Source organism: Centroberyx affinis, unplaced genomic scaffold (assembly GCF_046629955.1).
Source record: "Centroberyx affinis isolate AG114_WGS23_722 - 3 ecotype Tasmania unplaced genomic scaffold, CSIRO-AGI_Caff_v1 ptg000221l_1, whole genome shotgun sequence".
Classification (NCBI taxonomy): Eukaryota; Metazoa; Chordata; class Actinopteri; order Beryciformes; family Berycidae; genus Centroberyx; species Centroberyx affinis.
The window spans coordinates 5,605-149,783 of NW_027278910.1; the positions used below are offsets into that span (position 1 = coordinate 5,605).

Consider the following 144,179-nt stretch of genomic DNA (forward strand, 5'->3'; position numbering starts at 1 on the left):
CTTGTTCTTGTATTTCTTTCTATAACAGGCCAATACTACAGTAGATGGCATGAATGACTGTAAATTGAGTAGTGCTTGGATCAGTCTGATCTACTTAATAAAGTACTTGGTACTTTGTATCAGTTCTGAAAAACTGGTATTGGTGCACCTCTACTCCCTGTCTCTGTCTCTCTGTGCCTCAGTTTTATTTCCCTGTATGGCACTCTCTCTTTCTCCGTCTCTGTCCTCCTCTCATGCACACACACACATTCATATAATTTTCTCACCTACAGCACTTCGACAAGTCCATATCTTATGTGTTTAAGTGCACCGCATTCTGCGGCTATTCAGCATTACACAATGCAGTCGGCTGAAAATCGATAGAAGTGACGGTTTGTCTAGCAAAGCGATAGTGGTGTTTTGGCTCCTGAATGGGCTCGGGGGATCGGGGTGCGTTTTTGTTTGATTTTGCTCAATGCTTCACATGCGGAGTAAAAAGCTGCTCTCCCAGCCACTCCCGAGACTCTCCCTGCCCTCAAGTCTTTCACCGGCCTGCACTCCTCGCCTTGAATTTCCCCGGGACCTCTCTTCACTTCTTTTGTTTAAGAGTCTTACTCTTCAAATCCTCACCCACTACCTGACCTTGGATTGTACTCTGTCCAAATATTGATTCACTCAAACACTCAAAACTCCTCTCAGACAGACAAACAACCTCTGCCCTTCTGTACCTCAAATGTCTTCTTCAATCAATGCCATTAGGGAGGCACAGGAGAAGCCAGAAAAGTAGTTTGGTGTCAGATGGATTATATTTGACAGAATATATTTTTTGCACCATCTAGTGCAGCCCATTGCGGTTCTGCTGAGTACCTGTTGTGTCCTGTTAACAGTAATGCCTACCATTGAGAAGCTGCTGAATGCCGACTGGAGGGAGAAACTTCTGGATAAAAGCGCGGTGGGGGCAGGACAACTGAAAGGTCAGCTTTCAGACGCTACCTTCCCTTTCCAACACCTTCATGCTCCTTATACGTCTGTTTCCATCCTATTTCCATCACATTTCCATCATGTTTCGCAGCTATTTGCCTTTGTTTTCTCATATGTCATGATCAGCGTTGGGTCGGTTTGCTCAGTGTGAGAGGACGATGACTTATCTTGAGTAAAACGAAACATGTGATAGTGGTGGGATGTAGTGTAGGGAGTGATAATGAATGTAATGACTTTTGTTATCGAAATAGTAATTCGTTACACCACTGACGACTAGGAAAAGTGATATTAAATTAACCCATTACCACCCAACACTGATTATGATCCAGTCTGAAGTGAAATGTAACTGCTCAATCAATCTGACCTCTCTCTCTCCTTGAATTTTTGCAACCGATTTTGTGACTATCCCACTCTTTGTGGGGCGTTCTTCGAATCATCTACCCATTGTGTTTGTGTCTGCCCCCCTCCTCCTCCTCCTCCTCCTCCCTCCCACCAGGTACCCCAGAGTCTCTGGCGGAGAAGGAGCTCCAGTTGTTGCTGATGATCAACCAGCTGAGCGGTCTGAGGGAGCAGCTACTGGGAGCCCATTCTGAGCAGAGGAACATGGCCGCCCTGCTGCTGGAGAAGCAGCAGCAGCAGATGGAGTTGGCGCGACAGCAGCAGGAACAGGTAACACTCAGGGCAAAGTCTCTGCATCTAATATTACTTGCCACCAAAACCTCTAAACCTGAATAGAGTACATTTCTGGGGAGAAAATGGAGCAATGACTGATGACTGTCAAGATATTATTATTTAGTCAGTGTGATAAACATTGGTCCTGATGTGACTTTTTTTTAGATATGGCTTCCAAATAGATTTCTTAGGGTTTGTGCTTGATCTTTGCTCTCCAATATGATGATAAAAATGATAAGATCCTAGTTGGACTTTCCATATACAACTAATGCCAACAGCACAGGATGAACCACGGCTACAGCTTGACGTATATGCTCAACAGATCTTGACTGGAAATTGAAATTCTTTAAAACACGTTGCAGATTTGCATTGGAAACAAATGAAACTCTCACCCCAGTGGCAGACTTTCAGAAGAATACGACTTGAAGAACACTAGATTAAATGAACATGTTTTGCAGTGTTGTTGTGGACATTCAGGATGGGTCTGGCACGTAGATGTGTGTTGTGAGAATGACCATGTTCTGTGTCTCAGATCGCCAAGCAGCAGCAGCAGCTGATCCAGCAGCAGCACAAGATCAACGTGCTTCAGCAGCAGATCCAGGTCAGTCGAGCTCTGGCTGCTCCAGATGTCTCAGCATGGTAGAGCCAAAGATAATACTTGTGAAGCGTCAGGCAATCTTGTGGTAATTCTTATGACATCCTGTTTGTGCATCAGTATAGTAATAATATCTGAGAGGGCGTCCTTTACTGTAATTATTGGTGCGACAGTGATGCAGTAGGTATGAGTGCACATTATCTAAGTTTATTATAGCTTCATACAACGGTTCCTAATGCATGTCTGAAAAGTTTCCTTCCAAGTAGTGTACATACATAAGAATAAAATGAGGAGAAAGCTAAGTAACAACCAAAAAAGCACAGCTAGTTTGACCAATCAAATTGCTTTGTTGACACTGCCTGTTGTGTGATGTACAGTAGAACATTGCTATTTTGTCTTTGGAAATGAAAAATGATTTTATAGTGAATACTAGATACCATGTTGGAAAACTTATAGTAAAGTATTTTTTTCTGTTTATCTCTGCCCAAACTATTCAAAATTATTTTTATTTGAGACCAGCCATTTACGAGGAAATTCCCACAGTTATACACAATTACTGGACATTATTTTCACTTCGCCACAAATTCGGTCCTATTGTTATAGAAGTTCTCATTTCAGGTCAGATATCTGTGTTTCAGACAAAAGGTTGGGACTGCGTTCCCCTGTGCCTGTTCAGCGTTGCTCTTGTAAAGACGGTATGTAAGTTGGGTTTGTCTTGCCTTGTCCCAGCAGGTTAACATGCCCTATGTGATGATACCGGCTTTCCACCCCAACACTCAGCCCCTCTCGGTCACCTCTGACCCCCAGATGACCCTGCCGCTGCAGCCAATCCCCTGCAAGCCAGGTCAGTCTCCACCCAGCCCGGCAAATGAGATACCAGCTTTGGAAAGAGGCTCGGGACGCGTTGGTTTCCATTAAACCTTAAATTCACTGTTTGAGTGCCAGAGTGTGGAGGAAATTACATGCACTGGTCATACAAAGTGGATGAAAAATGTCTTTTCTGTTGATGCAGTTAGAGTTTCTGTAGATGGCGCTCTTTTCTTTGTTCCGCCATGGTGGCTATCACTGCTCATGCTAACTGCCCAGTTCTTCTTCTGTTTATTCCAAACAAAACGGAAATGTGAAACGCATCACTTCCTTTTCCCCGGGAAAGAACTACCAGACACCGGCTGTTTAGAACAGCGAATGGAAAAGCTTTCATGAACTGGATATAAGCTGAATCACTATTGTGTTAGAGCAATCAGAGATAGAGAGTAGCAAAACAGACATTTATTTATATGGAATGTCTGTATTACTTTAAATCAGGAATTTTTATTTTAATTTGGATATAGTACCAAGCAAAATCAAGGTTAAAAACAAAAGCACTACTACTACTACTACTGCTCATGTACTGATGAAATGGAAAACCTGCACACCTTGGCTGTGTCAGTCCTTATAACCGGGTGTTTTATTTATTTTAAGATTTAAATAATCACATTCCAAATCATGCACAGAGCTAAGTTACCTTCACCTGAACTCAATTTAAGTACAGTACTACAGTTTGGTTTTTCGTTTCCAGGTGTTTTTGGTCCGTCGTCAGTCATCACGTTATTCTCTGTTAACGTTCACAGGTTACTCTGCACCGGGAACATTAGGCCTTTGTCAGTTCTTTCATGGCTTATCCTTAGCTTATTGTCGAGGCCTCAGGATGACACCTGAGCTCAGGAAAAGTTACCATTCCCACCCGTCTGCCAGAAAGTTCACTGGAAAAGGGATGAACGGGGAGCTTTTGAGCTTTTCGGCGGTTTTGATCGGATGTTGCCACTGATCATCCTCTTTACTTTACCTATTGTTTAGCTCACAGAAAGACAGCGGCTTCGTACATTGACTCATCACAAAACCTCTTGGTTCTGTGCCAGAAACTTCATGTCCAAATGCCGCCTCCCTCCACACAGTTCTACGAGTTCGTTGTTTTCCGAGAGCTTCTTCTCAGTGGAATGTGTCTTTTTAGAGAAGCTTTAGCAGATTCGTGCACTTCAACTCAAGGTCTATTTTATGGAAAATGGAAAGGCGGCATCAATGAGACAGGAATGTAGGCTTCAGCTGTGCTCAGGGGCGACCTTGTGTTCTCTATCTTTTCAAACCTAAAAGACACCAAGGCCAATCTTTAAAACACTGTAGGCAGAATTTAAGGATGGCCATTCATTTGCTTTCTTCATAGATTCAAGAAAATGAATCTATGTGTGTGTGTGGGTGTGTGTGTTTTAAAATGTTTTCAGGGATGAATGCAAAAAAAAAAAAAATTTTGAAAGAAACAGAACGAACTAGAAAGGGTTGGGTGGAAGAGGTCAGCTGGAGCCAGAGATTTGGCGATGTCTCCTCTTTGAAGAGCAGGGAAATAATTTTTTTTTTTTCTCAACCTGTGCCGACTTTACAGTGAAAAACAATGTGGATAAAGTGATGTTTCACTTTGGTAGATCGTTCTCATTTTCTTAGCATGCGCCATATGACTTCCCCATCGTAGACACCATGAAACATCATGTTCACTTGCAGCAGTTCATGTGTCAGCATTGTGATTGGGTTTTTTTTTGGCTTTGGAAATTAAACTAAGGAAGTGGCGTCAATCTAAATACCCAGGTTAGCTGGCTGTGATCACATTTTTCAGTTATTTTCAACGGTTTGGTTGGTTGTTTTGGACAGTGTGCATTTTGGGGTGTTCTCCATGCACTCCATGTTAAATATGTCTCAACTAGCTGCATTACATCAGTGCTAAAGTGGCCCTTGAAACAGACACTATCGATCTAGGCAGAGCTCTTGCACAAGATGATAAAACCCAATTGCTCCATTTCTGAAAGAGCTCCTCGTCCTCTTCTTCAAGAGCAGGCAAAGCGACCGCTAACTGTGTTTTATCCATTTTTATTTTCCAAAATGTTACTTCAGGTTAGCTAGCTACGCTAACTAGATAGCTTACAAGTTTTTGCCAAACTTGTCTTGCGCTGAAAAATGCGTCCCATCTGACCATGGCCTAATATTGGCGGTTGAGTGCTCATATAATGTATTCAAATGTAGGGCTGGGTGGTAATTCAATATTATCGTTTCAGTGGAATCATATGGTGATGATATGGTGATTTTGGAATATCATGACACACAATTCTGCTGTCTAAACTGATGGTAACAAGCAAATTTTTATAAAAAAAAAACTCTGACAAAACAAGGTATGGTAGGAATATTATTTGAAAATTTCAGTTTGGTTTGACATCACACCCTAACATTACCATACGGGTCAATGGGATGAACATCACATCATCAACATCATTATTTAACATGATATATATCGGTATCGGAAAAAAATCCTCATGATTATCGTAATATTAATTTCAGCCGTATCACCCAGCCCTATTCAAATGCATGCATGCATGTCAGAGAGTGAATGTGAATTACCATTTCACACCTTTATTTTCTCCTCCACTGTCACACAGCTGTGGACTATCCCATGCAGCTGCTGCCGAACCCTCACTCCACCCCCAAGAGGAGCAGCTCCTTCCGACAGGTAGCATCTGGGCATTAACATGGGACACATCCTCTATGTGCAATGCTGCAGCCTCTCTCCAGCTTTGTACATGTTTTACAATGCTTGTGCATGCATCTTTTATACATTGCATAGGTTTTGGCATTGTCTGTTAGCCATCTAAGTGTTTAGCTGAAACAAACTCCTCTCCCAACTTCTTTAAATACACACATTTCTACTGCATAAATCTACATTACAGAGATTATATACCCAAACTGCAAGCATTGCTTTCAGCTGCTAATGGTCTTAGAGGACAGTGAATGATAGCAGCGAGTGTGTGTGTGTGTGTGTGTGTGTGCGTGTGTGTCTGTGCGGCTGGGCAGACGTTAAAGAAAGTGAAGCCCTCTGGATCAAACAGACAATGAACTTTTCTGGTATCTGGGACACTGAAAGACTTTTCTGATACACCACACCCTCTGTACAAAGGTTTTATGAGTGTGGCATATGTGTGTTTGTGTGTGTGTGTGCGCGTTCGCTCGCCCGTGTGTGTAGGTAGCGTGCGCTCTCAGTCATACTCTATTTGCACTGCCAGTTCTCAAGCAGAGATAGACTAACACAGCTTAAATAAACAAAAGGAGAGAGAGGATAAGATGAATACGAAGACAAAAGAGTAGAAACACTACAAAGGTGTGACAGATGCGCTCTGACATGCCAAATCTGCCTGTGCATAACCGGAATATGTACACACCCTCACCCTTTGTGTGTGTGTTTATACACGTGAGTGTGTGTCACTAGCCCCACCCCTGCTCATCTGCTCTTGCTGTGTGTTTAGGAAGCCAGTCAACCCTTGAACCTGACCTCCAAGCCCAAGGGGCTGGAGCTGGGGAAAACGCCCAGCCCGCAGAGCCTGGAGCTGGGATCGCTGGGGCTGCAGACGGCCTACAGACCCAGAGACCTCCAGAGAGAGCTGTCCCACAGCCCGCCACGGTCCGCCCTCAGTGAGTTACACCGCTGCTCCCACCTTTTGTCCAAAAAAAAAAAAAATCGATCGCAACCAAACAGCGCCTCCAGTGTGAGCGAATCAAACTGAACTGAAACGCAAGGCTTTAGTGTTTTGGCTGCAGTAGTCTTCGTCAGGGTTACAGGGTTTAAATCGCCTCCTCTTGGGCCAAGAGAGACCCCCTAAGTAATAATCTGCAACATTTCCATATAAATAAATGTCTGTTTTGCTACTCTCTATCTCTGATTGATATAACACAATAGTGATTCAATCTATATCCAGTTCCAGGAAGTAGATTGGATTTCTAAAACGGTTTGATTCTGTTGACAACCAGAGGGAGAGTTTCCCAAAGATTTTCAGTTAAATTTCTACAACACTGAAAGTTAATATATTTTGGACAACTTCACACTAACATGCCCTTTGATAAACAATACCATGTGATTGGGAGATGTGATTCTCACTGCACTGGACCTTTAAAATACCAGCATAGAATTGGACTACATTAGACCACTGACACCAGACTTTGTGTAAGGATAATGAACTGAGACTAGTCCCATGTGAATAATATAGACACCAACTTGTCATTTTAATATCGTACTTATTTTGGTGTCTTTATTATTCTCTATGAATGTTCACAGAAATAAGGGAAAGACATAAGGAAAGCACAAAAGCCAATTTGGATAATCAGGAAATGTAACAAACCACTGTTGAAAATGCATTTTGTCTATGCGAGAAAAATGTGAATTTCAGAAAAATGAAATAAAATAATAAAAAATATTTATGGTCGACTACGCATGCAATCCTGTAATCCTGATGAAGGCTGCAGCAGCCGAAATGCGTCGGCTTTTTAGCATTATAGCTTTGTCTGTTTGTCTTATTGTCCAAGAGAAGATGAATTATTTCATTCTTTCACTTTCTGTCATTTCCACATGGAGAATTTTTCCACACAGGCAGGATATGAAACTAATTATGTATGTGAGGGAGAGTGACGAGGAGTCAGATGACAGCTGACTCAACACTAACTTCCTCTGTCCCTCCTCTTATTTTCCTTCTTCATCACATCCTCTTCTTCTGTGATTTCAACATTATCATCTTCTTCCATATTGTTCTTTATCATCATCATCTTCTTCTTCCTGTTCTTTCTCATCATCGTCTTCATCATCATCATCTTTTTCTCCTTCATTTTCATTGTCATCATCGTCTTGTTGTTCATCACCACCTTTCATTTTCTTCTCGTTCTTCTTCGTCATCTTCTTCTTCTTCTTCCTCCTCTCCTTCTCCATCCTCTTCACCCTCATCCTCTTCTTTTTCTTCTTCTTCTTCTTCTCCTCCTGCTCCTGTGTGTCCGTCTCCAGGTTTCCTAGGAGACGGTGACGTGGTCACCCAGGCCATCCACGATGCCCAGCAGCTCCTGAGGAGCCACGGCGCCGGCGGGCGAGAGAGGGAGAGAGAGAGTCACGTCGCCGCAAAGATGGTGAGCCGATGTCCAAACTGTGGACACCTCTAGATGTGGATCAAATATGAGAATATTTTTATTGTCAGATTTGATTTTGTCCAGAATTCCATGACTATCTGTATTGTAGGTAGAGAGATAACAGAGAAACTATGACCAAAACAGTCATTCTTCTACATTCTCTAATTGTCTTAACTTCTTGTAAATGAAATAATGCTGAAGTTTCACAATTCAGCAATTTGCTGGGGACCCCCTGGAACCCCCTCAAGGACCCCTAGTGGTCCCCGGACCCCACGTTGAGAACCGCCGGTCAGAGAGGGCAGAGAGGATGAGGATAAAGCCGTCTTTACACAGAGCATCATACCGGGCTCCGGATGGATCTGACCCGGGGAGGCGGGAGAAAAGCCCGACCCGACCCGACCCCGAATAACGTGTAAAGTAAAAGCCGGAGGAAAAATGCCCGCGCAAAAAAACGCCACCGTAACCACGGCGACCGTCCCCGCGCCGCAACAAGCCGAGCGCGACTCTCCGGAACGGGCTAAGGACCTCTCCGGGGACGACGCTGCTGCCAGACTCTCCGGTCTGTCGTAGATAATGATCCTTTTCTTGATGAAATCGGCGTCGTCTTTTCCTGAATTCGTCTTGATCTCGCAACTTGATCTCACACACACAACTCGAGAGCTTTCGGTTTCGATTCAAGCCGTCGAACTGGCAAAAACCGCAAGTATTAACAGACACATCTCGACTCTACCGGAGACGAGTGAACGGCCTCGTTTTGAAATGATGAAAAAGAAAAAGAAGCTTGTGGAAATTGGTTATGATTAATTCTACTGGGGGTCTGCTACGGCGTTTGCTGTGTAGAGACGGCTTAAGACAACACACACACACACACACACACACACACTTACACACACACACACTCAGACTGATGTGCAGCGGTCTCGTCGGGGGTTAGAGTCAGGTTTAGGGTTACAGGAAGCCGTGCTTTTACTGAGACCGTAACCCACTAAAGAATGTCTCAGCTGTAGAGCACACACACACACACACACACACACACACACACACACACACACACATACAAACACACAGGCAGCACGTAGAAAAAAACGTAAAAGCAAATCGTAAAAGTTAGGTGTCACCTTCGATTTAGTGATATGCTTAAGTAATTATGAAGGGATAACTTATTTTTTCTATCATTAACCAATGAAAAGGAGCTTATTATTCAGCATTTCATGTATCGTATGACAAAGATGTTGGCATACAATTTAATATGGGAACAGAAAAAAATGGTATTAACTGGTATTGTTCTAGTTTTGACCAATAAAGTGATATTCTAAGTTGAAAAAGTGCTAAATGTTTCCCAGTTGGGTAATTTTTTGCACTTTTTTAAACTTTATTAGCCCAATGTAGAATGAAATGGAAACTTTCAGCCCGCTACAATAGCTGCAGGTTCAGTTTGTGCAGATTTTTTGCTTAACTGCTATTAAAACATTTCCAAGTGCCATTTTACGCTCCCGAACTCTATAAAAAGCGCTTCTCGTTTTTTTTTTCTGTTTGTTTGTTTTCATTCCTGTAGAAATCGTCTTCTTTTTTTTTTTTTTTCTTTTTTTTTTTCTTCGGTCTTGGGCTTTTCATTCTTCCAGGGCGGCTGCAGCTTTGGTCTCGGCCACGTCCTCTAGAGCAACAGCTGTCGCAGCCTCACAATACCACAAAGGTCTCAGTGTGGCATTGACTGAGCCACCTGCCCTCTCTCTTTGTCCACAGTAATACTGTACACCGCCGCTCTCCTCCTCCTCTCCTCCATTATCCCGCTCCATCTAGCCTCGGCTCCAATTATCAGCTTTTACCCCCGCGCCGCACATGTTCAATTACACCGATACTGTCGACCGACCTATTTCGCTGTCGGGGCCTGTGTGAGGATAATGCCGCTTTATGGCTCGGGAATGGACGATAGTATGTCGTGTGATAGTTTTGCAAATTCCGTTCCCGTCGCTGCCTGTTCTCTGTCACCTCTCCTCCCCCTCCCTCAGACAATAAACACCATGCTTCCTCCTCTTCCAATTTCCTTTCTTTGCATTTACAGCTCTGCATTTAAACGCCAGCTGATACGGCAGGCATGTGGTTTCTTTACCTTAAATAGCTCTGGTGGAACACACGCCCCCTCGCACCTCGGAGCAGCATTTTTTTTTATTTTTTTTTTTACTGCGGCCCCAATTCAAATCATCTCTTTGTGTTTGGACTCTGTTGCGCACGTCTCACTCCCTTGCCGTCTTTGCCTTTCTCTTTCAATGTCCGCAGGAGTATAAAGACGCCCCTCGCTGCGAGAGGATGTCCCACTCGGAGCGGGGCGAGGACAGACAGACCCTGCGCTCCACGGAGGACCATCTCAGCAGTGACTCGGAGGGTAGGCGTCCCCCCCCCCCGCCCCCTGCCCGTTCAAAACGAAGCAAATTAAACCAAAAGGAGTGATAGCCCTGTTTTCAGTGTTGGGCGGTTAACGCTCAGTAATGTCTTACTTTCCCCAGTAATGAGCAGTGTAACAAACTATTTCAATATCAGTGATTTATATTATAGTTAGTTGTCTTTCTCTGGGTGGAAGTATTCCCTCCGCTTTGATTTTATCCAGTAAAAAGACGGCAAGAACATTAGACATCAATGCTTTTTGGTTTCCTGATCATTCACACAGTCTAAGGCAGTGACTCTCAACCTTTTTCACATCAAGGACCCTAAATTAGTCCACATTAGAGCCACGGACCCCATTTGATGAGATTTTGTCTCTCGGACCCAAATCTGAGAATATTTTTACTGTTAGATATGATTTTGTCCAGAATTCCATGACTATCTATATTGTAGGTAGAGAGATAACAGTGAAACTATGACCAAAACAGTCATTCTTCTACATTCTCTAATTGTGTTAACTTGTAAATGAAATAATGGCGAAGTTTAACAATTCATCAATTTGCTGGCGACCCCCCTGGAATCCCCTCAAGGACCACTGGTGGTCCCCGGACCCCACGTTGAGAACCACTGGTCTAAGGATCCTTAGACTGGCTGGGAAATTGTTGGTTGGGAAAGTGAGTGAGTAACTCTCTCCCCTCCCTCATCAGCTACTGTTGAGTTGCCCTTGAGCAAGGCACTGAACCCCCAGCTGCTCCTGTAGAGCTGCTCAGTGGCCACCAGTAGTAGACTGTGGTTGTCCTCTGCAGCTCCCAGTGTGACTGTGTGTGACTTATGGGATGCTGCTGAAAAAGCACGCAGCTCTGTAAACTTTCCCTAAATAAATAAAGGTTAACTATCCAGGAGAGGTAATTGTGTGTAATTCTAGGGGCAGAACAGAAAAGTATTATAAAGAGTAGTGTAATGAATCACTGCTCCCACGAGGGAATAAGCAAGTTGTAGCATTACTTTTGAAATGAGTAAGGAGGAATGACTAATATATTCCATTTTAATGAGTAATGAGCCCAACACTGGTTTGGCTGTGTGGTCCTCTGACTCTACCCCTCTCTCTCTCTCCCTCTCTCTCTCTCCTTTAGGCGCCCTGTCAGCCTCCGGCCCGGGTGGCTACGCCGAGGCCCGGCCCCCTCCCTCCTCCGGCCACATCAAGCGACCCATGAATGCCTTCATGGTCTGGGCCAAGGACGAGCGCAGGAGGATCCTGCAGGCCTTCCCCGACATGCACAACTCCTCCATCAGCAAGATCCTGGGTGAGCCCGGCGCGGGGATCGGGGTGTGTGTTGCTCCGCGTCTCTATTCTGAGACGCTGCCTGGCACGGCGGGGCATGTGAGGGCACGATCAGCCACCTGCTTCGCCCAGTAGACACACACACACACACACACACACACACAGGCCCGAATCCCTTTCCTCTGACCAAACACTTACATTCCATTCCATTATGGAGAGCTGGAGGCACTCCAACCACCCATCTCTCTCTCTCTCACACACACACGCACCACCAATCTACTTAAATACACACTTCATCTCCCCCTCCAATTTAGAAAACAGTGTTTTCCCTAACACTTGGTACAGCAGCGGGCTCCAACCGTGCCATCAAGAGCCATGCAGGTTTTCATTCCAACCAAACACTACAGCAGCTGATTTGACTTGTTAACACGCCTTTAACCAGAGAGGAGGAACTAACCGGTGAAATGAGCTGCTGTTGTTTTTGGTCGGAATGAAAACCTGCAGACTCTCCCGCTGCTCTGCGCAAACCAAGACTCAAAGCTGCAAAAACCTGACGCTCAGACTGACATCTGACAGATTTTGACAAACCGCTGGAGAGCCGGTCTTCATCCTCGTGTCTCCGTCCCACAGGCTCCAGGTGGAAGGGCATGTCCAACCAGGAGAAGCAGCCGTACTACGAAGAGCAGGCGAGGCTGAGCCGGCAGCACCTGGAGCGCTACCCGGACTACAAGTACAAGCCCCGGCCCAAGCGGACCTGCATCGTGGAGGGGCGGAGGCTGAGGGTGGGCGAGTACAAGGCCATGATGAAAAGCCGCCGGCAAGAGCAGAGAGCGACCTACGCTCACAGGTAAACACATGGCAGGAGAGCCGACACACGCACGGAGAGAGAGAGAGAGAGAGAGAGAGAGAGAGAGAGAGTTTTGTCCCTGGCACACAACACTGACAATTCATTCCATTAACAGTAGTGCGCTCAGCACCTCCACACATTGTAAACAATGCCCGCAGCTCCCCAAAGCTCTTTTTTTTTTTCTCTTTCCTGGAGACACAAACAAAAGTGGAGTAGTAATACAGCAGCTGGGCTGTTTTTCAGTCTCGCCTTGACAATGAATAGCATCCCTCGCCATTGTTCCCTCCGACGAGTTAAGTTTGCAGCGGTTGGTTTTCAGTATTTCTTCCCTTTTACTTTTGCATTTGTTTGTCTCAGTGGTGCATAACCACGGCTATTCCATCTGAGCCTCTTATGTGATCTAAAATGTCAATACCAGACGGTCACAGTAATCTTAGACTCTTTTCCGAGCGCGATGGTTTGATGGTCGCAGGGATATTAAATACGGCTCTGCACTCCTTATGGAGGGCTACTTGAACTCTATTTTGTGCCGCTATTCAATTTCTTTAAATTTGACCATGTTAATGCCAAAAAAATCCAAAACATGACATGTTTTGACATGTATTCAGAGTTTCTCCCATAATGTTATTGTTGGCAAGGTGGAAAAATCAGAAAAATCTCTAAAACCACACTACCTTACCACTGCCTTACGAGCCAGGTTGTGACAGCTCTCCGTTGAAATCCAGGATAATAATCCTACTATAAAATGAGGAAAACTCTGTCCTTCTGTGTGTCTGTCTGCATCCATTTTGCTCCTCAATGGGTTGGCCAATCAATCTGAAACTGCACATGGGCATTGAGCATTGGCATAGGCAGGGACTGACGAAGCTGATTTTTCCAGTTTCCCAAATTTACGCTGTTTATGCGCATTTTTGTCAAGTCTGCACGTAGTTGTGGCACGCGCATCCCCGGGTATTGACTAGTTATAATAAAGCATATTCATGCATAATCTAATCAAAATGTCACATTAGAATCAACAGGTTAAAAGCTTCCCATACACAACCAGTGTAGTATTGATCAATTCTACAATAAATATGTAATCAAACTGCATCCATCATATCTGCATCCATCATATCAGAGGCGGATCAAACTGACTAGACCATGAAAAGCCCAATATTGGCCCAACAGATCAGCAAACCGATCTATCAGTTTAAAGCCTGCGTTACTTGTAATGTTGGTGATATAGAAAGTGAAGCTTACTCATGTGTTGCCTTCATTGTAAGTCACACTGGATAAGAGCGTGGGCTAAACGGCAAAAAAGTGTAAACTACATTTGTATTTTAGATATTATCAGTAGGTGTCACTTTGGAAACTACATCAGGGGGTTGATTCACGCTCTTATTTTGGTCTTTCCAGCCAGTCGGAGCCCCAGCAGATCCACTACGCCCCCGCCGACGGCCAGTACCCGGGCGGCGCCGGCTCGGTCTCCGTGGCGACCATGCCGTTTCACCCCGCGCTACTGGAGCATTACCTGCCCCAGGTCCCGCCTCCCCCGCGTCGACCGGAGGGCCGGGCCACGCCCACCTCGCTGCCCAGGGAGAGGGAGAGGGAGCGAGAGAGGGAGCGGCCCCCGTACAGCGAGGGAGAGGAAAGCGACGGAGGAGAGAGGAGCGAGGGGGAACTGGTGCTCCTGACGGACTGAAGGGGGGGGGGGGGGAGGGGTGGGAGGGGAAAAAAAAGAAAAAAAAGAAAGGGGTATGAATGAGGAAAATGGAGGTAATGGAGGGGAGAGAAAGAGAGGGCGGTGGCAGCGGAGAGGGGGGCGCTCTTCGTTGACTGGCCGTCGGAGAGAAAGAAGGGAAGAAGAAGAACGGAGGAGACGGAGGGAGAGAGTGAGCGGACGGCGAATGGGGAAGTCTGTCCTTCTGCTAGATCTGGTGATGGAAGAGTCATACTCACTCCCTTGTAAATTAGTACAATCCCCAATCTTACCCCGCCCACACACACACACACACACACACACGCACACATGCACACGCACACAGGCCAGCTCTTGTGTTACTCATTTCCCTTCACACACATATCATCAGCTGTTTTGTGTTAGAGATAATGCTGTAGGGTTATTCTTTAATAAGTTCCCCCCCCCCCAACATTTACTTTTATCATGCATCGCCTCACGTTGTCGAAGAACTGCACCTTTGTCCATAAAATGTTCTAATGTCATAGCAGACCTTACCCCATGGTTTACATAGAGAAAGTATAGGACTAGTAGAACTTCCCTCTGCTCAGAGCAACAGGAGCGCAATGGAGATCTGGGTGTAATCAGTGTGCCGGTGCTGCCCCCTGCTGTTGGGACTGGCTACTACTCCATAAAGAAACCCAATCTGATGGAAGAGGTTGGGCTTGTTTTTTTTGTTTTTTTTGTTACTGCCCATCCCAGCTTACTCATCCTTACCGGACTGTCTGATGTGGGCGCCGATTGGGGTTTGGCAAGGTATGGCACTTGCTATGCCTTAGCCTAAATGAGTGCAAATTTGATCTTGTCGTTTTTTTTCTATCATAATGGAGGGCAAAGGTCAAGCGAAAACCTCCAGAAACTGATTTGGAAGGTAGGGTTAGGGTTAGAAAATAAATCCCACCAGGGAGCATTCAGGACCAGTGTTCCCTCTAAATTGATAGTTTGGCAACCTACAATCAATAATTTATCACACTGACACAAGATTCAAAACTGGTCAGTCATCAGTACTCTAGTTGTCCCTAGAGATTTCAGCCAGTTTGGAAGTTTTGGTGGCAAGTGATCTTAGATGCAGTGACTTTGCCATAGCCAAGGGTTGAGGGTATTGTTTGTGTCAGTGCAAATGGAGATCGGAGAGAAAGAGTAAAGGTTGTTTTAGAGTAGAGACCCCTCGCTGCACCTAATGTTTCTCAATCAGGCTGCCCATGGAATTGTTTTTTGCACTCGATTTAAAAAAGCGCTCCGAAAAACACCCGTGGCGACCCAAGTGTGAATCAACAGTGGAACCCTCCTCCTCCTCCCTCATCGCCCCCCCCCCTTTACTCATGCTCTGTATATGCTGTACGTGTGTGTCTCTTTCAATTCCCTCTCCATCGCATGGTGGGTTGACCTCAGCCTTGCCTAGTTTTTTTTATACCTCTGTGTTTGCTTCTTTGAGTGTTTATTGATTAAGGTCGTGTTGAGAACCTTCTATCTGTGTATCCAAATGTCTGCTGTTATTTCTCCTGAGATGCAGCCTGCCACACCACTGCAGAAAATATCCATCTTTAGTCTAGTATGGAGTCTTCAAATGTTTTTTTGTTTTTTTATTAAAATGCGAAAAATCTTGGCAGGGTGAGATAATTTAACTGGTTTCCCAATGTAAATCAACTTGTTTCAAGACTTTTCTTGCATTGATCCGCATTGATATTGAAACGAAAAGTATTGCAACTGCAGTGGAAACAAGTGGAATTGTCTCACCTCAATTTAAGACTGAATATGGAGCCAAGTGACTTATTGAAATGGAGGTTTTTTGCAGTGAACCGTGTGACAGATCAATCAGCCTCATATTAGGGGTCAGGTGAGGCTCCATCTGAATAGGCTAAAGTGTTCTCCTCTCCTCGTCATCTTTCGCTGTCCTGTTCCACAATCGTCTAACAGAGAGGAAAATCATCCCCGGTTCTTAGAATATTTCAGTCACGCTGGAGAGGAAGCTCCTATGGTGGATACAGAGATGGAGAAAGTGTCAGGTGATGGTTACGGGCTGTTATTGTGATATTACTACCCAATGTGAGGTGAATGCACCAAGTTTTGGGGAGATTGTCCCGCTGGTCAACTTACCTGATAAGTGAGGAGAGAATAGACACCAAATTCATCCATGGGTCCCTGGTAGATCATTGGCACAAGATCAACTTGTGCTCCATGCTAACACTATGCATACACTATGTTGAGTGATACTAGGCTCCATGCTAAAACATTAGCATACACTATAGGGCTTTTCACACATCACTTACTTCCTAAGTAATCACAGCCCCGGGCAAACCAAGATTTCACACAAATTGCAAAGTGGGATAAGCCTGATTTAAGCCTAGGGCTAGCTGACCCTGCCCTAGAGCAGGGTTATCCCCAGAAAATCATTTAAAATCAGTCTGTTGGCTGTGTGGAAAGGGTTAGAAAACTGGGCTAAGAAGAGAGTTAGCCATGGGTTAAATGCCAAGGTATGTGTGTGAAAAGCCCTTAGGTGATAGTAGGCTCCATACTAACATTTTAGCATAGGCTACACTTTGCTGAGTGATAGTTGGACACTAGCATTATCTCAAACTGTACTGTATATGAGCAACCACAGCTGCTCTCAGCTTGCGTAGTGCAGTGACAAGCGGTACACCGATTATTAGATGAAACTATGTAAACCGAGTTATTAAAGAAATGGCGTTACTTTGAACCATGTAAATGTTGTAATCTAAATATTGCCTTAAGCTGATTACCTCCAGTAATCGCGGTATTGGTGTGCATGTCAAAGTACTCGGTGTAACTGCGTTGACTCCGAAAGCATTTGTTTGCGTAGCCACTCCCTCTGCTAAGAGCCGGGGGCTGCAGCAAATATGTCCATATGCAAATTAGTACATTATGTCATCTGGTGACTTCTAGCAAGGTATAGAGCAGCCAATAGCTACTTTCCTTGGAGGAGAGTTCCAGGGACACATGGATGATTTTGGTATCTATGTTCTAATCACTTCACGACCAATGTTGACCAATGGGACAATAGCTAAAACCTGGTGTGTTCCTTTGATAGCACTGGGGTCAATCCACCTTTTACTGACTGCAACTTTAACAATTCAAAAGGGGAAAATTCAAATTTCAGACCTCGGGGCGGTGCACATCCTACCCCTTACCTGACTAGGGCTGCGTAGAGTACAGATGCTGGGTTTGTGTATAGAGATGAATATCAGAGGAAAATGTTTATCTTATTTTAGTGGAGACATGCTGAGGAGTCACCTGTCGTCACCCCTGCTGATGTAAATATAGATAGAGACTTTATTTTGTTTATAAGAGCCTGTGTAATTTAAAGGTGTACATTTTCTGTATGTTTTCAAAGTTTTGTGTTTTTTTTTTTTCTTGAAAGACAATAAATTGGTTGTGTTAATTGCATTTGGGTGTGATTTATTTAGAATTGTGTGTGTGTGTGTGTGTGTGTGTGTGTCTAAATCAGGGTTCTGTGAATCTCTCCCCATGGGCCTTGGGTGAGTTCAGTAATTAGTTTGTTCCATAATTCGAGTCTCCCAGAGGAAGTTCCCAGGGTAACTCACTGCCTCAGCTCTTTCCAGTCTGCTCATGCTCTTCTACATTATATCAGCATAACAGCATATCTTCTATGTGGTATTTCATCTTTACATATCTTCTTGGCTGATGGAAAACATCAGAGTCCAAATGCAAAAGTCTCCCAGGTAGTTCATTAAATGCGGAACAAGTTCTGGCCCTGTGGCGACTTGGTGAATTTTGGTTTCATTTCACATTTCAAGGTATTGTGATTGAACTCCAGGCTAGTTTTCCCAACCATAATCAAAATGTCAAAGTGGCCCTTATTCCTAAGAGATCATCCTCCACCAACTGTTTTATTCTAAATGATTTAATTTCCTCTGCTAACTCTTTTTTTTACTCTTTTAAGGAATTAAGGGGTAACAATTTTGTAATTATGAGAGATTTATAAGGTAGTTGGTGTAACTATTTTCATAATTACCGTATACTTAAAAAATAATTACAGGGTACAATAATGTAATTGGGTGGGACTGAACAAACACTATCGGTGCTTAAAGGTTCATGCACTGGAAAAAGGCCATTGTAAAGTGCTACCCATGTTTCTATTAACTACATGCACAGGTTGTTCTGGAGAGAAGAAATTCTGCACCTGAAAAGCTGAACTGAAAATAACATTTATTTTTATTTTCCTAAAGTATCCCCTCAGATATGATAGTAGGTAGTAGTATTAGGTAATAGCAGCAGCGATTGACCTGAACACAGACTCTGACTCAGTTTCATCTCTGATCGCTGTTCACCTGCACATTGAGAAAGAAAACAATATCTGCCTTTTAGAAAGGAACACATGGAGAGTGATTTCCATCTTGGTAAGCCACATGTATTTATAATTTTATTATTAACAGGAAAAGGTTAGTACAGAGGATTTTGCTGAACAGACAAACAGGAGACAGACAGTCAGGACAGACTAATTGTGTTGAATGATTTGCATTTGTGTTCAGTTCTTCCTTAGTTTGATTTACATTGTATATTCACAGTTAGATTTGTTGTTGAAACAAAACTATGATGAAAGGCAGAAGATGAAGCTATGATGAAGCATGTTGACCTTGAGTGAAGCTACATCAGGTGGACTTGCCATTCCATTTCTTTCAGCATCCATGCAAATGATCACTCGACTCAATGCCCTTAATGACGATCGCCATGAAAACATCAACTGCATGTTTGTGAAAGTCCTGAACAAGGAGCAGTACCTTTATGCTGAAGCCTCTAGTTTCTCTGGAGTGACTGCTGAGCTCGACTGTGACCTTTCACCTCAGTCTGCTGTTGGTCTCGGCTCTAAACCTGCTTGTGGATTTGAGAGCCTCAATATATGGGAACCAATAGCCAGCACAGCTTCATCAACATACAAACTTCTCTTGGATATGGACAAAGGAGACCTTCCTCCCACAGAGAAAGAGTCTCCTCTCATGACCAAAGACACAGAGTTGGGTAATGCTGGAGCATCCATCCACCCAGCTCAGCATGTTGAGGCTCAATTCAACCTGCTCCGCCTTGTTGAGGCTCCATCCCATGAGGCTCAAATGACTGATGGCTTCAAAATCATTGAGCGATTGAGGCAGCTTCAGCACTCCCCCTTTGGTTTTGATGATGACTACCACCTGGAGTCCGTTGGAAAGAGATACCTCTATGCTCCCTCATGCAACACATCTGGATTTGTGGCTGACTGCTACTCACCCTGTGGATCCACTCTGGGCTGCCTGGATGAGTGGGAGCCACTGGTCAAATCCCACTTTGACTTGGAGAAGGAGGGATTTGGTGAGGAGCTCCTCTACACTCACCTGATGCAGTTCCTCTCAGTCCTTCTGGAGGAGGAGGAACTTGGTGAAAAGCACATGAATGCTTCCTCAACAGTGAGTTCTACATTTATGGCTGCCTGAGCTCCACACCATGGCCCTACTCAAGATCATCTGGATGAATGGGAGGCAATCGTCAGAGCTGATTCTAAACTGATGCTGTTCCTCCAGGACTTGGAGGAGGAAGAACAATGTCCTTTTATCATCAAGAGGGAAACGGTCAACTCCTGTTCACAGACTGAGGCCCCTGCTGAAAGCTCTGTGACCGTCCTGCATCAACCTGAATGTTGTGAGGGAACAAAAGTCACTGTCCTCTCTGTTGGACCTGACAGTAACTCCACCTCAGAGGAAGCTCTCCCCATCTCTCTTGCTGAATACACCCTGATTCACTTGCTGAAGGAAGGATCGACCAACCTGCTTCAGGAGTCCCAGGCTCCAGCCATCCAGGTTGAGGTCAAAGCTCCACCAAGCCTTGTGGCTGAAACTGTAAACGACACCAACGATCTGTCCTGTCTGACCCTGGAAAAGACACTTTCACCCGTCCAGCTGGTCTAACCTACAGGACCTCAGAGTTCCAGTGCCAAAGACAGCCTGTCGACAAAACCAAGTGTGGCTTATTTTCTTGGGTATATTCCGGAGGAAGAACAAGAAATCTGCTGACAACATGGCTGCAACAGCAGAGACGCCGCTCCAACAGACCTGCCAGACAAAAGCAGATGAGCCAAAGCCCTGCTTGAACACCCTCTCACCTGCAGTCCACTTCTGAACTCCTGGCATCTTCCTATACACTTTACACAAATGAACAAATGAATCATTTTATTTGAATACATTTATTTGCACACTACTGTTACAGTGTCTTCATTTCTTCAAAACACACCTTTATTCCAGCAGTTATGGGTAACCTATAGCCTGAAGCAGTGAAAGTGTAATGGAATTAGTAAATATATGTTGGCAATTAACATTTTCTATACCTCTATTACTAACAATATAATCAATATTTATTCTAAATGTGGCTGTTTTTTCCACTGAGAGTCTTTTAATATACCACTTGTTTTCTGTAAAAAAAAAAAAACACATCAAATTATTATTTACATTTTTAAATGTAGCCCTAATGCTGTTAATGAATTTTCCAACTTGGTGGTGCTTCTGTGTGTTATGTAACCCCACAACCCTCATTCAAACCAAATGCTAATTTCCTGTCAGAATTAGAGTATCTATGCACTATTGTGCTGAATGGCGACTTCTTTCAGTGCCTACATCGCAGGTGATTTGACATTCATATAGGCTCAATAACTCCTCAAGGGGTTTTCTAATTCAGTGTAACGTGCCACCGCTGTATTATCTTTGATACTATACAAGGCGGCTGCTAAACTTAATGAGCTGTCGGCTCCAGCTTGTTCTTCAGTGTTTAAAAGTTAACTGTGACCTCTAAAATACAAAATCTGAACTATTCGACATCTGTTTTTTATACATTATTGTATTGACACTTCCCAAGATCACTAATAATCTGCTGATGAATGCAGACTGATTGAGCACCTAAGTGTGGCCTTCAACACAACTGATTATTCTAACCGAATGATCAATAAATTGTCACAGAAAACCTCCACCTCCATTAGTGATTGTTTCTTCTGCTTCACTGACTGCATGGTGTGCCTCAAGGCTCAATTCTTGGGCTAATACTGTACATTTTTTTGTTTTTCATATCCTGTTTGTTTTATCCTCCTCTAACTCCATCTTTAATTCATGTTGGCATTTCTACTGCATATCTCATCGGCTTTTATTTTATTCTTTTTACGACAACTAACGGCATTTTGAGTAGCGCTATTTTAAGGTTTATTATACTGACTTTTGAGCCAGTATATTAAATGTGTGGTGTGTGAGTGTGGGTAGAAAAGACCAGATGAGGGCAGAGACTGAAAACCTTAAGGCCCAGGATGTTGGAGTCACCTCAGTCCTCACTAACAAGGATGTTGCAGTGGTCTGTCGGCCTGTGTGTGTGTGTGTGTGTCAGGATATCCCCCAGCGGTGGATTTGCCCTTCCTTCCTCCTCTCAAGGCAAAAGACCAGGCTTATCTGGCAGAGGGGATCCTAGGAGGAAACTGTGTTGATAGCAGCTAATCTGACACAAACTAAACCTCATCTCAAAAAAAATAACATACAAGTAACTCCATGAATTACCAGCACTTTTGATCTCCTGAGAACTTAACCTCACTTTTGTTATAACCAAGACACTCACTCTGGACAAATTAAAAGCACAGTTTTTTATTGTTTTAATTTAGAGATTTTAATGGAAATATTTACTGACAAATGTTAAATAACGCTCCTTGCCACTCCTACAGAGGTGTGAAGGATCACTGTACAGTCAGATTTTCACAGTATTTCTTACAGTATTTACACCTTCCTTCTGCGCTGGCCTCTCTCGCTGACACAGCATCCCCTTCACCAGTGGATGAGTACATATACAAAGTCACATCTGCACGCCAAATGCTGGGTCCCCTTAAACAGCTCTCTAAGATTCAAGTCAAAGCATGTACAAAAAGTAAATAGAGGCATAGAAAGGAAAAACAAATATAATCAAAGTTATCTGTACAGTGTGTTTTTAAAATTGAGTCAAGTTAATACATTCACACAAAAAATAGTTAATCTGAAATGAACTGCAATGCAAACTTTAAGAAGCTAACCATTTTGGTATGCTGAAAGATTAGAAAACAACAAAATAAAAAAAGGTGAGAGAAATACAATGCCAGATTCACTCAATAAATACCCCTGCTCCAAACTGCTTTAAAATACTCAAAAAAATGCTAACATAAAAAGATTTAAATCTTTCACGGCCAGCATGGAATAGGATATTCAGAGGGCCTGTCTGGAATAATAATGATACTGATATATTTTTTTGCACATTATTTTTTTTGTACATTAGTGTACACTGGAGTTCTTCCACATATTGGTCTTTACAAAGCTTTTCAACAACTTCATTTAACATCGTAAAAGACGACTCCAATGTTTTGGTAGTTTGGCCCATTGGTCTCCTAACCCAGTATGTGACGAGAGGATTGGCACCAAAATCACCTCTGTGTCTCCAGTAGATAGCTCTCTCCGGTGCGCATGCTAACACTTTAGCATACAGTAATCGTGGGCCAAAGCATGAAGATAAATCTTTTAGTAAATGGCAGGTTTAGACGCAAATTAACTGTCAGGCCTTAAGAGCTGCCACCAGTTCTCATTTCCTTACTTCTAGGATAATGCTAATCACCTACTTACTTAACATAAGCTAAAGTGTTAAAGTTATGCGCACCAGACAGAGCGATCTACCAGAGACACAGAGGTGATTTTAGAACCAATCTTCTCTCACATATTGAGTTAAGTGACCAATGGGCCAAACTCCCATGAAGTCGGAGTAGTGCTTTAAGAGTGCAAACCTCAATACTAGGGGGACTGTCTGTTTTCTGTTCACCTACCCCAAATTTTGCCTCTGATGCGGCAACTTCTGTGCCATTTTACCCCCCCCCCCCCCCCCCCAAAAAAAAAATACTACATTGTGCCAAAAGATGAGGCCCAGTCAGGGTCAATCTCTGTATTTACTGTATGGAGTAATTCAGTCTACTCCTGGAGTGCAAACCCTGTTTTTCCAGGTTCTATTCCAACCAAGGTTCATTTTAGGATTGTGCGTTCAAGCAGCAAGCTCACTAATTTTGCCTTTGCCTTCAAATCTACCATCGCTGGTATATCAAGCAGAATTTCTACCACCAGTTTCCAAAAAGTACAACAATTGCTTATTCTTAAATTAACATTGCACGAGTGCTGTGGGTGAAAGTTCACTGGTGGATATTTGCTCCCAATCTGTGCTTTGGTGTATAGAGTGCAGACAGTTTTAAAGCCGCTAATTCTCGATTCCCACTGATCTGATCATACAGAATACGATTAAATGTATTTCACCTATTCAGTTTCTCAGCAGTGAAGGTTAACAACATTAGATGAGAAAGCCATATTAGATTGTTGGGACATTTCCCTTGTGTAGGAGGAAGCCTTCTGCAAAAGGGCACTGTTAATGTGCGTTCAAAACAGTCAGTCACATACCGTATGTACATCTTGCAATAAATAGCTGTACAATGAAACCATTTAGCCTCGCACAGACATCAAATGGGTTACGATTCACACGGTTCACATTCAGTAGGCTCTGATCATCGCTTGAAATAATAAGAACCACTGACAAATTTCAAATGCCAGTCTGAATCTGGACCTTGGGTAAGCACTTGTGTCACCTCTCAGGTTAACTGTCCTGGCTGGCTAGAACGCCAGTTAGCCTCCGCCTGTCCTGCCGTTCTGGATGACTGATACTCTCTCCTGGTAAATTATTAAGCCCGTCAGAAACATGAAACCGACTGCAGAGGACAAAGGTGAGAGCTCAGTGTCTCCCCCTGTTGGGTCTCCCCGAGGTTAAATACGCTCATACCCCGGCGTACGTACACAGCTTCTAAAGATGTAAACAGTGGTCCGCAGGTCAAATTCATTCATGAATTTGCTGCTTTCATCAGTTCAGGCTAATCAGATCGGTTATGTGAAAGGTGGGAAGGGTGAGTCCACTACGGCCTGCTTTTGGTGTTGAGAAGAGATTTATACGAGAGGCTCGAGACGCACCACCGATGTCAGGGTATCTGCAGGTTTCAGAAAGCCAAATTTAAAACTTTTGAAGACCTTTTTAATGCTAAAACCAAAAAATAAAAATAAAGAAACGAAGCTGCGGCAAAACCGGCTAACCCTAAGCTTTCCTATTGAACATAGCTTGTGAAACGATAAAAGAAAAAGGACAACACAGTCATGGTTAAGGACCCTGAAGTCCAACTGTGTTTAGTAAAGCAGATAGGATGCGTACTGTACTACTAACCCTGTTCTGGATTAATCTAAAAGTCAACATGCAGCACCTGGTGGAAAAAGACATCTAATAGCTGTATTTAAGACACTTTAATGCTTTTTTAAGGCCTGTAGCCAATTTATGTTCAGACTTTTTCAGATTTTTTAAGGATCCGCAGATACCCTAAGTGTGCTAAAGAGGTTTTATCCTCCTAAAAAAACATATGTTTCTGGAGTGTCTGTCGCTGTCCAAGTAATAAGTGATCTTAAACTAGAACAACACAGCCCCAGATAACCCATTCCTGCCTCTTTGAAGCCCAAACTCGTTTTGACCCCAGATACAAGTTACGTAATGTCTGATTATGTAACAAAATTTGGCTCCAATTTGGATGTTGTGAATGGATTACAGTGTGGGGTGGAGGAGCGGACTCTGATGTTAAGTGGCGGGTGCCTCGTGGGATAGGTGTTACCGGCACAAATCTCAACAAATGGAGGGATATGTGCAGGACACGGGGTGGGAGGAGAGCGAAGTGGGGAGGGGAGAGCAGACAGAGAAGGGCAAGGAGGGAGGGAGTAGGGGTTGGCAGAGGGCGACCGAGGTTGGGATTTTCCGAGTGGTCTGCAGGGAATGGAAAGATTAACAGAGCGATTTGCTGCGACCATAAAAGCCAAGAAGGTGGAAAATGGCTTAAGGGACGAGGGTAGAAAACGCACACCAAGTTTGGAGTGACATTTAGGTCCCTTGTTTTAACCGCTGTTATAACAGGCCGACATCACGCAATCTATCTCCCTCCCTCCTTCAGTATCACTTCCCAATTTAGCACAAAGCAACACTTACTAAAAACAACCCAAACTAAAGAGGTTTTTCACCTGAGATGTTAGAGTAATAATCCACAACATTTTCACATAAATAAATGTTTTGCCTTTATCACTGATTGCTATAACACAATAGTGATTCAACCTATATCCAGTTCATGGAAGCTTTTACATTTGCTGTTCTAAACACCCAGTGTCTGGTAGCTCTTTCCTGGGAAAAAATCCTCTGGCGCACAGGAAGTGACGGGTTTTACGGCTCCCGTTTGTTTGGAATATACAGAAGAAGAACTGTGTAGTTGGCATGAGCAGCGATAGCCACCATGGCTGAACAGACAAAGAAAAGAGTGCCACTTACAGAAACTCAAACTTCATCAACAGAAAGTCATCACAGTACTGGACACACTGTTTGATTGACAGGTGATCTCTGAGAAGTGCAGTGCAGAAACACCACAGCGATGAGTGCTTAGCACCAAAGATGGAGACTAAATAAAAAGAACAAGGATTGCGCAGATTAGAACTTTAAGTGTTAAAATGTATGCTGGACACAAGTGGGAATGGTTTTCCTGCACACACTTTAAAATTTGAGGAATCTCAGGTGAAATGCCTCTGTTGTCATTATACCTATAAACACAAGACTCTGAGCAGCCACGGCTTGAGCCATAGATACAGTACACACAGGTCCAGACAAACTATCCTTCAATGTCATACTCTCCTTGACAGTCTGGTCCCTATTTTGACCTTCATTACTAGTGTTTTGGAACATTTCGTTGACCGACATTGAAGCAGGTCGAATGTGTTGAGCCCAGTCATGATCAGCTCAGTGAGCTCTACTCTAAAGTCAGACTGCTGCGCTCACTACTCCTTCATATACTAGTTCAGCTGCCCAGAGAGGGAATGCACGACATTGGGTCAATCAGTTCTTCACAAGATAAATTAAGATCAACATACACACACGCATACACAAGCACACGCACACGCACACAGAACCCGTGGAGGTTTTGGAAATCTTGAGCTAGAGTTGTGAGACAGACGTGGACTAAGTTGAGGAAAGAAATAATAATTGCGCTTGTTGTAAAAGGGATGCCGAACGGACCAAGCAATGGTCCGTCCGTACCCGGCTCCCTAAGAAGAATTCCCACCCCACAGGAAGCCCCGGCATGGAGCCCGGTCCTTTTTTACCTTTCCCAGTACCCAAACCCTGCCCCCAACCCCCCCACAGCTCCTCAGCTCAAAGTGCATCTACTCCTGTGCTCAGTTGCCAGTAATGGAGCCCCCCACCCCTGCTCTCCTCATTTTATCCTCCTTTCTCTCCATTCATTCCGGGATCTGCAAGGCCATCACCGCAGGCTTGGTCTTGAAGTACTGGTTGAAACGCAGCACGGCATACCTGTAAGACAGGAGAGCGAGGAAGTGGTGATGAAAGAGAGGGAGTTGCGCATCCATTCAGCCCAAGTAGATGGCCTTTCTATCCAGTAGCAGGCAAAACGAGACCAGACAGGCACCACTGCAACACTGCAAGAGCCTCCGGTCAGTCAAACTTGCACAGTAGCAGGAATACTGGCTCTATCTCTGTCAACGAGGTGGGAGTGATTGGGTTGCCATGTATAAACCTCCCTGGGTCTGCTTCCTCTCTGTGAACCCCTAGGGGAGGCCAGGTGTGTATGTGTGTGTGTGTGTGTGTGTGTGTGTGTGTGGCAGGAGGTGTTAAGTGGTATGGAAACTCATAGAGAAATGAGAGAGAGACATGTTGGCCTTTGGGTTTTGAGTTTCAGTCTTTCATTATACCCCATTTAACCCACACTGACAGATGCTTTTCAGGCCTACAGTCCAACCTATCACTTATGTAATACGCTATACAGGGGGCCACCACACAGTCCTCAGTCTCTCTCTTTCTCACATACACACGCCAACTTACCCTAGGAAGTCAAAGTCGATGGAAGAGTACTTGGCCTGGATGAGTGCCCAGAAGCCCCAGAAGAAGTGAGAGGCCTTGAGAGAATTCATAGATCAGATAAGGTTAAGCGATATGAGACACTGTGTGTGTGTGTGTGTGTCAGAGTGTGTGTATGTGTTTGCTGGCACATTCCTCCTCACCAGAGCGAACTTGTTGACTTGTACATAGAGCGTCTCCAGCTCTCGAGGGCTGACCTCCTCGGTTTTCTTGGTGAAGAGTTTGTAGGCCTGTAGGTAAACTTGGAGCCACTCCATCTGCATCTCGCGGCTAGGGTACAGTCCGTAGTCCAGCTCACTCATACCTAAACACACACACACACACACACACACACACACACACACACACACACTTAAAGCAGGCAATGGTATACTACTCCACATGTGCATAACGTCAACCCTGGCAGTACAAGCCCCAGTGTGGTTTCACAAACCTGCAAACTCATTGAAGTGGTTGCCGATGTCAAAGGCCTGGTAGTTGTAGCTGGAGTATTCATAGTCTATGAAGCGAACGTGGCCTGGAGAGACGACAAGAGGACACATCACACATATAGAGTGTTTAATGGTTTACCTGCTCAGAAAAGAGAAGTACTTATACTAAGCAACATTCCCATATGCTCACTTAATATGTATCCTTTGACCCATATTTACATTGACCAAGTGGCCTTGGCAAAATAGTAATTTGTTGTCTTCTAGAAGAAGACTGCAAGTGTAGAACTATAATTAAGATTGATTGTTCAGTCTTGCTCATATGACCTTATACCTTTTGATGAATTGCTTTATTATATTCTATCTGTATTAACATAATCATGAATATGCAACACTATAAAACATCCAGATTTTGAGTTCCTTGGCTCCCAACCTGCAGACTGAATAAACCTGTCAAACTGCCACTCTCTCCTCTTGGGTTTTCTTCCACACCAACCAAGAGAGACCAGTGGCTTTCAGGTGAGGGAAAAGTGATGCCCTGGATCTCTACATGCCTACATTCTTCAGTATTTCTTTTCCTTGGGGAAAATTACAAAACAAAATTCCTTGGCTGGGACTTTGCCGCTGGCACTGGTGTGGACAAACAAAATTCAGAAGCCAGGAAATGTACCTTTGTTGTTGTTTGCTTTTGAAAAGGAGAGTGGGCATCTGACCCCCATGCATATTTCAGCTTTCCTACAATCTCAGTAAAGATAAAAGGGACAGGAAAGAACGCTCTGGTGGCATTTGATCCTAGGCTACCGGGGTGCATGCGTTTCCACAGACAGGCATCTTAACCACTGCACCATTATCTCTGGGCACCATGAAGATGCTAAAGATTTCCCTCCGACTGATCATTCTGGCTGTTGCGGCTGATGTTCCACGTCGGGGATGATGGGGGTACCTACCCTCCTTGCTGTTGTGGATGATGTTCTTGCAGAGTAGGTCGTTGTGGCAGAGCACCACGGGGGAGCCCAGTGTAGAGAGATGCTCCTTCATCCACACCATCTCCTGCTCCAGCACCGCTTTGCTGGGCACCTCCTGCTGGATCCTGGATGGGGAGGACAGAGGTGGGCAGAGGGGCAGCCGACGACCCAAAGACAGAGAAAGAGATGGAAAAAGGACAGTTCTTTCAGATGCACACCTGAGATTCAGTTCCCTTTCTAGGATTGTTGTGACAACTACGTCGAGTGTCTGTAAAAACAACAGTGGCCCTATGTACAGTAGAGTGACTGGAATAACTATGATAGCTTTACTAGTTGTTATTGGCTAAAGCTAACAGCGTTTCCTTTGTTTTGATATCATCAGAAAACGGAATGGGAACATATGAGACGTGAAAACAACTGAGGCCAACATGCACAGACAGCACACAGTCTCAGTGGGGCGCTGGCCTGCTGGCCCACTGGGGAACAGAGGTACAGAGACAGAAGTCCTCTGGAGACATTCAGATAGTCATGGTGCCGCATTGTGTTCCTGAGTCTCTTTGGCTACAGTTACACTTCTCATTTTGACGTGATTTTTGAGATCCGATTTTAAAGATGTGATTTTATTATTTATGCCATCGCTGTATGTCCACACTTGGCCTGAAAATGGCCATTCCGCATCTCCTCTGGCTGTATTTGCTTAAATCTGTGTCCCTCTCAGTTTCTTTACATTGCTTGTATGCACACTGAGGCTGGATTGCATCCAGACTACAGAATTCCGATCATAAAGTCTGACCACTGACTTATACATCTGGTTTAGTGTGCCCTGGCATGATTGGATGATACCTAATAACCGCCCAAGTCTCTGTGAGTGGACAGTGGGGAAAGGGTTAAGTCACTGAGGTAGTGTCTCGACCAATCAGACTGGCTGCGCTGAGCAGAGACCCCTCTGCTGAAGGTAATGGGCTTATGGGGCTAATCCACAGTCAGCCTGATAGCAGGAGATGAGAGAAAGAGAGGAGGGAGGAGGAGTAAGATACTCCAGGGGAATTCACACACCCTCTCCCTGGAGACTCACCTATTTCTACCTAGCTAGCTAGCTAGCTAGCTGTCCTTCACCTGCTCTCTTTCAGGTCTCTTTCAGCTCCCAGCTTGACTCATTTGTTCAATACAGCCCAACTAACACACTGTGGATTTGTGGTAGATGGTTTTGAATGACCAGCCAGTAATTCTTTTGTCTTCTATACTGAAATACTCACAGCAGACTGGAATAGTTAAAAAGGGCTGATTGTCATACTAGACAGAGAGACTGATCTTTGCCAGTTCTTTAAAGATGCATGTAAACTTCTGGGCTTCCCTCCTCTTGTCTGCCTCAGACCGCTGTGCTGTGTAACAAGTGTCTGCTGTCCAGGACACAAGCTGTCTGTGTTACCGAGGAAGAGAGCAAAGTGACCTGATAAACAGAGCTATGCAAACATCTGCTGGCCCACTGCATACCTCAGCCTCCCTAATCCAGCCTGCTATTATGGTTACAGTTATATAAGCCACACGCTGGACTTAACCTAATAGCCATCAGAACAAAGATATCAGCTGTAGCCGGGCAGCCGGCCAGGTTATGAAAAGGCCCATCTTTGATAGCTCTACAGGTCCAGTGCCAAGTCAGAAACTAGACCGTCTTAGGCCTGAACTCCCTTGGTCCACTGGTCTATTCTTTGGTCAACCTAAATTGCTTTGGTTGGACAGTTTTCTCCCTCACTGTTTCCTCATATTTGCTTGCATTTGTGTAAAATGCACTTCTAGTATATCATCTCACTTCAGATAAGACTGCAATCAGGATGCCAACTTTATATTTGTTGTGACTATCCATCAATTGGTTAGAAAAAAACCAATCATTATTGGTTAACCTTTGAAATTCTTTGTCATGGGGATCCCCACTGTCTGTGAATGTGTCCAAATACCAGGTCTACTGGCTCAGTCAAAATCTAACAACATTTGAGAAAGGTAACTTGTTTCATCACAGTGGACATACTGTAGCTGTGCAGATGATTGATGATCATATCAGGGTTAGGGATGGCTGCCTCTATGCTCATGACAATTGCCACAGGCAAATTAGGTTGTGCTTGTTGCACTATTTGCATCTTTATCACTTTGCGTACAGAGCCAATCGAGAACCTAGATCTTACCTGATGTTGGAGGCCTGCTCGGTGAACTCAGTGGCCACCAGAGAGAAGTATTTACGCATCTTGATCCAAAGGTTTGGTTTGGGGATGCAGCCGTTGTGTGCATGGATGGCATGGATACGAGCCATCTCCCTGGCTATCAGCCTGAGAAGAGACACAAGAGAGTTCTTTCTCAACAACAAAGACAACATACTAAGTTCACTGACACCTGACAAAAAGTTAAATACGGTTATCATTTAACATGACACTGGTACATTTCTGACCATATTCCTTCCTGTCTGTAAACCCAACAGTCAGCTCTGCTACAAGATTAAGACACTTTATCTCAGAGGTTAGATGAGGAAAATAATCTCTCTCAGAGTTCCTGGAAAGAGCCTGATGATAACAAGTGAATATGTCACACATATCACACACTTAGTTGACACAGATAGTGGAGTATTTCTACAGTAAGCACCAAGGACAGTGTGTGTGTTATGTATACATCAAAGCAAAACTTCACTCATGGCTAGGGATAAACCCCACCGTACCAAGACTTCTGGGAAATGTAAATCTCAGACACTGAAGAACATTTTCACATTACATCATACCTGATTAAGCATTAAAACAGATTTTTGGGCACACTACAATAATTAGGCGGTGTGTAACATTTGTCCTTTTAAACATCACAACCAACTAGAACTCATAAGCACATAAGCAAAGTGTCTTTTTGGAATTTGCTTATGTTCACGTCTTTTTGGAGGACGGATCCCCCGTCAGCCACAGCTATCATTTGCATGCGACGATGACATGTGATCCCCTTATTTGCTTCCTTCCCCATGGGACGTTGAGGAATAGCCGTTGCATTGTAAAGTAGTTTGTATCAAAGCATTCACTTAGGTCTGCATAATAATCATATATCACAATTTTGTCTCCACAATTAGTAATCGTGTAACAATATTAGAGTGTTTTTTATATTTTCAATTCCCTGGAAGTCTGTGTGTTCTTTATCAAGCACTTCCATTATGCCTGACCAATCACAGCCTCTGAATGTGCAGCGTGCACCATGTGACCAAAACAAAAGTTCAGATGGAGAAGCAGGCAGCTCCAATGGGAAAGGAAGAGAAAACTTTCATGGGACATCCTTGGAAAAATGCAGCGACAAGCAAGCGACAAGTGGAAAAGAATAGATCAGCCCAACTTTAGAGAGGAAAACCCTCGTCCTGAGCCTGAATGTGAAAATGTTGTTTTAGTTCCTACAAATGGATCAAACTCTGTCATTTGTCACTTTGGTGTTAAACCAGATGACCACAAACATGTACAGATTCAGTGCAAGTTTGCTTTAGGGTTGTAGCTGCACTCCAAAGTAATAAAGTAGAAATGATTTCTTATTTGAGTTTTGTAAATAAGGACCACAATAAAAGTAAGACAGTAAGAGTGAAAACAAGACTTTCTGGCTGCTGCTACTTTATATTTTTTGCCATAATCATGCAGCCCTACTTTGACTTCACTGACAGTCTTACGCTCTAATGTGAAAACGTAGGAAGACTTTGAACACAGTAATGCACTGCTCCTCAACACCTTCTTTTTAGCTGTACCGTCTCTAAGCCAACACTGTAAAACTACGTCCTCACCTGAGCAGGGTGGGGTCCCTGACGTCCTGCGTCCCAAGGGCGTCCCCCTGCATGAACTCATAGCAGATGCCATTCTGAAAGGTGCAGTAGAGGCGGGGGGCGCAGCCATTGGCGTGCAGCACCTACATCACGCACAAACGCATAGAAAGAATTAGTTATGAGAAACAATTCTGAAACCCCTACTGATTTTTCCCATCGAGGCCCATCCACAAGAGAGTGAAGTCCCATATGATTCCCTTTGTTTTTACGCTACCTGGAAACTCTTGAGCTCATTGTCTCGGTCCACAATAAGCTCTGTCTTGTTCCCGTACACTCGGACCAGGACCACATCTTCTGGACTGTCCTCCACATAGCAGCCCACCAGCTTGTTGGTGGTCCCATCAGTGAAGAGCTGGGAGGGGGAAAGAAGAAGTCATGCCGTTTGATACAGAGAGCCCTTGACCTCTGTACAGCATGGTAACAATTCAGAGACAAAAGCTCCAGCAGGAGGATTGTTTCATCAGGCCTATCTCTGTTGAGTCTGGTTTATTGTATTCTCTGGTCATTTTATGTACCTATCACTATCAGTTCTCCTAGGGTCAGGAGTATCATATCAGTGCAGATGGCCAGAATGTTCTGGAAGTCTGCCATAAATGACACCACCTCTGACCTACACTAGATGACCTACACTAGATGAATGTATCATAAAGCAACACCCTTATTGACTCAGTATCAAATGTACTCTAACCCCACAGATACGCGTGTCAGTGACTAGCAGTTTGTTAATCGTCTATAGAAAAGGGCTATAACATTAGGCTATATTCACACTGCAGCTGAAAGTGTCCCGATTTTTTCCCACCTGTGTCACACAGGCGCATGTTTTTAGTGCAGTGTGAACACACAAAAAACAAAAAAATCACATGGAATCTGATCCTTTAATTTTGTCATAATGTGTCCATTTGACCGGAAAAACAGAGGATAACGATTAAAGTAGCCACTGCAGAGACAGCGAGGTTGCAAATTGAATTAGTATTTGGGGAAATGGCTCCATTCAAACAAAACTAGAGCGGGCAGATCGTAATCGACCAGTGTTTGAAACGATTAGTATCAGGACTGCAATTTCAGTGGCTTGTCCAGATGTGATGTCTTGTTGTTGTTGACGTGATGTCCTGACGTCTTTTGTTGTCTTTTTGTTGTTGTCTATTTGCACAATTGGAGGCAAACTGATGTCCGTTCATACTGATATCGGATATGGGTCACTTTGAAAAAAGAATGAACAGTCAGACAAGGTGGTGGTGAGGTGGTGAGCAAAAAATCTGAATTGAGCACTGAGGCCTGCAGTGTGAACGTAGCCAATGGGTATAGTTCAATGACTGTTCTTAAATGAGGATTAAGCAAATGACACTGACTAAAATGACTTGGCATCAATGGCCATCACTCCATGAGTCTTCTACACGGAGGTGTTGCAGCATCAAGTCATTGGGTGCAGTCCCATGGCTCTTCTAAAATGAATCGTAAGCAGACAGCACCGTCTGTGTCTGAAGCTAGGCCTGAAATAACTGAGTGACAGCGTCACTCTAGTGGATACCAGTGGCCAGTGGGCCTGTAGATCCCACTGCAGTCAACACAATAACAACATACACACTGCCTGCGTCTCCCCCAGCTCAGTCGCCCACCCACACATAACTGGCATTCCACACGTGGCTCGCCACAAAGATGGGCACACAGGCATCCCTGTTATGACCGTACATACACAAGCATACACCCCTTTACTAGCACATGACTGATCCCGTCTACCCGCCACACAATACGCCGCTAAGACCAGCGATCAATACGTCGACAGACAGCGATAAGCTCGGACCCAGACAGAGGTAAACATTCAGCCATATACTGCCTGCAGGAAACAATGACAGTGGCATCATGTTTGTCAATGAATGTGAGTCTAGGTTCTGTGGTGTTAAGAGTTTCGCTCTGCCTGCATGGCCTTTGAGGCAGGCTTTCTTCGGCAGAGCTCAATCGTTCTGTCTCAATCATGAGAAAGTTGTAAGAGGAGACTGTTGCTCTGTTGCCGTTGGCTCGCTCTGGTGTTTTTAGAAACCGTATGTGTTTGTTTAGGATGTTTGGGAACTGGACAGTGTGTATTTACAGTAGAAGCCTTCCTGTCCAGGTGGCTAGGCTAGTCAGGTGTTTCTGTCAACAGTGCTGCCCTACTGCTCTTTACCTCACTCTGCCCTTCCCGCTCCCATCAAAACATTGGCCCCGCTGCTCAGGAACGCTGTTTCCATCTCAGCCAAATGACCTGCTGCTACTCTCCTCTCACACACTATCCTCACTCCATCCTCCACTGTGGCCTGGTTCATGAATACATTGCCAGGGGTGCAGCTGTGCCGGTCTATACGAGGTCTGTCTGACAAAGGCATCCTGCAGGACAAAGCCTGTTTGGGTGGCAGTCATTGAGAAAAGCCCTGTTGGTCTGGTCTGTAGAGAAAGAGATAAACACTGTCACGTTCTCAGTCACAGGGGGTCTGGGTGGGTGGGGCATGGGATCTCTAGAGATTAGCTAGTGGGATGTAAACACACAGTTGCGGTAGGTGTGTTCAAAACCCCTCAACCCACCGTGTTACCAAAGAGTAATAGTAAATGGTGTCATCATGTCCATAGACGCAGCCATTCTAAAGAGTTTGACCTGGCCGTGAAACATGAGTCACCTGATCCTATTAGTGGGAATCAATTATGCATTTCCCTTTCCCTGACGGGCTGAATCCCTAAAATGGATTGTTCACCAACACACTGACATACGTGTGCAAGTTTGGGGTGGGGGTTATTTTGCACATTGACTCACTGGTCTGTGTGTTTCATGGTGGCTGTGACTGTGTGGGAAGTGTATGCATAAAACCCTGCAATTGCCATATCTGAGCACAAACATAAACACAACCCCATAGGTTTGTATGCATGCCTATTCACACAAAGTAACATAAAGTCACTTGCATACAGATGCATCAAGTCGGTTACTCTTCTAACAAATAATGTTTATATCCTCCTCCCCTGTGCACCATCCACAGTCCCCATCACCTGAACAAAATACTTTTTGCAAATGTTAGGAGTGCATCTATTTACATCATGCCACAGCTTAGGACAACAACTCAGACAAATAAGCAGCACATCATGCTTATTGTTTCTACATAACACTATTGCTACAACTTTTCCTGCTACACAGCTGAGGGGCACTGGGGAAAACAATTGGTGGTTTAATTTCTCTTCAACATTAAACAGGCAGACTTAAGTGAACAAAACTGAGTAGACTAATGATGACAGATTGCCTACTGAAGGTTAACACTGCTTTTCAACAGAATTAGCAATTGAGTCAGAAAAGAAGAGGACCTATCAGGGAAAATGTTTGAAACCAGGGATTCTCAAACTTTTGTTTTATATCAAAGATCTCCAAATAGATATGGATTAGACCACAAACCCCATTTGATAAGATTTTGTCCTGGAGAATGCCATCTGACAAGATTTTGTTAGTAGATATGCTTTAGTACATACTTTAGTATAACATGAGAATAGCAGTAGGGAAAGTGAAACCTATGATGAAAAGAGTCATCCTTGTGCATTCTCTCGTTGTGCTAACAACTAGGGAGTCAAATAACAGTTAAACTAGGCTATTCCTCGTTTTGCTGGGGAGAGTAAAAAGACATGGTAGGAGACACGGTAATGAATGTCAAGGGAAAGCAACCTATGTCGTTAGCTGTTGCTCAGCCAGCTAGAGAAATAGTCATTATAAGGTGGCTTGGCTTCCTCGAGCTGGCAGGTAACATTCATAATGTTTCTCAATGAAACTCTGACCATCACGTCACCACCAGCTGGCCACTGACGCTAAGTTGGCAGTGTGTGACTGAATAGCTGCTTGGTTTTTATGCTGTACTTGCTGTAGCTGGCTACATGCAGTGTATTACGGACACACAAAGCTGTCTATGTGTGGAATAATTAAATATGTTCAGTACATTCTCATTTTTGAAATCCCTTGGGTCTTGGGTGAACGACAGCTAGCTTATTGGCTAACGTTAGTTGACTTCAGACTCTAAGTTTATAAGCGTCTAGCTAGCTTAACGTTAGCTACCACAGCGTTACCAATTTCAGGTGGACTTCAATGCGGTTAGTTGGTATTGACACCCGAACAGAATACCAAACAATGGCCGTGGGAGAGTGGGAGAGAGTATAGCGTTCGTGGTATATTGTTGACTAGGAGAAATAACGAGCTAGTGAGTAACGTTACTGACGCTACTTATGGGCCTTCTCCTAGCTGGCTGGCAGTGCTTGGTGATGCTGCAGGGCTGTCAATCTTAGCCTAGCATGATAATATGCTCTACAGCTAGCATAACGGCTAACGTTACCTTGGTTTTGACATGGTTCATGTCCCACGCCGGTCGCAGTTCTTTAATGAGCTTCATCGCCCCATCCGTAACGTTGTGTTCGTCCACGAAAATGGGGAATTTTTTAATTACCGGCGACCCGACGGGCACATGTATTTCCGTCTCCATCCCGTGGCCGTTTCTTTAATCTTCGAGTTCTTGACAGATATGTTTAGAAACTGGAGCATACAAGTGTTGGCTGGCTGCTAACTGTTTTTGGTGAATGACTGGTCGGCACTGGTTTTGTTGGAGAGACTTATCTAGCTTGCTAGCTGTGGCAATAACGATGAAGTGAAGCTAGTGAAGATGCAAGGATCAAACTGCCGGTGTGGATGCAGATCGCCGGTTTTCTTGGGAGCAGGTCAGCCAACTGTACCATTTCCTCCTACTTGGCTCCGCCCGCCCGGGATCATCCGATTGTACCGGCAGTACAGAGACGCACGACATGACAACCGAACACGCCCATCACTTCCGAGTTTGTCCGAATAGCTCCGAAGTTGTGTCGAGTGAATGTAACAGCTTTAGCTTTATACAAGAACGAGCGAGTACCTGGCTGCAGACAAAATGTCGGACATGGAGGCAGACATCTTGGACCTCCGCAAGGGGCACCTCCGCAGTTTACAGGAAATCACGTGACTAGATGCGCTGGCTCGAATTAACAGAAAATAAGACTTCCGGTTTGGGCGTTTAGCCTTCAAAATAAAAGCGCAATATTTTAAACGTATAAAAAACTGTTTTAAACGAATTACTTTATATTTAATCGTCAAATTCAATAAGTGACGTCATTCGACTTACGAGGTCTATTGAAGCGCTAGCCAGATTCTTGACAGGAGTTGTGTCTGGAATCCCTCCCAATTTTCTACCTAGAACACTATATTAACGTTCCGCCGATTTGAGTGTCTGAATTGTAACTGTAAAATTGTATGCACTATATAGTGCTCTCAAAAAATCCCACAATGCAACGGGAAATGTAGTGTCTAAAGCATGTACACAAATTTATGATAAAAATACCACAATGCAATGCTTCGCTGCTGCTCGTGTGCTGTGTTCCCATGGGACGACAATACAAGACAGACAAGATGGATGCAGACAAACGTGTCTACAAATGTGAGCATATTAACTTCTAACTTACATTAACATTGGCCATTTGTATATCGATGATTTTGCTCAGCTCATAGCTAGGTCGAATTTATATGTAACCATCTTAATCAGCATGTAATGGCTGAAAAAATTCCAGCTAACGTTACTTGACGTTAGCCAGTACTAGCCAGCTATCCACAAGAATAATGTGAGGACATGAGGTAATGGTTTATAGCTTGGTAGTTTTTCAGGTAGCCATAGTTGGTTAACTAACCAGCAGGTGTCAGATGACATTCATAGTTGATATCTGATTTATACCTGCTAGGGACTGACAAGGATGGGGCCCGCCTCATTTGTCTCCCTAAGAAGGCTGGGCTGCATTTCTTTTTTTGGAGAGGAAGGCTGAGTCAAGGAGGGAGAGAGAGAGAGTAGGGATGAGCAAGGGAGGAAAGGTTGCTGAAATTGCTGAAGGCCATAGTTGAAAAAAATTTAATGAGATAGTTTAATCATTCATTAATTTATTTATTTAGTATTTTTAGCATGTTTATTTAGAAATATTTTTCGAAAAGACAAAATACAATTTCAAAATGTGTTTAATTAAAATAACAGTTTAATAAAAACAGATAAAACATTTCTGGTGAAATATGAACCATGCTTTTTGAAAAATTGAGAACAAAACACTAATTTGATATATTTTTAAAATAACTCATGTACATAACTACTTCAACTACAAGGGATTCAAAAGACAAAGACAAAATAGAACGAAACAAAGGAGGAGCCAAAGGGAAGAGCAGTGGAAAAGCTACACTGTTTACAGGGACGAGGCAGATGGCACAGCAGCACTCTTCTGACTGGGACACTGGTGGGAGAGGAACAGCAGAGACTGAACTCCACTTCAGCAACTACATCGCCAGTAGGGATGGAAATCGAGAACCGGTTCCCGTTGAGAACCGGTTCCTAGTTGTCCGATTCCTTGGAATCGCATGCCTCCGTGACTATTGATTCCTCTTATCGATGCCATGTTTTTCCGACAGTTGCGCATGCGCAATGACGCCATACGCACGCTGTATCATGTTTCAGTTTGTTTGGGACCGGAGCCATGGTGGAAAGAAAAAAAACGCTCAAAAGCATGGCTGCATTTCACAAGAGTAGATGACAACAGCGCAAGTGGTAATATTTGTGTCATTTGTCAACACAGCATGACCTTAAAGTGCAGGAATGTCGTGTTTTTGATACTCTACGGGTGAGTACTGCATCCCCACAACTAGGGCTGGGCGATAAAACGATCTCGATAATTTTCATGATAAAATCTTCCACGATAACGATGATAAATTTATGAGATTTATTTTCGATAGTTATTTTTGAGTCCGTTTTACTCTACCTACAAAACACTACATGAACAGCCAATCATACAGCAGAGAAACAAACGCATGTGGTCGACGCATGTTTCCGGCCCCTCCCACTCACAACAACTCAGAATGACCACCTGTGTGTAGCCTACTCAGAAGAAAATGAGCGGTCCGACTAGCGAAACCGAGTGCGATGAAACTGAGAAAGACGACGAAATTGTACCGAAGAAAGGTTATACCACTTCGGTTATTTGGAAATGGTTCGGCTACATGAAGTCTGACAAAGCACAGACCAGCATTAGGTGCAAACTATGTCGGCGACCAGTCCTCAGCAGAACGGGAAACACCACCAACCTCTTCCACCATCTCAAAAGGTGCCATCCCAAAGAGCACTCCGAAAGCATGAGTTTGCGCTATCAAGCTAGCGCCAGCCTCCCCTCAAGTAGCCAACAGTCCAGCAGCCCTTCTACTTCCAGTCAAACTTCAGTTCGACAATCAACAATTGTGTCTGCTTTTTCAGCTATTACCCCATACGAAAAGAAATCGAAGCGACACAAAGAAATAACCAGTGCAATTACGTACTGTATCGCCAAAGATATGATGCCTATAAGCACGGTTGAAAAACAGGGCTTCAAGAAGCTAATGACTGTCATGGATGCTAAGTACACGCTGCCTGGGCGAAAATATTTTTCCCGAACATCACTCCCTCAGCTCTACGCAGAGTGTAGAGGAAAGTTGGAAGAGCAGCTCAGAAATGTCACGCACTTCGCTACCACCACTGATATGTGGTCTAGTCGCACGTCCGAACCATACATGAGTCTCACGATACGCTACGTGGACAAGGAATGGAATCTTCAAAGCAGATGCCTGCAAACGGCATATTTTCCAGACGACCACACCGCGGAGATAATTGCCCAGGGGCTTGTGGAGGCACTCGCGTCATGGGGACTCAGCGAGGACCGCCAGGTGTGCATTACAACTGACAGTGGTGCAAACATCGTGAAGGCCGCTTCATTAAACAACTGGACTCGACTGCAGTGTTTTGGCCACCGGCTCCATCTAGCCATTGGTAAGCTAAGCTATTAACTCAAACATTTGTACATGTATCTTATAATTATTTATGGTGTTGCACACTTTGAATGATGACACGGTTCAGGATTCAGGTGCCCATATTTTAATAAAAGATTCTGCAAGCAACAAATGGGATATTGTTTTAGGTGACCGTAGCCACAAGCAGTTGCTACTGTGCTAGCTATACTTTATTTCACACTGTCGCGGCTTACGTCTATGCAAGGCTTATGAATGATTTCCCTGTAAGGCTACTGCCACCTACTGGCTAAAATTGGTATGTCCAAAGAAGAGCAGTGAGCTTGCAGGCAATCTGTATAAGTCACAAAATACTGTTCAAATAACCAAAGAAATATTCAAATAACACCAAAAAATATATTATGGGGGGTGTCATAGATAGCAATACCAATTCTGAACAAAATGATAAACTGTACCACATCCATGGCGCCACAATGGCCTACTATCTTATTATTCATTAAGGTGTCAATAGGTTAAAGGATAACGCTGGTGTTATTTAATCTTTACCTTAATGACATTGTATGCATTTAGTAAGTGTCAACCAACCTGTTAATTGGCAGCATTCATCAGCTGTAATGGTAGATACCCAAGTCTGTGTTGTTTAGATTACAGATCCCATTGTGTTCAGAGTTTCAAAAGCCATTTCATGTTATCAACTATTTTACCTCTGCCCAGTATTCTAAAATGCTATTAGTTTTATTTAATTGTAGTGTTGGCTATTCTAGTGTAGTGTTGTGATATTTTTTTTTATTCATGTCACCAGTGACTGTTGCTGAGTCGTTTTTAACATATTTTCTATATTGCCTTTCTGTGTATCTTCAGAGAGAAGTGGGAGAGACAAGAGGATCGAAAGAGCAGTTGGAGTATGTAAAAGAGTGGTCAGTGCCTTCTCCTACTCATGGAAAAAGAAGAGAGACCTGGCAGCAGCTCAAGAGGAGCTCAAACTACCCCAGCACAAGATGGTCACAGAGTCGCCTACAAGATGGGGGTCACGTCAAAAGATGGTAGAGAGAGTGCTGGAACAAGAGAAGGCCATCGCACAGGTCTTGTCAGCTGACAAAAAGACCAGGCATTTGGTTCCCACGTGGCAGGATATTGATGTCCTTGAGTCATTCCACAAGGCACTGAATCCACTTCTAGACTTCACCGATGCCCTCTCTGGGGAAGAATATGTCAGTATATCTTACCTCAAACCAGTCCTGCAACTTTTCAATGAGGAGGTGTTAAAGCATGACAATGATGACAGTGAGCTAACCAAAACCATCAAGACAGCGGTCATTAAATATTTAAACGAGAAATATGATGACACGATCACTGATGACCTCCTGGACATGGCATCACTGGTAGATCCTAGATTCAAGACCAAGTACATAAAGCAGGAGAAGATTGACACCATAAAAGCCAGAGCCATGACTGAGATGTTGGAAGAGGGAGGAGCGGCAGGAGCCGCAGAAGCAGGAGCACCAGCACCACATCAGGTCTTACAGAACAGCAGGCTATTGAAGCTGAACTGAACAACTACCTGCTAGCTCCCGATGCAGACAGTGAGACCAATCCCCTGGCATGGTGGAAGATCCATGTAACATCCTTTCCCAGAGTGAGCTGCCTGGCAAAACGCTACCTTTGCATACCTGCCACCATTTCCCCCTCAGAGCGTGTTTTTAGCACAGGTGGCAACATTGTGTCCTGCCATAGGGCAACTTTAAAGCCTGAGACAGTTGACAGATTAGTCTTTCTTGCAAGAAACCTGCAGTGAAGTTGCCAAGACTGTGCAGTATTCAAAGAATACAGTAGCATAATCATCCTCAACATTTAAGTTTTTCTTTTCTTTTCTTTAATCAATGTTCAGTTCAGTATACTACCTCTAAAATGTTTGGGAGATGTTTGAAACAAGGCACTTGATGTGCAATATTCAAAGAATACAACAGTAGCATAATCATCCTCAACATTTAAGCTTTTATTTTATTTAATCAATGTTCAGTTCAATATACTACCTCTAACATGTTTGAGAGACGCTTGAAACAAGGCACTTGATGTGATGGGAATCGTTGTTTACATATTTATTATTTTATTTAATCAATGTTCAGTATACTATCTCTAAAATGTTTGAGAGACGTTTGAAACAAGGCATTTGTTTACATATTTATTATTTTATTATTTTATTTTATTTATTCAGTGTTAAACGTAAAGCCATGTTGGTTCTGTTGAATGTTTGTCACCTATTCGTTCTGATAATAAATAATTGTATATTATAAACCATAATTGACCTCCTGGTTTCTTTAGGGTTCTGTCCTAAGGAGAACAATCTTAAAACTGTAAATTGAATATTATTATTATGAAATATATATCGTGATAATTATCGACATCGATCAATATAAAAAAACATATCGTGATAACATTTTTGGCCATATCGTCCAGCCCTACCCTCAACCCAGCAGCGCCGCTAGCGCGTCGTATTTCGGAGCTAAAAAATGTAACAAAGGCAGCCATCACTGCTGATGGATGGACAAGTTTTAGTCAGGACCACTACCTCACAGCAACACTGCATTCTGTCAGGGAACGTCACATAAAAGAGAAGGTCCTCAAAACTAAAGCGGTGTACCAAGCGCAGACAGGGCCAGCTGTGGCTGAGGAGATCGACGGGATCCTGGAGGAGTTCGGAGTTAGAGAGAAGGTTGTGGCAGCCACCGTCGATAACGCAGCCAACATGGATGTAGCAGTGAGAAGGCTACACATGGTCAAGTTCCCATGTTTCGCCCACACACTGAACCTGGGAGCACAGAAGCTATACAACCGCAATGCAGTTTCCAACTGGGCGGCAAGGATCTGTTCCGTGGTCGCATGGATGAACAGATCCCACATGGCCAACATAGTCCTCAAAGAGAAGCAGCACTCCTCAGTAAGAATACATTTCAATACTTTCTTTAGATTATAGCCAACATACAATGATAATAACACATGATGATAAATGAACAGATGATGGTCAATATAAATGATAACAAACTAATGGTAATAATATTGTTTATTGTTATACAAGTGTGATGTGCTATTAATATAGATGTGTGTTTGCCTTTCAGACCTGCCCCAGCACATGCTTGGATGTGAAGACACGATGGAATTCTCTCTTTTTGATGATCGAGAGATTCTTCGAGCAGTTCCCCGCCATCCAAGCTGCAGCTATTGACCCACGGCTAAGAAAGCCGATGGAGAAGGACAGGTATAAGGTGGGGGGGGGATTATGTGAATAATTCAATATGGCTTATTTAAAACGTTTTAGTTTGCTTATGCAATATAATTATTTATATTGCAGACTGGACAAAATGGACAATGAGGACTTCAGGAAGGCAGAGGAGTTTGTGCAGCTGATGCGTGTGCTGCACATGTCCACGCTCTGTGTCTCCAGTGACAAAAGTCCAACCTGTGGCCAGATTCTTCCCATCCTCCAGAAGTTGCAGGACCATTTTACACATACTTGCCAACCCTCCCGATTTTCCCAGGAGATTCCTAATTTTCATTGCCCTCTCCCGGTTTCCTCCCGGGGTCACAATTCTCCCGTATTTCTCCCGATTTATGACAAATTTTCACACCTTTTTTTCCTTTTCGTTATCACAACCAGTTTCTGACACTGTACAGCGTGTACAGTATAAGCCCTACAACTCTAAAATTCTACTGGACAACAATACAGCTACACCAAATGTATCGTTTCCATGGCGAAGGGAGCTGCTCGCCTCGTCCTCCTCAGTGAGTGACTGTCTTGTTGACGGAGAGAGAAATGGAGAGTTCGAAGAGAAAGAGACACTCGTGTAAATTTCAGACGTCCTGGAAAGAAGAATTCTGCTTTCTTACGGAAAGTTTTAAAGGAAAGGGGCGTGCGTTTTGTAAAATCTGCTGCGTCGATTTTTCCGTCGAGCATGGGGGTCAGATTTAGGGCTGCAACAATGAATCGATGAAATCGATAAAATTCGATTACAAAAATAGTTGGCAACGAATTTCATTATCGATTCGTTGGGTCGCAGAGCTGGCTACGTCACCTGCTGTGTCGCGGAGCTCATACACATGTCTATGGCGGAGCTGGTCACTTCATGAAAAAAAAACATTTGAAACATGGCGGAGGCGGAGAAAACTGTTCGACCAAAATCATCAATAGTATGGGAGCACTTCACATTAAATTCGAGTAAAAAGTTTGTTCGCTGCAAACTATGTAAAACCGAACTTGCATGGCACGGGAGCACCACGGTAATGAGAGAACACCTGAAACGAAAACATGTTGGAGCCATGGATGAAGGGGGCTCAACAGCAGGGTAAGTTACTACAAAATCTTTAATTAATTAAACGACTTTAGACCCATGGCATACGTTGCGTTTTGAAGTGAGGAATCGTTCGTCTCACAGCAGGTAACAGTTAGTTCTTCTCGTTTATCTAATAGCCGGTGTTTGCTCGCGATCCAGCTTGAATGGTCTATTAAGTCAAATTTACTTCAATATTGCATGACAAGTGTATTTAACTAGCTGGCTAACGTCAGTGGTAGAGCAGAGGCGGTATAGCTAACGTTAGTCTAGCAAGCTAAGGCTAAAGACACATTTTTATTCACTGGCCTTTTTGGCCCACTAATCATTCAATCTGTAGTCATGTCTATAATTCTGTATTTTGTCCCTTGTTGTTTATTGTTGACGTTGGTATGTTTCTATTTGTGTTTTTTTTTTTGTTGTTACTTTTTACCTTATATTTTAATGTTCTTTTGTACAGCACTTTGGTCAGCTTAAGCTGTATTTAAATGTGCTCTAGAAATCAACTTTACTTACTTACTTACTTACTTACTAATTAACACTACCCGGTAGAACTAATCACTTATTACAATTATGGCAATTTAATGATTAATGATTGATTTAATGATTATTTCAAAGTGTTAATTTGCTGAAATTAGGTTGGAGTGAGACACTGTACTGTATGTAAGGAGTGAGCTAGGACAAATTGCGTTTGGAGCATATCTGTTATATATATATATATATATATATTTATATAAAAAATTGTAGTGTCTTGTCTGTACTTGGCCTTTGGGTTACTGGCCTTTACATAAGCAATTATTAACTAAAACAACAAGGCATGTATTGAGTTTTATGTAAATTGTGCTATTATACATACTCATACTGTCTTTCTCATTTCAGAAAAAAACAACGCACCATGAGTGGCTACTTGATGGGGAATAAAGCGCCATGCACACCACAGCAAGCAGCTGTTTTGACAGATAGTGCCCTAAACATGCTTGTCACCGACATGAGGCCACTATCAATGGTTGAAGATGATGGCTTCAGAGCAATGATCAACACCCTCCACCCTGGTTACACTCTTCCCTCAAGGACCCATTTTACTAAGCTGGTGGAGAGGAAATATCAAGAGACATATTGCTCTCACCACTGATGTATGGACAAGTGTAGCCACTGAAGCCTACCTTGGCATCACATGCCATTACATCAAAGATGATTGGGACATGGAGTCAATTTGCCTTACCACCATGCCACTGCAGGACAGACATATGGCATCCAACATCGCAGAGTGGTTGGAGGAGGTAGCAGCCAGGTTTGAAATTCCTCCTAGCAAAATTATCGCCATTGTACATGACAACGGTGCCAATGTTGTGGCTGCGGCAAACATACTGGAGGAGAAGCATGGGTGGTCCTCTGTGCGCTGCACTGGCCATACCTTGCAACTTGTGATAAATTCTGCATTGAAGCACCCAAGCATTGAAAAAGCTATTGGGGCTGCAAGATGTCTTGTGGAACATTTTTAAAAAAAGCGAGCTAGCCTGCAACAAGCTAAAAGAGAAACAGCAACAAATGGCCACACCTGAGCACAGGCTTGTTCAGGACATCAGCACAAGGTGGAATAGCACATTCTACATGATAAGCCGACTGCTTGAGCAAAGGTGGCCTGTAACAGCAACGCTGTCTGACTCTTCTGTCACACAGAGGGGCAAAAGGTATCTGGATTTGAAACCAGACCAGTGGAACCTGCTGGAAGAGCTTTCCACAGCCCTTAAGGCTTTTGAATGTGCCACTGTCTTCATGAGTGGGGAGAAATACATAACAATCTCTGCAGTACTATTGCAGGCTATTGAAGTCCACCCAGAGTGCTGCCTTCGAGTTAGCCCCGGTGCGGGCTTTCCAACTCACTGCTACGGAGCAGCTGCAACAGCGATGGAAGAGAGAGACTTTTTTCTCAGATATGGCACCAAACACAGTGATCCTCTCCACTGCTTTGGACCCAAGGTTCAAAAGACTTAAGTTTCTAACACCTGATGAAGTCCTGAATGTGCAAACCAAAGTGCAAACACTGGCATTCGGAGTGAGAAGGGAGATGGATGAGCAGCAGCATGACAGTCTCTGTGACCAAACCAGTGCCACCTCCACCATTACTACAGCTGCTGAACCTACAACTCCTGTCTCTTTACTTGACTCACTCCTCGATTCCGAAAACAGCAGGGAAGAAGAGAATAGAGAGCGGGGATCTGAGGATCTCCACAGCCAAGTGAGGAATGAAGTCCTCGCATACTTTGGAGAGAAGCCCCTTGCCAAGGAAGAAAGTCCATTACATTGGTGGAAGGCTAACGAGGATAGATATCCCATCTTGGCCAGGCTAGCAAAGTCCTACTTAGCCAGGAGCATGTGGACATGCTAACATTTTTGCATTGCAATGCAAAGTTCCTGTAGAAAGAGGAGAGAGGGTGTGTGTGTGTGTGTGTGTGTGTGTGTGTGTGAGTGAGAGAGAGAGTGTGTGAGAAAGTGTTACTGCAGAAACAATCTGCCTCCATAGTCCTTGGCCTGTTGTTAAAGCTATTTGATGTAGCAAATCCTGTTAACACTTAGTTTGTGATTTAAGTTTTTCTTTTTTATCATTTATAATTTATTGTTTAAACAGCTCAGGTCCGTTCAAGCAACATAAAAAATACCTGTTTTTTTATGCACTTTTATAAAAAAACGAGCCTATATGTTTTGCACATGTTGTACAGCATACATTTAGGTATGTTTTTTGTGTTAGTCCATGGCCTGTTGTTAAAGCTATGTAGCAAAGCCTGTTAACACTTAGTTTGTGATTTAAGTTTTTCTTTTTTATCATTTATAATTTATTATTATTTTAACAGCTCAGGTCCGTTCAAGCAATGTAAAAAATACTTATTTTTTGTGCACTTAATTTAAAAAACGAGCATATATCTTTTGCACGTGTTGTATAGCATACATTTAGGTCTGTTATTTGTGTTAATATTGTCAATTTGGAATAACATTTTGTTTTTTGAATAAAATGATGGAAATAGAGTTTGTTTTCGTTTTTTTATCCGATTCATCGATTAATCGAAGAAATAATCGACAGATTAATCGATAATGAAAATAATCGTTAGTTGCAGCCCTAGTCAGATTCTTAAAATTAAAAGTATTTAACATAAAAATGACGTTGCAGTGTACTTATTTTGTTATTTTCATTCTTTAAAAGTCACCAGAATGCAGGAAATGAAGTCTCTGAAACTCAAATTTTTCGGGGGGAGGACCCCCAGACTCCCCGTTTTGGTTTCAAAATCCTCCCTATTTTTGAGGTGATTTTACAGTCCAGGTGGAGGACTCCGCATTCTTGAGGAGCATCAAGGAGAAGATTTGGAACGATCTCTCCAAACGCTACAAGGTACAGTGACTGACATTTATTCATTTATCATTTATGAATATGACAGTTAATCACAGACACTAAAGGATATTCACATTCCGTCACATTTTTTTTTTTCTAATTTTGTGTTATACATGGATGTGTCTTCCATTTTAAACTTAAGGATGACGATGTCCAGACCTTCCTGGAGGAGGCCACAGTGATGGACCCCAGGTTTAAATCTAAAATGGATAGGGATGCCATCTGGGATAGGGTGAGGGAAGCAGCAGTGGCAGCAAATACTACAGAGGCAGCCCCAGAAGAGGTATTTGAATTTGACAATCCCTTTGATTGTAGTACATTTCTATTGTGAGACCTTTCCTCTGGCTCTGTGGTACTTATATGGTGAATTTCTTCTCAAGCTGTCAGAGCAACAAGAGACACAGACACAGAGGCAGGGTGATAGAGGAGGAGGAGGAAGAAGAAGACAATGATGATCATAGATGGTATGGATTCAAATATTAAACTTCAAACTAAACCATTTGGTTATGGTCCATTTAATTTCAGACTCCACCCTTAAAGCAATGCAAGACAGCCTTGGAGGAACTGTTTGCAGAGGAGGACAGCGAGCTGCAGACAACAATGCAACAGAACACCCTGTCCATCACAGAGAGAGTGGATCAAGAAGTCCAGCTCTACAAAGGCCTGCCTTCCATCCCCATGTCAGCTGACACTGCCCTCTGGTGGTGGCAAAAGAGAGACACTCTGCCCCTGCTGTCAGATCTTGCCCAAACAATATTTATGTGTTCAGGCGTCTTCCACCCCGTCTGAGAGGGTGTTCTCCACGGCTGGAGACACAATCAGCCCAGAAAGATCACAAATCCTCCCAGAGAAAGTAGACATGCTTATTTTTCTGCAGAAGAATTGTTGATTCAGAAATGTTGACAGACTTGCACTTGACTTGGTTGTATTTTTTGCCAGTTTTATTTTTGGTTCCAGCTTATACCCTTTTAAAAACGAGCATTGTAATTTATTCTAGTAACATGTTCAAATGTTATTAGATAGACATGCTTATTTATTTTCTACAGAAGAATTGTTGATTTTATATGTCAGTTTTATTTTTGGTTCCAGGTAATACCCTTTTTAAAAAAAAAAAAAGGAGCACTAATTTAACATGTTATTACCTATTTTTTAGTTTTGTCCTTAGGTTATTTAAAATGTTGTGTGGTTTACTGTATATGCTGTATGTTCTGTTCAGAGATTAAAAAATAAAAGTAAGTTAACGCTAATAACCCTGTATGTACTCTTTTTCCACCCAACAATTTATCAGGAATCGATAAGGGAATCGATAATGGAATCGGTATCGATAAAATCTTATCAATTCCCATCCCTAACCGGCAGTATGACTGAGTCTTCACTGTTCACTCGCCTGATCGTGCTGACCATCATCCTGGATGCTGTGTGTCTCATTTTGGAAACATTATCATTTGAAATTGACATTTTACAGCTTTTTCGGGATTGTAGATGACATTTTCCTCACAATATACTCCATGGAGTTCCTCATGAAGGTGTATGTTGAACCCGTACAGTACTGGAAGAACGGGTATAACAGGTCTTTGATGCCGTCACCCTGGTTGGGTCCTTCCTGCCCATGTTATCCAGCACAGGAGTGTTCAGCGCTGACGGGTCCCTTGGTTTTATTCAGGAATGTCGCTGTGTACACCTGCTGGAAACAGTCTCCTTCTTCCATGGTCTCCAGTTCTGGCTGGAAACTCTGTTCAACACCGTGAAGAAAATGAGCTGTATCACGGGCCATGATAAATGGCCATTGCATTCATGTTCATCTTCGCCCTGACTGGATGCTGCTGTTTTGGAGACCCCGACACTGGAGATCCTGAGCGATGGGGAAACCTAGGCTCTGCCCTCCTGACAGTTTTCCGCTTGGTGACCTTGGACGGCTGGACAGAGATTCAGGAAGCCCTGGACGACCTGGGAACGGGCTGGAGCCTGATTTTCACCATAGTCGTCATCATTATTGACCACTTCTGCTTGCTCAGCATGTTTTCGGCTGTGGTCTGCCATGAGGTCGTTCGTGCACAAGAACGACATGAGAACAATGTGAAAACCGAAATCAGAAACAGAAATCACTGGCCCTGAAGAGAGGAGCCATCACCCAGAGGCACAAGGAAGAAATGAGACAGTTCATGCAGACCAGCAGGGGAAATGACAAGTTTGAAAAGCTGGTAGAGCAGTTTAAGAAGTCTCAGGGTTCCCACTCTTTTCTAGAGATAATTTTCCAGGACTTTTCCAGGACATTTTCAGTGATGATCTAGCTGGTATGACAGACAGGGATCGCGCCATACATTAATATGTTCCTCTCTGTGGAAGTCTGATTTTAAAGACGTGCAGTCTATGGCTGTAAAATCTCTTACATGCTTAGAAATTATGAAAAATTGATCATAGAATAATGCAAACACACCTGCAGATGTACAGCACTTCACTTTATTAGTATAACCAAGTTACAATGATGGTTTGGGCAACTCAGCTTTCTCTTTTTTCTCTTACTTTCTCTCCCGTCTCTTACTGTTGTTTTTTTTTATTTCTTAACTTGTTTTAATGTTCTGTTTTAATATTATTATATATATATATATATTTTTTTTTTTTATAGTATTCCATCATTGTATTTTATTTTGTTTCTTTTGGAAAACCCTTTGTGCTCTATGCTTGGCAAGAGCTATGTAAATAAAATGTATCATTATTATTAATTTATAACCTGAATCCTTTTTTTCTTATTAATTATATTAACCATTGCGGCCTGAACACCAATAACTGAATAGCCTGAACACCAATAACACAAATAGTAGCCTCCAATTGTGCCTACTGACAAATCTAGACTGAACTTTACATACCTAAATGTACGATTCAAAGTTGGAGTCGAGTTTGCTAGGATTATTAACTGCCACTGACTCTTATCAGTTTATCACACCATACTTAGCCCCTTTACTAGTAATATTAAGTGTATTAAGTCTTTAACGAGGCTAATCACACCCACTGTGTGCTACCGCTACAAAAGTAGCGAGTAGCGAGTATACAAAAATGTATGTGGACTGACCGACTGACCGCCCAACCAACTGACCGACCGACAGAGCGAGCTATAGAGCTGCTGGTCGCAGCTAAAAAGTCCCGTTAGTCTGTATTTAGCCGGTTATCCAACTCTCTCAACAATGCCCAACACACAAAAGAAACTCCATAAAACCATTGCTTCTAGCCAGAGTTGAATCACAAACCTTAAACCTTTGCAGGCATAACAAGCTAGCAAGCACGTCAACTTTAGCAACTGAACCAAACATGCTAACCAATTTAACATTATTCAACCGTTTAAAACAAGTTGGGAAGAAAGCAACGTTGATCTCTAACTACCACAGTTACCAGCCAGCAGTGACCAATATTTACATTTGAAGGATAATGTAACTTCAGAGTTTCAGCCACTTAAGTTGTAATGTCATGCTACCATGTGACGTGACTTGGGGGTGTGTTCACAGCATTTCCACAACATAACCGAGAGGAGCCTATTTAAAATACTCCCGTCCATAAACTACCAGAACGTTAATATGATCCTGAACATAACTTAGGAGCTCTGATAGCCTAGTAGTTCATTCTCAGCTAAAGGAAAATAGGAGAATGTTGAAATAATTTTCCAGGACAACACAAGATTTTCCAGGACATTTTACTTTTTCTCTCATTTTCCATGTGTTTTCCATGACTGGAAAATTGGTCAACTGTTTTCCAGGTTTTCCAGGACGCGTGGGAACCCTGCAGACAAATAAACACCAAACGGAACACGGTATAAGTCCCATTCACTTTGTCTCACTTCACCATCAATGGAAATGTTCAGTTTAATGTGAATTATAACGCTAAGTAGGCAATAGAGAAGGGCAGACACAGGCAGACCTGGCTGCCCAGAGAGGACAGGCTGTGCTGTCATTGTGATGAGGGAGCTGTAGAGACAGAATTACACTTTCTAACAGAATGTCAAAACTACAGAAATATTAGGGAGGAATTCTTTCCAAAATTTGAAAAGAATTGCCTGACAGAAGTCTGACAGAAAGGGAGAAATTACCCCTCTCATTCTGGAGGAAAAGAGAGAATGTGCAGTGTTGGCTGCTAAATATGTCACTTCCTGCCACAACAAAAGAGACAACCAGTAGGACATAGACATATAGACATTTATAAATATACTTGTACTTACCATATTCTACTTACCGCTGCATCTCCTTTTGTTTTTTTGGGGGGGTTTTTTTTATGTTGTTATTTATAGACTAATGGCTGTCTTGTATTATCCCTACTATTAACAAAGCTCATGACTGGTAACTCATTACGGCCTCAATAGCCGTGACTCTGCTGTCTGTCACTGGGGAGCTTGAACAATAAAAATCAAACTGAACAGGGGTGGAGGGGCAAGGGAAAAAGACATGGCCCTCCAGCCACATGAAAGCTGCCCAAACTTGTTGCCATCCCTATAAGCAAGCAATCACAGCATGCAGGGGTTTGGCCAGTGTGTGCTCGCTGAACATGGCCAAGGTGAATACATAAAGATGAGTAGGAATAGCGAGCCTTGGGAATGTTTGTAGCCCTGTTGCAGTTTGGGAGTAGGGGGTCAGGAGGGTGCCCTAATGAAAAATCACTATAATATTCGTATAGGGATTTATAGTGTGCCAGTGGTACTCAGTAGTGAGTTTATAGTAAGCTAATCATACTTTAAGGTATGGGTTTTTTTTGTCTCCTACGGTGTCACTATGATAATACTATTATAATTCCTTTAGTGTATTATATATAGGGTATAGTTTTGCTGTGATATTTGCGCAGTATTCTTCTAAATGTATTATAGGATTACTGTAGTTCTTTTCATGAGGGGAGGCATGTCTTTGAAGCCAGGTTTTGACAGAGCAGGGGAATGTTGCAGTAGCAGCCAGACCCAGCACACATTAATGCAAATCTGATGCTAGCAAAAGTTAAAGTCAATGAGTTACTTTGCTAAATTTATAATATTTTGCTCGTTTAGTTCAACTAAGTTTTTATTTCAACATATATTCAGACATAGTGTCACAAACGCACTTTAGATGTCGCTGGAGGTAGACAAATGCAGCCTGTGTGCAACCAACACCACTTCATTTTGGGTATGTGGACTGCAGTTCCTAAGTCAATTGGATCATGCCATTAATTAAGTTTGTGTCTCCGGGACTATCCTGGACTGGTTGTCACCTCACCTCTCAAACAGAAAATCATTTCCTTTTACTGATCAAAATGAAGGCTAAACACCAAAGATCACTGGGCCTTGGCTTTGTTGTCTTAGCCCCACAGTATCTTTACTTCCTCAAAGACACTTTTACATAATTAGTCTTGGCCTATGTTATTCTTTGTTATTATTTGATTTCCCCGTTTCATTCTCATGCATTCATTCATTCATTTTCTTTACCAGCTTATTCCTATTCAGGGTCCAGGTCCGGACAGACAAACACACTCACTCACATTCACACCTGTGGGCAATATAGAGTCTCCAGTTCACCTGGATGGACCGGTATGGGAATCAAACCCCGGTGACAGTGAGAACTACCGGGCCATCATGCCGCCACCTGTTTTATTCTTCTGTTTTTAATTGATGCCTGGCATTTTTGCTATTTAGGAGGAGTAATAGTAGTAGTTTCAGCAGCAGTAGCAGTAGTTAAGTCTAGTAAAGTCCTGTGCATGTGGGAAGGATACAGTGGGATGTGTTGGTGTCTATGGTCACACCCAGACACTGTGATTCCAGGAGGAGTGTGAATGTAGCAGTTCAGACCTGCTGCTCTACCTGTAGCCACATGCCTCATCTGCTTTCCCTAAACTTAAACCGGGCTCTTCACTGGCCCTCAGGAATGCAGCTGGCAAATTGGTTTTGTGTGCATGTGTGTGTGTGCACGTATATACATGCATGTATGAGTGTCAGCCATGACCTTGCACACAGGTTTGTAGGTGTGTGTATGTGTGTGTGCACATAGGTACATGCATGTATGTGTCTCCTGTGACCTTGCACAGACCAGCTCAAAGGTAGGCCAACGCTCCTTTAATATCTCAGGAATGAGGAAATGTTTACATTGTCACACACACTCCAGTTCTGTTTACAACCTGACGCACCCACACACACACACACACTCACACAAAAAAACAGATCATAAATCAACATCTCCATTCAAACAGTGCACTCCGACCCTCCTCCTGCTCTAACCTAATTTCTCATGTCAAGGTGCATGTTGACACACACCTCATTTATCAGAGATGGTATGATTAGACTGAATGAGGGTGTTTGGGAAGCAGGACCTCAGCACTCTACCACATGAGGACTGTTTGCTTTCGCACACAAATTCATAACATTTACACACACCCACACAGAGAGGTTGTGGCTTCCTTTTAAAGTTGACAGATGTCCTTTGGGTGCCTTAATGTGCACAGTTTATGACGAACAACAAATAACTGAACGGCGGGTCATTAAAGGATGTCTGACCATCTGGACACTGTAGAGCTCTTTGGACTGGGGGACTTTCATAGACTTTTCTGTTTGTCTGCTTTGATGTACTTGCTTTGTTGTTGTCATCTGTTGCCACTGTCATCTGTTGCCAGTCTGAGGCTACAGGTGATAGCATAGTCATCTTTGGTCACAGGAATATTGTAAGGGCACTAAGGCCCTGACCTTTGACCTCCTTATTTTTGGTTGCTCTTCATTTTTGGTGTTCTTGGAATTAAAGCAGTTTCTACTGTTGGACTCTTGGAAAGTTGCTGTGGAGAGCGGCAGCTAAATTGCTTAAAATGTAATATCGAATAAATCTGTTGTTTCCTCCACATGTGATTAAATTGTACACTCCCCCTCCTCTTTGCTCCCTGCTTGTGTACTTGCTTCTGTTACCTTTTCAACTTTTCACCATTTTATTCATTCTCACCTACTGTGAGAATGAGTCTTTTCACTCCCATCCCTGGCGCCGTCTCTCCCCTAGCTGGTTGCGTTTTTTAAAGTGTCCTTGACATTTCAGAGTTTGAGTTTTGTTGAGAGATTTAGGTCAGCGATTGTCCCATTCCAGACGCTCCAGATAGCCACACCTGAGCACACAGAGCAGTGAGATCACCAAAACACTCAGAGGTTGTGCACTGCTGAGAACAGCTTGTTTGTTCTATCACAAAAATAAAGCCGGGATTACACACTCACTTAACATACAGTGGCTTTGAAAAGTATTGACAAGAACAGAGGATGCAGTATCAGTGAACTTGCTCTTTAACTTTACTGTGGATGTCAATGAAACCATTGGACAGAAAAAAATCTCCTGAAAAGTGAACCCTCTGTACTTTTATTGTATAATGATGGAAGGATGATAGTTTATGTTTTCTTTGAAACAAGAGGAACTGGAATCAAATGCCATCCATCTGTGACACAGCTACTCCACACTGCTCCAAACTACACCCTGAAATCCCCAAAAGATGATTGAAGGGAGTAGTGATAGTACTTTGGAGAAAGAAAGGTAAAAAGGGTTCAAATTGGGTCTTACTATTACCCATCTTTAGGTAATAGTAAGACCCAATTTGAACCCTTTTTACCTTTCTTTCTCCAAAGTACTATCACTACGAACTACTAAGAATGAATACTATGCTGTTTGTTATTAAATGTTTTTGCCAGTGAGAAATTACAGCCCACATGAGTAAAAGGGATGACTACTTTTCCAAACTAGATATTACCATTATTTATGGAATTTCCATTCCACGTCGATCGAAAAAGTTTGCATAGATTCTCGACCAAAAGTTCCTAATAAATGTATTTTGCACTAATTTTGCAACACAACAAAATGCACAAAACGCCAAGGGGGATGGAGACTTTGTATAGCCACTGTATCACTCTATCTTTGTAAAGCCACACTGTACAGGAACTATGTAGATGGTTGTGTGTGACCCCCCCCACACCCCCCCATCCTGTCCTTGACATGGCTCAGTATCTGCGACCTCAACGTTTAGAGACCTTAACGTCCCAGCAGGGTTACACTGGGACGAGCCCTCGGTGAACTGGGCGCAGCGTATCGCTCAGTTTCACCACTTCAAAGGAGTGCTGTGTGTGTGTGTGTGTGTGTTGGGAGTGTGTGGCTATCTTTGTCTATTGTTGACCCCCAGTGGGCCATATGGCAGCGAACACAAAGCTTTAACCCAAACGCTATCAATTACTGATACTGCTTGACTCCTCCTCTCAAAGGTGAACGACAGGCCAGGGAGGCATGCATGCATGAATACACACACACACACACACACACACCTCCAGACCCGAACCCACACCCCTCACCCTTATTTACCACCCCTCTACTTGCCTTCCATCCTTTCATTTTCAGATCAGGCCCTTTCACCCAGAGCAGGCAGCAGCTGGAGGTTGGGCTCTCAGAGGGAGGCGGGCTGACAGCAGGCCTGAATGGACTAGCTCTAAGCAACACATTAACTACTAATTACCCCACACATGCACACCCCACACTCACACACACACACACATTCAAAGGAATACATGTACACACACACAGCAAGAACGGATTATCCCTCACCAAAACAGCCATTATGTGTTTTGCATAAGCCTGCGCTCTCTTTCGCGGTGATCAACGTGGAGTCGACGCATCTTGAAAGAAAACCCAGAGCTTCTATGCAAAAGAAATCGGAGGGCGGGTCGACCTACAGTACAGGGCACTTCAGCTAGAACAGCAACACGCAGAGCTGCCATGACGCAATGTTCTTTATGAAACCCTCAAGCGATGACTGATCCGCTCGACCCGTTTCTAGCGGGGATATTTGCCGCTGGGAACGGGTGTGAGGCTGCAGGTATGAGTGACAACAGGTTTAAACCCCCCCCCAGCCTCTCTCTGACAGCTAATGATTAACTATAATAAGAGCACCAAAGGGTGTTCACCGGTCCTTGTGGGTGGGCATGGTATGTGTGTGTATGTATGCAGGGACGTAGCGGAAGGTAAACCCAGCTAAACTCGCTTTGCCCACATTTTTATGAAGAATACAGTTTATCCACCTTTTTGGCCTGACAGAAATCCTTATGGCATAAATTCATAGTACACAACATAGTATGTAGTATCAAACTGTCCTTAGTGCCCGACTTTGAACAAAAACATGACTCTCTTATCACAGATTGTCCCTTGGAAGCCTGGAATGAAAAACACAGTTTCCAATACACTGCTAGAGGATCCAACAAGATTACTGCCACTAAGCTTGGCTTGTCTCCACATGTCCATGAAAAAGGGTCCAAAAGTTGATATCTTTATGATTGTGTGTTTGTATGTGTGTGTGTGTGTGTGTGTGTTGGGGAGGGTACATTAAGCCTCTGACAACATGCACAGTAGGCCCCAACCAGAACAGCCACACACCTTTCCGAATGTAAAACCCCCCTGATGAGTCACTGTGAGACTTGAAATTCTCCCATATGCAGATTAGTCCTGACTTCCAAAACAAAGACCAAACATTGTCTGAAGTTTCCCTCTATGAGTCTGTGTGTTTTGGATGACTCACCTACTGGCCAGTGCATTAGACATACTGTAGGTGTGTGTGTGGCGTGGGTGGGTAAAGACTGAAAACAGTGGTCTCCAACAACACTGGACATTTTTAGGCCCGTTGATAATTAAGGTATTAAAAGTTTAGTATATCTTTAGCTTTTATACTTCTCCATGTGTTATGGTAAAGTGAATGTGAGGCATGTGTGCTTTGAAATGTGTTTTCTTTTATGCTGGCCTACACAAAGCAAATTTCCTAAATTACAACAAAAAGCTATATTATTTGTATGTTTGTGTATGTGTAGTGTAATGTAGTGTAGTGTAGTATATTGTGGTGTAATGTAGTATAGTGCAGTGTAATGTAGGATTTTTCAGTATAGTGTAATACAATGTAGTTTAGTATAGTTCAGTGTAGTATAGTGTAGTGTAATATAGTTCAGTCTAATGCAGTGTAGTATAGTGTAATGTAGTATGGTTCAGTGTATATTAGTATACTGCATGGTATAATAGTGTAGTGTAGTTCAGTGTAGTGTAGTGTAATATACAATGTAGTATACTGTAGTTCAGTGTACTGTAATGTAATATAGTTCAGTGTAGTATAGTGTAGTGTGATATAGTTCAGTCTAATGCAGTGTAGTATAGTGTAATGCAGTGATTCTCAACCTTTTTCATATCAAGGACCCCTAATTTAGTCCACATTAGAGCCACGGACCCCCATTTGGACAGTCCACCATTGAGATTTTGTCTCTCGGACCCAAATCTGAGAATATTTTTATTGTTAGATATGATTTTGTCCAGAATTCCATGACTATCTGTATTGTAGGTAGAGAGATAACAGAGAAACAATGATCAAAACAGTCATTCTTCTACATTCTCTAATTGTCTTAACTTCTTGTAAATGAAGTTTAACGATTCATCAATTTGCTGGGGACCCCCTGGGACCCGCTCAAGGACCCCTGGGGGTCCCCAGACCCCACCTTGAGAACCAATGGTGTAATGTAGTATGGTTCAGTGTATAGTAGTATACTACATGGTATAATAATGTAGTCTAGTGTAGTATAGTTCAGTGTAGTGTAGTGTAATATAGTTCAGTATAGTGTAATATACAGTGTGGTATACTGTAGTTCAGTGTAGTGTAGTGTGCTGTATAGTTCAGTGTAGTATTCTGTAGTGTAGTCTAGTCATGCGTAGGTGGGTGTTCCCTGGTATCTCTTTGTTTTGGCTGTCAGGTGTGTGAGGAGTGGTGAGGTCAGGTTGGGGAAAGGTATTTCCGCTGGAAGCTACTCGTTTTCCTGAAATTGGATTCACAGTTGACTTCCAAGTAAAGGTAGCCTATGTGTGTGCATAATGGTGGCGAGAGCGGTGGGCGACTGCACTTGGAAAGCGCCAAAGTATCAGGTGTCCTTTCATTTTTTTCTTATTTCTGTGGCACAGGAGGTGACTCAGATCCACTTAAGTTAAATTCCAGTAAAGATGCAAATTGAGACCCACCATGACTCATTTTGGACCCTTTTGTTGTGTTTGCCACTGGATGACAGGGCTGTCACATCACAAAAGCCCTAAGTTATGACAAAGTCCCTGCATCTAATATCATTTACTGCCGAAACTTCCCGCTTGTATGGACTAAATTTCTGGGGACAAAGTAGAGCAATGACTGATGACTGACAAGATATTATTATGTGATCAATTTGATAAATTATTAGAACTAGGCCAGCAAACTATCAGCTTACAGGGAACATTGGTCTTGAATGCTTCCCCTAATGTGAAATGAAAGACATGGCTCACAGACTGTTTTGTGGCATCTTTTGCTTGATGGTTTATCTCCTTTATAGCGGAGATCAAAATACCCAAATGACGCTCATGCTGGATAATGTGAAAAGCATTTTTCTGGCACAGTCACAGACGCACGCGCACGCGCACACGGCCGCTGTCAGAGCCCAAAAGGGTGGAGTCGGGAACGCGCGTCCTTAATTGGGGCTTTTTTCACCAGAGGAGATCAGATGCCGGTCCTGACTTGATGGCTTGAGGAACGAAGGTGAGGTTTCCTGGGAATGACTCTGCGTAATTCGGCTGTATATTACATCCGGTACTAACTTTGGAACACCCAATCTGGTTTTTTTGTAAACTCGGTAACATCTTAAAGAAAACCACGTTAACGATGGACCGAGGTGCGGTGACTCTGCCGTGCGTCCAGCCCTGTCCGCGGGCAGCGCGTAAAAGCGAGTGGCTGCGGAGCGCCCTGGCCCACCACCACTGCCCCGATCCCGGCGTGGAGAACGAAATCGTCGTCCTGGCCACCGGAATAGACCAATACCTGCAGGAGGTCTTCCACCACCTGGCCTACCCCAACCGGGACGATACGGTGTCGGCGGAGGATTTCACTGCCCTCTGCGCCGTGCTGGGGCTCGCCGGAGAGGAGGAGGGAGAGAAAGAAGAGGATGAGTTCAGGGATGTGTATTCGGGGCTTCCTTCTGCGCTGTCCTTTAAAGACTTCCATTCCCGGCTCTGTGGGTATTTCCGTGTGCGCAGCGCGCGTAAAGGCACCGGGGACAGTGCCTGGCGCTTGCCCGTCACCGAAGAGACGGAGCTGGTGGAGCGCCAGATTCGGCTCCGGTGGCCGCGCGCCCGGCGGAGGAAGTGTGTCAGTTTCGACCTGACGAGGGACCAGACCGGGCCCGTTAACAGGTCGATTAAAGGTCGGACCGGTGCAGAAGATCACGAGACAGGTATTTTAGTGCATTGTCTTTCTATGCTGCATATTCTATTGCACCTAAAAGGTTCCCAAAGTTGGGGTCCGGATGCCATCAGCGGTCCTTGAAGGGTTTCCAGGGGATTCCCAGCTAAATGAGGCATAGTTTAATTTCACTACTATTTCACTCCCTGGTTATCACAATGAGATAACCTCTCAGGATTTCCTCTGTTATAGATTATGCAATTCTGTGCCAAGTGATTTCCAACAAACATCTTGTCAGATGGGGCTCCTTGTGGGATGCAGTCTTGTCAAATTGGGATCCTGGCTTTAATGTGAATCTATTTGGGGGAATCTTGATCTGAAATAGATCGGGAACCCCTGATCTATGATGTCTGATCTGTATGGTCATGGAGGGTGGCCCCCACTGCTCGATGACTCCAGTACTGTAGGAAGGACATCCCATCTATATGGGACAGATGATCTGTTGAGAAATGAATAGAATTCATCCATAACCTATTGGTATGATTTCACTTCAACAGGTTTAACTGCTCCTCTCCTCTGCTCTGCTCCTCTCCTCACCTCATTGCTTCTGTTTTCTCTTCTTCTCTCACTCCTCTCCTCTCCTCTCCTCTCCTCTAGCTCCAGAGGAGGCAGCGGCCCTGAGGGAGTTGGTGGAGGACCTCCGCTGTGCGCTGCAGGGGAGCGATGCTCGCTGCCTGGCCCTGGAGGTGGCGCTCCGACGGGAGAGGAACCACAGCCGCCCCGCTCCCTCCGGCTTCAACGCCACGGTGTCTTCCAGCTCCCTCATACTGGGGAAACTGGTAACAACAAACAGAATGAAGGGACAACTAGGGGGAGACGGGGCGAGGAGGGCGGCCAGGAGGCGGGACATCAGGGACCCCCTGCTCAGGGAGCTGAAGCTGATCCGCTCCTCACGTGACGGACAGCTGGAGGAGGCCATCAAGTTCAATCGGCGGCTGGAGGAGGAGCTGTGCAGGGCCTATCAGGAGGCGCGCAGGCTGGAGGGGGTGGAGTCTGCACTGCGGAAGGAGAACGCTCAGATCAGGTCAGTTATGATTGGAGTTATTCTTTGTTTTCTATTCTTTTTAAAGTTGACCGTCATTTCATAGGTAAAAATTGTTATGCGCACTTGGAAGGCATGGAGGAACGGATGGAGGGAGGGATTGATGGTTCAATGGAGGGATAGATAGACATCAAAAGGAAGGATTGATGGTATTGGTTGCCGATCAGGAGGCGAGCGGAGGAGGCCAGGGAGGCCCTGAGGCTGGGGTTGCAGAGAGTTCGGCTGATCCAGGAACAGGCCCAGTGTGTCCCACAGCTCCAGACCAGGATCACCCAGCTGGAGACTGAACTGCACCAGTACAGGTACACAGACACTGTGAATGTGTGTGTTTGTGTGTGTGTGTTCTTGGGTGCATGGTGGAAGGTGCATGGGTGTGTTTGTGCATGCATTTACACAGCATTTGCCTCTCTGCCCTACTGATTTGAAATTCAATGCGCTGAAGTCCACAGGTTAAGTTACACAAGTTACACTTGAGCTGAATAAGGCTGTGGAGGTTTAAGGCATTTGGGGTTAATTTTCAACAACACACCAACAAAGACTTGGGTGTGACCTGTGACCTCTGACCTGTGACCAGCCTGTTATAGGATGGTCTCTTTAACAGCTACTCTACCCTGCTACTGTATCATGATGTGCAACAGCCAGAGTGAAGCTGGGTGTATTACATAAACGGTCTCGCTGCCTGGTAACAGAGTGGAGCAAGGCTTGTCTTCAGTAGACAGGCCAGAACCTGCTAATGGAGCTACAGGCATTCAATAATACACACACACACGCACATGCAAAAAGAGAGAGTCGCAGAGATGCAGTCTACAGTCTAGAGTATTAGCTGATTGCCGTGGTATTTGAGGTATGTCCCACCTTTACCACCCTCAGATCCCGCTGCTCCTGCATCCCCGACCCCGCCCATCAACCCATCCACCCAATGGGAGCAGATGACACCTGTAGCAGAACAGGTAAGTGACAGGAAAACCGACAAATCCCTGAACCAGACAGAGATCAGATTAGCTGTCTCCAAACTAGGCCAAATATGTCAGCTTTAATTTATCTACCGTGTCACTGCCATATTTATATCCTATTTCCACTGTTTTCCAGATGCAGAGTGTCTGCAAAGAGCAGTAGAGGGAAGAGCTGCTTCTGACGAGGAAGAGGAGGAAAGGGGGAGGGAGGAGCAGGAGGAGGTGAGGAGGAGGAGGGAGGAGGGACAGTGCTGCCTGCTGGAGGTGAAGAAGCTCATCAATCGGCTGCACGGCTGTGGCAAAGGGTTAGCTAACATCAAACACACATACACACACATTTGTATTACCACTTACTTGTGAGGACGTTCCACTGACTACATTCATGTCCTAACCTCTACATGCCTAAAGTTAATTGTTACCCTAATGTAAATCCTAAATTTAATCTCAGCCATAAACCCAAATCCTAATCCTAAAATTGCCCAAAATATTCTCACATTGGAAGATTGTTAAAATTTTTCTATCCTTGTGAGGACATTTAGACTACCTCAGCATGGAAACACACACACACACACACACACACACACACACACACACACACCTCTAACTCCTCTTCCTCTTCTTCCAGATGTCAGAACCCCGTGGTCCACCATCTTCTCTCTCAGAGTCATCTACATGATAAAAACCTCATCTGCACTTCCAAGGACAGCAGGGGGCGCTGTAGCCGAAAGGGTCAAACCCAAAACCACCCAGAAGGCAACAGAGGCTTTGAACTGGAACAGGTGAGAGAGAGAGAGAGAGAGATCAGTCAGTTTCCTCCATCGGTCTTGTCGACCTTTACTGGATCAAGTCAAAGTAGTGAGAACCCTTCCACCCCAGAGAAACACAACTTTTCCACCATTTCTTATCAAAGAGAAATGGACTCGAATTGACTTTTACCTTGTCTGACGTCCATCCATTCTCGCTCCCGTTTGCCAGAGGCCTGAGGCGGAGCAGGAGGCGAGGCCGGAGGAGAAGAAGAGGATGCATCTCTCTCTGCTGGAGGAGAAACTCTCAGATGCCCTCACACTCCTGCTGCAGCTACGCAGCAAGGTACACACACACACATTCTTTTTTCGACTTTTGTCTGATCGTCTTTGTGTTTTTTTTCAGGTAGGTTTCCGAGAAAGACCTGACAACAAAAAAAAAATTCATAAGACAGAAAAGCAAATACGCAATTGTATCAGAAACCAGTCTGGTTCAGTATTTAAATCAAGGCGGTCCTGTGATCTGGTGGGATAATTACTGGATTTAGAACACAGTAGAGATGTGAGGAACAGGGAGCCTTATAGATCAATGTAATATGATGCATTTCCATTCTCTTTGTTAAAGATCAGCTAACTTTTTGCTAGAAATCCCAATGGTGAGTGTGTAATAAAACTCAAGGCACTGAGGTAAACTGCATCCAGTGGCTCTGTCTGTAAGCTCTCACTGTAAGTGATACAGTGGAGTGCAATGCAGTTGGAGGATAAGACCCTGCAACAATATTGTAGTTGGCGTTAAGTTGGTTAGGGAAGCTGTGGAGTAGAAGCAACCTTGTGGGCTGGGTATTCAAATCAAGCTACATACAGTGCAGCGCTGCTTTTTTTTGCAAAGTAGAAGGGGCATGTGAATACAAAATGTCTCTGTAGGTGACATTTTTGGAATACACACACACACACACACACACACACTCACAGTTCCACTGTTCCCCTCAACCATACACATTCACCTCTTCAGTGCCACTGTAGACATTATTTTTGCTTGTGTGTCTGTGTGCATGGAGGGTTTAGGTCCTTTTTTCTCTGTTTTGTTGCGAGATGTCTCATTAAAGAAGATCAAAAAGTCTCTCTCTCCCTCTCCCTCTCTCTCTCTCTCTCTCCCTGCAGAACGTATCCCGCAGGGCTCTGGGGAAGATCCTGATGGACGCTCTGGACATGTGCAGTCGGAGTGGACATGGTAGGCCTCCTCTACAATCCCTCCCATCCCCCCAAATATTCTGCACGGACTGGAATGGAACACTGCTTGGCTTCCTCTTCTTCTTCGTCTTATCTTTTTTTCCCGCTTTCCCCCCTCCCCGAGGTCCGTCCCAGGTCCTCCAGGTCGCCGAGGCCCTCTGCGTCCAGCTGTCCTCCAGCGATCTCCTTCGAGACGGAGGGGACGATGGGGGAGGAGGAGGAGGAGGGAAGGGGGAGAAACGCCTGCCGTCGTCTTCAGGCCCTCTGCTCATCTCCTGCTAACAGATCCACCCTCCATCTACTAACATGGCACTTATCCTGTACTGTAGCTTGACACTGTATCCTGCACAGAAATCAACTGTATTTATCTTTGACCCACTTGTGTATCCCAGATTTTGTATTTAAAGATTAATTTTATTTACTTGATTGCATCTACTGGCGTTCTATACTGTATTTATTTAATTTTAGCGATTAAATGCTTTTCAATCTCATGACTCTCTGCTTAAGAGTTGGAGCTCTGTCATGTGCAAGCTAAATGGAGTCTTCTGCTCAGGGTCAAAGTCATATTTCACAGACACTGTGTGTTGTGCTACATGGTGTCTGTCCTAAAACGAGAGACCATGCAAAAAAGAGAGAGAATTACTTCAGAAAGTCACTGTTGCAGCTTGAGACACACAAAGTATAATGTGTCTACCCACTATTAGTGGATCAACCAGCTCCTAACTCAGCAATTTGCAGTTTTTTTTTTATGGGAAATCTACATTGAAGCGGTGGTTTAATATCATCCAAGCAACACTGCAGTGCTGTGACACACCTCTCAAAGTTGAGTATTGAACATGGCTGCAAAAACTGAAGATGCTGTTAAATATCTGTTAAAATGATTACATTCTTAATTATTTAATTAAGAAATATAGTGTGAGGTTTACTATTGAAAATTCTGCTATGATTCCAATTTAAACAAAACTACCATCAAACTAGTATTTAAAGGAGTGAAACTAATGGTTTGACTACATGTGGTGCCACCAGCTAATGTGATGTTATGCCAGGGCCTACTTAAAATAGATTTAATTCCTAATTTTTGATCAGAAATATAACTTGAGGTCTTGGGATCTGAACCAAAATTTTTCTTCACTTCTACACACCAGTGCTTTGATATAAATGTAGTTCAATTATATTTATTATCAATCGATATTTTCAGAAAATAATTGAGTGAAGATTTGCAGTATCTCTATTCTGCAAAAGAAAACAGGAGAGTAACCTGAGTTTAGGTGGGTTTGCCCTCCACTACATCCCTGCTTCTGATGTACCAACATCCTAAAATGAGAGAAGAAGAAGTGACTCAGGGCTGAAAGAGTGCAGAAATGAAAGAACCCACAAGAACACACAGCACCACAGAGGAATGGTATGAAATAATATAGTCCTTTATTTCCAGCAATTTACAAAGTCCTGCAGGGAGAGAGCCTTCCTCCGGCCTCACAGAGGGAGGGCTTTTACAAGGGGGGAACACACAGGGAAACGCAAAGACCTCGGCCCAGAGTGGGACCGCACATCGGTTCTATGAATCCAGATGGGCGGAAGTCATAAAGCGCTGTACTGCTTATCGCGACAGGTTGTTCGGCCTGAGCGTCGGCCGAGGTTCCCCTGTGGGTTCAGGGGCCCGGGGGTCGGAAGCACTGAGGTTAACAAGGCAGAAGGCGGGCTACGGGTAGGAAAGGCTGGGTGTTCTCTTGGCTCTACGGGCCGTGGGAAGAGTCTGGAATCGTAGGGAGAAGTGACACAAGTGTATTTTGTCTTGTTGCACTTGTTTTCCAGGGTTTCAGGGTTTCCAAATGGAAGCGAGGGCTCAAATCCTACTTGTTTTGATCACAAATTGGCAGTTCTCGATTCCAGACTTTTCTGACACCCCCCCCGTACATCCAATCCCTCTGACATTTTATCAACCTTGGAGTCACTTTACAAACCATGGTTCATAGTCAAAGCCTTCTGTTGATGGAGCATTTTTGCAAATTCATGTGAACCCCCCCCCCCCACTCCATGGCTGCACCTTATAAAGTCATTATTACATTACAACATCATAATCAATCTACTGTACATCTTGTATTAATCAAAGCTAATTATAGAGACGCTACTCTGTGGTGAGCCTAGCTCCTGATTGGTTACTCTGAGTCGAGCCTGGCTCTGATAGGTTAAGGCCATTCTATGTCTTCTGAGTATGGTTTTCCCTATGCGACATAGGGTGTGTGTGTGTGTGTGAGGTGTGTACATTTTTTTTGTTTGTTTTTTTCGAGACTGGTATTAGGCACCATGCTATTCATTAGCCTCAATGCCAATCTAGCGCCGAAAAGCTCTACTGGCCCATTGCAACAAAAAGACAAAAAAAAAAAAGAAAGAACAAAAAAAAAGAACATAAGAGAAGAGAAGAGAAATATGACAATTACAAAAAAAAAACGAAACAAAAAAACACGGTGACAAAGAAACTGAGCCAAAAATGAAATGATAAAATAAACAACCTTATTTATAGAATAAATATCGTATGTACAATTTGCTTTGTGTGCATCTAAAAATAAATAGACAAAGCGTTGCTTGCCCCCTCAGAAGTATTCACAACTTTCCATTGACTTAGAGGCAGAACGCCGGCACCTGGTCAGTAAGATAGCAGTGGAGGATACAGGCGGAGAGCGAACCGATGTGGGGATGCAACCTTTACAACACGATACAAGTCACAGGCTGTAGAAAAGGAGAGAAAAACAAAACAACAATGCGGGTGTATGTGGTTTTGAATCCAGAGGACACAGAGATGCACAGAGAAGTTTTACAGTCGAGTGAACTCCTGCATCACAGTGGCGCCCTCTGGTGCCCCATTTTGTAGATTACAGTACTCTGCATATGACCAGCGCTTTTGAAGTTGCTTCATCTTACAGTGGTTGCTTGCTTAAATCCATGACATAAAACGAAACGTAAAAGTTAAAAAGATTAGGGAAAGGAAAAAGAAAGGAAAAAAAAAAAAAATCACCATTTTAAATGTAAAATCTCACAGAATCGAACACATCTCTTCCGCTTAAAAATCATCACATAATCAGTCAGACCTACACATAACATTTTTTTTTAAAGGATAAAATAATCAACATGTTTTGCATATCCATACTATGTGCCCTGCACATGCATTCGGCTGGCCCCTTCAAAAACAGCACAGAAGTCTGACAAGCACCGGATAAGTCGAGCATCACATGCGGGTTTCACTTAAAACACATGGGCTTTGCCTCTGGGCTGAGCGTCTGTACTTGGTACAGTCAGTCAAAACAGCCGTGTGCTTTTACTCTTTTTACTCTTCATGACTTCCTCTTCCATTCTCCTCCTCACCTGTATGCCCTTACAGAGAGACTTAGCTAGAGGCCTTCAAAGCACAAGTCAGACACAGTTTGTGCGTGTGTGTGTGTGTATGTGTGTGTGTGTGTGTGTGTGTGCACTAGGGTTAGACCGATATGTCGGGGATGATATTGGTCTTTGATTAAATATACTTTTTAGGAGTTTGGCCCTTTGTATGTGACGAGAGGATTGGCACCAAAATCATCTCTGTCTCTGGGAGATAGCTAATCTTAGGCCATTAGCATTATCCTAACAGTGAGAAAATGAGAACATGTAGCAGCTCGAACGGATGGTTAGTTAATTTTAAAGACACACGTCTAAACCTGCCAGGCTTGTTTAGGGGATTGGTAAAATAGACATCAAATTCAACAAAGAGAATTCACTTTCAATTTCTCCTCCCAAGAGATTTTGAGCAACTTGTTTTGTTTACAGTGAAGTTAGCCAGATAGTTTTGATGCTGTTGATTTGTAACGGACCTCACTAATGATAAAGATGAAGTTATGAATCTACAGGCCATAGAATAAAAACCAATACCAATGCTGGTTTATTGAAAGATTTATCTTCATACTTTGGATAATGCTAATCGCCTACGATGACTTAACATACTGTATGCTAAATGCTAATTCGTTAGCATGAGCGCATACCGGACAGAGCTATCTACTGGAGGCACAGAGATGATTTTGGTGCCAATCCTCTTGTCACATATTGGGTTAAGTGACCAGTGGGCACAACTCCCAAAAAGGTCGGTGTAGTACTTTAAGAAGCTGATAACTGACCAAAGATAATTTCTTTAGTCTGGCTTTCAGTGGAGAGCTGTAGACGGATTCGACCATTTTGATGGATCAAAATGGTCGGTATCGGCCTTCGAAAGCCCGTATCAGTCGAACCCTAGAGTGCACATCCTGAGTAAGGCAACTTTACACACTTCTGCAGTCTGTAGCACGTGTGCCAGCGCAGAGTGTTCCGATTACAGTGTCCCTCGGTCGGCTGAGCTCTGCGGCCGTGTTCCGGTACATTGCGGAGCGCTGAGCCTCTCGTCACTTACTGTAAGCCTGGGTTGGGCAACACACCTCCACTAGGGACTTGGCGGATGTTTTGCAGCGAGGGGACTGGCACTATTCTCACCTGGGAAAGCCCGCGGCACGATAAGACCCCTCTGATCTCTTGGCTCGGACGCGCGAACCCTAGTGAACTCAACAAACGGCGAGGTGTGTGTATGTGTGTGTGTGTGTGTACCTAACCAACAGTCGCCCAGCTGAACAAAAAAAACACATACCGTTTTCCGCCGTCTCCGTGTGTTCGCTCGCTGAGTAAACAAGGACGAATTCTCAGTCTGACTTAGGACGTTTCACAACTGCAACACTTAGCAGATTGCTTGTGTGTGAACGACCATACAGTCCTCATTAACAGAGGCTTTTGGACAGAGATCGGATGGCCCCCCGATCGGACTTGACCATTTGAACTGCCGAAGCCGCCCTGGGGAAAGGCGACTCTCAATGTTAGAGTACGCCGGACCGCGATCTGACCTCAGATCTGGCGGATGGTTGAAGGGGCGGCTTCCCGCTTTCGGGAGGCCGGGGGATTGTGAGGGAGCGAGGGTGGGAATTACAACCTCGATTTCAGGTCCTTGTTCCGACTTAAGTTAAGCTGCCCGCCGGTGGGAGCGTTGCCTAAAGGGATTTAGGTTGTTACGTTTGTGGTCCAGACCCCTGTAGTACAGCAACCCCCCCCTCCCCTGTTACTACTGTCACACGGCCAAAGAGAGAGAGAGAGAAAACAGTTCTGCCATAGCCCTATGCAGTCTACTAAATCAGATACATTAGATTCACATTTCATATAATATTCACTCGCTTCTCTATACATAATATAGCACTTGGTGATTAAGCATTCTAGGCTTCTCTGTGTATGTTTTTTTTTTTTTTAATTTTATTTATTTTTTTTGCTGTCTGTCGGTCTTTTCTATTTTTCTTGGTTTCAAGTGTTAAAAGTTGATCTCGTCTTCAAAAAACGGGCGGGCTCACGTCCCCATTGAAAATAATGAGGACTGGCCCTGCAAATAGAACAGATATCGATTCATATCAAACGCATTATTTTACCAACAATAATAATAATTGTCAAAATAATAGTAGGATAATAACAAAAGTAGTAGGACTCTGTTATTTAGTAAAATAAAGGAGTAGTGTAGTCTGTGGGGGTGGAGAGGAGGTGGGGGGGGTTTGTCCGTTGGGTTCGGTGGCTGAGGTGGCGATGTGTTTCCTTCAGATTGCTCCTGGGTTGAAACACAGATATTGTCCGGATACTGAGGATGCTGTAGCGGTGTTTCTGTGTCCTGACGTCCCGAAGATGAAACGCCCCAAGAAGTGCGCTACCATCGGATCGGAGCCCTACGGGACGCGCGGGGGTGGGGTGGGGGGTGGGGGGTGGGGGGGGTTGAGATTAGCCCTTATACATGTTGTCCAGTTCCAGAATAACGTTCAGGTGTACAGAAGAGGTTTGTCAATGTGCGTGCGTGCGAGTATGTGTGTGTGTTTTTGTGTGCGTGCGTGAGTGTGACGGTGGTGCGAGCGCGCGCGTCTTCAGTCGCCCAAGCTGGTGTCTCTGTCCCCGATAAGCCAGCGGATGTGGAAGCAGAGGGCCAGGAAGCCGGTCCCCAGCAGGTCGCCCAGGGCCGTCAGGTAGGGGATGGAGAAGTTGTCGGGGTCCATGCCTCGGCCCCACATCCAGTGGACCATCCAGTCCGCCAGGTAGAGCAGGATCATCACCTGGAGAGAAAGACACAAAGCGCCGCCAAACAAACGTGAGCGCGCTTCGGGTTTCTAGATATTTCTTTCTCCTCAACCGGAGGTTTAGGATAACGAGTGTCTGCGTGTACCTGCAGTAGCGCAGCGGCCAGGTAGAAGGCGATGAAGATGGGTGTCAGAGTGGTGTGTCCCCCCCTCATGGAATTGATGGTGTAGAGGAAGACGAGGTGACCCGGGGCGACCAGCAGGAAGAGCACTCGGGCCGAGCGAGAATTCACAGCTGAGACAGAGAGGGAAAGAGGAGCCACTTTTTAACCTGCCAGACATTTACCTGTTACCTTCTACATTTGAGAAAGACTACTGTACTGTTGTTGATTGAGCACAAACAAACTCACGAGCCAACCAACCAATGAACACAGAGATTGACTCTTATAGAGGTGATCCTGAGCAAAGAGTTTTTCTGGCTAAAGAACGTTAGCTAGTAAAAAAAGTGAAGGAGTAAGAGGCGAGGAAGCTATCAAAAATGCAGTCTAGGCATAATAAGATATCTACGTTAGCTAGTTAGCCTAGTTGACCTTCCAGGTTCAAAGTAGCCATACTAGTCTATAGCTATATATGTAAGCTAATTAGCTAGCTGATGACCTTCCAACATTATGAATGCCATGGTCATGAATGGATGAAAATAAGAAACTTTTGCCATTTATATTTTTTATTTGACCAAGGTTCCTTCTTTGCCATTCAAGTTAGCCAGTTAGCTAACTTGCGCTCCAAAAACTGTGGTTCTTTGGCTCCGCCCATTGAGGTTTTAACTCAGATTGATCAGCTCTGCCTCTGAGAAATGTTTGTGTAACTAAAACTCAACTCAACTCTCTATCCGAACAAATGCAGGATAGGGGGGGGGGGGGGCTTCTGGTTTCCACTGTGGTGTTTACCATATATCGCCCATGGAATCCCAATGAGAACTCATCATGGAAAAACATTTTATGTGATAAAAGCGGGAGAGACACAGTGGAATATTCCACAGTCCACCCAGCAACTCACTGGAACCGAAGAAGGAGGTGCAGGGTGTGGGGCACTTCCTGGGGGTGGGGTTTGGATCCCCCATGGGGAGACCGTTCATGTGCAGATAGGTGGAGATCCTACTGGCCTGAACCGCAACCAGGTTACCTCCCACGCCTGGTACACAGAGAGAGAGAGAGAGAGAGAGAGGGAGAGAGAGAGAGAGAGAGAGAGAGTGAAAACATGGAAACAGACAAAAACTCATTCAAAATAATGACCTCATAAGTACACTAGATACAAACAGATAGCGACTGACTTACTAATGAAATGATTATGCATGCATGAGTATGTGTTGTCATGAATATGCATATTGTCACTATTGGGTGAAAATGTCACTCCAATTTTGGTGATTTTCATGTTTTGTTGGTTGAGAAAATTCTTCATATGCGACATCCATCTGTCAGTTTTACAAGGTGATTGCTAATGTTGCACATATGCTCATTCTGCACGTATTTCTACACAATTGCACACATATTTTCTCTACAATTTGTGTGTTAATCTGATAATGAAAATGTGAACTGCTTTCAATACATATTTGCACGCTGGGACACATTTGTTCACCCATCTGTGCACTAACAATGTGAACAGCAAGGGATGCACACTTGCAACATCAATGTCAACCTGTAAATCTATCAATGAAGATGTATCTTTATTCCTGTTTATCTGCTGTATTAGTATTCAGTTGTTGTAACCTTATTGCTGTAATAATTAGTTTTATTATCTACTCTGCTCTATTACTCACTGTCTGTCTTATTCTTGTCTATATCTTATTCTCTGCTGCTGCAGCGACCCAGTTTTCCCGAGGGCATTGTTAAAAATTCATCTAAATCTCAAATCTAATCTAATTTTCATGACTTCTCACCGTTGATGACTGGAGTAAAGACTGCCATGCCCGCAAAGTTTGGGTTGGTGACAGTCTTGTCGAGGATCAGACCACCAACACTACAGGACCAATGAGAATGAATAAGAAGAAGTCAGTTGCAGAGAAACACAAACTGGAGCAACAGCACAGTTTTGTGTGTATTCATTTTTACTGTTTTACTTTTTTTTTACTGCATTATCCATCATCCTGATCCCATAAACAGAAGAGGTTGATCTAGCATGTAAAGATGCATCAGGCAATAAAGGATACAAAGGATCAAAAATACAGTCGGTGATTTTATGTAGATTTAGATTCATCAGGTTCACAGAAAAAAAAACATTGATGAAATTACAGCATGTAAAGTGAATACATTATGTTCAATTTTGAAGGAAAAGTAAGTAAAAATGTAAAAAGATGAAACATTCTATTTTCGAATTTGCAAAATCCATTGGATTGTGTTAATTATATAATTTCAATGAAGTGATCAGTGATGGATTAAGATTTTAAACTCTTAGTGTGTGTTTACAGTATACTGTATATGTACAGTATGTAATGTAATGTACATCCCTATAGGTTGCTGGCTGTTTGACTGATGGAACAGATGACTGAATTGCATTATATATTCTCCTTTTCTGTCATCTTTATAAATGTTTTGTTTAATAAAGGACAAAACAAATTCTGTGTGTGTGTGTGCACGCTACCTGCTGATGGCCATGGCGATGATGACCGGCTCCCAGCCTGAGTAGAGGACCTCCCTGGTTGATGGGATCTTCCTAGCTATCAGCACCCATAGGGGACACATGGCCACAAACACGGCACACACCAGCGGGTTGGCGTAGTTGTTGAACTCTGCATGGAAACGAGAGCAGCTGGGGTCACACACTGAGCAGAGAGTGACGCCATGTTCTCACATATTTGTTCCTCAAATGTGGTCTGCTCTTTGTTTGGTCCATGATGTGATGGGTCTGCCGTCTCTTAATCTGTAGCATTTGAAACATCATTATATCATCGTCAAATCAATTGTCAAACCTTGGAATGATTATCGTAAACAAATGAAACCGTGGTGGAGATGATCGGTCGCCTCTATCTATTTTATGTTTCTAAAAATGGAGACCACATTTCCCATAAACTTCGTTGTTTCCTGTTGTCCCCTCTCCGTCTCCCTGACGTCGCTAAACGTTTGTTTTGAAGAGCAAGAAGCAGGATAAGAGCCGATTACAATACATAATTGATAACCCTTAATATCTATTAAGCTTTAGCTCTGTTTGCCCTCTTCCTGTTTTGTGCCATAAAGCAATGCAGTAGATTTCCAGGCAAACCCGAAGCGGTGGCACACAATGTAAAATGTAGTGTAGAGGCTGCCAATCGTACTCATTTGTTTACATTATTACATTCATGTTAAATATTAATCAAATTCAAATTTTCCGCATAAGCGCTCAGAATAGCCCAGTATCAAATTAGCAGACTCATGGATCAAACTGGTCAAACCTATTTAAATCTTGACAAAACAAAGCAAAGACAGCTCTTTAGTGAGTGTCATTAAACTGAACTGAACTGAACTGAACTGGACTGTACTAGTCTGAGAGTAATAGCATGTTATTCTCTGGTCTGGTCTCCAGGAGGCGGTGTTACACCTAAATTGACTCTAGAGCAGGCTACAACTACCACAAACACAGTATTTAAGTCCACACACACAAGACACAGACACCAACTGTGTGTGTGTGTGTGTGTGTGTGTGTGTGTGTGTGTGTGTGTGTGTGTGTGAGCCAAAATAACCCAGATAAGCACAGCATATATCATTTTAGCACACGGCGAGTGAGCCTGTGAAGGCTGCAGACACTCAGACGGGGCGAGACATGATGTGATTACCCCTCAGCGTGGTCCACATGCTTTCGTTGCCTCTGCGCGTGTCTGTCTGTCCCTCTGTCTGTCTGTGGCATGGAAACTATGGGGCCGCGGAGAGCCGGGTAAAGCTGGGTGTGGTGAAGACGCTATCACTGAGCTAACAATAGAGCAAATAGCTGTGGGGTTTCTCGCCCTAACGCACAGTGAGGTTAGGTGTGGGCGGCTTTCATCGACACCAGCCCGTCTTTCTCGTTCCCCCAGATTTTCTCAATTCGCGTGACACTCCTTAATTTCTCCAAATTAAGGTGCACGACTCCCGAATTTCCAAACTTCGACTCCTGTATTAAACATAGAAAGCTACATTTGAGGCCGCTGTGTGTGCAGCACTCAAAAGGCTAAACTGTTTTAGTCTGATAACGTGGATTTGTTTCTAAATTTAGCTTACTGTGGTAGTAACTGTCCCTGGTCTCTACTCCAAAACACTCTGAGTTGTTGCTTGAGAAGAGTCAGCTCTGTTAACCTGAACAAACTGTTAGCTAGCTAACGAGCCAGCAGGCTCATTTGACAAAATAACTGATGTTAATGTTATGTGACTACTAGCCACTGCGAACACTAGCGTTAGCAACGTTAGCAAGTGTCCAAATGAGAGCTGAGGACCTCCAATATGGCCGCCAGAGGCAGAGGGGGTGTTATGTCACTTGAAAGCCCTCCACTTATTAGATACTATATTCAGCAATCCACAAAGCAATATTAAAGGTAAGGCATGTTTATCAGAAAGTTTCAAAACCCTGATGAACATTATAAATCACAACAAACATGTTTACTGTTGTAACCAATGACCTTCTTCATTCAATGACTATTGAGTCATTCAAAATGGTATATAGAGTTTTGTGTTTTGCAAGAAAACAGTGAAAAGTTTTGCAAAACTAGTGTGTCAAATCAATTGAGAAACACGGTCTTCACTGAATATTACACTTAGACACTGAATAAGTAACATTCATACGCTGTGACTGTTACCTGTGAACTGTGTGTGTGTGTGTGTGTGTACAGTACATTACCTAGTTCCTTGTACAGTCCTGTAGAGATGCCCGCCAGCAGAGACAGGGTGATCAGGTCTCCCAGGCTGGCAGCGATGGGCGTGGCCACGTTATCCGGGTTGATGCCAACCTTCCTGGACGCGATGATCACACCGATCATGATGAGCCCTGCAGACGGGAAAGGTGGGATTCAGGGTCAAACAGATGCACTTGACCCAAACGGTTTGCAGAGATCAGAGACACTCGAACGCACTTTGTCTGTTTTTTTTTGTCTGTCAGCGGGCTAAACATGGAGTGTACCTAGCAGCAGAGAGGCTATGAATGCCGTAGCCACGCTGGAGGCACACAGCAGCACGGCATGGCCCAGCCTGAAGTGGCCCTCTGGGATCCAGCCGAAGATCACGGCAGCGATGGAGGCCAGGAAACCCACCACTGTGGCCTGGACCTGACCACACAGACACACACACACACACACACATTCAAATGGTTCATTTACGCAGGTATCAGTCCCAATAAATCCCAGGGACATGACAACTCCACATGCATGTTTATAAGACTTCCCAGTTTCATACGAGCATCTTTCACATTGTCTGTACAGCGTCAATTAAGCAGGCAGTCTGCAATGAATGTTATATTCCATCAAATGAGGAATAGTTGGCTAATTCACCTTTTAAATCACTTCTTAACATTTGCTTTTATGTAAATGTTTTGGATCTTGCCCTCATTTAATCTTGCTCTGTCACTTTAATAATTTCATCTCATTTTTTTCAATGATTTATGAGAGACACAACACTGGGGGAGGAGGACGTGCTCTCATGTGGAGTACCAGTGTGACCCGGTGCACACTGACCCCAAATGGCAGGTTGTGTCAGCACCCAGCACCCAGCACCCAGCACTCAGCACCCAGTCCTAGCTTTAAAGTGTTCCAGGAATTATGGACGCACCAAATACATTACATAACGACAATCCTTCAAATGGCAGATGTCTGATTTATCGGGACCAAATGAAGAGACGCTACGTATCCATTTTAGGAAATGTTTACTATGTTCCAAATGTATTTTTTGAATGTATTTTGTCATAATTATTCTGGGCAATTGCCCTTTTGTACTGTATCATTTTCATTCTGATTCATTTATCATTTCTGGTTTCAGTTATTGCTTCCATGTTTATTTACCTTGTAAAGCACTTTGTAGCACTGTTTTAGTAAGTGCTTTATAAAGAAAGGCTATTATTAGTATTAGTATTATTACTGTTATGTATGTATGTAGGTATTCATGCATGTATGTATTTATTCATTTATTTATTTTTCAACCAAAGACTTAAAATACCTACTATACTAAAAAGCACAATTTAAAAACTTTTCTTAAAAAGGAATGAGAAATTTTGAAGGCTGTTATCTGTTTATTCCCACTGATTTCTGATCAGAGCTAGTTGTTCAAAAGCTCTTGCACGGCATGCGAGTGCTGCTGCTGATCCCAGTAATGATCAGTGATGCTCTGTGTAATGTCCCATAACAGTGTGTTTAATGTACCTGGATGAGGGCCAAGTTCCCCATGATCATCTTCCACATGTCCTTGGCTGTGTCCATCTGACCAATATTAGCCTGGAGGAGCGAGAAGAGCACACACCGTTAGTCCAGTAAAGGTCAACACATTATCATACGTGTGTGTGCGTGTGTGTGTGTGTGTGTGTATGTGGAGCGAGCGTGTGTGTCTGTGTGAGCATCTGTGCATGCTGTTGCCTCCCATCAGAACAAAAGGCTGTCAGTTCTCTGGACAAAGACGCTGTGATCTCTGATCCCCCACCCTGCGGCCGACTCCACTTATCTCATCTCTCTCTCTTTCACACACACACACACACACACACACACACACACACACACACACTCATGGTCTCAAGCGTCAAGTGGCTGCGGCTACAGTAGGCCACTGTGTATCCGGGGCTATGATCCTAGTGCTCATCCACAGTGAGAGGACACAAACAGAGGATCTCCTCTTCCTTCCTCCCCTCCAGCATTTACATATGCCGGCTCTATAGGCTACTGGAGGCCTGGGGAACATCTGGACACATGAAAACACACATAAGCCCCTGTATGAGAATGTCTATATCATATTGGGCACCGAATAATACCTGGCTTTATTAAATCAGGGCAGTCGACTTAAAAGAGAGTCTATAACAAGTAAATCCCATGTAAAAGTTGAAATCTTTCTAAATCTTGAATGCAGTTATATATTATTTTATTTACTAGTATTGAGTGTTGGAATCTTATGAAACAGATTCAACTGCATGAAACAAAAAAAACAAACGATTTGATTATTTCACACTTCACATCACAGCTGCATGTGTGGCTCAACTCAGGAAGCATACAGGAAAACATTTTGCATATATATCAGAATATGTTCAGAGATATGCTTCAAACTACACAAAAAAACTTGCACAAAATGGTATTTGTGCATGTACATGATATTAATTTGAAGTAAATTTAGAATGAACAAATATGTTTTTTGGGTGTACTCGATAGATATGTCAACAGCACAGAGAAAAAAAAAAAATTCCAGTAGTACATGATACACGATGCGTGAGACCAGTGGAGTGATCCACCTTCACTCAAGATACTGTGAAAATTATGCAAATAAGTGAGTCAACATGAGACTAAATGACTAGTCAAGTGGATGCTTTTTTTTTTCCAGTGTACAAATCATCATATAAACCTCAGCTGACTAGTTTTAGCTTATGTACAAATGAAAAAGAGGAAGAAGAAGAAAATAGGAAGAAAAACAATGATTAGTGTCAGATGATTTTAATGTTTAGTGCAACTTGATGAATTTTGCCCAGGTGTTGTTTTTTTCTAACCACTTTTAAGTAACCACTATGTTGTTGCGGGGATTAGAAACACCAAGGTGGGGGGGGAAGCACAGAGATTAAGCCATGCTGTATTCATGAGTGAAATATGAAACTGGGCTTTCACTATGATTCATTTCATCTAGACCGGAACAGGATGTATTGAATGATGAAACACCCTGGGAATTTACCTGAGCAGGATGATCCTCAATAGATAAGGGTGAAAAAAAACACAGAATACAAATACTTCTGTGCATTAAAAAAAAAAAAAGTTAAAGTTAAGGGCTGCAATGGAATTCAAGCTCACCTTCAGAATCGAATGTTGATAGAGAGCTATGGTTGGTTGCTGTTGGTGAGTGTGTGGTGTGTGTGTGTGTGTGTGTGGGGGGGGGGGGGGGGGGGGGGGGGGGTTTGCTTCCATCTGAATCAACTTCGAACTTCTAATACTACCAACATCCCCACATGACAAATCTTCCTGGCAGTAGCACAGGAAAAACCCACAAGCCTGATAGGCGTTTAGAGTGTGTGTGTGTGTGTGTGTGTGTGTGTGTGTGTGCGTGTGTGTGTGTGTGGGAGTGTGTTAAGTGTACGTCACTGGTGCGTGTGTGTCTGCACGGCCGTGTCGATGTGTGCGCGCACGTGGAATGCGTCCTGGTACAACAGTCATGCTGCAGATCAGCGGGGGGCAGGCTGCCACAAACAGCGATAAGAGGGGTTTAGGGCGGGCAGATAAGAGGAGGAGGCAAACATCTGTGCACGGCGCTGGGGACATCGCGCACACACACACACACAACACACACACACACACACACAAGAGACGCATACCGTCGCTGTTGAGTGCAAACCTTGTATCTCCAAAATGCCAGCTTTTCAGGCGCTAAACTGCCTTGTTTTTTAGTTTGATCGTGTATTTTTGCAGTGGTTTGGAAAGATTCATCTGCCAAACAGGTCGGAGAATTCTCTCAGCCACGCAGGTCATAGTGTCACTTTTTAATTGAAGTTAAAACATGAACTTCACCAAAATTGGAGTTGTTCCACGAGGTTTTTCACACGACGACGGCGACATGCAAAACCCAACCCACTGCACAGACGAAGCTCAGAAAGCCGCGGAAGCATCGGCCGGTGTATGTGACGATGGGTGATGATGCTGTAAAGCCAAGTCCTCAGCTTTGGATGTGTGTGTGGGTGGGTGGATTAGTAGTGTTTGGCACATCAGAGAGAGACAGAGGGGTGAATGTTATGAAAGTGTCATGAGTCACGGATGACATAAGATGCTGGCCTGACACGCCGCGTTTTCTGACTCGGTTTGAACCCGAGCGAGTCGAGTGTATGTTGAGGATCGTCTCGTACACATGCAGAAGGCTTGAGCAGAAACTAGTACGACCTATGCTTCATTTCTCCCCAATTTGGATAGGCGCTGCCAAGTTCCAATAATCCATACACAATATCATTATCCAAATACGTACGCTCAATCAGGCTCAATAACACAAGGAGGGATAACAGAGAATTGGGAAAGCGACTGTTTATTTCATTTAAAGCGAGATAAAAGATAAAAGGTGAAAAAGGAGAAAGACTCACTTTTTGAAACGCTCTCAAAGACAAAGAGGCGAAGCAGGCCCGAGGGGGAAAAAGAAAAGCAACGCGGTCATGTGAATTGAAAACTCCCATAGCCAGCCGCTGCCAGGGATTACAATATTTTTTTTTTCTTTTCTCAGTAATAAGCGCATTAGGAAACTTACAGTGGTCTTAATCTGCTCATAATTAGCGGCGGCATGGAAAGAAACATGGTCCAGTGGGGCCAGCCAAGAGAGGGGAAACGGTAATGTGTCGGGACAGCCACCAGACTCTGGCCTACTTGGTGATGATGGTGGATGTGAGAGTCCCTTGATGCTGAAGTGAAAATCATGCACACTGACGGAGGCTTTTGGGACCACGCATGCACTGCAAAAAATATCCAAATATCCATCTTGAGACAGTTCAATGCGTTTTAGATGTCGCCACTCATGGGCATTAGTTGAGACGCTTGACCTTGAGTCCAAATTTGATCATGTAGGATTTATCTTTATTGAGAGCAAAGTGCTAGTAAAATTCACCAGAAATGTATTTGGATTATTTTTGGATTATCTAATATGTAAAATCCCATCAGGGGAGCATTCAGGGCCAATGTTCCCTCTCGAGTGTGTGTGTGTCTGTTAGTTTGGTGACCAACCAGTATGTCGCACAATTTATCACAATGTCCAATTATTAATATCTTGTCAGTCATCATCATTGCTCCACTTTGTCCCTAGTAATTTAGTTGATATAAGTGGGTTTGGAAGTTTTGGTTGCAAATTATATTAGATGCAGGGACTTTGCCATAGTTTAGGGCTTTAGTGAAGTGACGCTGAGACAAGTGAAACTGCATTGGAAACAAGTGACATTTTTTCACTTGTTTTAAGAAAAACATAAGATTGTAAGACTGAATATGAGAATAAATGACTTGCTAAGATAGACATGTTTGCAGTGTGAAGCCTGCATACGTTTGAGCCCCGGCTCTCCATGCTGGGTGGGCCACTGCTAGCGATGCTAATCAGCTTCGTCACTTGTTTCCCACAGGCCAGTGGAAAGAATGTGAGGATTGGTGCGCTTAAGAGCAATACTGGGCTAATTCTCTTAGTGCCAACATAATTGTAGGGCGAACTACCGTGGCAGCTAGCTCCTCTGGTTAGCCATGCTGCTAGGTCAATGACCTCTCTGGCTATACAATGGACAATGGTATTGTTAGCGGTTAGCTCAGAGTGTAGCGTTAGCCAAGAGCTCAGTGGAGATGTAAACCAAAGATGTGGACTTAACTATCAAGATAGTTCACACCCTGTTCCAGCCAATGGGAACTGTTGTCCAATATACAACTGTCTAAAATGAGAGTATTAACAAACCAAAGTTGTTTTAGTCACCTAACCTCAACCTTAACCTTAACCCTAACCAATGTTGTTTTACTTAACTAAACTTAACCGTTAGCTAACAGGTGAAAATGGCCTGTCCAATTCATGTTACATTCCAACAGAGGCAGATAATGTTCACATAATGTGTGTCCACAACATGTAATCTGCATGTCAGAGTTTGTGATCATTTCAAGACACTGTGTTGGCTAGCAGCATGGCTAGCTAATACATACAGAAGCAAAATTATGCAAGAAAGTTCATGAATATTCATACTGATATCAGACATCAAAATACTACACATGCAGGAGCAATTTTTAACTGAATTAAAGACTCAATTCTACCAGCAGCTTAGGCCTACTAAGACCTTAAACATTACACTGTTTGAATCAAATACCCTAAGCCTAATGAGAGACTCTCATTGACTTCCTGCCAAAGAAAGTAGCGATTTAGTCTGCCTAACAGGATTTTGCTTTGCCTCTGCTTTCTGTATAAACACCTGTCAGGTACAACAACGCCAAGGCCTTTGGTGTGGCTAAAAAGTCAAACGGGCATAGCATCCAGCATTAGCAAGTTGCTATCTTTGTCACTTAGCCAACCTGACAGCAGTCAGCGAGGACAGTAAATCTATGATTGACTGGTGACTGGAACTTCCCACAATGCAAAAGAATACATTTCACCTCTACTTCAGAATATATATGGAGATATGTTTCAAAATATACAAAAAATGTCCTATGCACTGTTGACATATCTATAAGTACACCCAAAAGACACATTTGTTCATTCAAAATATATTTCAAATTAATATCATTTACATGTATTAATACATTGTTGTGCCCATTTTTTGTATAGTTTGAAACATATCTCATGTGAAATGTCTTTCTGTATGAGTTCACATGCAGCTGTGACATCCAGTGTTGCTGCTGCTCAGCAGAAAGTGTGAGATAATCAACACTAAAAAACTGAGAAACAAAATCAGTCATCCAGTGCTTTGCCTGGAGAGAGAAGAGACGACTCGGGTTCGGCTTTTCACACATCAGCAGAGGAAAAGTACGGCGAACCAACCTGTGTGGTCAGGTGAAGGGCCGGGCAGGGTCACTGAGAATGTTATGAACCAGAGACAAAGGAGAGGAATGTTGCTATCAGTGTGTCTGAAACCCGGGTCACGTTTGGCAATATGACCTCTGACTCCTGGAACAACCAGCTACCTTGGTCAATCAGTCTTAGGATTGCCACGAAATGAGACAAAATAGATTGGGCAACGTTTGAGGGGGAAACACTTCACACCATCACATGTTTTAAGACAAATGAGATTTTAAGACCAGTGCTTGATGTGCTAGATTGTTAAGATGGAAGTTTTTGCAGTGTAGTTAACATTTCCATTGAGAGGATAAAAAGTTGTTTTGTCTTTTGTTTCTGGCAGATGATTTACAGAAAATGAATTCATATGTCTGTAGAATATGTATTTATAGACGGGACTGTTTGACAGATAGGATGGAATGTTTTATAAGATAGATAGAATAGAATAGAATGCAACTGAATGTAACAGAATGTAAATTTGTGATGTTTAGAAAGTATTCACAATAAAGATAACACACTCTCTCACACACACACACACACACACACACACACACACACACACACACACACACACACACACACACACACACACACGTGTTCCTTACCGCTGTGGAGAGTCTAGAGGCCAGTGTCATCTCCAGGTTGCCTTTGAGCCCCAGCAGCGCTGGAACCAGGATGAACACCTCCGTCACCTCCGTAAACACCGTCCAGTGCTGCAACATCCACCATTTAATGTCAGTGACACAACATCACAGTCTCAATGAAGGCACTCCCACATTGGAACACAACATATCAGATTCACAAAGACCCAGTACACTGTCACCTCCATAGATCTGTATTATCATGACTTGGGCAGAGAACATCTCTCTAGGTCTCTCTGACCTTGCCCTTTGTCCATTCCATATTGATTCAGTGGTGAAACCAGACCTGTTTGATGGGCTGGATTCTCTGTCTCCATAGAGCTTTAATGTATCATAACGGCTCTCCTTTAACAGGGACAAGGTCATTGGGACTTCATGCTGCAATGATTTATCATCCTCTCTTGGCCTCTCCAGTATTTCTCTCCCCTTTCTACTGCAGCTTATTAAAAAGGGCACCGTAAGCACCATGATATATTAAACATAACTAATGCTAATGAGATCATTAATTAAGCTAATTCATGCAATCATTAGCAAATATTTCTATGTCTAATATAAATAACACATACCACTTTACATAACACATGGACTGTATTAATATGAACTACTTTTCAAGAAAGTAGTTTCAAGAAAATCAGGTTCTTTTCTCATGAATATGCAAATTTATGCAGCAAGGCGCTCCAAAATCTAATCAGATAGGGGAACCTGTGGTGTAAGTAAGAAGATCTTCACACTTTGCTGCATGGCATACGAAGCCTCTGCCTCAAAGTAGTTCCGCGTAAGCACAATCACCCTGTCCACTCTGCCCAGCCTCTACCTCAGCATTAATAAAGGAAAAAAGCCCCAAAGTTCTGCTGTGCCAATTACCTCCAGAGCCAATGACGTAGAATGAAACAAAGTCAGCCAGGAGCTAGGCCAGCTAAATCTGAAGGGCAATTTGGACTGGCGGTGGGGGATAAGACTCGCTTGAAGAGAGAGAGAGAGAGAGATATCTTTAATAAATCACAATCGCATGAGGCACGTGCGAGAGGACATGCGTGCGCTCGCATACGCATCCGGATTCGAGTAAGACCACCTCTAATGAAATTTGCAGTTGGTGATTGTATTATTAGGCATGACCCTCAATAACCTCCCTCCCTGGCTGTCGTCCAGTCCTTGAGAGGCAGGCTCCCCGTGTGTCTCGGAGTCCCTGGGCCTGTCACTGGGGTGAAGTGCCTCTCTCTCTCTCTCTCTCTCTCTCTCTCCCTCTCTCGCTGTGTCTCCATTAGAGTCCGTGCAGCGGTAGCAGTTCTGTGGTCTAGCGTGGCCAGAAACAGAGCTGAGGCTGAGGCCGAGGCCATCGATCTATCTCCAGTAAAAGTGCTTATCTTTGGAGCAAGTCCCACAGGCCCCCGGCACTTACAGTCCGGTCCGCCCCAGAGCTAAATCAATATTCACCGAGGCTGACACCGAAAAGAAAGGAGGGGAGAGGGAGAAAATAGAGAAGGGGAGAGGACAGAATTGAAGGAAAATAGAGAAGAGGAGAGGAGAGTAGAGGGAGAAAATAGAGGAGAGGAGAAAAATAGGGGAGGAGAGAGGAGAGGAGAGAAGGAAAAGAGAGGAGAGGAGAGGGAAATCGAGAAGAGAAAAACAGAGGTTAGGAGGAAAGTAGAGGAGAGGAGAGGAGAGGAGGAGGAAAACAGAGGAGGGGAGAGTGGAGTGAAGCGAGCCTCTGAGCTAAACAGAAGGAACAGCGGGAACCCAGCGTTTTGAACACTGTTCGCAGGCAGCTTCTCGCACGAACCGCCTCTCATTTCTGCACAGCCGCTCCGCTCTCACCCTGCAGCCAGATGCACGGGGACGATAAGAGGCATCGCCGTCTGCGGCTCAGTGTGCGTCGTATCAGTGTAGGTGTGGCACCGAGAGCCTAGTGTGGGTAAAAACTACCCGCTGTCTCTCCCCTTTCCCCCTTTCCCCTGTCAGCGGGCCAAGCGGAGCTCCTTTCAAACGGGCCAGCCCCTTCGGCTTGGCTCGCTGCCCCCCCCTGCCAGCCCAGCAGCCTTGTGAGCACCTCCGCGAGCCCCGAAAAAGCACTCCTCTCTGCTTTCACAGCCGCATGTTTTCAAGCTTTCTCTCTCGCTCTCTACTTCTGTCCCGCTCCCCTATCTCCCTCCTCTCCTCCCCTGCGGTGATATATGTTGTTGTCTCCATGGAACATTGGCCCCTAGCCAAACAAGCCTTTCCCTCGCTCCCTCTCCCCTCTCCTCCCCGTAGCCTCCTCCTCGGTTCTGGGAACTCTACTGGACAGTCCCAGTATCTCGGTCTACAGGGCTATAGGCTCTCTGGTATGCGAGCCCTGGAAGGATCAGGTTGCCCAGTTGAGTAACATGCCCCAATTTATTTGAGAGCGCTGCACTTGCTGTATATGGATAGCGGGGCAGGACGGCGAGCCTAAATGCCACGCAGTGTCAACGCAACGCTGGCAACGTCACAGCAATGACATCAGAGAGGGCCGTTTGCGTCCGGCAGAAGGCTGAATCACGGGACAGTGGCATCCCAGGAGCGGATGACGGCGGATGGTGGTTGGGGCGTGAACTGTGAACTATCTGACCAGAGGGGAGTGCAAACACGCAACCCCGGACCTCTTCCTAAGGATTCCTGAGGAGTCCTGGACAGAGTGAAAGATTAGCCAGAGCTTAGAGCCACACAAAAGCAGGCTGACCCGCTAATCCTTTTAAACGCAATCACTCAGACGCTAACCAAGTAGCTGTCTTGGCTATTGTCAGGCGTTAATAGCTGAGGGCTGATATGATGTCAATGATTGGCAGGATGCAACATCTTTGGCTGACAGGAATGACTGCGTGATATGATTAGAAGTCCTGAAATAAGCAAGCACTTCAGAACCGCAGCATTAGAGCGAATACAAATGATCGACTCTCAGTCAAGGTTGTAATAGGAAATAGAAATTGTGCAACGCTAAAAGCTTGAGAGTAGAAGCAGGGGGGAGGCCGCAATGGCTTTTTGGACTTGGACTTGTTCTTGCTTCACGCTATTTCATCTTTCAGTGGTGTTAACAGGCAGGAGCCAGACCGGTCCTGGAATGCATGGAAGTCAACTGACGGGAAGACAATGCGTACATTTGAATACGAGCTGAGTTTCACCCTCTTCCAGTGAAGGGAAGCTGGGGTTGGAAGGAACCGGCCAGTGAGTCGGTTAGAGCGAATAAGCCCACGCTCCGGTTTCCACGGTGGCTCCTGTGTAAACCAGGCAGCTGGATGTGGTCGGACCAAAATGGCGTCTGGTGGGCAGAGAGGGCTTGGCTGGTGTCAGAGCTTTGTGTCAATTGTGTTTTCCTGTTTACTGGTGCCTGTATTTTTAGACTGTTTGTCTGTTTTTTGAGGCTGAAGCCATGTCCCACTTCTTTGCGTTATTTCGGTGTTTAGGATGTCTGCTGACGCCACAGTGCGGGACAAGCGACTAGACTCCGAGGCAGACAGATGGTAAGAACGATAAGCCGACAGGTTCTCTTGCATTCTCGGTTTGCAGTTAGACTGGAGGATGGCAAAAGTCACCCATCTGGCCCTTTGACATTGGCATTCCCAAGAAAAACAATACTAAGTGACTTTTATAAATCGTGTGTAACCTTTGGTCCGACTGAGCCGGTCATGCTCCGATTTCCAAGCTTCTGTCCTGGTGGCGAGAGATTGACAGTTTTAGGCCATTCTGCTGCCAGGTCACTTATCTGAACTATTCAGACCTCTGACTCCTCTATACCAGCCTGTACTGTCCTCTATGGACCACCCTCTCATGGGAATGAGGCCAGCAGTGTGTGTGTGCATGTGTGTGTGTGTCTGAGCATGTGTGTCTGCAGCAGAGAGGGAAAGTAACCCAAGTTAAAGAGGTCACATTTCAAAAAAGCCTTATAGAGGACGGTGCAGAGAGCCAAGTCATGCACCAATCCAATCCGCAACTTCTAAAACCAGGCCAGCCAGACACATTAACTACAGGCTCGGACTCTTTACAGTGTTCAACAGTTCTGGCTTAGTTTTAACAGAGGAGCTAGTGCCATCTGACCAAACCAGAGAGACACAGAGAGAGAGAGACAGACAGACAGAGAGCGAGAGACAGAGAGAGAGAGAGAGAGACAGACAATTACCTTCCCGCAAGGACGGGAGGGGATTAGCTGAGTTAGCGTTTCACGGTGTCAGCGAAGGGGAATTAGACAGCGAGAGGACTTGCTAGACGCTCAGCACAACTCACTAGAACAATCATTTCAGGCTGACTCTCGAGCCTCAAATCACATTCCACTGCGCTCCTTTCTTCAAGTCTTAGGGTTTGTACCTTCACATTTGCCCCGAGCGTTGCCATAAGACTCGGGCACGACTGAAGAGAGGGGGAGCGATGTTAGGCCTCTCCTTCCTCTGTCTCCTCTCTCTCTCTCTCTCTCTCTGCCTCACCTCCGGATGGAATGGCGCGCTCAGTGTTTTGGAAAGTGGAGAAACCACAGCAGCATGGTGCCTAACTTAGCGCAGTGCGGGAACTTTTGACCTCAAACCTCTGCATTCCTGGCCTAGTGTGGATACCTAACCGCGCAGTAATGGAGGCTTTGACACCATATAGCGTTTTTTTTGCCCCATGGATTTGCAGGACCGCTACCATTCTAGGCGCTCATTTAAAATAAAGTACACTTTCCCTACGCTCCGCTGCCCCTTCCCCCCCCCCCCCTCTCTCTCTCGCTCTCTCCCTGTTCAGAGTTCCTGGGGTCCACCATGTTGGCAACCGTGTGGGCGGTGTGTGCCAGGCCTGGTCTCCTGGCAGCCGGACACCTCCAGCTTTATCTGCACCAGGAGCTGACCTTAAAGAAATATATGACCTGTCAGCTCGGGCTTTGGCCCGCGTTTCTACACTGACACTGCTGCGCTGCACATACATGAGCACAATGTTAAGGTACACAGTGACACACACACACACACACACTGAGCGAGAGAGAGCAACTACAGTGAGTCAACAGGAAAGAAGGAAGGAGAGTAATTATAACTCGAGTTAGATTCTTTTCTGGGAGGCAGCAGCGGACCCAGCAGCACTCTGGCTGCACGCTGTTCATTCGTGCCATACTAGAATAAACACCCATTCCTGCCTCTATTCTATTCTATTCTATTCTATTCTATTCTTTTCTAGTACTAACTCTGCACTGATAGAGGTGCCACAATGACTAAAAACAACCGGTCTGGGGCCCATCTGCATATCTCAGTTTCATAGCGTATCAAAGTATGCCAGATACATCAAATAGCGGGGTGTGTGTGTACGGTTATTAGTGTACAGTGTGTACCAACATGTGCCAGCCCCCGGGGACAGGCGGGCGGCGGAGGAAAAACAGGTTATGTAAATACCCCCATGGTCTCTGATGACCGCCCCTTCAACCCAGCCTCGCAGACGGGCCCATCAGATAGGCCCCCAGGAGCGTGATTGACACATGCCAGGGCGAACAGGGCTCACTGAATCGGTTCATTCAAACGCTCCCTATGGCCAGCCCGCCCCTCGGTGTGCCTCAGTACACATGGTCTGCCTTCAGCGGGAAGCGCCGGCTGTGAGGCCACGGCCGCGGCTCAAAAACAGAACTGTCAGGCCCGATGAGCTCCAAAGGCTTTTTGACGATAATCCGTTATTAGTAGGCTACATCACTCTAAAAAACGTCTATGACTTTACACATTTCCCCCTGCAGGTGATACTGCTGGATATCAAAGGGTGAGCGGACCGTAAACAAGACTGAACTTCTTTTGTACTACAATGGAAACTGGCTGATAACTAAAGGTCGGGTGAAAACACAGCCTCTATTGTACAGTCACAACTTAATGCTGGATTAGTGTGTGAGGGAGAGTCTCCGGAGATTTCTGTATCCAGTCAATCCTGTGATCACACGTTCGTCTCCAAATAAAGCCTATATTCTTTTTATAGAGCTTTTTTGGGAGTTTTGTACATTTTAAAAGGTCCTGTAGACCAATTTCAATTCTGAAAAGTATTCCTTATAGCACCAAACAAGTGTTCTCATATGGCACAACCCAAAATAATCAATGTTTTATTTACACTCTTAACAAAAAAGTTCTTTAGGTTCTTAAGGTTCTTTAGGCTTGTACCAACGCAGGACCCCCTTTGGTGCTATCAAGAACTGTTTCAGGATGTATGAAATATTCAAAACCAGCAGTATTACAATAACTTTTTATGACCCAATAAGGTCTTTATTCCATTTTTCCTAATTAGAAGAAAACTTGAAGAAAAAGAACCCTTGAAGAACTCTCTCTTTCTGTTGTCACTTAAACTTGGAAACAGCTTTCCAGGATATATTCTTCATGAATACAGAATCTATAATATAGGTGAATATAGAAATAAATCCAGAATCTGTGGTGTGTGCAGCCTCACCGTGTGTGGGGAAGTGTTGGGATTTCTCACCTGGACAATGTCTAGCACCATTCCTGCCGCCACTGTCCCGAACCCGGCCAGCAGGAAGGGGAAGACCACCTGCAGGCCGATGGAGAAGGAGGTCTCCTTGAGGGGCGCCGGCGGCTCGGGGCTCTGGTCGGTGCTGGTGTCGTCGCTCTCGTTGCTCTGGCTGGCGTTCTCCAGCAGGGCGTCCTCCTCCCGCTGCCCCTTGGCGTTGGCCCGGCAGTCCATCACCGCCACGATCTCCGACCGCTCCTCGTCCTCCCCGGTCTCGCTGGCCCGGTCCGCGAAGGTGGTGACCTCGGTGAGCTCGTACTCGCCCCCGGCCTCCGGTCTCACCTCCTCGGGGCCCTCGGTGAGGATCACCGGGTGGACGAGGCCGTTGGAGTTGAGGAAGGCCGGGGTCAGCGGGCCTCCCTCCTTCTTAATCTCTATCGCCCCGGAGGACATGTCGATGTCGGGGAGTTTGTCTTGCTCTTTCGACCAAAGTACCATGCGGAGGCCTTGGGAAGACAGCGGGCTTGACAAGAAAAGGTCAGTTTAGCCTGGTCAGTTTCGGGGGTTGGGGAGGGGGGTCAGAATGGATTTGACCACCTGATCTGGTTTTGAACCTGATCAGTCCAATTGATTTATCCCATTAAAGAGGATTATAGGGAGTGGTGGTCACTATTGAAGACCAGGAGAAAACCGCTCTGTGGGAAGAAACCTGCAGCAAGGCGCATCTAGCCGTGCGTCTGCAGAGCCCGTGTTCCTGTCGGTGCTTCGGGAGCAGAACCAGTATGTTCTCCATTCACTGCACGGTGCTCGCGGTAAGCAGACGAAAAATACAAGAAAGCATACTGGTTTGAAATAGAGGAGAAAAGAAAATGCTACTGATTGGGGCGCCTGGAGACTCACCGAAGCAATCCCCTCCAGGAAAATACACCAGTCACTTGGAAATAGTCCTCTAAAGTTTATTATAAGGAAAAAAACAGAGAGTCAAGGGTGTGAAGCGGCCAGATTGCTGTCTATCTCCAGCGCAGACTGGTCATGCTCTCACTCCACCGATCATGTCAGACTGGTCGGTGTACCGGGATGGGAAAGTCTCACCTTACACCACGTGGCTGCTGGGAGGTTTTTGAAGGGGGATATTTAAAGGTCTGCAGTGTGCGGATTGAGTTACCGGACTGCGGAAAAGTACCTCTCCAACCGGAGCACACAATCACCTGGGAAAAGAAGGGATTCATTGATTATAAACGGCACTGGGTTACAGAAATAGCCTATTGAAATAACATTAAATCTTCGGATCACGACAAAACAAGGCATGACTAACTTTCTGGGAAACCCGCATTGGCAACTTTTACGCACTGAAACGCATGGTGTAGCTCAGGACTATATTTTGGGGAAAACGCTGTTTTTATTTATAGACTAAGTATTGTGGTGTACTATAAATGTTCCTTTTTTCTTTTTCATTTTTCTAAGCACGCCTTTGCCAATCACTGAGGTTAGGCTACTGTAGTAATCCTATAATACATTTTATAAGGATACCATACAAATATCACAGGAAAAGTCCCTGAATATTATAGGAATATTATAGTGGAACCATAAAGATAATCCACAAAGTACGATAAGTTCACTATAAACTATGAGTCCTATATGAATATGGTGATACCAGAGGACATTATGACATAAAAAATATCATAAAATACGATCAGTTCACTATAAACTCACTATTGAGTACCACAGACACACTATAAAACCACTTTAAGAATATTATAGCAAGTGATACCATAGGAGATAAAAACATCATAAAGCACAATAAGGTGAATATAAACTCATCACTGATTACCACAGACACATTGAAAATCCCTATATGAATATTACAGGCTATTATAATATTTCAGCGCCCTCAACCCACCAAACAGCATTCTCCACCGGAGTAACGGCAGAGGTGAGGAATGACCAACTGTGCGTTTAAAACAGTTTTCATCCAGCGCCAAACATGTAATTTCCTCCCGGCGGCTATAAATATTCTGCCATTAGCAGAGGTGCTGTGTACATCCTCTGGAAACGGACTCTCACCACTGTCAAGTCAGCCAACGTGTAGACATGCGACTTCCTGACTTCGTGACTTTCAAAATAAAAGCCCCATTGACTATGTTGCCTCCAGTCAACATACCAACTTCTAAACAAAAATGTTGCAACGGTTCATGGAGCAATACAAAGTGACAAAAGTGAAAATACACCATATTTAAGGAGGAAATTGTACTAAATAGAGATTTTTAACAAACTGTCAATTTTCACAGCATAGGCTATTCATGGATAATCAATAAAATGAACAAAACCCTTGTAGCCTATTATTCTGAAGATTTCTAATAAATTATGAATCTTCATCTTCATCTTAGCTGCAAATGTTAACATTTCACACTTTATATAATCAGAAGGAACTAGGCCTTTACATCATGGCCATAGAAATACAGAAATGGAATCATGCTGCAACCCAGGGAATGGAAAGAGCATTTTAATGGTTATTTGTTTCTCAAAAACAACCAAATACGAGACAGAAGACAAAGATGCTATATTTATTGTTGTAACAGGCTACAGGAAAAGTTTTGAAAGCTCCAGTGGGGACCGACAGGAAGCATTCATTTTAATATGGAGTGGTAATGGGGAGCCTCCTTTATGTGATGTCTGCCTGCCTGTTCTTTCCGGTTGCTTCCTTCCCCTCCGTTGCTATATATGTGTTGTGGGACTGCACACAGGGGCGTCCATTCACTCAGCTGTATGGTGAAATCCTTGCATCTAAAACTTCCAAACCTCCTTGTATATATGGACTAAATTTCTGGAACAAAGTGGAGCTATGGCTGATAAGACATTATTATTTGGTCAGTGTGATGAATTCTTAGACATATAGGACACAGACATATATGATCCCCTAATGTGTATTTCTTTTTTTAGATATGGCTTCCAATTTGATTCAATGCAATTTTTGCTTGATCTTTGCTCTCTATTGTAATCACAAAAACTACAAGATCAAATTCAGCTAAGGCATGGGAAGTGCCACACCTTGCCATACCCAACTGACAGCAGGTCACAATCTGTACTTTTTGTACTGTTTTCACAAACGTGGCAACTTAAAAAAACCAAAAAAAAAAAAAAAAAAAAAAAACCCTTTTGTTTTGAAGGCCAAATCGCCCTACTTCCAGTCTCGCCCCGGCTAACTCTGGCTGACTTGACGCAGCTCTTCTCCGCCTGCATGTTGCGACATCCGCAGACACACTTTGGTTTTCCCCACTGAAACAATCCTCTGTTTAGTAGTCAGGACCAATACCCCCCGAACCCAACATGGCAAAGGCGTAAATTAGTGCTCCCCTGGTCATAGCTGAATAGGGGAGCCCTCCTATTCTATTCTACTGCTCATTTAAACAAGGGCAGGGGTTTTGTATTCCAACACCAGGCTGTAGCCTATGTCAGTGCCACCATCACCACTATAGTATAACCTCATAATAATTCATGCAAACGCACAATTCTGCTTTGCAGCCTTTGTCAAGTATCCTCACCACCAAAAAAAACACATATACACCTCAAAGCTTGGATTTTGCAATTGGAGCCGCCAAGTGACAAATTCCGTTAGGTAAAGGCATTACATGACTCACACAGCCAGTCGGTTAATCCGTGATATAAAATTACAACTCAAATGTCCAGCAGGTATAGTTCGATAAAGACGCTTACCTTTATTATATTCAGAGGTCCGGAGAGGAGAAGCGGCGGAACGGCAGCGGGATCAGTAGTAGTGTGGAAAGGCTGCACCGTATCCTCCACCTCCTGGTAACGCGCTCTGGCTGAGGCGTGGACGCCGGTGCGCACGGCTTATGTACGGTACCGGCCCCGCACAGCCGCCTTAATGGTTAATGGTGGTTAATGGTTAACCCGCCCCCGCACGGTTAAAGGCTGCGTCCCAGTCCCTCCCGACCCGTCACATTGTCCCGTCCAGTGGCCCCCGCCGCCCGGCTGCTTGGATGCGCATCTACAGTATAATCCACCCAGTCCGGTGCGGGGGGCCAGGAAGCCACAAGGCGGGCCCTCCGCACACGGGGGCTGACGATACAGAGATGCCCCCCCCCCCTCCTCCCCCACCCCCCTCTCACCGTGTGTGTGTGAGTGAGTGTGTGTGTTTGTGGGGAGAAATGTGTGCCCATGCGGTGCCAGTCTCCTCCACAAGCCTACTAATTTACTAACGGCGGGCCGAGATGCTAAGTTTTAACTTAACAATGGGTCCCGGGAGCGGAGCGGGGTGGACACACGCGCATATATCAGCGCAGTGGAACCTAACCGGAACAAGGTGGTTTCTGGTCACTCATCCACCACCGCAAGCAAAAATAAATCAATGCAATTCTTACATAAGTGATTGTTTAGAAATGAGATTAGAGTAGCAAGAGAGAGGGAGAGAGAGAGAAACTATAACTAGGCTTTAAAAAAAAAATCACTAGGCCTACAATATTTCTATAATATTCACATAGGGACCTGAAGTGTGTTACTCCACTTTATGATATAATCGGTGTCACTATAATACTCCTATAGGGGCTTAGTGTGTTTGTATACTCAGTAGTGTGTTTATACAACAGTGATCTTACTTTAGGTATTCTTTATCTCCTATAATATCCCTATAATACTCCTATAATAGGGACTTATAGTGTGTCTGTGGTACTCAGTAGTGAGTTTATAGTGACCTTATTGTACTTTATGGTATTTTTGGTAGTATCTATCTCCTATGGCATCACTATAACATTCCTATAGTAGTCTTATAGGGTTTTACACTGTGGTACTCAATAGTGTGTAGAAGTGACTTTAGCCTAGTTTTATATCTCCTATGTTATCACTATAAAATTTTCCTATAGGGTCTTATAGTGTGTCAATAGTGAGTTTATAGTCACCTTATTGAACTTAATGTAATTTTTTTCACCTGTGGTATCACTATAATATCCCTATAACATGCAGGGAGTTATAGTTCTCCTGTGATATTTGCATAGCATCCCTCTAAAATGCATGATAGGAGTACTCCGGCTCTTTTTCATCGGGGAAGAAGAGTGAGAGAGAGAGAGAGAGAGAGAGGAGGGTCGGCAGAGAGACTGCACGCTGCAATCAGCCCTCCTCAGGAGAGCGGCTCTAACGACGTCCCCGGAGGAGCGGCAGCCTTGTTGTTGCTGTTTGCCGGTTGCCATACAGCAGCCTCGCCTGGCATCAGCAGCCCCAGCATCGATGAGACAGCAGCCCGTCCGACATCATCCCCACATCCCCCACCCCCAGGAAGTTGTGACTCTTGCGCTTTCCGGAACAAGCAGAGGCCGCGTTACTCACAGCGTAAGGCATTTGTTATTTCGCAGAATTCCGAATATGAGTCACGCATGCACCCTGAACCCCCCCATTCCTGTGGGGGTTCAGGGTCGTGCTCAAGGGCACTTGGGTAGGGATGGATGCATCCTCTTACATAGGCGGGGATTGAACTTGCGTCTTTCCAACCAACAGGCAACCCAGGACCAAATGCTTTATCTGACTTGACATGTATGGTCCATGCATGTCTTGTTCATTACAGTGGAATTTCACCTATAACGTATCTGAACTTTAATTTGGCCCAGCCACAAATAAGAGAAGATGAAGCTTTATTGATCGCTGTGAGGAAATGAGGTTGTTGCAGCAGCAAAAGCAATAGGATTCAGCAGGGGAAAGGAAATAGAATATAAGCCCCGTTGATAAAGCAGCTGGTCAAGGAGGTGATGATCAATAAGGCTGAGGCAATCTGAGGTTATCTTGACCTAGCTCATACTGCTCTTTGTCATAACCATATTAACTCACTTACACACACACACACACACACACACACGCGCGCAAAAACCACACAAACACCGGATATAAGCGTGAAACTGATGCAATACTGTCATTCATTTATTTAACAGGATATCCTGTAGGCAGTGCATCAGCAAAATGTCATTGCTTTACCAAAAATATAATCAACATTCACTGGCAACCATTCAAAGTCAACTGCATTATATAGCACAGAGATACATTTAGGTAAGAGCACAGTGAATAAGACATCTCCAGTGGTTTTTGATCAACAGTATCTGAAAAGGTCAAACCAGTAAAGTAATGATGGAAACAATGATGGATATGTGTGTGTGTGTGTGTGTGTGTGTGTAGCCTACAGGGGGAAACATTCAAGGAAAGTGGTTTTACTCCCACTTACAGTGCTGACAAATCATGCATTCTCACATGAAAATCTAAAGCGAATACAACAACGGAAATGTGCTGCAAAAGAAGGAAATTCAGAGACGATGCAAAGTCAAAACCACGAAAAAGTGCTGCATGTGCAGTCGACACAGCGGAAGTGCGTGCTCCAGTGGAACAGGTTGATCTTACTCCTGTTTCTGCTTGTAAACAAACATACCGCTTATGGATCACTGCATGACCAATTTCCGCATTTTCTTAGTTCAAATGTTTTTTATTTTGAATTTTGCAACATACATAAACAAAAAAACAGAAACGAGCACGCAGGCCCGAACATGGAAAACAAAACAACACAAATTAAGGAGCAGACCTACAGGAGAGGCTACCCCCCCCCCACCCTCATACCCCCCATACCCCCCATACCCAGGGACTTCAGGCATCAGAGATTTGATCACTCTAATAAGGAAGCGTTACAAGTCAGGTCAAGTTGCGGTGTCAAGATAATGGAGAAGGGGATGCCAAATCTTATCAAACTGACCAAGTTTCTCTGCCAGAGCAAATCTTAGTCTTTCAAGGTGCCAATTTCCGCATTTTCTTCTCCAAAATAAAACTTTCAGCCAATAGATAACGTTCTCTGCCTCTCCCCTCTCAAAGCAGGGGGAAAACGATACAGGCATCTAAAACAGTAAGGGAATACAGGGAAAGAGCAAAAACTCCAACCATGCTGGAATTGTCCTTCAAAGCAAACCTGCTAAAATGTTAAATGTTAAAACATGTTAAAACTAAGTGGAATATTGCTTTGAGTGAACGATAAGATATTTATCACTCCACTGATAACTCATTTATACATAGTTCATTTTCACAAGGGGGCCTGAAATTGTCGCTTAAATGAATTTCGGTTTTGGTGACCAAGACCACCCTGCGAGAGCTAATGCAATTAGTTAGTTTGACTATTCTAGCAGTGTACCCCGATGCTCTGATGGCTTGGCGCTGCACATCCATCGCGACCCTGCAGGAATGCAGGCATGGAGAATGGAAACTCACGGGTTGTCCTTAAGAGGATTCATGGGCTAAGAGGATTCATTCTCAGATTTAGTACACACGATGCAGTATTTCATGCAGGAGAGGTGAGTCTTGTCATATGTGTCCGCATTTTTAGCATCTGTGTAAACAAGGTACAGTCAAACATAGATGAGCGATATGGGACACTATAACATACTCAGTAAACGGTTTTATCTCAATGAATGTATTGTTCTGATCGGTGCTTCTTCTGTGTTTGGTTTACAAAGTATTGGAGACATCGAGAAAATTCTGTGACACTGCGGCATTTCCTGGACAAAGGGCTAAAAACCGGGACATTTTAGTATTTTCGATTCGTCGGGACACCAGGACACCTGCCATCAAACCAGGATGTCTAGTCTCCCAACCAGGGACGGACTGGGACAAGGAAACGGCCCTGGACTTTTTGACCCAGACCGGCCCACATCCAGCCTGCGAATATTCCACACCATCCCCACCCCATTGATGCATACATGAATACAGCAAGACTTAGTGTCACTACCGAAGAATTGTCCCGGTCCTCCTGATGGCCGGTCCGCCACTGCTCCCAACTACAACAGCACAGGTAAAAGGTTGCAAAGGAGCATTTGTCAAGTTCTGATCAGTGCTTCTACTTTATATGGATCACTGTCCCTCCGCTGGTGGATTTGAGGACACATTTTTAATCCAAAGGTTATACTGTAAACTCTAGCTACGGACACAGGACACGGAAAAGTCTGGCCTTAGCCATTTTGTCAACTGGTCCGTGTAACTACTTCAGATATGAATAATCTTTGCTTCAGTTTGTCCCTATATCTGCCCGACGACAACACTGGATGGATGTTTGTTTTAGTAAAAAAAAAGTTTAAAAAAAGCATGCCACAGGGTGCCAGCGAAGACAGAAATAGGTAACCGAATGGAGCTGTTGAGGCGGAGGCTAGTCCTGAGGTCTGGTTGGACGTGGACATACAGTAAGGGGTGCTCCGGCGGTTAATGATCCTCCAACCTCTTTTTCCAAACCAGGAAGTGAGGTGAGGACGGGACACAAAACAGCGCTGGGCCCCAGCAACGCCTCGGCAGAGTGGCTGTCCCTGGCAACGCCGAGGCGGTCTGTGCCAGTTCTGGGCCACTTCTGTCCCGGGGCTTCTTTGAGCCCAGAAGAATGTCAGGGGGGAGATTTGGAAACCTTCCCTCAGCCTAGGATGAATGGCTGTCCACCAAACACACTCTCTCCCCCTCTCGCTCCCTCTCTGCCCCTCCATGCCCACCAACCTACCTCCTTTACACACTGAAAGGACAAGCAGAAAGCAACTGCGACAGGCCTGAGTTTGGGCGTTCGCTTCTTCTCCTCTCTCCTGGTCAGTCCGGCCCTGGTAAAAGCACTGTTTCCACGTCGCTGGCCGGTGCTTCATTCTATTTCTGACGCCGAACATCATCCAATCACGTGACTCCGTTGGATTAATTAGGCACATAGTTCAACGCTACAGTTGACCTCACCTCAAAGCTCATTTATTCCATGCATATTCTCCCACACCTCCCAAAACTTTGAACATGCTTGCATAAATGTATTTGTTTTAACAGTTATTGAGAGTCATCTGGAGGACACTCATTCCATATGAACATGAGAACTAGCATAGTTTCCAAGTTAGTAAGTTGTTTTATATTCTTATTTCAGTGAATAGTGCTTTATAGGATTTCAAATCAACACAATTGCAACCAATTCATGAACAAGTACTACTACTAGTACTACTTGTGCTACCACTACAACTATTACTATTACTACTACATCTACTATTGCAACTACTATTACTACTACTAGAACTACTACTACTAGAACTAACACTGCTGCTACTAGTACTAGTTGTACTACAACTACTATTACTACTATTACTACTGCTATACTACTGAGTTAGAGTACATTATAGGTCATAGAGTTCGATGGATTATGGCTGATATGCCCCTTGGAAAAAGTATGTCCATTCCTCTGACCCAAGCTCGTATAATGAATGAGCTGAGACCTTTCAAATGGCTGTACCATTAGTGAAATACAACATGCAGCCAGTGTTCCACGTAAGAGGATGTTATGTCACACACAGAAGGACCGGTGTGATGATTACAGTAGTTACTTAGTCAGCAACGAAGAGGCGTCGCTGTGAATGGAAGACGCTTCAACCGACTTCTTGAGAGGCGTTAGAGAGTAACGAACAGCCTCACCAATTAACCACCCTGTGTGTGTGTGTGTGTGTGTGGATGTGTGCACTTGCCTGCGCGTGTGATTGTGAGTATGGGCGGGTGAACAGTAACCTCCTGCAGGCAGCACATGGTTCATCCATTAATCAAAACACACCTCATCATCACATCATGGAGCGATGGAAAAATGTGAGAGTGAAGACAAAAATAGTGAGTTTGTTTTTGGAATAAAGAGATGAGTGTGGACGTGTTTCCCCTTAATCGTGCCAGTAATCAAAGGTTGTGAGGACAAAAGTCATTTGTGGTGTGTGCATGCATGTGGATTCATTTGTGCGTCTTTGTGCATGTATGTGTATTTCCCCTCAAGCGTTCTCCCAAAATGAGAGAACAGCATGTCACGGCTGCACCCTTTACAGCATGTATAGTCAGAGTGGTATGCATGTCTGAGCGGTCTTTCCAGAGAGATGCTGGATTTGTATTGAAACCAGACAGGCATGGCCAATCCGGTATAGTGTTAATTAATTAATCCTCATGTGGCTGTATAGCGAGTCTTTTGCTATGCGTGCATGATCTCCAGTTGTTCCGGTTGGGCAGGATTTCCAATAGCAGTATTTGTATGATAAGATGAAATCATTGTTGAGACCTCTGGAGGTGTTGGACACAGTTGCTGAGTTAATAACCCCAATGACCCCCAAAATAGCGTCACATTTGTGGTGTCAGTTGCGTCACGAATATCCTAGCTACCATGTCTGGCGCCAAAATTGTCTGTTTGCAAAAAATGGATAAATATATGACAACCAGGCAAGAAAAAGAGAGACATCTGAAAAACATTGTTATGGTGTGGTGTTAGTCTGATAAGGAAGATTTGTTTCCAAATCTAAGTTACTATGACATGTGTCTTTAGTCCTAGTCTCTCCTGCAAAACACTCACAACACTTGTAGCTTGTGCAGATTCAGCACAGTTAACCTGAGCAAACACTTTTGAACAAAACTTTTTGGCTTTGTTAGCTAACTAGCCAGTAGATTAGCAAAGCAACCGATGCTAACCTCTACCATATAGCTAGTGGGCGATTCAGATGTGTTTACGAGACTGTGATGTTATTTAATCACTGTGGTTAGCTAGCTAACAAGCTGACATTATCTAAACACAAACTCGACCACATGTATCAGTGCAAAATGATGAGCTGAGGACTTTGTTGGGCTGCCAGAGGGTGCATCACCTGGAAGCTCTCTATAGGTAAATGAAATGCTTATTCAATTGCTTCTGTGTGTTTTGTATGTGTCACAAAAGCCTCATTTAACTTGAAACAGATTTGTTCTTATGGAGCTCCTCGAGTAGCTCAGTGCTATGACAGAAGGCAAATGAGACTATTTAGTGATAAAACGAGCAAGAGATCACATCAGTAGGATGAGGATGACATTAAGCTTCTGTTCAGACCTGTGGAATAGCTATAGCACAGACTGTTTTCTATTCTCTGCTGTGCTTCCAGTCCCAAGATGTTTGGTTCATGGATGTGCAGAATTGTGTATTCAGTATTTTGGTGTTGTTTTGTTTGTCCTTCTTGTGGGTGTGTAGGTACAAAAATCCAATAGGCTTAAGAAAGCAGCACTCCAACAAATCAAAATTCTTCACAAGGTCATATTCTTCTTGACATATTTATTGTATATAGTGCAAATGTGCAAAGTTTTGTTTCCAAACTACACTGATGAAGGCCTAGCGTAGGCCGAAACGTTTGCAGTTTTGCACTTTGAAGAAGAAGAATTGTATTATTATAATAATATGTTTATTGAGGGGATAAAAGTTGATTTTAATTTATTGGAGTGTGGGTCATTTGCCCAGTACAGCATTTTGTACTTTTATTTTGATGGATTTGTTAAGGGACATTTTGTAATTTGTAATGAGAGATTTTTCAACGTTACTTGCTCATCTCTATATCATGCTATAGGAGGGGACTGACCCAGCTAGATCATGGTACACAGCATGTACTTTGACCACACACACACACACACACACACACACAGACAGACAGACATACATACGCACTAGGAATATTCCTGGTAAGATAACTGTTAAAATACACAAATTACGCAACTGCTTTTGGAAACTTTGTGGTCTGATCAAATAACACCCTTCGATAGATAAGGACCAGACAAGATCTAACCTTGGTCAGCATGAGTCAGGATAGTTTGCCATTGCGTTTTCTTCTTTTAAAAGTGTCTCTGTATGCTCTGTCAATGTAAAAGGAATGTGGAACAGAGGTGAAAGTAACTGACAGGTGACATGAAGCTCAGACTGCTGTGTAGAGGCCTATAACGAAATAAATGCTAATAATGTAACAAAACTAAACATGACTTTTTGACGGAATACTGTAATAATAAAGTAAATAATAATGTAAAAACACTCTGAAATCTCTTTAAGTGTCTTTTCTACCTAATGTAAGATGTAAAACTAAGTGATATATAGTTTATGAAGTCTTTACTGGTCAAAAATAAGATAAGGCTCCTTCACCTATAACCACTTCCTACTTATGGGCTGTAATTTGGAAGACAATTTCTGCTCTAGTAAATGTCTCTCTCTCTCTCTTGCTGGCTTCGTCAAGGCAATTAGCCTAACCGAGTTAATGTGGAAAAAACACAGAGGCGAATACAGTGGCCGCAGAGAACAGCCACAAACACGCAGCCAGCCACACTTGAATGCAATCAACCCATTTAGGACTGGAGGAGGTATGTGTGTGTGGGTGTGTGTGTGTATGTGTGTGTGGATCACTGGGGTCGTGAGAGGTTATAGAACAAATTTAGATCCTCAGTGGACGGCAGAAAATGCAGCGCAGAGGAAACTAGTGTATATGTACAGTAAGCAGTGGGTAGGCATTACATAAAGTGCTGTGACGTTTTGAATGCAGTATTCATTGCTGTATCACATTACTTGACTATGAATCACTTCTGATGGTCATGTAAGGACTTCATAAGGCCTGTGGTAATGTGCACTGTATATTACAGCATGGTATAGTGCCAAATATCTCTCATTGGTATAGACATGATTATCAGATAGACTATAGGAAATCACAAATCTGGAGTTTCAAAATAAAGTCCTAGTCCTGAGCATATATTATATATTATGATAAGTGTTATATAATAAGGAGGGTAAACTATGACCCCCAGTTCATAATCATCATAAGGCAAACGACCACTTATGTGAACAAAAATCAATTATACTCTTAGGAAAGCATTGATTTCTGTTTTCCTCTCCTTAAAAGATCCTACCCTCCTATAATCAGTTATTATTGTGATGTGTGAATGTATTAAGAATCATTACGATTCAGCTTAAAAAGGTGGGTAAACCGTATTCCACTCATAAAAAGGAAGGTAACCTGAGTTCCCACTGCATACCTGCTTATACACTATTACATAATGTCACTCTGTAATGCATTAATATCGAGAGTATGGGAGTTGTGATGAGTAGCTGCTCTGGAATCAGACCTCAGCAGCTCTTTCATGTGTGCAATCACTGCCATCCAGTGGAAAGCAATGGGAACGCAAACTACAGATTCCATTTAATTCATACGATGGTTCATATCCTCAATATCATATTACATGTTTGGGTGCAGGACACGGCAGGGATTGACCATTCCTGGGACGAAGATGAAGTCTCAACACACTGAAACATTAGAGAGCTTATCCATCAGTTAACATACAGCCGAAACCCACAACACACAATATTTCAATAACAATCAATAATTGTCCTGTGAAATCACAACCTGAGAGTAGTGCTATTAAACGATGATGCAGTTTAACCAATTATTATTATTATTATTATTAAACAGTACATTGCACAAATGGACAACACTGAAAAAGAAACAAAGAAGAACTGTATTGCTGCAGGAATAGAAGGTGTACAATCAGTGCTAGTCAAACAGTTTCCTTTTCTTTGCCTAGAAAAGCTGGAAGGACTGAACAAACAACATACTGTTATTTAATATACAGCATTTGATGTTGGCTATTGACTGAATTGGATCTATGAGCGCACCCATGAATGTGCAATGTTACGGCACAGGTGTGATATTATAGCATTCTCAGTGTAATACTACAATACATTATACTAGGAAGTATTGATGGTAAACTCAAATCCCCTTCAGTGTCGACTGCCTTAGTGCAAATGTTATTATAGTGTAGTTTACTAGCCCACTTAGTGTCTAATGCCTGTCTTTAGCGATGTGCATGCCCTGATACAATATACAGATACTGCAGTCATATCATTTGCCCAGAAATCCTAAGGGGACAATACAGCATCTACAAATGCTCAGTTGCTAGCAATTTGCACGCAGTAGATTTAAAAAAAAAAAAAAAAAAAATGAAACCAAACACAACATGAAATGCATATGCAGTATTATGCCATAAAAGAGGTCATTCGTATATTTTCTGTCTACAATACTAGACATAAAAGCTACAAAATGTGTTCTTCTCCAAGAATGCACTACAACGTACAATGCAGAAGTGTAACATACTAAAAATCTCAAGAGACGGAACAAGAGAAAGAGCCAGCTCCTCTGTTGTGCAGTGTGAGTGTGTGTGTGTGTGTGTGTGTGTGTGTATGTGTGTGTATGTGTCAGTGTCATCAAGGCCCAGCAGGGGGCAGTGTTTTCTGTTACATTGCGTTGTGCTGTAAAGGACATTACTCTAGACTCCGTCCCCTCTCACTGTTTCCCTCGCTTGCCTAGGTATTGCACTACGGTCTGATCCAGGAGCTTTGCACGGGAAAAGACAGAGGAACTGGAACCGCTGCTCTCTCCCGTTAATCCGGTGCCGATCGCCGCGGACTACAGATACTCTTCTTCTTTGACGTAGAGGATCTCATGGGCTGAGCTGGGGACCTGAGAGACGGGCGTACGGGGAAGATGGACGGTCATAGGGCTGGAAATTCTGCATCCCATAGTTTCAATTTGATACAGTTCATAAGATGAGACACCTTTGTTGACTGAACGCACACCTCACAAGGCTTTCTGTGTATTATTTGTACTTGCCTTACCATTTCCAAATGATAATTAAACCGAATTTAATTGATTTTCTTGATAAAAATGCTCAGAAACTGGTAGAAACATCCCTTTATCTATTCCTTTTTGGTATTTTCCCAAAGCAGAGAGCAGCAGAGAGCTGAGCCTCCTCCCGGCCTCGACTGTGATTGATTTAGAGTCAATACAGAGCCCTATACTCAGGCATTTTCTTCTCTGCACCATCCCCAAGTTGTTTTTTGCAAAAGACAAAAGGAGCAGTTCGATTTTTGGGAGCGGGATACGATGCAGCCATCTTAGTCTGAGTCATAGCGAAGGCACATAAAAACCTTAATTCTATAAAAACTGGAATATCACCAAACCTGAAATTATACTGTTTCATGCCAGTATGTTCATATGTTTGTGTACCAGTGTGGGGCTCTTTACTCAAAAAAGTAATGTCATTAACTGTTACTTATGTCAGTAAAATTATTACTCATTCCTCCATGGGAGAAGTAATTCATCACATTACTCATTAATTTACTTTTCATCTTCCTTTCATCATCCTCTCTTAATTCTTCTGTGAATGATGACTGGATAAAGTCAAAGTAGTGGGAACTTCCACCAGAGAAAGTCAACTTCTCTATTATTTGGTTATTGTTAGTGATTAGATTATCTTAGATTAGATTTCATTTTGCATTCTCATATTTTCATTTTCCAAGACACAGCTGGTAAGCTATATTCCACTTGTTTTTGATTGATAAATATACTATTATTACTGAAATTGAACTAGTCATTTTGTGCACAAAGTAATGATGTAGTGCATTACCACCGAACACTGACATACAGTTTGAGGTGTAGAGACAGCTCGGGGTGGGGAGGTGGGGGGTACCTGGTTGACTCCTCCCACCACCAGGAGGCGATCTCTGATGACGATGGAGGAGGCGGAGCATCGGGGGACGGTCATGGGAGCCAGCCTCTCCCACTTCTTCCTCTGAGGATGGAAGGCCTCCACTGTGTCCAGCGCTGAGGGCTCATGACCTGGGACACACACACACACACACACACACACACACACACACACACACACACACACACACACACACACACACACAAAGCCTATGAATATTCTCTCATGTCCTACTTGTAATTACCACTAGGAGGCTGACGTGAACGTTTTTTCTAAGTTGGCAGCTTGTATTTACAGTAAATCTGACATGTCATAAATGCAGCATTAGGCTTACACTTAATTTCCAACCTCACTATCCATCTCAGTAACAACATACTAATGGGATGGCTCAGGGCCGGTTTTAGCCTGCTATATTAGGGTGGGCTGGTAGAAATAATAGGCGGGTAACTTGGGCGGTAGGTAGCCCAGAGGTTAGAGAAGCAGACTAGTAGTCCAAAGGTTGCCGGTTCGAATCCCTGGCCAGATGGCACAAAAATCTGGCAAAATGACAGCTGGCAACCGGAGGGTTGTCAGAGTCAAGATCAGATGCAAACTCCTGCCATTGTGCCCTCAGGCCTCTCCAGCTTATGGCTGTGTGTTTCTGTATGGGGTGTTTGGATGGGTTAAATGCAGAAGATTAATTTCCCCATGGGGATTAATAAAGTAGTATTCTATTCTATTCTAATTTATAAAGAACAATTTGAAGCAGGGAAATTGGGAGGTAGTTCTTAGTTCTCAAATAAAATTAAAACCTAATCCAGTGAGACTTCTCACCATAGTCAATATTTACAAAAATAGAAGGTAGTCTTATTCAAACTCAAACTGAAAAGTGACAAAGAAAACAACTTTGAAAGCAGATTGACTTACTAAAAATAAAATAAAATACCTTCATCCATATTTTAACATAATCAACTCCATAACATTTATTTTCATTGGATCAGCTTAGTTCTCAAATAAAATTAAAACCTAATCAAGTGAGACTTCTCACCATAGCCAATATTTACCAAACAAAGAAAACAACTAAATCAACTAACTCAAGCCTATACTCAAACTTCAGTGTAACTATATATATATGTATATAATCCAACACAGCAAAATCAGAACAACATTTTATAAAACTTTTTTTTCTCTTTTTTTTCACTTTGTTAGGTATGGTAGGCATTTCTCTTCTATCTATCTATCTATCTATCTATCTATCTATCTATCTATCTATCTATCTATCTATCTATCTATCTATTCTCTGCTGCTGGGGGTGGGACTTTGGGTAGAGGTCTGGCAGACACAGATCATTCTCCTCAGTCTGTCCTTCTCCCTTCATCGAATAAATTTGAGTTGATGCAAATGGACTGCTGATGGAAATTTGCTAGTAGCTAAATCTGGTGCAAAGCATCTCCTCTCTCTGAGATTACTGTTTTTGTATATGATCCCTTACTTATATTACTTATATGTATATATATATATATATATATATATATATATATAATTTAATTTCATTCTATTAACTAATATTGTTATTCACATTATTTTTTGTTAATTTAATTCCTTAACATTGTCTTTCATAATCGTAATTGTGCTTTGGCAACACATGTCAAATGTCATGCCAATAAAGCCTATTGAATTGAATTGAATTGAGAGAGAGAGAGAGAGAGAGAGAGAGAGAGAGAGAGAGAGAGAGAGAGCAGCGGTGGTCGAGCGAGCTAGAGAGTGAATGAAGAGAGGGGTGTTAGCGAGAAAGCCGGTAAATCAGAGAAATAAAACATTATTTTCTGATTGTTTCCCAGCGGTTACGTTCTAAAACACAAATAAACATGCCCCACACACACCCCCACACAACCCTGCGTGGGCGTGGCAGTGGGTGACTTTGGATCAGAAGTTAGAAATGGTACTGGTATTTTTTGTGCTATTTTTCCATTGGCTGAACAAAAAAAAAAATGTCTGCCCATAGCTGCCGCCGGCCTTGGCATGGCTTACCCTGCTAGCTTTAAACTAAAGGTGTGCTGGCACTGGTTAATGAAGGTGTCACCTGGAGACTTGCGCTGCATTCATGTCACATGGGAAAGACAGGAGATACAAGCTTCCTGCTAGAAAAGGACACAACTACTCGCTGGATTTTTTTGTGGTTGACATTGCAATGTTTGGTTTGCTGTAAAACGTGAACTTAGTTTGTCACTCACTTTGCGTGTGTGTGCTGAGTGTGGAAAAGCTGGAGTCTACGGAAAACTTCAATCGCGACGTCCTGATGAGTTCAGACAAGTTCAATCGTGCGCACACTTCCAAGCCACCGCTTTTAACCGTGAAGTCGATCTGACAGGTATTCCCATGTGACACGAATGCGGCATACATTTACTCAATATGGATTCCGGACTGAGAAACGTTTATATATCCCCACATTATATGAAGATAGGAAGCAGTTTTACCCAGTCCCCCTGCTACGATCATCCGGCCGCGGAGGAAAGCGGCGGCAAAGTCCGCTCTCTTTGTTTTCATCGCCACCGTCTCCTCCGACTTCAGCCAAACACCTAGAGACGAGAGGGGAGAGCGTGAGGAAGAGTGTGTGTGTGTGTGTGTGTAAAGTAGCTGAGGCTGAAGACAGCGGCACTTTTTTTTCCACCTCCGCTTGGACAGGATGCTGCTGAACTTATTTTCAGTCTCTGTGACCTGTGCTGATGTCAGAGGTCACCGACAAGCCAGCTGCAGGCAGCATGTGCTCGACCGCACACACACATACACACACACACACAGACACACACACACACACAGACACCTGCCGCAAGGACACACAAAGGTTACAACAAACACAGACTACAAAGAGAGAGGGAAGGGAAGATTGGAGTTAGGGTTAGATGAGTATAGGGCTGATATTCTCCTTTTATTAAAAATAGGATACCAGCCACTCAGTGTTGTCCGTCTCTGATATGATGCAGTTTGATTGATGACATATTTATTGTAGAATTACAATACTACTCTGGTTGTCTATGGGAAGCACTTGACCTGAATTGATTGATTTTGATCAAGTCTTATGATGATTATTATTATTTTTAACCTGGGTTTCAATGGAGAGTTTTAGTGTCCCATGATGGTCTAAATGCTGTTTCGGAGGCTTTTCCACCCTGAAAACGGTCAAATTCAAAAATATTGAATATCGGCACAAAATATTGGCAATCGGCATCTTCAATCCAACAATATCAGTACTGGCCTTCAAAAATCGGCCGAGCCCCACTCGGAGATAGCAACGCAATTTCTCTCTCCCTCTAATAACCTGACACTTGAGGCTGAAAATGAGGACCATTTTCTCCAAAGCTCACCCGGTCGGAGTGGAGGGGGGCATTTTCATTTTGCCATTTCATTTATACTCAACGCTTAAGTGCTGCAGACGGTAAAGAGTGTTAAACCGCTCCAGAGTGGGGAAATAAATACACAGGGAGGGAAATAAAACACAGCCATAAAGAACTATTTCTCTCTCTTTCCCCAGCGGATTTTCCAAAATAGTGACTTTTTGTTTTTTTATTTTTTTTTATTTTCAGGTTCTCTAGCTGCCAAGGTTTGTTTATCTGAAGGAAACCTAGACCTGAGAGAATCGTGACTGAGGAGGAAGAAAGATAACTTCATTAGGGAGAGAGAGAGAGAGAGAGAGAGAGAGAGAAAACCACCAAGAGACAGAAAGACAAAGATAAAGAGAATGAGAGCAAGAACTAGGGAGAGAAAGTATGAAAGAGAGCATGTCTTTCTATCTCCTCTCCTCTCTTTCATTCTCTTTTCTCTTTCTCATACCTGTTTTCTCTTATTCCCTCTTTTTTATCCATCTTTCTTTGCCTTCCCTTTTCTCTTTATCTTTCTGCCATGTGTTGTTTTATCTCTGCCTCTCTTTCTCTCATGCTCTTCCTCTTGTCCTTGCTCTTCCCTCGTCCTCTCATTTCCATCCCTTTCTTTCTTTCTCATTTGCCATTCCCTTTTACTCTGTTCTCCATCTCGCCGTCTCCCTCTTGCTCTTCCTCCCTCTCTTTCTCATCTATTCCTTCTCTCACGCGCTCTCTGTTTCTCTCTTGAGCAAGAGGCCGAGACGACGAGACAGAGAGGAAGGCAGAAAGAGAGAGCGAGGTAGAAAGGGAATGAAAGAGAGAGAACCAGCCAGACGGCCAGCCCCCCCCGCATGCTGCAGCAGTGTGTAATGAAGTGTTGTGTTTTCCAGTCCAGCCTGGTTACATTAAACACAACAGAGCAGAGAGCGCAGCTGCCCAACCACTCTGCTCTGTTTACAGTGAAATTCCACCCTCACATATTTTTATACCGTTATATATCAACAATTTGTGACGTTTAATGCGTTCCAAGGGTAATTTGTAATTTGTGGGTATTTTGTAATCAAGTGTTGTTATTTACTTGTCTCCTCTACTTCTACTTCAGTTACTGATTTCCTACATTTCCCAGAATGCCTTTCGACAGCCAGCAGAGAACTCGCCTGGACTTGTTCCAATGGATCCAGGAATGACAGACACATCACCAACAGCCGTTTTTAACAGTGTTAAAAAAGTGTTTTAGGGTGGATTTTTCCTTTAAACTACAGGGCTTCAACACATCATACTGCACGCTCATGGTCCAATCCTCCGAGACAGAGACGCAAACGGAGGGATTACACGAATGTTCGCGCAAAGATTTTCTTTGTACGATGCGGTGAAAACACCACCATGCATTATTCTACTCTGGGGATGATGAAAGAGAATAAAGAGAGAGAGAGAGAACAGCAATTGAATCAGGGAGATGAGGCGATTCTCTGAAGACCGGGCTTTGTACTCTGTGTGGTGGTAATTTCGTCCACAGCTCTCCTTTGTAATTGTCCCTCATGATTTAAATGGGGGACGGGGGAATACGGATTGGTTCGATGGTTGATTTGTTTGTTTGTCCGTCCGTCCGTCACGTGTGATATCTCACACACTGCTGATCACATTTTGATGAAACTTTGGGAAATGGTGCATCAAAATAACACAGATTGGCCTAAGTGGAGTTCCAGGTCAAAACAAGGTAACATTTAGGGCGTTTTCACACCTGCGCTTTTAGTCCGGTTAAATTGTACTCTGGTTCGTTTTCCCCCTTGGTGCGATTCGTTTGGGCAGGTGTGAACACAGTAATCACACTCGGGTGCGGACCAAAACAACCACACCGAGACCCTTTAGAAGAGGTGGTCTCGGTCCGGTCCCAAACGAACTCTGGAGCGGTTCGTTTGTGGTGGGATCGTGATCCGACCTCGATCCGACCCAACTACCAGGTGTACTCAATTTACTCAGCAAGTTTGAGCTAAACGGCTCCTGTAGCCAGGTATAGCACGTATAGCAGGTATAGCCAGTTTAGCATTTTCAAGACATTTCCTCGAAGTGCATTCGGCATTCTGCTGGTACAGTGTTGCCTGGTATATTGCCCAGATAATTACAACAGTTATGAGCAAATGCCAACTCTGCCGTTGCTCCATGTTGCAGAGCAATGTGCACTAGACCAGAACACAGGACCTTCTTCCGTATTTACTTTCTTGCTCCCGCCCCAGACACATCTGACCAATAAGTGGAGTGAACGTTCTCACGTGGTTTGTAGTGACGCATTTTGGTTCGCTTGGATTTTTCTCCGTGTGAAAAGAAACCGAACCAAGGGGAAAATGCTCCAAGTTTACAAACTTCATCAACTGATTCGGACCAGAGCAAACGAACTATAGGTGTGAAAACACCCTTACTTTGTTCATATGGTGGCCATGTTTGTTTTGCATCATACTTGGTATGGGAAACCGTATCTGACGGACAGCAAAGTAGATGGAAACAAACTCAACTGGTCTTTGGGTGAAAAATGTTAAATCTACACCAGAATTATCCACCAATATAGTGGAGAGAGAAGCAGAGCTGGAAGTACCCAAGGAGGTTCAAATCAAAGACTACAACAGGAGTGATGTTGATCTGTAATGTTAGCTAATGTTAGCTGGTAGCTACTCCATCTTGTTAAAGAGTAACTGAACCCCAAACCCAAATCTGTGGTGAAGCCTGACTATGACTATGACTACGATCTACTGGTGAAAAGTAAGGCACTGAACTGGCATTCTGCTACTGGCTGGTCTTTGGTGCCAGGTGATGTCACCTTCTATAGAGTACAACAGGTGGTGACATCACCTGGCTGGCACCAAAGATCAGCCAATAGCAGATGGCCAGTTCAGTACCCTACTTTTCACTAGTAGATGTCAGGCTTCACCACAAATTTGGGTGGGGTTTAGTTACTCTTTAATGTTATAATCATCTCTAAACCAACTAGGTGTAATTGTGTAAGTTGTAGCCGACAACGAGTTTTAACAGTTGGCTAACCATCTTAGGTCATGTAATGCTAGTGTTAGCTAGCAGAAACAGCTAGCACAAGCCATTGTAAAAGAAGCCCTACAGATATGATGCATAATGTTAGCATATTACTAATCGACCTAATTGGTTTGTTGATATATAAAACATTAACAACATGAAGAAGGTGACTGCTAAGACTAGTTAACATTATGGATCAACAGTGTTTAATATGAACCTTCTCCAGCTCTGCTCATCTCTCCATATGTAGCCTGAGGGATAATGTACAGTAATGAGGGTAATTTAAGACCCTGACACGAAGAGGAGTGGCCTTGATCACCCTCATGGGGTTTATGTTGCGATAATAACCGGCTCACTGTCAATTACCCTGTTCATTACATGACTACTTGCATGAATCTTTTCACACAAAATATTGGTTGTTTTTGACTGCAGAGTGATATGTTTAGATGTAAAACCGTGGTCCATTATTCAGAAATAACAGACCTCCGAATGAGTATTCAACAAATCAAAATAACAACAATAATTTGGTACACTGTATATTTAAATTTTTTTGTTCTGAAGGCTGTTCGAGTTTGCCTGTGCCTCTACTTGCTTCGCTGCCTTCTGGGTATGGTTTCCCACCCCGAGTATGACATGAATCAAATATGGTCGCCTTTTGAACAAAGCAAATATTTACTGGTAAATTTGTTACTGGCTGGCAAATTTAACTGTCGCCTGATTCTTCTTGCTTCAGAGGGATTAGACAAGTGTTCACTCAGAGACTCTGTTTATTTGTTGGATGCAGTGAAAGCACTATTCTAGTTGAGTGTATTCCAGGAGGAGACGGCAAAAGACAATAGCAATTGAATTGAGAGATTTGAGGCAATTTTCCGAAGCCTCGGTGTTGCCTTCTGTGTGTTAATTTCACCCGCAACTCCATAATTTACAGCTACGGTTGAGCTTGTTGTGGCTTGCGCGCCGATCTGCAGACAACGCTGAAACTCTTGCAGGAATATCACCTAACAGGCGTGCATCTTAATATTGACGATATGGAATGGAACGGACCGGTAATAGAATATCATTCTGTGACAGCAGATTGCGTGACCGCGTGTGTGTGTGTGAGAGAGATATTGCTGAAGATGGATAATAAAGCAATCTGTTTCTGGATCTTGTAATTTAAAGCGCTCCTCACCCCCTCAGCCCTGCCTCCCCAGCTCATCTCCCATCTCATCTCCACCAAAATTAGATTGGAGAGAGGGGGTACACTGCCTTCCCTGTGCGTGGGTGTGTATGTGTGTGTGTGTGTGTGTGCACGTGGCTATGCATCGGTATATGAGCTACTGTACGTGCATGTGAGTGCTTGCGTTTGTGTGTCAGACATTGAAAGCCTAGTCCTTTTCTTTCAAACACACACACTTTCTCCCCATTGTCATACATTAAAATTAACACTCCCACTGCTCTGCTTTATTTGGCTTTCATTTGACCAATCCCAATGTGTGACCGCGGATCCCACCGTCTAAAATGACTTATTGATTTTTGATCTCGCATTCCTCTTTCCGGTCCCTTCTCAATTTGTTCACCTGTTACTCTGCGGTGTCTGTGCAGGATAGAGGGATAAGTCATTTCCCGGCCATGTGGGACACAGCGTGTGTGCAGAATTCCAGTACTGAGGGGAATGAGCCTTTTTGAGTAGAAAAGGGATCCTTTCTTATGAAGAGGGGGTCCCTGAATGACCCTTGAGCCAAAAATTGGTCTTTAGGGGGGGGGCTCTAAAATTAAATAAAGAAAACACAGAAAATTATTTTCAGTTAAGTAGATAAAAAATAAGGATGAAAGAAACTAACTTCATACTGTGTAACCCCCCCGGCCCGCCCCCACCACCCCTCCACTAGGTTATACTATTTTTCTAAACTCTTGCTGGGGCTGTTTTGTTTCGTGTGTACAGCATTGCAGGATTTAAGTTGCCTGTTTTTCTGTATCCGCCAACTCAGAAATTGTAAGTCTTCAGTTCATTGAACTGGAGCATGCATTGGTATTACAGTTTTTGACTATTGAGTTGGAGAGATTTCTTTTGGCAAACCCCCCCCTCTCCCCAGCCAACAACACATAGACACAAAAACACCCACACACCCTGAATGACTTGGTGTAATTCCCACACAGGCCAGTCCAATCCTGACTGGACCCGATTTTGAATTGCCATGTTTTCATCTGCACATTGACAATATGAGTAGCAATCAATGCACACTGGCAACATCCATTTAAGGCCCATTCACACTTACATCGACAACTGTAAAGATAACTATAAACTATAACGATATGCTGTTGCTCAAGCGTTCACACTACAGCGATATCGGCGCCGAATATTCAGAGAAAAAAATGGAGCGTGATTACTTTACCCACGTGCTTTTATTTTCCTCTCTCTCTAAAGTAAATAACGTCAGAGCCGAAGGATTTGGGTTCATGCATTGCCGCAAAAGAGAGAGGAGATGGCAGATAATAATGCTCTTTTATGGCGCTTTCATGACATTATTGTTCTTTGTTTATATGAGAGCTAATGGTACTAATGGGTGACTCTGCACACCACATCTACTGTGGATCAAAGAGTAAAGTCTCCTGTAGCCCATGATGAGAGACACACCTGAACATAACCGTGGCTAAATGGGTTTCAACAGGATACTGGAGGGACACATGTTCCCTCCCGGTCATATTATAAACATAGGATAATAGCGCATTTGCGGTCAGGTTGGCCAAGAGATTATGCTATTTTCTTAGCATCATGCTAGCAAAAGGTAGCGAGTTAACTAGCTTCCAGGTCAGTAAAAAGCCTTACCGCTAATCCCAAGAGCTGTTCCGATCCCGACCGGTATGTCACGTTTCTTTTCAACATTTTTAGAGGCGATGGTCTTTGTCAAACAGCGCTGGGTTCCTCTGGACTTCTGTCATCAGTTCCTCAGCAAGCAATGCCACCACTGCAGTGAACTACTGAACTCTCCCTTTGTAGAACTTTAGAAAATGTTTTATCATTGTCTCTACCGCCAGAAAAATCGCTCTGAGATGGAACCAAGAATATAGTTATAGTTGTCGTTTTGGATGTTGTAGTGTGAACACAGACATTCTATTTACTTAGAACGATTTCAATCTTTTTATAGTTATAGTTATCTTTCTAGTTATCGTTCTAGATGTGAATGGGCCTTTGAACCTTTAAATCTGTCAATGAAGACGCTGTATATTAATCTCTACTGATTTATTTGCGGCACTATTTTCAGCAAGTTTGGCTGTTGTTATCAATTGTCAGTGATTATCTGTTGTATCATCTTCAGTACTCACAGTTTGCCTTATCTAGATCTTATTCCCTGCTGCTGCACTAACCCAATTTCTGGCATCATAAAAAGTTTCATCTAATCTAATCTTAAAAACAGTTTTCAAGTGATTTGCATGTAAAAGGTACAGCCTGCAGCCAGATAGGTCTATGTGTGTGTGTGATGTGTGTGTGTGTGTGTGTGTGTAGTCTACGTTTCTGTACCTTGGTTTGTGTCAAAGATGTTGACGTTCTTGGTGAACTTGGAGCTCTGGTGCAGCCCCCCCTGGCGCAGCCCCCCCAGCAGACACAGCCTCCCGGCGCCGTCCCACACCACGCCCCCGTAGGAACGCTTGCACGGCATCATGGGTAGCGTGGTCCAAGAGCGCGTCTCCGAGTCGTACACCTCGAAGGCTTTCACCGGCCGCTTGCACTGACGGCCGCCTGAAGGAGAGTGCGATAATAATAACTCTATTTATAGAGCACTTGCCGAAACAGTTACAAAGTGCATTACATGAGAAATAAAAAAAAAAAACCCAATTAATAATAAATGAAGAAAAAGAGCCCAAAAATACAAAAGGGCAAGTGCACAGAATAATTTAAGAGACAAGAAATAGGGTGGGGAGCTGTACTAGAGACTTGTATTAGGAGAAAAGTTCTGTTGATGTTGTTGCAATTCCTACTGGTCACCAACAGAGGTCGGTTGAAGTTATAGATTACTTAATTCCCCTTTAAAATAAGAAGAAAAACAGGCATGGATCAAGCAAAGGCAAATAAAAAAATGTGGTTTTAAAATTGTTTTGAAGCATGACACTACCAGAGACTAGAAATCTCCCTCAGCTTCAGTATATGGTATACTAAGCTATATAGAGTGTGTAGTATAGTCTTCAGCCTGGACTGTGGAGGATCTCATAGGTGGTTAAAAGCTTGAGATGGCTTGGCACTAGTCTAAAACATGCCTTAAAGGTGATCAATACACTTTTAAAATCGATCCTAAATTGCTGATGCAGTCATGCTAGAATGGGGGTAATATACTGCCCTCTTCTTAGCTGCTGTCAGGAGTCTGGATGCAGCATTTTGGACTAAGTGTAAACACACACACACACACACACACACACACACACACGCTGGTCTCCCTGTACCTGCCACGTAGATCTTGTTGCTCAGCAGATGTGTGTTGGCGTCGTAGCGAGGGGTCGGCATGGGGGGAAGCTGCGCCCATACGTCCTTTCTCAGGTCGTACTGCTGCAGGACGCTGCGAGGGAGCAGGTCCGCACCCATTCCCCCCACCGCCAGAGCCCGACCATCTACACACACACACACACACACACACAAAACACAAACACAGTAGCTGGGTTTCCATACAAGTATTTTGACGCAAATTATGAGTATCGGATTCAAAAAAGCGGAATGGAAACGTCACATTTCAATAGAATTTCCACAAATGCAAGTACAGTTGGCCAAGTACAGTATGGCCAACATTAGCTGACACCAAACAACAACGTCATCTCGCCCAATAATAATCAATTCTTGAAAGACTTTTTCTGATGGATGTGTTTTTTGCCGTAGCTCTACATTCAGGAAGTTTATCCGCTTCGACCCAGCCGAGGGAAACACCTCATTTGCATTTTATTTTTTGCAGCATTTCAAAAGTTTGCCGAAAAATTCGCTCGAGAGTTGGATGGAAAGTTAGCTGGTGACAAGGTGAGACAGCGTGAGAGACAGGCGAAGGACAGGGAGTAAAACAGCAGAATAAAGATGCAAGATGCTCTTCTGGCACATGGGCATGACACCTCTAGCATAGGAATAGGAGTGGGAGAGAGTGTTGAAACAAGGGGAGGAGAAAATACAGCATAAAACAATAGAACAGAGAAAAACACAGAGCTGGAGAGAAAGGGATGACTTCTTCCATCACAGTCTGTTTTCCAGTTTTCCAATATGTCTATACTCCTTCTAAAACCCCCAACCATACCCTCAATGCACATAATTAATGTGAATATGATGTAATATAAAATATAAATGAAGTGTTTGTTTCCAAAACACTGTATATTCATTAATTAAAAAGAGAAACTTTTTATTGGAAACTTTATTATCTAATATCTGTAAAACAAAGTCAGTTAAAGTGGTATTATTTTGTCAAATAAGGAATTCAGTGACTTATTATCCCTTTAAAAATACCACATTTGTTTTCATTTGGTGCCATCGATCATTTTGTCAAACTATTTGTCTCTTTTTTTTCAAATGGCGGGGATGAATTTTGGGATGGAACCGTGGCTGCAAAGGCTTGGGGATCGAAGATTGGTCAGGGAGATGGAGAGAGGCAGCGCAGTGAGGGCCACTTGCGCCCAATAAATCTCTGTGTACACAGCATCTATCTGTGTTTCAGTCCAGGCTGACAGATGGACTGAACCTGAAGTCGCCAAGCCTGAAGAGATGCTCTCTGAAAAGGCTATTTATGTATATATACTGTTGGTGAATGTGAAGTAATGCGGCACATCATATGGGTTTAACTTTGTTGGTTCGAAGCGACGGTGTGGAAATGTTTGCATGTTCAACCTTCAATCGTGACATCACAGCATCACTTAGTCATATTTGAGTTTGTGTTTTACAGCAAGCCAAACATCGCAATGTCAACCACAATTAAGATATCCAGCAAGCCGTCGTGTCCTGCCATGGCATTACACAAAATGACTTATATTAGTTCATTTAGTTCATTTTATCTAAAATGAATATATCATTAGTCAGAATTCAAGAGGTCTGAGAAATGGCCAAACCCTGAGTTTCCAAGTAGAACTTACCAGTTGAAAGCTAAGGTGAACAGTATTTTCTAGTGGGAAACTTGTTTTTCCCATATGACATGAACGCAGCATAAACTGTTGCGTTTACATTATGAGCAACTTGGTTGATGGGCTGTAGGCAGATCGTGTGTGTTTTTCACTGCTTTGTTAAACTCAGTAACATTACTTCAGCGCTTACCGTCAACCCCGGTGATGGATAAAAGCATTTAAGGTTCAAGGTTTTTAAGATGTTCATTCCTGTAGTCTCTCAAATAAAAGTTGTACAGAACTGTGAAGCTTTGAATGGCTGTAATCAACTTCTCATCCATTTTGCACTTGTCAGGCAGAACTATTGTTCATAAAATGAAATCACATCTGTAGGTAAACAAGGAAGCACAGGAATCTGACTGGCTGTTGATGGCTGATGAATGCAAAACGGCCGATTTTTCTCTGCTGACAAGCTTGTTAACTATCCACACATCAGTAATACTAACTAACTGACATAGTACACACCTTTCACAGTGATGGCCACGCCCATCAGGGCCTCCCGCAGAGCGCTCCTCTTCCTCCACCTCCCTTCCTCTGTGTTGAACATCTCCACCACCTTCAGGGGGCTCTGGTCCTCTCCCACCCCTCCCACCACCAGGATTTGCTTCCCCAGTACCGCCACAGCCGCCCCGGCGCGCGGGGTGGGCATGGAGGGCAAGGTTATCCAGCGGTCCCCCTGCAGATTAGTACACATCATAGGAAGTCATATCAAACTGATGTAAGTTATAGTTCTTATGTTTTCTTGCAGAGTTAAGCTGATTCACTAGCGATTCTAATTAAGCAGAATTTAATTTTGTGAGAATTTCTTGGGGCTTGGGGATTAAATCTAATTTATGTTGAAATAAATAATGATATATTTGCATAGTGGTAATTGAGGGGCAGTTCCACACAGTAATTTGCTGCTGATTTGGTTGGAAAACTCTAACAATATCAAGCTCAACCTGCTTGATATTATTTTCCCTATTTCCCTTATCCCTAATGTATGCAATATGCTGGGGGATATGTACATTTTGTATGTATATTTATGTATATAAATGTGTATAAATGTATACGGTGGTTTTTGTATTCTTTTATGATGAAATAATGCAATTTGTTACTGAAAAAACAATATAGAGATTTTATCTTGTCATAGAAATAATGGTATTGTTATGAAGTGAACATGTTTTTCTTATGGCACAGGCATCACCATGAAGAGTACTTTGTTATTCACTCAGTGCTGTGCATTCCCACCTGGGGAAAAGCAAGATGCAGTGTCCAATTTGAATTTGCTCCCTACCTCGGGGGAGTAGAGCTCCAGCGCGGGGCAGGGCCTCCCCGCAGCGTCGCAGCCCCCCAGCATGTACATCTGACCCCCCACCTCCGACAGAGTGTGGTAGACGCGGCCGCTGGGCAGCCGTGCCAGGCTCTGCCAGTGAAACTCGTGGGCTGAGGGCACCGCCATGGCCTCGGCACCCCGGGGGGGGGGGGGCAGGGGGAGTCACCGGCGGAACTGGAGGAGGACCTGTGGGGGGGGGGGGGGGGGTCGACGGGGAGTGCTTTGGGGGTCGAGCGGTCGGGAGTTATCACCCTCGGAGGAAACTGAGAAGTGCGGGAGAGCTGGGGGGGGGGAAAGGGGGCAGAGTAGAGTCAGGGCCTCGGGGTGGAGGAGGAGGGGCCGCTCGGGGAAAGGGTGAAGGAGGGGTGAGCGGCGGGAGGGTGGGCTCAGTTAGAGGCCAGGCTGCACACTCTTCCCCTGGGGACGGTCCAGCGGCTCGCCCTGTAGGAAACAGGAGGGGAAAATGGATTTAGCGGTGCCAACAGACTGCGCTGTGAAAAGCACATCACATTTTTAAGCACTTCAGAGAGGAGTAGTTTGTGCAATTTCCTTCATAAGTGGACGAATACAAGATGTTAACACCCAGAGCCACATCTACAGCACAGATAAGGACGTTGTGGAGTGGGTCATTTAGCCACGGATAACACCTCATCAGATGATAAAGGCATATGCGGGGATACAGAGGAGGGTAAACATGCCTAAGCTCAGTTACACACCATTTTATTTGCGGAACAGATGCGACCCACCTGTTCAGTGTGACATGAATCTTTATGATTTAAATTCGCACATCAACCGTGCAAAAAAACCTGAGCTTTCTGGCAAACTTTTGCTCATTTCCGGTGTAAACAAAAACAAGTTACACTCAAAATCCTCTGAGATCTTCTGAGATCTTCTGCAATTGAAGTGCATTCTTTTTGATGAATTTTATGTTTATTTTACCAATCCCCTAAATGAGCCTAGCAGGTATAGATGTGTGTCATTAAAATGAACTAACCATCCAGCCATAGAGCTGCAACAAGTTCTCTTTTTCTCACTTTTAGGATAATGCTAGTCTTAACATACTGTATGCTAAAGCGTTAGCATGTGCACCCAACTCTCCTAGAGTCAGTGTAGTACTTTAAAGGATAAGTTTGGTGATTTTGGACCTATATATAATTTGTCTCTTACATACCTGTAGTACTTGGACCCACAGACAATATTGACTCCAGAGTCAGCTGTCGGTTGAAACGGCGTGCTCCCATTGCCTCTTGCTGCTAACAATGAGTCAACCAACATCTGACTCTGGAGCCAATATTGTCTGTGGGTCCAAGCATTACAGGTACTGTATGAGAGAAAAATTATATATAGGTCCAGAATCGTTGAACCTGTCCTTTAAGGGGAAACAAATCATGTTGTCCTGTAAATATAATTGTCTATATTGGATGTTTGCCTTATCATGATCACTGACTAGAGATCACAGTTTACTTTTTTATTTACACAACATCACTTTGGCTCTGTGCGTGAGTGTATCTGAATATGATCCTCTTCCATGCTCTGCTCGGATGAGTAAACAATATCATGTAGCTGTAGGCTAGTGGAAGTGAACTGACACCACATCTCTTATTTTTAACTTTCCTTCGTTGCATTTCTCATCTGAGGCGCCACTGTTTTCCTCTGTCATCCCTCTCCAGCTTTCGGTTTCCTGCCTGTAACCTACTTCTCCTGCCTACGTACCGCTTCCAGTGAGGAACGGGGGAGGAAGTCTGCCAGTAACGTGGGAAGAAGCAGCCAGAATAAACCGAGTATCCACCGCAGACCTGATTCTGTTTATATCAGAATCCACATAACCTGAAATGCACTGTGTGTGAGCATATCACTACCTTACGTGTCATACTGGGTGAAATAGCAGCAGTTATCATTGGCAAGGACAGGTGTGTGCACATGGCGGGCAGCTGCTATGAGGGCGTCCAAGGGAGCAGATTAGGTGAAAATCTGACCGCTGTTAAATCGACAGGCTGGATTGGCAACATCAGTGATTTAACACACAGTCTCTCAGCAGCTTATCCTTTAAAGCTCTACATATCTCTTTAATACTTGTTGCCCCCCCCCTCATTCCCTCTTTCCCTCTCTCTCTCTCTCCCCGTCTTCCTCCATTTTACTGCCACGTTTTATCCGCCTGTCATACCTTTGATCATCTCCCAGACGGAGGAATAAAGCACAGAGGGAACCGATAGAGGACTGCCCTTCAAAATAAGATCTCGCTTTTTTTGGTGTGCACGGGTGGGTTGCCATAGCAACAGCGATACTGTCTGGAGTTGCGAGAGGTGCGGCTTTCTTTTTTTCCTTCTTCTTCTTCCTTCGCACGTGATTGCTTATCGCTTGGTTTGGTGTTAATAATGGCTTATGAAAAAGGATGAAAAACAAATAAAAGAGGTTGTTTTTCTATAGGCTGACCCCGGCAGGCGTGCGCTTGCTAATGAGGCAGGATAGTTCTCTCCCGGCCCGACTCAGAGAGCGCATTAATTGCAATCTGTAACCGATTTGGTTCGCCACATCTCTTTTTTTTTTAATTAACTGCTTGAACAGCTTGAGATCAACAGTAAGCCCACCAGCATCAACTGAAGTCATTTACAATCAGCATGCCTCCAACTTGAAACTTTTAATTAGGTTGCCTAGTTGCACTCCCCAGCTCCCCCTGTACAGGGACCGGTGCCTCAACTTAAAGCCGTAAAAAAGTTGAGCTTCATTAAATTAAGCATAATTAAGTGCTTGTTAATTTCATATCGTGTCTTATCTTATTAACCATCCACCCAGGTCTGAATGACAACAAACATCATTTATGATAATTAAACAGTTTCTTGTGGGGGACGAGTATCTTCTCAATGCGATCTGTTGGTTGTTGTGGTCATGGACCTTAAACTCATCAATATGTAAATAAATAGTGAGATTGCAAAAACTAGCCTGAAGCCAAGGCACAAATCCAGCCATTAATAAACCTTCATGCAACAAATTGGAATATTTGTGATGACTCAAATGATCCAACTACACTGACACCCAAGTTAATCCTTTATAAATCAGATCTGTTAAAGGAAATCAGGCATTACCCTGTCCCAGTAAAAATTAACATTAGGGAATCAGTTAACTGTCACATTTAAAGGTTCCATATTATTACATTTTTATAACTTCAACGTTCAAATCTATTATGGCACGGGTTGATAATAATGTTCTTCATGACATTTGGCAATTAAATGTAGTTTAAACGTTGCATTGAAGTAGTTAAGTTAAACTGAATGAATTTGAAGACTAAGTCCTCACAATACCGGACCCTGATTGGCCGACAGCAGCAGCTCCTCTAATTCAAATGAGGTGAACCTGTTGAGTGGAGGCTTTCCAGTTCAAATGCTGTAAACTAGCCTGATTGGACCAACCAGTCAGGATCAACTCCAGTTGTGATGCATTTACTGGGGTTGTGCTGCAATCCATAGCCGATAGTTTTGAGTTGGTATTACCGACTTCCCATCTAAATGCGTTCCAGTGCGTCTAATCGGGAAAACATGGATGCAACACCCTTTGCTCGCTAATGTTAACGTTAGCTACCTGACAATGCTCTCCTAACGTCAAGTCAAAGTCAACGGAATTACATTACAAATGGAAACTACAAAGTGGTTACAACACGTTTTCATGACGCAAACTCAACATATCAAGTAAAATCAAGTGCTATGTGATGCAAAGGGAATTCAGTTTACTTTTCACTGTGTGCGGCGCCATACTGCTGTGACGTCAGGTGTGTTTATGTCGGTGAACTCGGGCATGATGGCTCTTGCCCGAACTCCAGATTTTTGAAAATGCAATAACTTTATATTTAGCTACTCAAACAAATCAAATTTTTACATTGTATTCATTCAACATCTTTGGTCATATATGTATACAAACAGGAAAATTTGAATTTCTATAATATGGAACCTTAATGCATTAGCACACAACAAAAGTCAGGCTCATTATGCAAACGACAAAAGAAACAAAGCTGCAGAGCTAAGCCGAACTACAAGCTCAAACACCTTTGGTCCTGCTCCCATCTGATGGAAACTGCTTAAGTGCTGCTTGATAAAGTGGGCACTGCAGGTATGGATTTTTGGTCTTGTGTGAGTATTAGTTGTTCTGGGAAGAGAAATAGTGTCTCAGTGATGTTATTGCGACTTGGGACAACAGAACAGGCTAGGGGGCAATTGACTTCGGTTGTTTCATTTACTCATTTAATGTGTCCTATGGTTTGGATTCTTATTGGGGTTCCTGACAAGCTGTGGGAAGCTCAGTTCTCCACCTCACCTGGTGAAAATCTGCGACTGATTAACGTAACAGACCTCGGTCTTTTGACACTGATCTTTAACAAATCTTGTTTTATATTTTTGTGTGGAAAAAGCGCTGCCTGGAGCTTCTTGTGAGGAGAAATAAAAAGCGGATCACGACAATGTCATCTGACGTTAACCAGCTGGTTAGCACTTCTAGCAGACAATACAGTGTTGTGCAACGAACAAACGCTTACCAGATATTCACAATACATGTCTACACAAAACTCTAATTTCATCCGCACCTCGTAGCGACAACGATATGGATACATTGACCGTAATTATGAACGGCCATCAGAAGAGGACGATTGGGAAGAAAGTAAGCTGAATTCGTCTGTGCAAACCTCAAAGTAGCTAGCGAGCCTGCAGTTGGGAAACAGTTTACCTATATTGCTTGGCAACACTTGGTAGTGGAATCCTGATGGAACTGTTTTTATTGGCGGAGACGAATAAAAGACGAAAATCATCTTTCTCAAATTACCATTACTTGATGAATAGCTTTGTATACAACTGTTGTATGAAAGCAATATCACACGAGAGGGAGTGCTGTTGTACTGCATATCAGTACAACAGCATTCCCTCTCGTGTGATATTGCTTAAGTACCCATTCATTCGCTCAAGGTGAATTCTTATGATGCCCGCAAAGATAACAAAACGACACTGAAGTAAAGAAATCAGGGATCTAAGTCTCCTGCCTTTTAGGGGCATTTTTCAAAAAGCCATTAGAGGCTGTTGCTCCTATTTAGAGAGAGTACATTAATCCTCATTTCCTAAATTTGTGAGAGCTATTCTATGTTAGCGATTAAAACACTCCCAAAACTTGAGGACAAATTGAGGAGCAAAATACCTTCTACAGCTAATCTGTAGTGAGCCTCTGAATCCATAACTATTCTAAAGCCCCTATGTGTGTCTCTAATGCCTGTTAGCCAAAAAGTTTCATTAGCATTAACCAAACTTCATAAATTCCACATCTGTTACCTAAAACTGCTTTGCTCGCTCAATATAGTTTTATGTAAAATTTGCGCTGGCAATTTTTTTTTGCCACGCATAGATTAACCACTACAGTTGCAACGCTTAGCGACACTGTAGCACAGAGTGACTTTGACTGGCTGATAGACTGACTGACCTGAATTTGACTCCTGAACACAAGTGCCGTGGGAAAAATAATTTGCATCCTTACACACGTTTCTACCAGTCCCATTAGTCAGTTTGCATAATGGCGTTTTCAGGTTACCTCGTCTGTATACATGTCTGTCTTGTCTCTGCAGAGGGGGGGAACGAGTGGCTAGTCGTCTTTGTGACAGTGATGTAAAACATTACCAGTAACGGGACTGAAGGGATCGCTAAAGTCATCAAGTTTCAAATTCTACTAATACTAAGAAGTACAAGTAGAAGCACTTGTACACACTTTAGTATAAGAATATTGTGGTGGTTAAACACTTTCAATATGTTTATGGATATCACAATGTTCAACGATAGATTGATATTTGTCATTTAAGTTAGAAAATGTTCAGCATGGCTTAACAGCGACCTCAGCTCCATCCCTCACTGAGTCCTTCCTTTAAGGGCTTCAGTAAACTTCTCTAGACGTTTTTACTGTAGTAACTTACTGCTGTTATTTATAGGTAAGATAAAATACTTGGTGCATAGAAGCTCTTGTCTAAAACCGACTCTCTGTTTGAGTTCAAGATTCATGTTTTACATCCAAGCTGCCTTTCTGATCTGCTGCAACCCTCTGTAGTCTCTCTGCGCCCTTACGCCCTCTCTCTCTCCCTCTATCTCTACCTCTCTCTCCCTCTCACTGTCTTTCTCCCCCTCTCTCTCCATGGGGCAAGCAGCTCAGCAAGGGATCGTTTATCGACTTATATTTAATTAGTCTGCAGTATTCAAATTGTGCATCTGTGCTGCAGTCTGTGGCTGACCTCAGTATACTGCCAAGATGTGTGTGTGTGTGTGTGAGTGTGTGAGAGAGAGAGAAAGAGAGAGGGAGAGAGAGAGAGAGAGAGAGAATGCGTGTGTGTGTATAAAAATGCCGGAGAAGGTGCCCGGGCTTTATCAGTCGAACAGCTTTTCACACTGGGCTGGTTTTAACAATGCTGAATTCGTCCCCCAGAGCTCCAATACCAGTTCCAGTTCCATGAGCTAGATACAATCAGCTCTGTTTTGGCTCAAACAAGCCTTATCTGGCAAAGTTCAGCACAGGCCAGCTACTTCATGGCAACAGTCTGCTACTGATACTGATCCATTCGACTTCAAGAGCAAGAAAAACTGTTCGCAGTGCAAAGACAGAAAGATGCGATGTTTGGCTGCAGGACTAAAGACACGGCCTTTCCCGATTCATCATTTAAGGCTTAAAGTAATAATCTGTGACATTTTCATATAAATAAATGTGCACTTTGCTACTCTCACAATAGTGATTCGACCTGCATCCAGTTCATGAAAGCTTTTCCATTTGCTGCACAAAACACCCGGTGTCTGGTAGCTCTTTCCCGGGAAAAATACACAAAGGAAGTGATGCGTTTTACGTTTCTGGTTTGTTTGGAATAAACAGAAGAAGAACTGGGTAGTTAGCATGAGCAGCGATAGCCACCATGGCTGAACAGACAAAGAAAAGAGAAACTCAAACTGCATCAACAGAATATCCAAGCTCCGCCCACACTGTTTGATTGACAGGTGATCTGTGGGAAGTGCAGTGCAGAAACACCATAGCAATGAGCGCTGAGCACCAAAGATGGAGACTAAATAAAAAAAAAACGGGAAACTTGTGGATTAACAGGAAAACATGGCTTGTATTCTCTGCTTTGTTTCAAATTGACATAGCAACCCATGTACATTTTCATGACGTTTACGTGGCTTCTCGGTTCTAACGGCTCGAGCCAATGGGGCCCTTCCTCGTGAACGTACGTTAAAGTGTGAACATCGTATTCAGCCTCTCTGGCTGACAGATAGCGCGGGCTCATCTCAGCCGGCTGAATCACCATCTTGTTCCCAGCAGCAGCTGCAGACATCCTGCCGCCAGTCAGTTTTGAAGATTAGATGAAGCTCCGGGCTACCTGGCTGCCGTGCTCCGACAGAACTAATGGTCCAGATAGGATTAGGCGAATGTGCTGCCTTAACAGAACGGGGCAGAAAGCTAAAGTCTGGAGGTTTCCAGGCTTGCAGAGAGTCGCTCATCCAACACACTGCTTTGAGTCTGAGAGCTGACCTCTGGATCAATAGGCCAGCGGGAGAGACTGGATCCCTCATCCTCGTGAGAGCAAAGGCAGCCAATGGCTGATCTCTCTGCTAAGCCTATATCTCTACTGTGCACACATAAGTGGCCCATGCGTGTCTATCTCTAATAAATCACGTTCAAAAGACAAAGAGACTCTATGGAGAGGCGTAACAATGCAGCGTATTGATATTGTTACCACTCCAGAATAGGAAAAATACTTGCTGATGTCACCGGAGCTTTTTTTTTGCGCTGCTGCTGGCCACCATGCTCTGAACGTTGTCATTTACATATTTTACAGAAGATTGAAATGGCTAAATGCTCCAGCCCAGCTGTTCATGGGTCTGTATTGGTACCGATGAAGTGATTTAGCAGGCTAAATCTGGCAGCATAGGGGCCAGGTCCTATAATGAGAGAGCTGTTGCTAAATCAGTTGTGGCTGATTGTTGGCGGTGGGTGTTAGGGAGCAGTTGGCGTTTCTCTTATCTGCCTTAAAAGGCAAACAACTCTCTCTGCTTCTTCCTGGCTTTGGCGTGGCTGCCTCTGTGTTTGTGTGTGTGTGTGTGTGTGCGTGTGTGTTTGTGTGTGTGTGCTCAGCTGACAGCCGCTGGAAAAGTGAGCACGGCGTCTCCGTAGCAACTCGAGTACGACGTGATGTTAGAGGGAAAGAACAGACCACCTATCTCTTTCTACTGCTCTTGCTTTTCTGTCAGTCCATTAGTCCATTAGCCGACCTCATTGACCATCTATCAGCCTGTGAGAGAAGAGTCCCAATGGGACACACACACACATACAGAGATGTAGCAGAGGGTAAACACAGTTAAACTCAATTTACTCACCTTCTTATTTGCAGAATAGAGTTTACACACCTTTTTATAGGTTAACATAAATCTATATGAGGTAAATTCATAGCGTGCCTCATAGTAAGTCGTATCAAACTGATGTTACATGGGGATAGGGTCTTTTTTTTTTTTAGAAGAAAAAGGATAAATCAACTCTTTTCTAAAAGCAGAATTGATTTGTCTCAATATTGGTGGGTCTTATGATGATCACCGACTGGAGATCGTAGTTTACCCACCTTTTAACTTACCACTACATACACACACACACACACACACACACACACATCTACACGCAGCGCGCTTGCTCTCAGAGGCGCACACGAGCTCACAATGAGATTTCAATTGAAACAGGCAGACGAGGCCGTAGAGAAGCTAATCAAAAGGAGTAGCTGCATTTTGCGTCTAGCCGGGACCAGGAGCCATGGAGACGAGACAGAAATAGACCTCGACGCTTCGGAAAAAGCAAACATTAGCGGAGCTGAGAAAACGAGGGCCGATGTATGCATGGCCATGATGTGCGCGCGCCGAAGAACATGCGCCGTTACATAAGGGCTTTGTAAATTCAATTTCTACTGTACTGTATTGTATCCCCAAGGCATAGCCCCTCCCCTACGCACACAAACACACACACACACACTCGTATACTCAGGGCGTTAGTGGCTCTGTTCCCTTTCACTGACTGCTGTGTAGGAGTCAAATTAGAGTGAGTTGATCCAGTGTGGCAGCGTTGTGAAGGCTTGAGTGGAGAAAAGAGCAGAGAAGGATGAGGAGGAGGAAGCATAAGGGAAGAGGGAGAGCAGAGAGGCAAAAAGGAGCGGCTGAGAGGCAGGAAAAATGGAGGAGAGGCGCTGAGAGAGAGGGGGAAGATGATGATGAGGAGTGGGAGAAGATAGCCAAGTTAATGGATGGAGGATATTACGTCGGGGGGGATAATGAGAGGGGGATAATCGAGGGAGGGACAGCTTAATGAAGGGAGTGATAGAGACGGGGTAGCGAAGCTAAAGGGTTATATGGAGCACAAGCTCTATTACTGAGGGGAGTTGGGGACATGGTAATCCCTGTGGCCTTATAAGTAATTACTATGAGAGAGAGAGAGAGAGAGAGAGAAAGGCAGGACCTATCTACTGTCAGCAGAATTGGACTTCATTCCCCAAGGGTTTTCTCTCTGCGCAGTGTTTGTGTGTGTGTGTGTGTGTGTGTGTGTTCTTTTACTTCTATGCTTGTAAGAACCAGTTTTAGTTGTACACTTTCAGAGTGAGGACGTTTTTGCGAAGTTTCTCCGAGGATTTACTTTAGGGATAAAGGAATACTGTACAAGGACTTTTTTGTTCCCGTCCTCTGTCTATGGGCCATAAGACGGCAGGCTGTCTGGACAGTGTGTTCTGGGCCTCCATCACAGCAGGCAGGCTGGCTTTCATCTACCTGTCCTACAGATACACAGCAGCCAGGCTGCTCACTTTCAGTCTGGTATGAACACACATTCACATTTAAAGAAATACACCAAGTTCTTTGGAGATTGTCCCGTTGGTCAACTGATACGAACATGGACACCGAAATCATCCGTGTGTCCTCAGTAGATCTTTGGCTCTGCTGCTCCATGCTAACACTTAGCATACACTATGTGGAGTGATAGTAGGCTACTTTATCCAAAATAAGAGAACTGACCTTTTAGTAATAAAAAGTTTTTAAAAAAAAATACATTTTTAAACTGAATTATAATTAACCCAATATAGCTGATGTAGCCAGGTTTATTTTTGGAACTATATCAGGTGAGCCACCACGTATTCATCCGCTGCCCAGTGATTTTCAGCTGTAGAAAGTCTCTCATCGCCCACCACCTTCACTTCCTTTAGAAACAGGAAAAGTTGTCCCTGGTACTTCAAAACAGTATGTTAGTATGTTAACGTCTTTTGTAATTTAGTGTAGTCTCCTACACAAAACTGCCTGACTTAGCCACATATCATTTAAAATTGCTCATCATTTAGCTGTAAAGTTGCTACAAGTTTTCATTTCATCACGTTATGCTAGGAGCCTAATATCACTCAACATAGCCTAATGTATGCTAAAGTGTTATCATGGAGTACCAGAGCCAATGATCTACCAGGGACATATGGATGATTTTGATGTCTATGTTCTTATCACTTAAGGGGTAAGTTGACCAACTGGCCACTCTACCAAAATCTTGGTGTATTCGCTTAAGGTTAGAATTAGAATTAGGTTTATGTTAAACTTCGGCATTAGTGGTAAGAGTTAAGGTTGACAAAGATGTATGTATACACTGTATATGTGTGTGTATGTGTGTGTATGTGCACTTGAAAGAGACGGCCCAGTGTCCCAACAGCCCTGACAGTCGTCCCCCTATCGGCTCAAACTTTGCCCCAAAACCTCCTAACTTCGCCAGGAAGGGGCTCCATCCTCTGTTTGTCTTATGAGGAAATGAGCGGGCTAATGTTACGCTGAGGCCGCCATCGGCCTGCATCGATTTGACATAACCCGCTGCACAGTACACACAGCAATTGATTTACATGGTATTTATGAGTGTGTGTGAAGGGCAGTAATCAATGCTTGCTGAAAGAAGAAAGGAGGAGGGTAGGAAGATGAGGAGGAGAGGGGGGGAAGAGCAAAGGAAAGCATGGGCAGAGGAGGTGAAGAGAAGATACAGTAGGTGATGAGAGGAGGATAGACGGGGTGAAATGATGCTGCATTCCAGAGTTGTCAGAAAGTGGGAAATCAGACTTCCTACATGGACAAACGTAATGGTACGGCCCTTCAAGTCAGAATTCCAAGTAGGAAACCTGGGCAACATCGCAGCAGACACTGTAAATGCCACATAGCATTACTTTAAACATTTTTATAATCATCAAAATACACTTAAGATTTTCAGCACTGCATGGCCTTAAATCTATCAAAACACCTGTGTGGTAAATGGTTCAACTTTTACACTGCGCAAAGAAAATCTTGCAGCTGCATCCAGGTTTTTTCTGGGCTGGACTACTGCAGCACAGAGGTTGGAATTCCAACCTAAAAGTTGGGAATTTCTGACTTTGGAACTGCAGCATAAGAGCATTTTTCAGTGATTTCATATAAGAAGAGGAGAGCAGGAAAGACGAGAGGAGAGGAGAGAGGAGGAGAAATGTCATCCTTCTGTACCTGTACTTCTGTGGCCTCATTCAAATGAATGGGAAGTAAAAATACAAGTGCTACAGACTCGTCCAGCTGCATCTGATCTTGGTGATTCGTTCATATTCTGGTTTTCATGGCGGTCAAGTGCCGAATAACCCCCATGTTAAAACTAAGTGGAATATTGCTTTAAATGTGGACGGACTGAAGACAGACAGGCAGGGAGAATTTCAAATAAATGACCTTTCTGATAATGTCACAGCCTTTATGTTCAGCCTTTATGTGAGAACTGTAACAATAGGCCCATCATATCAATCACCAGCCATTTATCCAGTATGGATAATATTTGAGCTGGGCAAAAAGTTTGACAACCTACTGGATAGATCTTCACCCTAAGAGAAATTACTAAAATGAAGTATTCCTATAGTATTTAAACTGTGTCTGTGGTACTCAATAGAGAGTCTATAGTGACCTTATGGTACTTTGTCTTTTGTTAATCTCCTATGGTACCACTATAATATTGCAAAATATGCCTACAGGGACTTATAGTGTGTCTGTGGTACTATATAGTGAACTGATGGTAATTTTTTTTTACATCTCCCATGGTATCAATGAAATTTTCCTAAAGTAGGACTATTCCTCTCCATCCATCTCATCCTAAAATGCATTATAGGATTAGGTTTATATCGTTGTGTATCACACGGTAAGAACCATTTGGGAAACTGCATGTTGTAGTTTTTCTTAAAAATTATAATGGAGGCTTATTTGAAGGCAGCGTATTAGGCTACATTACATGCAGCTGAATAATTCACTAAGCAACATTTACATGGACCAAGCACCATTTTAATTGCAACAATGTCAAGTAGCCAAATAGCCTATGCAACTACGGGGCTACACAGTATTAGGCATTAAGCTACATGTAAGTGTTTAGTGTGAGTGTAATGAATTAGACTAGACTACTACTTCAGTTTCCCTCGTAATAGCCTATCGCAAAAGAAAAAAAAACAGTCGTCACCTCCTCTATATATCAGATTCAAGTTGAAGTAGGCTATCCCGCCGCAATAAACCATAACTATTTGTCGTCTTCTCAACTAGTTTAGACGGAAAAATGGTAGAAAAGTTGACTTTTACTGGGTGGAAGTACCCCACTACTTAAATTTTATCGAGCAAAAGGCCGACAAGAACACTGGACACTGAACACTGGTTTCCGTATCATTCCACACAGAGGCGCAGGCTATGTAACGGGTAAGTAATGTAACGAGTACATCTAGCGTAACGAAATACTGCTCCCAGGAAGTAGCTAACTCAAGTAGTAACATTACTTGTGAATTGAGCGACAAGTCTAATAGCCTACCGTATGTTTTTTGGAAGTGACTCACCTCGCAGAAGGCGCGACTGCATTTCCATTCACTCCCCTCTCTTACTTACTTTTTTCCCCCGCTCCCTGCGCTCCTCGGTCGGCGTCTGTCGGCTCTCCTTCTCGCTCCTTCTCTCCCCCTCGTTCTGGACGCGAGATGGAGAGGAAGAGGAGCGGATCCGGGCGGATATTATGAAGATGGGAGGCGAGCGAGGCGCACCGCTAAAAGCGCCAGCCGCACCGGGAGCGCACACCGGAGAAACGGGCGACGAAACGACAGAGCTCCGCTCACCGAGAACAGCCGCCCAGATATATCGTCATTAAATGGGTCAAAGATGAAGTATTTATCGCCTTCTTTCATTGCACAAGTTAAAATTCATCCATTAAATGGTACAATCCGGAGAGAGAGGGAGCGAGGCTGTGTTGTGCCGATAACCTATTTACAGAGCAGCTGACTGACACACTTTTACACATTTGAATTGAAAGTGGGTTTTTATAATACACCCAAGTGTTTATTGGTGTTTCAGTTGATTTGACACAGTTGAGGTCATACTATGAATAATTTATAGTCGTTGTGTTTGCATAAATACTTAAGTAGCCCAATTCAAAGGGTAGCCTATTAGGAGTTGGAATGAAATGCTCTAAAACCTTTAAAAGAATATTTTTCCAGGGAAAGATGACACGTTACACGCTTCATATTTCTACACATTTGTTCCACACATTCACAATGGGAGCTGCCCACTACAACCACAGTCTTCTATAGTGGCCACTGAGAGGCTCCACTGGAGCAGTTGGAGGTTTAGTGCCTTGCTCAACGGCACACACGCAGTATTGATGAAAGTCATTGACTTCTCCAATCACACTTGCCCAGTCGGTCCTGAACTGGCAACCCCCCGGCCACAGGCCTGCTTCTCTAGGCCACTGCCACCCCTGCTCTGTCCTGCAGAACGGCATATGGCATTAAATTATCCATTTATCCCAAATTAACATTTACCCCGGTCACTGAGTGACTAAATGCTGCTGGCTGTTGCACCTGAAATAGCTGCTAAAATGGCACCTGCCTGTTACATCATGATCAGAATCCAAATGAGTTTTATTAGCTAGACAAGGAATTAGACTTGGTGGGTTGCTCTGGTTGTAAAAGTAGTCTAATGTATACAAAAATCCAAATAAAAATTTAGGAAATAGGCCCCTTTTAGATGTAGTATATAACAAGTAGTATATAAAAAAAAATTAAAATTCTTTTAGGGTTAGCAGCTCTTTAAATCAGGGTCACCCACCACACCTATTCAAGATAAACTCTGGGATACATTATTGCCTTTAAATGAAGAATAATTTACAACATCACTGAATGAATGAATTAATAAAATGTGCAACGCAAATTAATTTTCATTGCAGGTTTTGCAGACTTTTCCGATATTTAATAAAAGGCCAATATTGGGTCGATGTATATCATTCTAAACCTAGAAATAACATTGTCTCCATTAGGGGAATGGGATGCTCTTCTCTGTTGTGATTCAGACTGATAAAATGGCTGGATCTTTACATAAAAATCTTGCCTAGGGAGGCTTAAGCACATTTGGGTGTTATCGTCAGAAAATCAAGCTCCTCTCTCTCCCTTTCTTCATTGTCCAGGTCTTTTTTTTTCTCTCTCTCTCTCTCTCGCCTGTGTCTCCTCCTCCTCTGCCCTCCTCCTCCTCTTTTCTTAAGCAGGACAGAGGGACTGTGGCCCAGAAATCCTGCTCTGAAGATGGGGACCAACTCTCTTGTCAGCACTGCTGTCTGCTCTCAAGGGACCTAGCCTGATTACAGCACCATCATTCTCTCTCTTTCTCTCTCTATCACTTTATCCCTCTCTGTCGTGGCTCTGGACACACTCACACACACACACACACACACAGTTGTGCCACCGTTCTCTATGCACAGCTGTAGTTTGCAGCTCATTGAATATGCCCTTTCAAGGCAAACTACTGCATTATTATTTTCCAAGAGCCTTGAATCCGTGTGGTCGCCTGCTGCCACATTTTCTGATTCTCTGAAGTTGTCGAGTCTGAGATGGAGCCGGCTGGCTGAGATTTTCTCGTGGATGACAGCTGGGCAATCATATTATTGGCTTGTCGGCATGTCACTCTCTTTCACTGATGTTTCCATTGGAGCAGAACACTGGTCCGGGGGAGAGGGAAGGCACAGCCACATCTATAATTCAACTTAGACTCAAACTGTCTACATCCAGCAGTTTCTACTCGGTAAAACTTAGAGCTTATAATACTTGGCAGTGGCACAGGTATGGAATTTGCCAGGAACTCTTACCGCTGGGTTTGTCATGTTAGCTGTGGGCCTCGGTGCTTTTTCAGACTGAGCAAATAAAATTCATAATCCTTGCTTAAAGGAATACACCAAGTTTTTGGGAGATTGTCGTTGGCCAACTTATTTGTTAAGTGTTCCATGTGTTCCCGGTAGATCATTGGCAGTTTGATCATCACAGTTTAACATACACTATGTTGAGTGATAGTTGACTTGCTAACACTTTAGCATACACTACGTTGAGTGAGTGATAGGCTCCTAGCATTATCTCAGATTATCTCAACTTTAAAGCTAAATGATAAGCAATTGTAAATGTTATGTTGCTAAGTCAGGCAGTTTTGTGTAGGAGACTGGTAAAAAAAATAGAAAGCAATATGTGATACAAAAATAACATACTGTTTTGAACTACCAGGATCGACTTTTCCTGTTTCTATAGGAAGTGAAGGTGATGGGCAGTGAGAAACTGAGAGACTACTCTTTAGCATAGGCCTACATTATGATGAGTGATTACTTACTTAATCAGTCAACTTACTTAACAGTAAGTTGACCGATGGGCCAATTTAAAGTGATGCTGTCAAATGAAAAAGCAAGGGTTCTCAAATGTTTTCATGTCATGGACCCCCAAATAGATGCACATTAGGCCACGCACAGCCATTTTGACCCAAGGACCCCATATGGGAAGGTTTTGTTGTTTAGTATTGAGCTGTATACACCAGTGTTTCCCAACCCAGTTCCCCCTTCCCTGCAAGTTTTTGTTCCATCTCTACTCTTGCACACCTGATTCAGTTTAGGGCTTAATGCTGATTGGTTGAGCAGTAGCAACAGATCTATCTGTACAGGACTAGCTTGAAGGGCCCAATCCCAAACCAGTCCCTACCCACTACCACTTCACCACCAAGTGTCGCTCCAAATCAGCTGTGGGACGCCTCTACCACTCCACCAAAAGAATTGGAAGCAGTCGCCACTATGGCAACAGATAGACACCTGTTTTGCCGTTTCAAATTTTCCGAGAGGCAAGGAAAACAGGTTGCAACTGACACTGTCAACGCATAACATCCAAATCATGAAAATGATGTGAAGTAAATTGGACTTTGTTTATGCATGCATAAAGGCATTTATGGGTTTTAAGTCAAGCGACCTTAGGGACAAAGTGATATTCTCCTTTTTTAGTTTTAAACTTCACCACACATTCTGTGATTTTGTTTGAGGCTGTAAAGTATGTGTGAGGAAAACAAATGTGTGGAACTTAAAATTTGTCTGGTGTTTCCTCCATTCTCCTGTTGCAGGTGCGCTTCCTGCTAGCGGACGATCGTAAGGGTTTTACAGTCCACTTACACTTCCTGCTAATTGGTTTGGAACGGCCCTTAATATGGCGAACCCTCGATGTGAACGTGCAAACGAAGGGGGAGTGGATAGGGCGAGGGTGGAGGGGCTGGTTTCAGGTGTGCAAGAGTAAAGATGGAACAAGAACTTGCGGGACAAGGTGAGAACTGGGTTGGGAAACATTGGTCTACACTGTACATGGGGAGCTAATAGTGGCGAGGGTGAAACCTGTCACTGGAATAGTCTTAAATACATCCTATAAACGGGATAATTTCTAGTGAATTAAATTATCGTGATATTAAACTATTCCTAATTTTACTGGTCAGACCCTGGAACCCCCTCAAGGACCCCTGGGAAGGACCCCAGACCCCACTTTGAGAACGAGTGTGAAAAAGCACCGTATGCCTTGTCCAGTTCGCACAGTGCAATGCATTTTCAGCTCTCCTGATAATTTGTTCGTCTCAGACATCCATCATCGAAGCTCGCGCTGTATAATCTTTCCGTGCGTGTGACCTCACAGCACCCAGTGAAAATAAAGTGGGAGCGAGCCAGGGCAACACGTGTGCGCGCGCTATAGACAACACGTATAGAGTGAAGTGTACGAAGCAGAGAAGTCTTTCCCCGCGCACGGAACAGAGTGCGCCCCGGGCAGAGCTTCACTTCTGGGGGCGTCTCGCTAACCGGCTGCCTTCATCCACTTTGATCACGGAGACGAAGTGGGGAAATTCAGGAGAGCTCGACTTCAATCATCCGGCGGAGCTCGGTCTGTGAAGAGATTCGGCGTAGTGCGGTGTCGTGCGCTGGGAGACTTTTGTATGGTAATTTGTTATGGAGGTGGGGGCGGGGGTGGGTTGTTTTTCAAAGGAACCCTTTGAAGTCGTTCAGAAGTATATATGGATGCATAGCGAGATTAGACTATACAGTGGTAATTGTTCTGTCCAAGGCTGAGATGAAAGAACGAATAAATTCCTCAGTTACAACCTTCGAGTTGCAGTCAAACAGCTTTTGTCCCAGTGTGACTGGAGAACGAAATCTGACAGTCGGGAATGCTTCGCCTTTAATTGTGGGGACTGAGAGACTGATGTCCTTGGTAGTATAGTACGTAGATAGATAGATTGATAGACACTTAATTGTCCTACAAGAGGAAATTTGGTTCCACCCGTTGTACGTACTCTGGATGTCTACACCTCGTATATTAGAGATTTCAGTAGCAATTTATTTGAAGTGGTACTTACAAGGTATGATAGGCTCATTATAAGCACATTGTGAGCGCATGATAAGTATCATAATCAGAGTGTGATATAATATAAACATAATATGCAAAAAATGTAGGGGGCTGAATACTTTATAGGGCAACTGCATAGTTAATGACATTATGCAAAATGCTGTAAAAATACACTTACTTGCAACAGAGAAGAGTGTCCCATCCCTACTAACTGAGACACCATAGATTCACTCTATTTGCCCAAATGAAATTCTGGTGTTTTGTACGGTCGCTGACAGGAAATCTTCTCCGCCAAATGAAGAATCTAAAATTAAGAGTGAAATCCAAACTGCCCAGAGAAAGCTGGACTCACCAACGTTAGATCTTTTGCCTCCTTTGGTACAAAGCGTGCTGTGTGCAGTTTACTGACGTCCCATTACAGGATTTCTGGGCGTCGAAGTTCAACTTTTTCAAACAGTTACCTCTTCTCACCATTTGGGGTCGCCAGTGAGCGAAGTTACCTAGTGCAGCTTTAAATTTAATGTCATTTCATCCCAAAACGTCATATATCATTTTGAAAAAAAAAAAAAAAAAATGGCTTCCTGAAATTCATCATACTTCAAAAACATTTATGGATCATATAATTTAAAACAGAGGTTTTTTTATTAGGTTCGGCAGTTTCAGCGGCTGGATTGAACATTCAGCTCCACTTTTTGGTCCCTGCTGTAAATATTCTATCCATCTCGAACAAATATATCTTTCAGACTTGTTTCCTTCTTTACAAATACATGCACGAATCAGAATCCCTTCCATTGTCTTGCAAAACATACTTCCAGCTGAATTCACAAGTTCATGTTTATTAGACCAGACACTCTAACAACCTGCACCTTCCCTGCTGCAGGACCACCTGCTGTGTGTTCACTGTAACATCTCCATGTTCTCTCTCTCTCTCTCACACACACCCACCCACACACACACACACACACACAGTAATACAGCACATCATTATTATTTTCTGTGTCAGGGTTATTATTCGAATGTGTTTATATCCATTAGGTGTTCGACCGATATATCAGTTTGCCGATATTGGGCTTTTATTAAAAATGGATTCTGGTCCAGTCGTCCACTTCTGATATTATGCATATGATGTAGTCTGATTGACTGCATATTTATTGTAGAATTGATCAATATTACACTGGTTGTCTATGGGAAGCCCTGAGCATGAACTGATTGTAATGAGACATTTTGATTGGATTCCACACACGTATGCATGAATATAGTTTATTATTATTTTTACACTGGGTTTCAATGGAGAGTTATAGTGTTGCATGGTCTAAATGCTGTTTGAGAAGTTTTAAGAATATTTTGGCTGAAACGCTGAATAATTGCAAGTTTTTTGGTGTCAAAATTGTCAAATGTAAAGAAGCACCATAATGTCCATTACTTATTTATGGGTTTTTTTCTCTTTGTACCATTTCCCCCCTCTGTTTTCAGTGTTTTATTATTTGTGCAAAATAAACAAAACCTTTCCTACTTTCACACCAGCAATCATTGTGTAAGACTAGGTGTCAATTTTCTTTCCAATGCTGGATCCTTCATGTTGAAACAGATAAAACCGGCGCGGTGTCCCCGCATCAGGAATGCTCCCTTCCACTGCATCGGTGGACGTGGATGCACTGTAATCCCCGGGATGCTGAGCAGAGCCTATCAGGGGATGTCACGCCTCCTTCCCTCGCCTCCTCGTCTCCTCTCTTTTTCATCAGATCTGATTTTCTCCCCTGACCTTCCTCCCCACGAGCAGCTCGCCCATTTCCATTCAGAAGTGGCTGTGATGAGCTTTAGCTTGCTGGGGGACAGGCTAATCACTAAAACAAGTAAACAAGTGGAAAGGTGAAGAGCAGTGCGGCGCAATCAATAATGGTACTGCGGTTGATTGGTGTGGAGTTCGGGGGAGCGCACACACACACACACAGACACACACACACACACAGGGCCACAGAGGTCACACTGAACAAGGCAATGAGGAGCTGGGATCAGCGTTAAATGGCGGTTGCTTGACATTAACAAACGAACAGGAATCTTTCAAAGTAGGTCTTCACCTTCTCTGACCTCGATTCTCCATTTCCTTGGCGAGCACACACACACACACACACACACACAGATGCATTCATGCACACACACAAACACAGAGTTAACGGTTTCCCCCCACAGGCATGCATTCGTGCACCAAACACCTGTGCACACACAGAGGCATACACACATACCCGAACGCATGCGCACATACACACGTACTCACAGTCGTACTCACACGTGTCCCACAAACACACACACACACACACACACACACACACACACGCGAGTCATTAGCAGTTTCTCTCCATTAGGGAGTACAGCTGCTGTTGTCGTGCATTTCGGCTGCTTTACTTGATCAGTTAATGGCACTAATTTCCCAGCGAGAGGCTCCACCTGGCTTCCACGCCACTCCATCAGCCTCTGATTAAAAGCTGAGCGCTAATACCGGCACTCTGGTGATCTGCAGCGGGGGCACTCCTGTGTAAAATAGAGCCTCGGCGTCGGGATGGGAGGAGTATTTTGACTGGGTGTTTGAAAAAGCCGCCGCCGGTAATGAATGAACGTCTCCCGGCGAGCGCTGACGGGTGGAACTCCTCTCGGAAGCGTCTGGAAGAAGTAGAGGCAGACTTGAACATGCAGCAGGGAGCCCGAGATTGACAAGGTGACAGAGAGAGAGAGAGAGAGAGAGGGGGGAAAGAGACTTGTCGCAATGCTTTGTGGGTAGCGCCCCCCCCCCCCCCCCCCCCCCCCCCAACCCCCTTCAAATAAGTTTGCGAGGACGTACGTGATCGCCTCGCGCTTCTTACCTGGAGATGTGGCTCCGGCGGCAGTTTTTTTTCCCAAGGTCACCCTGCAACAATTCAGAGCTTCTTCATTACTTCTGTCGGCCCTCTGTCGTTCCCATAGCAACCCTGCCGAGCTGACAGATGAGAGGCGCGGGAGTCGGCCTCCCACGTAGTTGGAAGCGCACACACACACACACACACACACACACACACACACACGCGCGTGCACACACACATCCAAACACCCATGCGTGCACACACACCGATAATTACACGTCTGGGGAGCCATACGCTGCATTGTTTAAAATAAACCAGGCGTCAGAGGCGAGGTGCTGGAGTGAGATTGTCGTACACAAATAGGCCATTATGCCAAAAGTGGGACACAAGGAGTCTCCTATGAAAACAGAGTGTTCTCTCTCTACTCTCCGACTCTCTCTCTCTCTCTCTCTCTCTCTGTCTCTCTCTCTGTGTGTCTCTCTATCGCTCTCTCTGTGGGCAGGATGCGAGCGCCTCTATGCTCGTTATCAGAACAAACAGAGATGAGGGCGGAAGAATGGAGTACACACCATGTACCAGAGAGGGGAGGATGAAAGCCCCCCCCCCCCCCAAAAAAAAAAAGAGAAAGAGAGAAAATCAAACGCTCGGCATGAGGGAAACACCAGGGATTTGTTTCCTATCAGCGCCATGTACACACCTACTTCCATAGGGAGCTTTACCATTTTAACGCATTAAAGGCCTGCCAAGCCACACCAAAGACACTGGATACTGGGTTGAAAACTTAAAAAAAAAAAAAAGTAATTCCAATTCCAATCCAGATCAGAGGTACATTTCCCCGGAGGTGCCGGGAAAAAAAAAAGGAAAAAACCCCGAGACTCTCCGAAGGCTGCAATAGGCTTGTAATGAATAAGACATTGCATCAGAACTGGAAAGACAGTGAAATCTCCTTCCCGTCTCCTTGCTGCGAGACGAGGGACGTTATCATTACCGGCTCTCGCTCTTTCATGTCCTTGGAAGTGTGAGAATCCACGGTGAGACATTTCAGCGCGTCTTACCCGGCTACAGTGCAGGGATAGAGGCAACAGCGAGGCGCGGTTGCGTGCGTGTTAATATTAAGAATACGAGCCATATCCCGGCTAAGGTCACGCGGTGTTTACGCAGAACGAGCCGTAAGCGGTGTTCTCATCTTCCTGCATACGTGGAGACAGTCGAATGTACGTAGTTTTCCCGCGATGTTCATTAGAGGCGCGTTGTTTTGATGCCCGCAACCCAACAATCGATGGGATATGGTGTTTATATGCTAGAATATACCGGTGAATGCAACATATCGCAGCTAGCATATGGGCTTTTCCTGGTTATGGTAAACCGGATATGGTGTTCACATGCACCGACTCCAGACGGGATAAACAGAATATTAACATGGTCAGTATGAAGTGCACACATGGAACAAAATGCAGCTTTGTTAAAGAAAAGGATAGATCAGAACTGAATAGATCTTTATGGGGGGGGGGTTTGTCTGTGCACCCAAAAAAAGTCAGACGGTACAAACATTGCTCACAATTTGCCGTCACACTGTGATGAAATCTCAGCCCCTCGGATCAGTGCGACAGTATTTTTCGACCTTCCAACATTACACAGAAGCGCCGATGTGCAGTCCCAGCCGACGCCTTATCCCCCGGCTGGAAAGCGGAGTCTGCCACGCTGCGACGCGGTCACCCATACAGCTCCCTTATCTCCCGAGGGAAACTCCCCCCCCCCCCCCCCCCCCCCGATCCTGACGTCTAGCTATCTAACAACACTGTCGGCCTCCAAATCCCAAGCGGCCGACGCAGCCTGTGGAGAACATAGACAGCTCGGGCCGAAATCAGACTTCCGATAACAGTCAAAGAGGCTGAGGCTTTGACAGCAGCCGTTGAAACACACACACACACACACACACATAGGCCTAGACACACACTGAGGCTGCCGGCCAGATGCAGACGCCACAGAGATGGAGTCTGATAAAAAAAAAAGAAGCAGGTCGATTGCAGCAAGACTAGTTTTCAGCTCTGTTTATCCGACCTCAATCATCAAGGATTTTAATCAGACCGGCTGCATCAGCGTCAAAGTGTGTATCTGGCGTGTGAGGCAGCTGCAGTACCGCGCGCTGCCATCGGGTGTCCCTGTTCCACCAGTAACACGGAGCAGGGTGTCTGTGGAATCTCTGCTGTTGTTTCCTCCTTCCCCGTCCTAGCGTGCCTGAGGAACAGGTGGATGGACTCCTCCTGCTAACTGGCGGTGTAAATGAAATCCAGCTGCTCAGCCTTTCAATTTATTTTCCTATTTTCTGTGTGTGTATGTGAGTCTATTCTTGTGCTTCTGTCCTTATGAGGACCAAATGTTCTAACAGGAAGAGAAAGATGAGAAAAATCCTGCCAAGCGGGGAGATTTTGACAAGTCCTCATTTCTACAATTTGTTTAGGGTTAAGATTAGAATTAGGATTAGGGTTAGGCTAGTGTCCTGTCCTGTGCAGTGCTGTCCTGTGTGATGTGTGTCCTGTATCATTAGGCAGCTATTGTCTTGTCATGCCACATATTTCATGCAACATGGCTGCCGTACGTCCGCAGGTTATAGCTTGGTTCTCACCATTGCCAGCAATGTTAAAAAGCAAACTTTCTCTCACCCATAACTCTGTCTGTGATCACTAATTTTGTGTTTCAACATAATGTATAACACAATACAGGTACTGTCATTGACATACAGTTCTGTTTCTGTTGTCAGATGACTGCGCAACTATAAAAAATCAAGGGTCGCAAAATGCTAACTTGGTTAGCTAGCATTTTGTCAGCCTCGATCACAGTTACTTGCGCAGACAGAACAGAACAGAACAGAACAGAAACAGAAACATATGTCAGTGACAACACCTGTATTGTGTTATACATTATGTTGAAACACAAAATCAATGGGTGAATGGGTGAAAGTTGGCTTTTTAACATTGTTGCCAATGGTGAGAACCGAGCTATAACCTGCGGAAGTACGGCAGCCATGTTTGTGAAAAGGGCCTATTATGTACACATTTGCAGAAAAAAAAATTGCAACTTTGTAACATTTTTCTAAGGTCGTAAATGCAGCCCAGTAGCCCTGTAGCCTGCAACTAACTTTCCAAAATTGCACCGACTGGCAGTCTGAATTCCAATGCCTTTTGCCTTTTTCATTTAGCAGAATTTATTTCTAAAAAAAAGTTGGGTTAAGAGTTGGGGCTAAGTTGTGAGGGTAGCATTTTGAGTTTCTCAAAACTAAGACTATGTTTCCCATAAATCCTGTTGCCTCCTGTCAAGAAGAGGTTACTCGTTTACCACCCCCCCCTTCTTGGCTCTGCTCCGTTTGTTTTGAAGAGCAAGACGAAGGATAAGAGTCGATAACAGGCAGCTAATATGCATTCTGACCAGGTAAGCTAATGTCAAGTTGAAACTATTCAGTCAGAATAGTGGAACTGGAATAAAGTAGCGTGTTACTTGCAAAGTAAAAAAGTAAAAATGTTTCCTGTTTTGTGCCGTAAAGCAATCCAGCAGATTTCCCGCCAAATCCGATCTGATGCCGCACAATGTAAAATCTAAAAAACACCCATCCTTTCTTTTAGTGGCTGCCAATCTTCTCAGCGATGGTCTTGTTTGTTTACAGTAATTCTACTAATGTCTCAAAATGAATGCGGTAGTGATTTATTGATGTTAAAATGCTACACATAGCATCTTTAAGGATAGCATTACCGTCGATGGAAAGTCACTGCAAGTATAGCAATACAAACATGTACTGTATGTGTGAGAGAGAGGGGAAGACAGACAGGTAGCCCCGCAGAGAGAAGCTGACTGACACAGGGAGAGGGAATAGATTCCCCACTAGTCTTGTAACCCGCTTTCAACTCTGACGTTTGGTCTGTCGAAGTGAGTGAGCAACTTTTTCTCTTCGTTTCCTGCCTCTGAAATGTCAGAGGAGCCGGCGCGGCTGCCGCTGAGCCACACTGTGTGTCTTCACTACCAGAGGAAATAGGGGGAGTGTCACTGTAATTGTAGTATGAAGTGTACTATTCCTCTCTCTCTCTCTCCGTCTCCCCTTCACATCTGAGTTTACAGAGACTTAGGCGAGCCGAGGAGGAATTTTCCTCCTCATTAAAAACCCTGTAAGAAGAGCAGAGTCTGGCAGGTGCACACACACACACACACACACGCACACACACACACACACAGGCATAAACACGCAGCTACATTGAAGGTTCACTCAAGCTAACACAACCTGACAGAGTAATCACAGTCATATACATGCTACCCCCTCTCTCTCTTTTTTTTTATCTCATCTCAGTTTCATCCCCCCTCCTTTTTTTTTTACTCACATCTCCGTTGCCTTCTTCAACCTACCTTCTTCACCATCACATTCCTGTTTTTTTTTTTAAATATTTTTACCAAACATCCCTCTACTTTTCCTCTTCTCCCCCTCCCTCCTCACTGTCTTCCCCACTTTCCTTTGTTTGCACTTTTTCCACTGGCTTTAGTATTTCGTTTTACTTATTACTGCTTCATCTCTTCCATCTCTCTCTCTGAGCAAAATGGTGATAAAATATACTTTTAAGGGAAATACCAAGTTTTTGGGAGATTGGCCTGTTGGTCACCTTACCCATAAAGTAATGAGAACAGCAAAATCATCTGAGTTTCCCCAGTAGATTGTTGGCTTCAGTGCTCCTGCTCCATGCTAACACCAACATCCACTATGTTGAGTTATAGTAGGCTGCTAGCATTATCCAAAGACGACAGACAGTAGTAATAAAAAGTTGTTAGTGGTTTTTATTATTTGGCCTGTAGATTTATACACTTTAAACAGAATTATCAACTCAGCTGATGTAGCCAGGTTTATTTTTGTAACTAGTTCAGGTGAGCATCCATGTATTCATCCGCTTCGCAGTGATTTTAGCTGTACAAAGTCTCCGATCACCCACTATGGAAGCAGGGAAAGTAGTCCCTGCTAGTTCACATTTCATATTTCATATTTTGTGTAAATTTTATCAATCTCCGACACAAAACAGACATTTCATTTTAGATTAGGCTACTTATCATTTAGCTTAGAGCTGCTACAAGTTCTCATTTTCTCACTTTTTTGGCTAGTGGCGAACTACAACTCAGTGTAGGACTATGCTAAAGTGTTAGCATGGAGCCTGCTATCACTCAACATAGAGTATGCTAAAGTGTTAGCATGGAGCCTGCCATCACTCAACATAGAGTATGCTAAACGGTTAGCATGGAGCCTGCCATCACTCAATATAGTGTATGCTAAAGTGTTAGCATGGAGCACTGGAACCAATAATCTACTGGGGAGTATGTTGACCAAAGGTCCAATCTCTCAAAAA

The 144,179-nt window shown here is 43.8% G+C and overlaps 5 protein-coding genes across 11 annotated transcripts in view; 2 read left to right on the forward strand and 3 right to left on the reverse strand.

The window, feature by feature from the left end:
- sox13 (SRY-box transcription factor 13) overlaps positions 1-14,377 on the forward strand; it is a 16,405-nt gene extending 2,028 nt beyond the window's left edge. The window contains exons 3-13 of one of the 4 annotated variants that reach the window (XM_071541699.1): positions 867-953; positions 1,457-1,629; positions 2,165-2,233; positions 2,957-3,071; positions 5,686-5,756; positions 6,547-6,712; positions 8,070-8,188; positions 10,466-10,571; positions 11,701-11,871; positions 12,480-12,696; positions 14,092-14,377. In XM_071541699.1, coding sequence (XP_071397800.1) covers positions 867-953; positions 1,457-1,629; positions 2,165-2,233; positions 2,957-3,071; positions 5,686-5,756; positions 6,547-6,712; positions 8,070-8,188; positions 10,466-10,571; positions 11,701-11,871; positions 12,480-12,696; positions 14,092-14,377 — 1,580 coding nt within the window. The remainder of the gene's footprint in view (positions 1-866; positions 954-1,456; positions 1,630-2,164; positions 2,234-2,956; positions 3,072-5,685; positions 5,757-6,546; positions 6,713-8,069; positions 8,189-10,465; positions 10,572-11,700; positions 11,872-12,479; positions 12,697-14,091) is intronic. The other 3 variants (XM_071541707.1, XM_071541716.1, XM_071541725.1) reach the window with 3 other exon arrangements.
- A 12,238-nt stretch (positions 14,378-26,615) lies between these two features.
- etnk2 (ethanolamine kinase 2) lies at positions 26,616-37,339 on the reverse strand. 3 transcript variants are annotated; one of them, XM_071541743.1, is made up of 10 exons: positions 36,945-37,339; positions 32,828-32,965; positions 32,575-32,696; positions 30,995-31,108; positions 30,335-30,346; positions 28,770-28,912; positions 27,828-27,911; positions 27,538-27,698; positions 27,359-27,432; positions 26,616-26,830 (listed from the first exon to the last, which is right to left on the reverse strand). In XM_071541743.1, exons 1-10 carry the CDS (start codon positions 37,089-37,091, stop codon positions 26,758-26,760), a joined length of 1,068 nt encoding a protein of 355 aa, XP_071397844.1. In that variant the 5' UTR covers positions 37,092-37,339; the 3' UTR covers positions 26,616-26,757. The 3 variants fall into 3 exon arrangements, with proteins under 3 accessions (XP_071397844.1, XP_071397836.1, XP_071397852.1); XM_071541735.1 differs by lacking the exon at positions 30,335-30,346 and having other exon boundaries at positions 30,968-31,108; XM_071541751.1 differs by lacking the exons at positions 30,335-30,346; positions 30,995-31,108.
- A 22,342-nt stretch (positions 37,340-59,681) lies between these two features.
- Positions 59,682-64,777, forward strand: LOC139663188 (EF-hand and coiled-coil domain-containing protein 1). The gene is made up of 9 exons (XM_071541764.1): positions 59,682-60,380; positions 60,986-61,412; positions 61,598-61,732; positions 62,301-62,380; positions 62,520-62,688; positions 63,009-63,162; positions 63,359-63,472; positions 64,288-64,357; positions 64,481-64,777. The coding sequence occupies exons 1-9, from the start codon at positions 59,813-59,815 to the stop codon at positions 64,636-64,638; spliced, it is 1,875 nt and encodes a 624-aa protein (XP_071397865.1). The 5' UTR covers positions 59,682-59,812; the 3' UTR covers positions 64,639-64,777.
- Positions 64,778-65,762: 985 nt separating this feature from the next.
- slc41a1 (solute carrier family 41 member 1) lies at positions 65,763-92,972 on the reverse strand. The gene is made up of 11 exons (XM_071541686.1): positions 92,872-92,972; positions 89,170-90,365; positions 82,711-82,818; positions 76,798-76,869; positions 75,567-75,711; positions 75,288-75,434; positions 73,086-73,233; positions 72,385-72,464; positions 71,505-71,639; positions 70,595-70,743; positions 65,763-70,484 (listed from the first exon to the last, which is right to left on the reverse strand). Exons 2-11 carry the CDS (start codon positions 89,653-89,655, stop codon positions 70,299-70,301), a joined length of 1,656 nt encoding a protein of 551 aa, XP_071397787.1. The 5' UTR covers positions 89,656-90,365; positions 92,872-92,972; the 3' UTR covers positions 65,763-70,298.
- Positions 92,973-103,281: 10,309 nt separating this feature from the next.
- klhdc8a (kelch domain containing 8A) lies at positions 103,282-118,389 on the reverse strand. Of its 2 annotated transcripts, none has more exons than XM_071541783.1 (7): positions 118,225-118,389; positions 117,414-117,624; positions 115,266-115,430; positions 114,349-114,567; positions 106,944-107,045; positions 104,470-104,618; positions 103,282-103,460 (listed from the first exon to the last, which is right to left on the reverse strand). In XM_071541783.1, the coding sequence occupies exons 1-7, from the start codon at positions 118,387-118,389 to the stop codon at positions 103,407-103,409; spliced, it is 1,065 nt and encodes a 354-aa protein (XP_071397884.1). In that variant the 3' UTR covers positions 103,282-103,406. The 2 variants fall into 2 exon arrangements, with proteins under 2 accessions (XP_071397884.1, XP_071397877.1); XM_071541776.1 differs by having other exon boundaries at positions 104,425-104,618.
- Between the last annotated feature and the right edge of the window lie 25,790 nt (positions 118,390-144,179).

Bases quoted from the DNA above. Each gene is read 5' to 3' on its own strand.
- etnk2 (XM_071541735.1), bottom strand. From the start codon at position 37,091: ATGGAGACGGAAATACATGTGCCCGTCGGGTCGCCGGTAATTAAAAAA. The intron at 32,966-36,944 runs GTAACGTTAGCC...TCCCCCTCCCAG, and splicing joins TGAACCATGTCAAAACCAAG to CTCTTCACTGATGGGACCAC. The intron at 32,697-32,827 runs GTAGCGTAAAAA...TGCGTGATGTAG, and splicing joins ATGAGCTCAAGAGTTTCCAG to GTGCTGCACGCCAATGGCTG.
- slc41a1 (XM_071541686.1), bottom strand. From the start codon at position 89,655: ATGGTACTTTGGTCGAAAGAGCAAGACAAACTCCCCGACATCGACATG. The intron at 75,712-76,797 runs GTACATTAAACA...CTGTGTGGTCAG, and splicing joins GGAACTTGGCCCTCATCCAG to GTCCAGGCCACAGTGGTGGG. The intron at 73,234-75,287 runs GTAATGTACTGT...GTTTCCATGCAG, and splicing joins AGGACTGTACAAGGAACTAG to AGTTCAACAACTACGCCAAC.
- LOC139663188 (XM_071541764.1), top strand. From the start codon at position 59,813: ATGGACCGAGGTGCGGTGACTCTGCCGTGCGTCCAGCCCTGTCCGCGG. The intron at 60,381-60,985 runs GTATTTTAGTGC...CCTCTCCTCTAG, and splicing joins TGCAGAAGATCACGAGACAG to CTCCAGAGGAGGCAGCGGCC. The intron at 62,689-63,008 runs GTTAGCTAACAT...CTCTTCTTCCAG, and splicing joins CTGCACGGCTGTGGCAAAGG to ATGTCAGAACCCCGTGGTCC.
- klhdc8a (XM_071541776.1), bottom strand. From the start codon at position 118,389: ATGGCGGTGCCCTCAGCCCACGAGTTTCACTGGCAGAGCCTGGCACGG. The intron at 117,625-118,224 runs GTAGGGAGCAAA...ACTAATCTGCAG, and splicing joins TGGAGCTCTACTCCCCCGAG to GGGGACCGCTGGATAACCTT. The intron at 103,461-104,424 runs GTATGTCAGTGT...CCCGTCTCTCAG, and splicing joins CTGTCTCTACACCTCAAACT to GTCCCCAGCTCAGCCCATGA.